We start from the raw sequence: 113,979 nt of genomic DNA, 5'->3' as shown, positions 1-113,979 counted from the left end.
AATTATGGTGATGATTGCTTTATGCTAATCTAAAGTATATAAAATATATAGTAACAGGGGTTATTTTTAGTGACCTTACCCTTTCTGTGGCTTTAAGGTTGTGCCTTCTGGGTGTTATCATTGGCTTTAACAAAAAACTAAGTTAAATTAACTAACAAAGTTGTACCTCATTGGATTGATGATGGTGACAAATTCTATACAAACAATTTTGATGCTCTAATTCTATACCCCACTTAAAGAATATGATTATTTCATTGCAATAATTGAGGATATTTAGCACCACTCCTATCTTCAATTTCATTCATATAACCTATTCCCTAATCAAATAGTACAAATCAGACTATTATTATATACCATAACATAATCATAGTATTGTTCGGATTAGACGGCTAGTCGAACCTTTTATATTAACTTAATTGGGTAGTGAAATCAAACCCATAACTCATAATTAATCTCGTACAAATTCAAACATTCGACATATTCCCCTAACCAATTTAAGCTCGATTACCTAAATTAATCATGTAGTTACTACATTTGGAGCACTAATTAACAACTTTAATCATTAATTAGATACAACCCCCAACAACAACAATAGAGTGACTAAGATTTGGGGAGGGGCTCCCCTCTTAAGAATGACCTAAACAGTTGAAATGCTGCCCGTGGTTTGAAAAGTGGCACTTCATGACCTGCCCCTCTAACCGTTGCAAATGTTAGCCCCTTGTACACCTCTGTCCATCCACCAACCTTCATTTCAACACCAAAAATTTCATCTTAAATAATACTAATTTGTTACTTACAAAAAACAAGTTCAAAAATCATACAAAACACACCTGTTTCTTGATGTACCAAGGATACCAAGGCGTCTTTGTCTCCAACTTCAGCTGCGCCAAGGAAAACCTAGTCGCGGTCACAGGCACAACCGAATCTATATCGCCACTGTCATATTTAATATAAATAGATTAGTAAAGAAAAAAGTTTGAATTGAAAAAGATAGATTAATTTTACAAACCTGAAAACCCAAATCCTCAAACCGGCAGCTATCAATTCCCTGTATATTGGAAGAACAGAGACATCTGTATCGTTCCAATTTCGATTCAAAGTATCGCTGAATTTTGTTTGTAATACATAGAATGAAAAAGTTAATTAGAAAAATAACAAATTGACCAAAATGACATCTGAATTCTGAACATATTAAAAAAAAGTAACAGATAGGTAAAGATGAAAATGGATTGATTATGATTTTATGACCACCTGCAAGCAGTCCATTTATAATGGATTCCAGTGACGTTAGCATGAAGAGCCTTCTGAACATCAGGCCTGTTATAGTAAACCTCTGCATAATTCTCCGTACATGGATCGTACCCTGATAACCATCTTGATTTCTGATCATCAATTATAAAAACCCAAATCAATACAAAACTAAATCAACATGTTTGCTAATTAGAAATCGATGAACATTCATTACCGACAGGGGACGACGGTGAGGCAGACTTGCGGTCTGGCCGGTGAAGGCTCGACGTTGGTCGTCGGATTTGTTACAAGGAACTGCATAGATATTGTACTGATCTATGTTTCCGAATTCTTTATCCATTGCGTAAGAGTAAAACGATTCACATTCACTGGATTCCTTCTGTTGCAATAGCTTGAAATCACAAGTGTTGATCAGTTTATGATACGTTTTGTCAGAGATCATGGCGTGGCTCCACCAATACGTCACCGTTCCAAGGTTATCGTAATAGTTATCCGTTACAGCATTCCCCACCTGCCATAATTTTCAAATTTTTATCCCATTTATTACAATATCAAATCATAATCATCTATATATTACCATGAACCCTTTAAGTCTGATTCGGAAACGATTAGTTTTATCATTATTATAATCCATGATTTGTTTAGCAAGTTGAGGAACATAATGGCCAGCATAACTCTCTCCCGTTAAATACACGTCTCTGTTCTTGTAACGCGGGAATCTTTCCATCCACCTCCTGAGGAATATCAGCGAGTCCATTGCTGCATGCATCAAACAACAAATCAATTATCAATTTTTAAACATAATCATTCTTCTAATAGGTTTGTACCAGTTCTGCGATCTCCGGTGTTGTAGAGATCGGAGGAGCGGTTGGTATAGGAGAAGCCAACTCCGGCGGGTGTTTCCAAGAAGAGCAAATTGGCCAAACGATTCCATGAAAACTTGTTTAGGTATAAACCAGTGGCCTTATTGTTAATTCTGAAAGGACCTATTTCTTCTGATGCACCGTACGCTATTGAAGAGCAACCTGGACCTGTTTATGAAAATAATTACTGTTCATAAAATTAATAGCTGTTTGAAGTTGCTTTCAAGCATTCAATTTTGTATTTTATTTTTCTTCTGATTAGTCCATCCATGCATGCAATATTAATGTAGAGAGAGAAATGGGCCTGAAAACACATGATGAACAGTGGTCGCCATAAATGATCTATTTCATATAACCAGCTGGATAGTATTTATTTATGAATAAATATGAATAGAAATGGAAGTGAAGCGTGCAAACTGCAAACCGCAAACTAGCTAATTGATAGATTTGGACCAAACATGAAACATGACATTAATATGGTTTAAATAAAAGTCTAACCTCCGTTTAACCAGACAACCAAGGGTTTGGAGAAAGGGTCTTCAGTGGCTTCAGTAAGCCAGTAAAACAGTGCCTTTCTGTTTTCTTTGACGGTTACGTAGCCGGAAAACTGGTGGAAATGGACGGGGGGCTGGCCGGGGAGGGAGGAGATTCTGTCTGCTTCTTCTTCAAGGGTTGACGGCGGCGTGTCTGCGTGAAGAAGGAGAAGGGAAGAGAAGAGAATGGAGATGGTGAAGAAGATGATGGTGTGTATTGTTGGAAGTTCCATTGATGCTAATTAATGGAATTCAGAGGAGGTGGTTTGAAGACTGTGCTTGCTATTCATGTCGAATAAATAGACCTGAATAAGAAGAGAGAGAGAGAGAAAGAGTCATAACTTTCAAAATTTACGTTACTCTTCAAAAAGACAATGGAAGTGGGCCCACAGTTGGCTGGGCCAGGGAAATCCCGGTCACGCGTTATACAAGACAAGCTTAAGATTTTTTTATTTTTTTTATTTTCTTCTTTAAACCCACAATCTTAAGGCATGTTATTATATTTTATGATATTGTATTATATAATAAATTTAATTATAATTATAATTATAAATAATAATAATAATAAAGTCTAGTCAGTTAAATACTACAGTATTATGTTCAAATCTTGAGTAAATAAGTTTCACATTTATTATGTAACTTATTTAATTTCACTTCTTTGAGGGGTTATTGGAGTTTTTTTTGTGGAGTATTACTATAATTGATTGGGTGAGTTCATATCTTTATTTGAATAAACAATTTAATTGATTGTTAAATTGAGTCAATTAATATGATAAACTTATATACATATTAAATAAGTTATCATTTTAATTATTTTCTTGTTGAATATCCCATTGAAGATAAATCGTCAAACCTCGTCTGATACATATCATTCATAATATATTGTTACGACGATTTCTTAGATTCGTTTCAAAAAGGCAGTAAAGTCGATTGGGGTATTAATCGTTCTTATTAAGAACTTATAAGTTCGATAAACTATTGGACAACATAATTCTATTCTATTGATTTTTTCTTCATTTTTTTGCTTAAATTATTATTATTTTTTTTTAATATACATTAACCATTAAAAAATAAATAAAATTTATATGATTGGAAATTGTATAACTATACAGTAAAATGAAACTACAATTTTTTTAATAAGATATTTTAATTAAAATAAACAATTTAATTGATAAAGATAAGTTCAAAATGTATATTTGAGATTAAACCAAAAAAAAGGCCAAAGATATCCCCCGTCCTTTTCTAGGTGAACTCCAGCTAACACACATTTAGAAAGAAGAAAAAAAACGTGGCAACAAATAAATAAAAAAAATCTAGATAATGCTGAAAGCATGAAACTATATATAGAATCCGGCCCTTCAAAAAAATAATTGGAAAAAATAAAAACCTTCAAATATGAACTAATTTTTTATTAGATTTGATTAAATATAATTGTTAAAGAGATATAAAGGCTAGTTCGATACGGAAGATTGAAGAATAGTCACGAGCCATATATTTTGTTTTTTTAGCATCCCATTGTCTAATTAACTTAAGTTTCACGCAGCTAGTAAATCCATGTGCAACATGTAAATGAGAACGAAATTAAGATTTAGAATATACACGGACTAAAAATTCTTCACAAAATTTATCCAGACTATAATTATAATAATATTTAGTAAGTAAGCAAACAAATTCTACTTAGTTCACTTGAAATTATATATAACATTTTGGGTCACTCACGCTAAAACTCTCATTGATTATATATGAATTTAAATAATTATATATTTTTATGATAATGATTGAACCAAACTTATTTGAGATAGATTCAGATAACCTAAACCCTACCAGACCCGACACAAATCATGTACGGGTCAATGATTTAAAAACTTACCATCCAAAGATATATATGAACCTCCCATATATCCCATTGATGTTTTCCCCCAATTTTTAAAGGTTATAATTAAAAAGTTTTTTTATTAGGCACCTTAAGTTAAGGCTTGTTTGATTGTTTGTTGTGATTGGCCTTATATACAAGCATGGTTGTGTTTATTCAATAGTTCAACTTTGAACAAAAAAAAAAAGATTCTTAAGAGTACGAAGAACACGTTTATAAATTTGCAAGGAGGTCCAGATTGAGGATTCACACGTAAATGTTTGAAAGGACTATCAAACCGTGATTTTTTTCAAATTTTAATTTGTATAGTTGAATTTGAAAAGTCTGTTATCTGTTATCGGACGTCGACATAACCTTTAGAGAACCGTTTATATATAAAGCCTTTATTGATACTAATAATTGTTACAACTCTCTAATGTATACTATTTTAAGATTTGGATCCACAAATCTGACATGTTTGAAACGTTATGTAAAAACACAAAAAGAATAACATAAGAAGACACATATTTATAGTGGTTCACTCAAATGAGTTATGTTTATTTCAGCCACCACAAAACTTTACTATGAAGAAAAAAGAGAAATACATAATTTTTTGACTTCATACTTTATCTCTGTAATTCTGTTTACATAATGTAAACTTTTAATAATAACATATTTATAAGGTAAATATTTAGATAATAAAACTTAAATAACTCTGAATCAGGCAAAAAAAAAAAAACTCAATAAACTCTAATTAACTATTATAGAGTTTAATATAAATTTAGGTTCCACAACTTACCCTTATTTTAAAAATAAGAGTAACGACATTCTCAAGAATGGTAACTAACTTATAGAGTTTATACTGAAATTCATCTGTAACACGGTAATCTCCACTTTCAGTAAAGCATCAATGTTATTATCTCTTAATTCTTATTGGCTCCGATTGTACTCAGTTTATTTTGAATCACTAGGTAAGTTGATATATGTACTCATTTTATTTTGAATCAATATATATATATATATTATATTTTTGTTAATAATCTATATATATATATAATGATGCTTAATTTTTAAAGTGTCCGGATTGTCGGGTCGAGAGTTATAGTTAATTTAGATATATGTGAGAGTAAATGGATACTTGGGTCGGATTGTGGGTTGACCCGTCCATAAACTTAAAACGGTTAAAAATAAAATTAAAAATGCTATAGGTATGGTTCGAACTTGCAACCCAACAAAACAAGTACAACATTTTAACCAACTAGATTAATAACACTTTATATTTTAAATTCAATCCAAAATTTGATAAAGGCGTGACATTTTAACAATATAAGTTCAACTTTTTAACTAACTAATCTATATATATATAATGATACTTAATTTTTAAAGTGTCCGGATTGCCGGGTCGAAAGATGTGGTTAATTTAGATATATGTGAGAGTAAATGGATACTTGGGTCGGATTGTGGGTTGACCCGCCCATAAAATTTTACCGTAATAATTTTTTCACGGTTTTTTATATTATTACTCGTGCAAATGCACGGGATACATGCTAGTTATTAATAGTTTGTATTAAAAAATGAAATATAGAAGTAAAGAGATATATGTTTAAATGTTTTTGATGTTAAAAGGAAAAAATGTTTAAATTTATATTTTATTATTATAATAATTAAATAAAATTATATAAATAAGAAAAGAAAAAATAATTAAAAAAATGGAAGGAGAAAGAGTAAATAAAAATATTATAATAAATAATGTGAATGAAAAAATATTAGGATTATAACTTATTGGTTAAAATTATTGTAACATATTATTAGGTAAATTGTTAATTTATAATCTAAATAAAGTTGGGTTGAAACAAAATTTTGTGAAAGCACTTAAAACTTATCTAATTAAATGAGAGACAAATCAAATAACCTATATTTAATTGATTCGATCCCAAATAATAATGAAAACAATTAAAGGTAGCTGAATAATCAATCCCCTCCACAAAGGAAATAACTAATGATATGGATACTAAACATATTTATAATGAAAAAGACATTTAAATTGTTCTTAAGCTTGCATTTAGAAATAATAAATAAAACAAAAAAAAATATCCATTTCATTAGTCTGAAAATTACAGTTATAAAAAGAAAATTATTGAAAAAAGATATATAGTTACATAATTAGATATTTTAATTGATAATAAATGATTTTATAATTGAGGAAGACAGTAGTGATTGTTCATTGAATGATACTTTATATGAAAATAAACGAGGATAAAGAAACTATCATCTAATTCACATTTATTAACATGCGTGTTTTCAAGTAGATCTAATAATTAATATTTGAGAAAAATGAATTAGGAAGACCGACAAAGTTAGGAATAATGATGACAAAAAATCCCTATTTTGTTGGCATGCACAAATAGCACAATACATCCTTTGAAGATTTTAATAAATTATTAGCAATATTAGTCAATAAGTTATTTGTCCTACTAACAAATTAATACCACCGATCAAATCAATCATTCCATTACCTAATTAGTTAATGAGTTTATGAAATTAATTCATGCATGTAATCATGAAGTTTAGTTAGAGGGTAAGTGGGTAAGTTTAGTTAATTGTTGAAAAGTTTAGATTAATACGGTTAATATGTCAGGGTTAATATGTCAGGTCTACATATTTAAGTTATCATTCAAATTATTTTTTGATTGACTGTCTGGTTGGATATAAAACTTTCATAATCCTCTAATTCGTATCATTCATAATACTATTATTATCATTTCTGATATTCGTTCAAGAAAATCAATAGAGTCTATCGAGTTAATCGTTCTTCTCGAGAATTTACGAGTTTAATGACTTTCTAGGTATTGTTTTTTATTTTTTTAATTTTTTATTTTCATATAATATTTTGTTTTTGTGTTTAAACGATTTTTTACCTTCAAATATACCTCGATATTTAAAAAAAAGGTACAGTACCTAAGTTTACCCTTCTTAGATTTTGGGATGCCCGTCTCGAAGAAAATGATTAATATATAATTATCTTATCACTAAGTTTAATCGATTCGTACAATAATAATAATTTTTTTTAATAATTTTAAAAATCAAAAAATTAACACTAAGCTTTAGAGCTAAAAATGTGGGTTTTTTTATGTTAAAACTTCTAATAAGTTGCTCTACGGAGGGTGCCTAGCACTAGATTGACCCAAGGCTGACCCGGTTAGTTGTATGATATAATCAATACTTGAATGGATACATATTATTCCTTAATTTTTTTTAATATATATATATATATAATTAATTATTTATTTAATTATTATAAAAGTTTTTACTTTTATTCTCTCATTTTATTCAAAATTTTATTATTATTTTTTTTAATTCATTATATTTTTTTTAACTCACTGAATCGTCCATGTTTATACAAGTTTGATGTTATTTAATTGAAGTAGTGACATTCAAATTAATTTTTAATGTTTCTAATTTATTCATATAATCTTTATATATAGAGAGAGTTTATATGTTTGTTCTCTTTGTCTAACTCAATCAAAACCCACTTATAATGTGTTTGTAAATTTTTACTTAAATTTTAAAAACCATGCAATTTTAACCTAACATACACATATTTGTATTTCATATTTCATATTTATAGACTAATTGAATTTTCAAATATTTTTTTTACAAAAGAAAAACAGCCTGCATGATTGATTGCATTTATTATATAGTGATGTGAGGTAATTAAAGTACAAAAAAAAAAGTACAAGTTACATTACAACCTGCCTATATAGCTAACCAAACCTTTTTTCATGTCATCTCACCACTACAATAGGGTTTGTTTGACCTCAAGGATGATTTTACTTTTACCTATTTACAGTAAATAATTTAAGCTTTAATTGTTATATAATTAAAGTGCTAGCTTGGAAAAATATATGATTGTCACGTGCAACCATGCACTTACCTTTTGTACATTTTTAAAAGAGATTGTGAGATTAACTTATAAATCTAGCATTTTAAAGTACATTAATAACTTGTAATTTTAATTAAAGAGATGGTGAAATGATAATACTATATTTCAATGACTTATATTATGATTAATAGATAAATGTTGAAAATTTGAGAGAGGGAGAGAGAATCGAATCGAATCAAATGAAATCCAATTTGATCCCAAGTCCCAACCCCACCACCGGATCAGGAAGTATATATAATTTGTGTATCTTTGTGGTTTTATTTCATTCTAGTCAACAAAAGATTAATGCGGCGCCGTTTAGCTTAGAGTTCAAGTTTAATTTATTATATATATAATAACTAATTCCCGGCGGTTCATTTCGTCTTGATCGATGAAGTAATAAATTAAATCTAGTCCTAAAATTCATGGATTTCTGATCGATCGGGTCAACCAACCTTATCACCTTTATTAATAATTTGTTATTTGATGAACCCTTTTTTTCTGTTTTTTAAATATCTAGTTTAAGTAATTCTAGGGAATATGGAACGGAGTTCCATTTACCATCCTCAAGGGACCTCCACCAGTTATACCAGGATGTTCAGTTCGATTTTAGGAACGTAGGATCCATAATTTCTGATCAATACAATTCGAACCGAACACGAAAAATCAGGTTATCACCATGTATTTTTTAGTTTGGGTCAAAATTTTGTCAACTCATTAATTTTATTAATAAACATGTCAAAATTGGGTAACCCTATCGCACGACTAACTCATTTATAATTTATTTTTTTTAGGATTTTATGTTCGACAATTTTCAACTCATTCACTATATTTTTTTTAAATTTATGTAGGGGGATTTGTTATTTAGTTTCATAGTTTTTTTATTGATATAATTTTAATCTAAAATAGGCCTACGTGATATAATTAAATCGGGCTAGGTTCGAGTTTAGTCTAGTTAATCAGGTCGGGTCGAGTTCAGGTCAATTACAAATAAATAGGACTGGTTCAGGTGATATTCATATTAGTATCGCCAACCCGCTAACATGTCAACCTAAACTCGACTTGAATTATCACCATTACCGTTAAGCATGGTTTATAATATACTATCTAAAATAAATTATACATGATAAAATTATATTTTTATATAATACATTAAAAATTCATATTATTATAAAAATATATATTTAAATTTTTTTATAAAAATATATTAATAATATTATATATTAAATTATGTTTATTAATATTTATGGCGGAGTAAGGATGAAATCGAGGCGGGATCTGATTCTGGACATAAATACCATTTTCAATCAAACCATAAAAAAATTGGCCCATCGGACAATGTAATTGAAAATTACATGACGAATTATAATTACATCTTTATTTATTTATATTTTTAAATAACGAAACATATCATTAACAATCTTTTAGTGACTAGTTACAAAATGTAAAAAAAAAAAACTTATTTTGCAACAATTAATTTTTTTCATTGAGCAAATTCAGTTATTTTGTATTATGAAACATTTTATAACAAATCTACATAGAATAAGGAAATAATCAAAAACAAGTCCAAATTCAATAGCATTTTGTATTATGAAACATTTTATAACCAATCCTAAGTAGAATAAGGAAATAAACAAAAACAAGTCCAAATTCAATAGCTAACTTACACCAAAACTTAATGTAAGTGCTCAAGTACTTTTGCAATTTGTCAAAAAAAATTACAAAGAAATTTCTATTAATCAAATATTATTTTATAATTCCATTGTTATTTTAACAAATAATAATCTATGCTACTAAATACTAATACTATTTGATTGTTGTATCTCTAAATGCTCTTCTTGTATAAAAGTTAAGGGAGCAAAATCCAAATAACCTCTTAATGCTTTATTATATAGGCTTTCATTTAAGAATCCAACAAGTAAAGTTGGGCCTTTGGTGGGCTGACTTAAAAGTTAAGGGGCTCAAATTACAATATTATTATTTATTTTTATCAAATTTAAAAATGTTTGATGTTTTTGGTAAAAAATGATTTTTTTGTTGTTTTTTATGGTGTGCATATAATTATATATAATTATTTTCATGATTAGCGAGAGAGGCTCTCCGCCCCTCTTCTCTAAAAAAAAAATCCAATCTTTCTCTAGTGCATTTTCATTTGATTGAATGTACGTAGAATTTAACTACAGATTCAAGCATTCAATTGATTTGAGGGAATGGGTTTTTGTTTGTTGGATTGATTCATCAGGTACAATCGATCGATAGTTTGATTTCAAATCCCCTGTTTTTAATTTTTGCATAATTTTGAATTCTTGTTCAAATAGGATTGGAATTATGGCTTGTGTTCTTCCATATTGAAACATCGAAATCAATATACAAGTAATGGAGCCTGAACCTGTATCGAAAACTAGTATTGAACCACCACCATCGCCGCCGCCGCAGCCACCAACACCACCATCGCCGCCCCCGCAGCCACCACCACCCAGTTTGTCGACACAATCGGAGGCCGCGGCAAAGGCTCCGGTTAGCGAAGGCCGCCGAAATTTGTCATTTTCGTGGTCATCCACATCTTCGACCACTTCATCTTTTAATTCATTGGTAGACTCTTTTAAAAAGGAGGACATCAATATTCATGATGAACCCCAACCCCAACAACAACAACAACAACCACAACCCACGACGCCGCGGAAACTGTCGTTGGGTGGTGCGTCGTCGTCGTCATCATTGTCGGGTCGTTTTGGTATCTACGATCCTAATAGAATCCCATCCGCAATCTTTGCTAAACCTAGCAATCAAGCGGATTGGAGCGTTGCATCGAACGAATCTTTGTTTAGCATAGCGGGAAATAACAGTTTTTCACTGGGGGATTTCACGTTGCCTAATTATGAACCAATCAATAACAATCCTCAGGCAGCGACGGCGCCGGAGGCGGCGCCTGAAACCATGGAGAGTAATAACCCGTTTGGTCTACCCGTTACAGCCGAAGAAGAATTTGAAGTGGAAGAATTCGGAAGAAAAAGCTCTTCCATTTGGGAGGATTTCCATGAAATTAATGTACCCCCACCCTCACCACCACTACCAGCAGCAATAACTCAACCGCCGGAGATTATGATGACGGAAAAGGAGGAAACTCCGCCCCCCACCGTCGTCCCTGATAGAATTCTGTTTCCAGAGAGTTGTTCCAATAACTCCCATCACCAACAGAGTTATTCTGTCGGATCTTCTCGTATGTCTCAAGAAAGCGGCAATAGTTGCAATTCCTTTGCCTTTCCATTGTAAGTGGTCATTTAATCGCAACGATAAAAGCATAACATTTGTGTACATGTATTGATTATCGAATAAATGATGTTTGTATTCTTCTATTTCAGGTTGACGAGTGAAGGTTCAACAAACGATCATTTATCACAACCTCCCCCTGTAAGCATGGGAACCGAGAACGAGAGGTTGCCCCCGCCGCAGCCTTCACCCAAGCGGGAAAGCGTTGAAAATGCAAATTCGGGACCACAAACCACCACGAAATGGGATAGCAATGAAGATCTGTCGCAGCCGGAGAAAAATTCTTCATGGTTTTCGTATTTTTGTTGTTGCTCAATGAACTGTGATTGTTGTGGTCGGGCCAATTGTTTGTCCAAAGGACACAACCACAACCACACAAACGATAATCTAGATACGTAGAAAACATTTGTATTTTTAGTGTCGTGGTTCGAATTGGGGTAAAATGTTGTATATAAGGAAACTAGTTAGTTTATTGCGCCAAAATACAAGTATAATCAAATTTCATTTGAGATGCATTTATTGTTTTCATAACCAAACTAGGTTTTGAGACATCAAAATTAATGACGCATATCTAATAAGAATGAAAATTAAATGAAGACTTAACTCGGGGAATTAGTTGCTCGTCAAATCTAATATGGATAACGATGTAATATTAATTAAACATTAATGGTAGAATACGACAAATGTTGATCAAATAAGGAACATATATCGCGTTTAGGACAAATCTATTCAATGCCCATAAGATTACACATTCTTATTTATATGAAGATGAAGAAATTAGTGTATTTAGGATGACATGAAATTGAGTGATTTTTTTTTTGATTTTTTTTTTAAGATATTCGACCCGTAAACCGAAGTCAAATGGGGGCCCGAAAGAACATTGACGGGCTGATGCATTCATTGACCGGCAATGGTCCCCACAGCACACCACACATTCACGTCCAGCGGGCCCCGGTTAATAAGCCTTGTAGATTCAATAGCCTTCTTAGCTGTAAGAGGGACAATTCGACAAAACAAGGCTTGAGAAAAAAGAAAAAAAAAAAAAAAAAAAAAGGAAAAAGAAATAAGAACTAGAACGCGTTTTCTCCAAGGAGCCACTGTTGAATCCTCTCATCTCTCATTGCTCTTTACTTTCTCTCACAAAAATGACTTCATCCCTGCGTTAGGGTTAGGGTTTCATGAACAAAAACCCATCCTTTTTGCCTACCATCTTTTCAAAGACAGACAGGCTTCAAGGGCGGCCTTTTCTCCTGCAAGTTCGTGGATTGATTGTGGGTTTCATTCACTGATGGCTCCAAGTTGTTCGCTATCTTCTTCCTTCGGATGCTTCCGTTTCGGGATAACCTGGAAGCTGGCTTCGATTCTTTTGTGGGTCTTCACTTTATCTTCAGTCGGCGTGGTTTTCGGGTCCGATTTGGACAGATCAGCTCTTTTGAAGTTCAAGATGTCAGTTTCCGACCCTTATGGAGTTTTGTCTAGTTGGGATTCGGGTAGTTCGAGTCACTGTTCGTGGGCTGGAGTTCTCTGCGACCCGAATTCTCGTGTTTTGGCCCTTAACATCAGTGGAGGAGGTACGCCAGGTTCTTTATCGTGTGCTAAATTTACTCAATTTCCTTTGTATAGGCTTGGTATTAAGAGAGATTGCTTTGAGAGTAATGCAAAACTAGGAGGTTCAATCTCATCTGAAATTTCGAAGCTTTCGGAGCTTAGAATTTTGTCACTTCCTTTCAACGATATAAGGGGTGAAATCCCATCTGAGATATGGGAGATGGAGAAATTGGAAGTTCTTGATATGGAAGGGAATGAGATTTCTGGGTCTTTACCTTCCCATTTTGGTGGTTTGAGGAGCTTGAGAGTTCTAAATTTAGGTTTCAATCGCATAATGGGGGAGATATCAGGCTCACTGGCTGCCCTATCGGGTCTGCAAGTCTTGAATTTGGCTGGGAACAAGGTAAATGGGACTATCCCTGGATTTATTGGGGGATATACCCGCTTGAAAGGGCTTCACTTATCGTTCAACAGACTTACCGGCCCTATTCCTAAGGAGATTGGCAAAAACTGCGTAAAACTTGAGAATCTAGATCTTTCGGGGAATTTCTTGGGGAGTCAGATTCCTTCTAGTTTGGGTAATTGTATCCATTTACGCTCGCTCCTCCTGTATTCCAATATGTTGCAGGGTAGTATTCCAGTTGAGCTTGGTCGATTGCGTAAGCTACAAGTTCTTGATCTCTCGAGGAACACCTTAAGCAGTTCAATACCATCCGAGCTAGGGAAGTGCTCTGAATTATCAGTCCTTGTTCTAACCAACCAGTTTGATCCTCTTCCAAATGCTGCTGATTCCGAAGGCAATTCATTGAAGATTGAGGAACTCAATTACTATGAAGGAACACTCCCCTCGGAACTTGTTTCTCTTCCGAAGCTGAAGATACTTTGGTTGCCAAGGGCGACTTTGTCAGGAAGACTACCCGTCAAATGGAGCTCTTGTGCAAGTTTGGAAATTGTAAACTTGGGTCAGAATTTCTTTAAAGGAGACTTTCCTTCTGGCCTTACCCAATGCTCTAAGCTTTCTTTTCTTGATTTGAGCTCGAATTATCTGACCGGACAGCTTCTTGATAAGCTTCCAGTTCCTTGCATGACTCTCTTCAACGTAAGCAGGAATCTTCTTTCAGGTTCCATTCCAAGGTTTAGTTATTCTGCCGGCTGTCCTTCTGTTGTTGCTGATACTCGTGATTTGTCGTTTCCATATGCATCGTATCTGATTCAAGCGACTCTAGGTGACAATAATGGCGGTAAATCGGTTGTAGTGCATAATTTGGGGAGTAATAACTTCACAGGAAGCTTCCAGTCCTTACCTATTGCGCCTGAAAGAATGACGAAGCAAACTGTTTATGCTTTTCTCGCATATGGAAATAAGCTGACTGGACCGTTCCCAGGTCCGTTGTTTGAGAACTGCAACGGTTTGAAAGCCCTGTTTGTTAACGTCAGTAATAACAGCATCACGGGTCGAATCCCTGAAATCGTTGAAGGAGAGTGTTCGTCGCTTAAGCTTATGGATGTTTCCTTGAATCAACTTACAGGGGAAATCCCTCTTAGTTTGGTGAATTTGGTCTCACTTGTTGCTGTCAATCTCAGTTCGAATTTCATTCAAGGTGAGATTCCAAGTAACATTGGGCAGTTAAAGGCTCTCGAGATTCTTTCTTTATCTGGTAATAATCTCACCGGGTCCATACCCGCCACTTTGGGTCAGTTGTATTCTTTAGAAATTCTCGACCTTTCTTCAAACTCGCTGTCGGGTAATATTCCTGAAGATCTTTCGAATCTGTCGAACCTGACTGCTCTTCTGCTCAACGACAATAAACTTTCTGGGCAAATTCCTTCAGGGTTGGCAAATGTAACCGGTCTCGAGAAATTCAACGCCTCCTTCAACAATCTTTCTGGACCGTTGCCTTGGAACGATAACACTATGAAATGCAATAGTCTCCTCGGAAATCCTAACCTAGGATCTTGTAAGGTTTTCTCTTTAGCTGTTCCGTCAGCAGATTCCCAAGGAATGAATGGAGATTTGCAAGGTGATACTTCTCCGCCTATAAGCCCTAGCCCGAAGGCCGGAAATAGTAATAGTGGTTTCAATTCTATTGAAATCGCATCCATTAGTTCGGCGGCTGCAATCGTATCTGTTCTCATCGCTCTAATCATTCTCTTCATATACACCAGAAAGTGGAATGCTGGGTCCAGAATCGGCGGGTCTAGCCGAAAAGAAGTAACTATCTTCACCGATATCGGGGTCCCGCTGACTTTCGAGGACGTTGTGCGCGCAACCGGTAGTTTCAACACCAGCAACTGCATTGGCAGTGGAGGTTTCGGAGCGACTTATAAAGCCGAGATTTCTCCAGGGCAATTAGTGGCCATAAAGCGGCTAGCAGTAGGACGTTTCCAAGGCGTTCAGCAGTTCGACGCTGAAATCAAAACCCTAGGGAGGCTTCGTCATGTAAATCTGGTGACCCTGATAGGCTACCACGCCAGTGAAGCCGAAATGTTCCTCATATATAACTATCTCCCTGGTGGGAACTTGGAGAAGTTCATCCAGGAAAGGCACACGAGGACAGTCGACTGGAGGGTTCTCCACAAGATTGCCTTGGACATATCTCGAGCCCTTGCCTACCTTCACGACCAGTGTGTTCCGCGTGTCCTTCATCGTGATGTCAAACCTAGTAATATCCTGTTGGACGATGATTACAACGCTTATCTGTCTGATTTCGGTTTGGCTAGGCTGTTGGGCACATCAGAAACTCATGCCACCACCGGTGTTGCTGGGACTTTTGGTTACGTAGCTCCTGAATACGCGATGACTTGTAGGGTTTCCGACAAGGCTGACGTGTACAGTTACGGGGTTGTCCTTCTGGAGCTGCTGTCGGATAAGAAAGCGCTCGATCCTTCCTTCTCCACTTATGGAAACGGCTTCAACATAGTTGCATGGGCGTGCATGTTACTTCGTCAGGGACGTGCCAAGGAGTTTTATACTATGGGGCTGTGGGAGTGCGGACCCCATGACGATTTAGTGGAGGTGCTGCATTTGGCTGTGGTGTGTACGGTTGAGTCGCTGTCGACGAGGCCAACGATGAAGCAAGTGGTTAGAAGACTAAAGCAACTTCAGCCCCCTTCCTGTTGAGAAGAAGAACAAGGGTGATTAGTGTTTTTACCGTTGCTAGACAGTTTTAAATTGCAAGTTACTTTTGCATGTTCATGATTGGATGAGGGAGTAGTACTTTTTTTAATTTTTTTTTCCTATTATAGAACTATCCATCCTTTTGTTTTGGTTTTAGACTTTTTAGTAGTAAATTATGATGGATAGTAATTAATTGCTGCTAATTACTGTAAATTTATCATATAGATTTGCTACCCCATTTTCCTATGCTTTGATTAGTCTTTCTTTTGGTCGGTTTTTTTTTATCTCCCTAGCTGTTCTTGGTTAGACATAGGAAAACCTTTGATTGAGAGCTCACTCTTTTATAGTACAGAGGAAGAAGATGATGATTGATGAGGATGATTGGATCAACCTGCAACTCTCTACAGATTCAATTCTTGATTTTTTCTAGCTAGTTTTTTTAGGTTTATTTCTAATGAAAATGATCAATCTTGGCCAATGTAGAACAATAATAGACATTCAAAAACAATAAATTTTAAGCATAGATAATAGTTTAGTTCCAAATGATTAAAGAAGAAGAAAATGGAAAGAAGTCATCATCAACAACATTGTATCTTTAGAAGCTTTCTTCAATCTCTCTTCAAACAAGGGGAGAAGGGCTAACTAGGATGTGCTTGAGAGGGTGAGATACATCGCCGCCGCCGGCGTGCTTGACGAACTCCGCCGGAGATAGGAAGGAACCATGACAAACACAGACAATTTTTGCTTCCTCCCCTTTACTATATCTATAAAGAAATCCTCCAATTTTCCTCCCATCTGTTCCTTCACCAGTTGTGGATACATAAGGCATGTCCAGTAGCGCCTTCTTCAACATTTCTTTAGCTTCACTGCTTCCCTCTCTCAATCCACCTCCATTTTTATCCTCCTCCTCCTTCTTCACTTGCCCAAATTCTTCAACTTTCCTCTTTGCTACTGTTTGATACAACAATTCAATGCAAATTATAAAGTGGAGTTGAAAAACAAATGGGTTAAAGTTGTTAAGTAAGCTTATTACTTACCTCGAGGAGGAAGAGGAAGACATTCAGATTCGGATATTCCAGAAGATCCACTTCCCTGAGATCCAATTGACCCTTGTCGGAAAAGAGGCGCCTTTTCTCCTTTCATTACAGAACTTGATTTGGGTAATCCAAATGGAAGAGAAAACTCACCATACCCATTAACAGCTACACCTCCTTCCAGATCTCTACCACTCTTTGGATTCTTCAGCTTCTCCAATCTTTTCCTCTTCGCTTCAAGCCGTCTCAACGATTGAAGCTCCTTCCTTTTCCTCCATTCTTCAGATTCAATCGGAAGTGAACAAGTCCTCGACAGCGGCGCGTGAACTGCAGGAGTCAACGATTTCACGGCGAAGCTTTTGTTAGTCTCCTCTGTCGTCGTCGTCGTCGTCATGATTTCCGGTATTGAAGATGAACGAGAAAGCTTATTCACTCTCTTTGGGTCAAATCCAAATTGACCGTTGAGTGAAAGACTCAGACTTAGCTCGATATCATCATCTCCTTCTTCTTCTTCGTTCAATTTCAAGACTGAACTTTTCCTTGACATGAATGCAGGTAACAGATCTATAGAAAATTCATTTACTTGAACAGAGTTCTCGTTCTTCAAAATTATACCCTCCTTCATTTTAGATATCCCGTACAAATTGATGAATTCAAATATAGCTAAGAAAGAATTTCCCGGAGAATTGTCGGGAAAATTAAAGATTCTATTTGAAGAAAAACAAGAACATAAACAACAGATTTCAAAGATTAAAAGAGACCCAAAACTCAAAACTCACTGAAATTTAAACGGTTGGATTCCGGCCGGCAGAAAATTTTCCGGGAAAATATCACAAGAAACGCCATGAGAGGGAGAGTGGGGAAGAAGAAATGGCAGAAGGAGAGAGAAAGAAAGAGAGGGTTCAAAGGGATATTATTAATTACTTTTCTACATGAGAAGCAAAATTCATTTTCTTTGTATCCCTTTCATAAATTTATTTATTTTTAACTATAAACAAACAATGACTTAAGAACACGTGATATTAATTTTCATAAATTATAAATCTTATTTGGTACAAAATATTTTAATTAATTGCTTGTAATTAATTACACGCATTTTATAATTCTAAGTTTGATTTTTTACCAATTATAAAAATTTATATAATTATTGATAGTCAAAATTTCTATAGTTGATTTAGTGAATAGTGACGGTGCTTGATTCTTATTATTGCCAATAATAATATAATTTGTAGCTTTAATTATTTCAATTTATTCCTAAAATGCTTAAATAATAATATCAATTTCCATATACTTAATGGCTAAAACTTATTATTATATGTGTAGATCTTATTTTTATTTATTTATGTTAGTCTATTATATTGTATTGATAATGTAATATATATATTGGCTTTAGATAAGCTTGAAGGGTTATTAAAACAATAAAAGATTGTCTAATATTGAGAGTGGGTCCTAAGTCTTTAGCTCTGTTTTTTTTTCTTTAATTTGTAAAAAATATGTGATTTTTTTTCTCAATTAAAAAAAAAAAAGTTTAAGTTTTTATTGTGTTGTTTTTATCCAAGGTAATTAGTACTATATTTAATAGGAGTTATAACGGAATAAAACCATTACGAATTTAGAAAATGTATAAAAAAATTATCTATTTTGTACATATCTTATTCAAAATATGGAGAAATAATAAGTGAATATTTTTATGAATAAATAATTATTGAAAGTTCAAATCTTCATTCAAATGACTTTGATTTTTCTTTCTAAAATTATATTAAAAAAATTGATTATGATAATATAATTAAATTTTAGAGCCTATGTAATAATTAGTGACACGTGGTACGTAATAATAAATTGTGCAAGTTGGTTGTAATACGAAATTAACAAGCGTGTCTCCGTCCTCGTCAAAAGATGTGATTTGATTGGTTGGCTTAGAGACACGTGTTTCATAGAAAGAGTACGATTCAGACACGTGTAATTCAGATCTCGGCCTCGTTAAGCCGCAACGTCTCTTCCATTCTTTTTTCTCTCTCTACAATAAATTGATAGCTGTCTTCCATGTTTGGTTCTGTTATCTGGAACGTAGGGCCCTTCGAACGATCGACACGTGGCCGACAACCTCAATTTTCGAGCCAAACTTTCAACTCGCTTTCGTACATTGACACGTATCACCCTTGGTTTTTTTGTAATTATTTGGTAAAAAAACCTCTCTCACGCGCCCTTATATTATATTGCGTGCCGGCCTTAGGTATTACAAGATATATTATTTTTTCATTTATAAATTTTAAATAAACAAATTAAATTAAATTAAAATCTGAAATAACCCATATAACAAAAACAAGATATTTGTAAGATGTTTAATTTAGTTATTTAGTCTTACCAAAGCAATTCGATTCATTTTTTAAGAAAAATTTGGCAGATGATGATGCAAGTTTGAGATTGACTAGGGAATTAAGTTAAAGTAATCAAATGCCTTTTAAATTTTTAAGGTTCCAACTTTGAATTTGGTATAGTCCTTTCAAAATACATGTACATCATATCTAGGGCTAGTTTGATATTTAATTATTTTTTTTTGACTTTTTTGAATTTTATCTCAAAACTCAACAATTCTTTCATCCATAATTTTAGTTATTTAATCACTCTTTTATATATTTAAATATCAAAATTACTCATATTAATTTTAAAAATATAGATAATATTTTGGTAATTTAAACCAACAAATTAGTTTTTTTTAAATATTTATTAAATAAGATTTTTTAGAAAAAAATCATAAGAAAAAAACAAAAATAAGTTTAATCAAACGAGCACTAATATATAAGAATAATGAATCTGAAGTATTTTTTATTTTATTTTATCACATTCGTTATCCCAATTAAATTTAATGAGTTCTAAAAAAACTTGTAGTTAAAGTTGTTGTTAAGGGCTTTTGATGCCCATCATTTTTTTTAAATTAATTATATTAGTACATGTGTTTGATTAAATAAAATAAGTATATGACAAGTTGGCAATATGTATTTTTTTAATATATTCCACTTAGGGCGGGTTAGGATTGATATTTTTTAAATAACTTTAATTATTTAAAATTAATAATTAATAATCATTTTAAAAAGAGTCATTAACTAGGGTCACCAACTTTATTTTTCATTTTTTTTCTTACATCGGGGAGGTTTTCTTAATAATTTTTTTTAATTAAATAAAACTAATAATTTAAAATATATTCTAACTATAAAATGAATTATGTGATAGAATAAGAAATGAAGTAAAATGTTATTTATTATATTATGTTATTTAAATAACCTAATTCATTAACTTTTTGTTAGGTGGGTTATTTTGATTTTTTATATTAAAACACTATAATTATAACCATTAAATCTTAATTTTCTTATTTTTTAAAAATAATTTATATAAATTAAATTTGATAATAATGGAAAATATATATATTTATATATATAGAGGAAGAAATGATTAGGTGAGGGAATTTGGTGAGGGAATGACTTGTCATAATTTTATTCGCTGAAAAAATTAAATATTTCAACGAAGGTGATGCCAAGTCATTCTCTCACCAAATTCCCTCACCAAATTCCCTCTCTCTATCATTCCTCAAATATATAATAGAAAAATAATATAATAATAAAAATTAAAATTAATATATTTTTTTTTCAAATAAATTATCGAGTTAGTAGGTATTCGAGAAAAACGATTAACCCTCCGACCATTTATATCAGTTTCTTAAAATCGAAACACATAAAATATCATAATATTAATATTATTAAATATACGAATTCAGCTATTACGATTATTAAATGTTCGACGATTTCTCTTAAACCAGATAATATAGCTTAAAATAATTTGGATGATAATTCACATATGCAGATCTACCATGCAATATGCATTCAAACTTCTCATCAATTATTTAAGGAATCGGACATCACCTAATAAACCCTACATACACCACAAAAATACTTGAAATACTATCCCCATCGTCAATACAAAAATAAGTCGATTCAAACTTCTAGTGATACATACAATAACGACTTATCATAATAAAACATTTTTTCATTCACATATTATTCGTAATTTTTTTACCATGAATAACATTTAATCCAAAAAAAACAAAATCTTAAATGAAATATTTCACACTCAAAATTTAAATCACTCATTTTATTAACTAAAATATTAAAATACTTATATTTTATTTTTATTAAATTTAAAATTTAAATAAAAAATTATTTTAATTACTGGTTTTTTATCAAACCATATTTTTTAAAACCAAACTAAAAAAAACTCAATTAATGAAAATCAAACAATCTCTTAAACTATTTTCATTTTCAAGTAATAAAAATCTTATCCAAATAAATAAATAAATTTGATAAAATAAAATAAAATAAAAATGTAGACCTTTCATGACAATGAATGGAGGTCCCACTCAGCAAGTTGCATGTTAATTGCCTATAACACACACACTCTCCAATTTGGGAGTATCTATATAACACTAATAAAAGATAAGATTATTTAGATTACTTTTCACCTTATAAAGTTCAAATTAGTGACAAATAAATATAGCCCAACAAAAAAACATCATTATCAAAAGTTGACCATTATATATGTTAATTAAGACCCGTTTGTTATTTGGATTGTACTTACATATTAATAGTTAATTAATCATACTCAATTGAGTAAAAATATAACAAAATTTCCTTAATATCCATGTTTGAATGAAAAGAAATCATAAATAAAGAATATGATTAGTTTAGTATTGGTAGATAAATTGAATGTGAAACAAACGGATCTTTAAGGATGAAGAATGGTGTTATGAAGGGAATCTCCTAAACAATTACGCAAAATCGGAAATGAGATCAGAAGTGGGACCCAATTGGATCAACTTGCTCTTTTTTCTTTTCAAGACAGTGACATGTCATCTGGTACGTTCCACGTGTTGAGCAGTGGTTTAACAGTACACGTGTCAGGATGATCAAAGAGTAAAGCTAACGCCAACTTGGTCAAGCTACGTGTCTCATTTCTAGTGGCACATATTTTTTTTTTAATATGAAGTAAATTTAGGCTTTATTATGAATAAATAGTAAATAAACATTCAAACCCTTCAAATTATTAATATATATGTATATATGATTTATTTTTTAATTAATATGCTTTCTTGTAAAATCATTTTTTTTTGGTTAATTGAGTTATAATAAAGAAAAACAAATTAATTTTATAATGATAAAAAGAAAATAATAGTTTAAAAAGTGTATTCCAAGATTGACCAAGGGTGTGTGTATAGATATATACCCACGTTATGCGACCATATTGTGCATAATACTTTCTTAATTTATTATCAAATAATACAGGCGTTATGGATAAATTATAATAATATATTGAAGATTAATATTATTTTAATATATAAAAACCAGATATAAAGACATAAAGCAAATGTGATTATTGAATTAGATTTAAAATATTATATATGATTTATATTAACCAATACAATATTTTTATTTATTTAAATTTCCAATTTATACTTGAAGTCTTAAAAGGTGAAAAAAATAAATATAGTTGAAGAATATGTTGATAATATAATAAAATAATAAAGTTAAAAAAAATTTGTTAAATTTTTGTTGGTAAAAAATACGTTACATACGTAATATTTCACGTATCAAAGTACTATTGCAATTTATCGTGAATTGTTTCAAACCCCTTCATTTTTTTTAAACCGCTCAAAGGTGAGTCTATGTTATTGTATGAGTTGTGAAATTAATATAAAACAAAATGTAATGTTAGCTTAATTAGCAACATGTGGGTTTCTGATATTTGGGCTACTTAAATCATTTTTTAAGGAGAGGATTATATTATAATTTAAGAAATAAAGAAAACTGCCCGGATCGATTTTATAAGGACTCATGCATCCAAGGCCTCGTTTGATCTTTGGGTTATCAGGATATTGTCTGGGTTTTTTCTAAAAAACCCATGTTTGATTAGATTAGGTAAAAATCTAGGTTTTTAAATTTTGTTCCTATTTTACCCTCCATCTCTCCCCTCTCACACCTCCTCTCTCCCTCTCGCACACCTCCTCTCCCTTTATATATATATATATATATATATATATATATTTTATGATTAATAATATTTTTTAAATGAAATAATTTAATTTATATTAAAAAAAATTTTAAAATATAAATAAATATTAAAAAATTATAAATATATTAATATTAACTTTTATTAATATATAAATAAAAATTTAAATAAATATTAATTTTATAAATAACTACTATTATAATTTAAATATTACATCAAACAAATAATATAGTATATTATAATCTTATTTATATTATGTATTTATTTTTATTTAATATAACTAATATAAAAATTTTACATGAAATTAATGTTATAAGATAATTATTAAAATTCAAACAAATTTATTAGAATATTTATTTAGAATAATAGTTTAAAGTTAGTTTATATTAAAAAAAAAAAATTTATTTAGAAAAATTTAATTTAAATGAAATATATTTATAATTCATTAATATTTTTATTTAAATATATTTCACTTTATTTTCTAATATAATTATTTATTTAAACTATTTAAAATTTAAATGGTATTTTAGATAATATAGTAGGTTATAATTTTATTTATATTTAATATAATTTTTTTAAATAAAATAATTTATTAATTTAATTTATATGTAAATAAATTTTATAATGTAATAAAATAATATAAGATATATATATATATTATTTTTTATTAATATAAAATAAAATATTTAAGTAAGGGTAATTTGGGTATTTTAATTAATAAAATGATTGATTTGATTTATGATGGGATTGTTGGGTTTTGGTCCAAAAACCCAAAGATCAAACGAGGCCCAAGAAAACAATAATTTTTTTAATTTTACTCAATACTTTTATCTCAATGATACAAAACAAGTAAATATGTAGATAGTTAAAGACTTAAAATATTCTAAGTAAAATTAATGTAGACTAATAAACTATGGGTCGATCTTAAAACAATAATATTCATAATTTTGGGTGGATTATGATTTATGAATGATGATTAAATTTTTAGCTAGCTTAGTTTATATAACCTATCATGCATGGTTGACATTAACTCCATTAAATAATTTTTACTATCCTCTACACATTTTTGTTGCCTTTTTAGGTAACGAATTTTTATGAGACTCATATCATACCAGATAAACATATAATATTAAAATTTTTAATAACAATTTATTTACAAATTTAACTTTGATCATGCTCTACAAAATAAACATGAATGAAAAAAAAAAATTGGTAGTATTTTAAACATAGTCTAGACAAATATATGTCCAATGAAAAGAATAAAAAAACAATATTTTTTTTAATAATTTATAAATAAAATTGTGATAAAATAGTAATTTTAAAAAGTAGTATTATTTTATTTTTTTCCTTATTGTTTTTATTTATTTATCGTCATGTTGTTTAAGTTTTTTTTAATGTTAAATAAATTTTTAATCCAATTAAGAGATTACACATTATTTCTTAGATTTTTTTTTTTTGTTAATATTTGATTGTTCCTATCATTTCTCTTATTTATTTGTCAAAATTTTGAATTATTTAATTCGTTTTTATATTTTTAATAAATGTTGTGAACTTAGGAGATCTTTTGATGTTAGTTTCCTTTACTGAAATTCACTAATCATATGTTTTTAATTATTTATTTATTAAATTTATTGGACAAAATATATTTGTTTTATTTATAAAAAATTTAAATAAATATAAAAATACAATATAGTAATTCATCTAATTAAAATTAAAATAATTTAATTTTTTTAGATAATTAATTTTCCAAAAAATCCAATAAAAATCCTAATCAAACAAATTCCATTACACTATCTTGCTATAGTGTTTTTTATTCTTTTCATTAAGGTCATGTTAAATGGATATTATTTTGGTAAAAATTTAATGAGTGTTGATATATAATAATAAAATAATTTTTTTTAAAAGAATTTTTTTTAATATTTTAATTTAAATAAATAATTTGATAATATTTAATTAGGTTAAATTATTCGAATATTTAAATAACTCCAAACCTACCGGCCTAGCCCAAAGGTGAAATCCATTCAAGGACGATCCACAACAAGTGTTGTCAAGCCCAAGAGGCTAAGGCATGATTGATTGGATATCTTTGTAAATACTAAACTTTATTTTGTTGAACAGTCTGTGTTCTTCTAATTAAATATTATTGTTTTATTATGTGTAAGTTATATATTTTTTTTTCTAGCAAACTCCCTATCTTAACTTAAAAATGTATTTTTTTTTTAGAATTAAATTTAAAATGTTTTTTTAATTCTATAAAAAATATTTTTATCATTTAAATTATATCAGTAAATTAAGACATTTCATTTTTATTTTTTCTGAAGTTCAAAAAATTGAAAATTGTTATAGATCATTAAGCCATGCTAGCCTAATCTAAAAGTAGGAAAAAAAAAAAAAACGGATAGATATATTTGGTTTGAGCTCGTTACACGACAAATTTTACTTTTTTTGGTTAAATTGATTGAGTAAATTTACGGGTTATGCGTTTAAATCCGAGAGAATTAATCGCACCTCAAAAAAGTAACAACCGAATCTTAATTTTGTCAATAGTAACAAAAATTGAATAAATATCATATGAGTTGCTAGTATATCATAGTTTTGATTGATAGAAACCAAATTATAAAATTATTGGTATATATAGTAATCTGCAATGTTCTTATACATGAGTTAGGCCCTTAAAATATATATAAATAAACTATTGTGAAATGTTCTTGAGTAATTTGCAGTAGTGCTTGTTATCCCTACTACCTTGAACAACTTCAGTGATTAGGTCTTTAAAGATGAGACGTTCAATATCCAAAGCTAATGCAGGCAATTCTGATCTGTAATCAATCCAGTTTCCTGACTTATGCATCATCTCCTCATTCAACATGCTTATCAAATAATCCTCCTTCTCTTCATCGTCTTCATCTTGTAAGTTGCAATCTGCCTTACCCAGAAGAAGATCCACTTCAGAACACAATTCTTTCACAAGCTTTTTTTGTCCCAGTTTCTCTACACTTATGCATGACCTGTAAAACCCCGAGTCGTTTATCTTCTGCACAAGGATCTCATTGACAACATCGAATATCAGCTTTCTATGAATCTTGTCAGCAATGTTTGATTCATCAATACTCCCTTTGGTTTGTTCAAGCACAAGAAACAGGCTTGGGTTTAGCAATGGTGGTTTAAGCTGTATCAGGGTTGAGCTGTATGCACTTAGATCTTTGAAGAGTAGACCAGATGCTAAAATTATCTGGGTTATGTAACTGTGATCTGGGTTTTGGTCTTCGGAGTTATGTGGACTATATGATGCCTCATCGGTTTCTTCGTTTGTGGAGTTGAGTTCTTTTAGCTTGAGAACCAACTGGTTGATACTTTCTAGTTTTTCTTGATTGAACATGGGTTGGGCATCAGTATCTGTGTTGTTGAGCAAATGATCTAACTCTACTGTCGTGCTCCATTCAGTCTCTTCAGAATTCTGAGTTTCATCATCTGAATTGGGGCAAAAGAAAACCATAAATTTCTGTTTTGTTTGGGGGTTTCAGAATTAGCGAAAGGAACACATACCTGTAAAAGCATTTGATATCTTCCTCACAGGAGAGGGCGAACCTTCTCTGTAGAATGTAGCATCAAGAACTGAGATAGGACTTGGTTGTTCTATAGTGCTTCTGAATTCTCCTGTTGCTGCATCTTTTCTCAACTTCTCTGGTATATCCTGAAAAGAACAAAAATCATATATTTATGAAGATGGAAATTGGAGAAAACTACTCTAGGAAAGTAAAGTAAAACCAACCATGTTTACCTGCGGGTATAGGCAATTGATCTCCTCCGAGTGCCCGGTGCTTTGAACTTCTGAATCAATGCTATCTGATTGCACAGAGGCTGTATCGCCTTGTTGAGTTGTTTTTGTTGCACCCTTTTTGTCACATTTCTTGGGGATAGAAGATTTCAACTTGATTTTTCTACCTGGAGAGGAACTCTGGTCATTTGGCTGATTGTTATGATGTTTCTTCTGCTGCAACAATCTTGGGCTTACAGGGAGTGGTTGAGGAGGTAGTTTCAAAGAATGCATTGCTTTGGTTTTTGTCTTATTTCCATTTTGATGGGATTGTTGTTGTCTAAGATGATTTTCTCTAGGACCCTGAATTTTGTCAACTGAAATATTACTACTCTTTCTACTCCTTACACCAGCAGCAGCATCACTGTTCTTAAGCTTGTTAATTGGCATTGCAGCAGAGGAAGCTGAAGTTCTTCTCTCAGAAAATTTGGCTGATTTCATAATCACAATTGATGATGATGATGATCCATTCCGTTTCGAAGTTGGAGATGCTGGGTATGAATTGTGCTCTGATCTGCTGTTTTGATCTGGGTTGCCATAATTTGTACAATCTTTTATGTTTTGATGCTCCAAATTTGCAGCTTTATCTTCGTTTTTGACTTCTAATCGCTCCCTGGTCTTCTCCATTGCTTCAAGAATCTGCTTAAGAGCTCTTAGATCCTTCCCAGAACTTTTGAACTCGAGGTCAGTCAACCGCTTCTCAATTTCTCCATAAATTGAAGTAGGCGAGGCTGGTTTTCGTAGAGCTGGTTCTCTTGAGGTCAAATGAGGCGACAATGCAGGCAGAGAAGTACTTGCTGGTATGGATTCTTGGTTGTATTTGCTTCTCAATAACCTGGGTGTCGTGTCAAGATTCTCATCTTGCCTGTAGCAGTTGATATCTGAAGAAACTGAATCTGGAAGTCCTTCCAAACCCATAAGTTTCGCTACAACGCTAGAGGATCGACGATGAATACCTTCATTTTGAACATGTTTCGTTGATTGTCTACTATCTAACGACAGTCGAGGTAGCTCTTTGAGTTTCATGGTGGATGTCCATGAATCCCTTGATTCCCTTCCGTCGTAGGAAAAGCGAGGAGCATATTTGGACCGCAATGTCGTCTCTGTTTCGTTCTGTCTATAGGGTAATGGTGGTCTTGGCGAATCAACATACTTTATGGTATGATTTGCGCCTCTGGTTGTCTTGACAGACAATCCTGAAACCGTCTCTTTGTAGATTGAATCCTTGACCACATCTCGTAAGTCAACCGTTTTGTTGTTATCCATTGAAGAGAAGGTAGATGAGCTAAGGGAAGAAGAAAAAGAAGTTCTGGGTGATTCATTTGAGGTTGTTCTTCGATGATTCCTCTGTTTCGCCAACTCTTCTTTATCATCATCTCCCTGAAATGTTTTTCAATTAGATTAGAAATGGGTCTCCAAACCAAACTAGATGAGAATCATGAGATCGATTGATTGATTGATTGATTGATCTTACCTTGCATTGAGTGTGAGGTGTGGGCGGTGGTAACCTTCTGTGGCTGGTGCTACGCCGTGTCCGGGCAGTGAATGAGTTGTGGCGGTCGAAGAGGTGAAAGATGCCATTCATACAGCCAATCTGTCTTTGTAATTCTCGGTTGTCGAGTTTTGCAGAAGACATGTTGTGTAGATTATGATCTGGAGCGAGGCGTTTGGATATCTTCTTGATGGGTTGTCCTTATTAGCTCAAATGGGTAGGTTTATAAAGCTTTATAAAGCTTTAATGGTGAAAGGGGGGGAGGGAAGGGAGCAATAGTGATTTCCGTAAGAGGAGTGAAAACAAAGCAGCAGTTTTCTTTTTTGGGTTGTTTTGTAACTGAAGAAAGGAACTAGTTTATATTATGTTTGGTGGTAGTCAGCTGATGAAGGAAGAAACTTTGCAGACTATACAAGTAGTAGTATTTGAAGTGAAACCCTGTTTCTTCTTGGGTGGTGGATGAGAAGGAGGAGGGTAATTATTAATGTACTAATCAACCAGAAATAAAGAAATACAGAAAGTAAGTAAGAAGTGTGAATGTGTGTGGGGTCATCATACACTTTTTTTATTTTTTTTAAGTTCTATGTCTTCTTCATCTTCTTCCAGTTGTCGTCCTTTGAACATTACAATGTGGGTGGGTCGAGTTTGTCTACATGGACATGTGGAAATGTCAGATGGTGGGAAAAATTGGGAGCCAACCAACCATTTTCTTCTCTTGCCAAACTTTTTTAAATTTTTTCAATGAGAAGGTTATTTGTTTTCATGATTAGGGTATGTCAAAGGCTCAAATTATTGACCTAACCTATTTGGATAGCTCAATGTTAGGTATTGGGTGCCTAAGAGAGTATAAATTACTGTTCGATTTCTATTTGAAATGTCTCACGAGCAGATAGGATCCTCTGTTCTTGTTTGCTTCATATTTTCTTTTACAGGAGAGGGTAAAACAGTCATTTTTTTTAGAACAGATGAAATGAAATTAGAGAATAATTTGAGTTTATTGTATTAATTTTTTTAGGGTTTGAGTTCACGTAGTACTAACTTATATTCGTTTTTTATTATGAATTATTGGAATATTTGAGTTATGAGTTTTGAATAGGATAAAACTTTAAATTCAACATCTAAATTATGTAATTTAAGTAGTATTTGTCCAATCCTTTCTTTCTATGACATGACATCAATTGAACAAATATATATCCATACACATTTATTTATTAAATTTAATTTTTTGATTGTCATGGTACCTACTAACAATAAAAGATGGAGATGACCCAGGCATATATTTGAAGTTTATCCAATTAATTGTTGTAAAATATGCACCCAAAAAAACATTGCATTAAGTGTAGGACCTATTAGTTTTTTGGTCTTGGCATGGAAGAATGAATATGATTCATTCAATCAACTCTGGAATACAGCTAATGTTACCGCTTGACAATTTGGCATGGGATCCATGTTTCAACAACTTAAAATCCTATTTATTATTTCAAACTTACTACTACTTACCATATTGAATAGAAACATTAATTTTATTTGCAGCAAAACAATCTTACAATTCTCGTTTCTCAAATCTTATATATCGACAGCCATATACTATGGGAATGCATATATGTTTCTCGATTTGTCGAAACTTCTTCTGCCCATGCCTATGAAATTGTAATTTGTTTGTTAGTATACATTAAGATAAAGGTTAAAATTAGGAGAATAATTGATTATAAAAGAAGTTGATCATATATTCACTTTAATTAATTTGAATGCATGCATGAATTAGGTAGACTTTGATGCATGCAGGAAAGGTAATTAAATGAAATAAATTTAATTTTGTTGTGTAGTTACAAATATGGTGATGGTTACGTTAATTTGTCTGAACATGGAGTGGTACTAATTCTATTACAGTTCATAAGTAATTAAGAATGCAAGTGGGACCTATGATCAATTAATTGGATTATTGCTGCTCAATCACAGCTGTTTTATTGTTTTTTTCTGCTGATTTTTTTCTTGTAATTAGAACTCAATTACAGCTATTTAGCTAGCAAATTTCCTAAAAATCATGTCTATTATAAATTAATATGTGTATACTTTATTATTATTATTCAATAACTTTCTGATTGTAGATGGATCTCATGTAGTAATGTCTTGATCATCACTAGGTCTTGTTGTGTAATGTCTTGATCATTAGGTCTCATTCCTTTTTTCTATCATCAATTAATTAATACACTACTGTCAATTTTGCATTTTGTCCATATAAATTTTTTGGTATAATTTACTACCCATATTTTCATAAATATATATTTTTTAATTCAATTTTTGTCTTAAGAATAAACAATTTCATGTTTGTCTTACAAAAAAAAATAATAAACTTGTAGACATTCTTTTATATACAAATGTATGATGAACTCATTAAGTAGTGATAAAAGTTTAAAGAATTCAAATATTACGTGTTCAATTCTCATTTAAAATATTTTAAATGAAAATGAAAGTCATGGTTGTAAGAACTTTAATTCAAAATAAAAATAAAAAATAAAAATTCATAAAAAAAATACTTACCACATATTATAATACTTTTTATTATTCTCTCATAATATAATAATGAATAAGTTTCACTAACATTTTAAAGTGGAAGGAACAATGGTGATAGTTGGATAATGAATCATAATAATTTTCTATATTCAAACAAAATAAATAATAATCAATGAATTGCTTAAATTTAAATGAGTTTTAATTTTTAAATTAAAGTCTTAAATTCGATTTCAATAAAAACGCTTTAATTAAAGAAGGTAATGAAGACACAGATTAAATTAAAATCAGACAAAAAGAAATTAATAATAGTAATAAATAGATAAAAAAAAAATGATTCAATTCTCGTTGAAATGCATTAATTGAACTAGAGTATTACATTTCTAAATTAAAATAAAAAATAAGAATGAAAAAGCTTACTCAGATTTAAAAAATATCATTTCACTTTATTTTTCTTCTATCATATCATTCAATTTTTTAATCAAAATATTTCATATTTTAAATTATTATTTACATTTTACCAAAAATATTCTACACCACCTTAAAATTACCACAAATAATTATTTATCACCCTAAATATTATTTTTTAAATAATTCAGATTATTAAAATAACCCTTGAACTAAGAAGGCTTAAATTGATAGATGATATTATTATTATTTGTTAATAATATATAGATGTGTTTATCATGCATCAATAAAATAAAAACAAATAATAATAAAAAGCTACTTGAAGTTCAAGTGAATTAATTTGCAAAAAAATATCTTAGTTCCGCATTGATTAGACATTGAGATTATCTTAAAAAATGATTAAATGAGATCTAATAAGTCCATATATATATATATATAACCGTCAAGATTGACTCTAAAGAAAAAATGTTTTTTAATTTTTTTATTATTTCAAAATTATATTATTAAATAAGTTGATACCAAAATTCATAGTTATAATTACAACTATGATTTTTCATTCATGATTTTTTTTTTCTCTCTTGATCAATCAAATAATGGATTATTCTGATAATGAGTTACTTATCTTATTTATTTGTTTTTTTTACTCTACTAATGTTAATTTTTTTTACAAAACAATAGATGACCTACTATATTATTCGCAATAAACTATAATGTGAAGTGTCTTATTTGATTTTTACTTAAAAAAAACTCTCAAATACTCAATTAAATTGTAAAGAAAACCTCTACTAGTTACAAGACTTACAAATTTAATTAGAACATTTTGAATTTACTCAAGGACACCTAAGGAGATATAGGGTGCTCAATTGAATCTAATTAATATATACATGAGACAAATGTTTGAGATTTATATGTTGAGAAATAATGAAAACTATAACTAAAATCACCACAATCCTTCATCGATCACTCCAAGTCTTCAATTATATTTCAATTATAAATTATTTTTATTATTATATTGTGAAGAACCATGTGATGCATGAATTATGTGACACTGGTGAAGAAAATGTGGATGTTCACTTATTTCTTAATGAATACAATGTAAGTTGACTTGACTGAATCATACAATTGACTTTGGAAATATTTAAACATAAAATTAATAAATTGAACTACCACTCTTTATTGACCATAATTTTATTCATTAGTTTAATTAACATATTTTAAAATTAAAATATCCGTAATGAGAATCAAATTAAATAAATATCACTTTAACTTCTAGTATAATTCCCACATTCCTGTTTAATTTCATAGATTATTTTGTGTTTTTATACAAATTCAAATTCTTATATATTTAAATGATAAACTATTAATTGAATAAAATTTCTTTGTTTTATTGTCATATTATTTCAAATAATAATTATAAGATGATATGATATAATCAAAAGTACATATAGTACTAATTAGTTTCATTGATATTACAAAGTTATTTTCTAACCCTTAATATTAATTAAACTAGCATTTAGCCCGTACATTTGCACAAGTAATAATATAAAAATCGTGAAAAAAATATTACGGATAACATTTTTTATTTTTAACCGTTTTAAGTTTATGGGTGGGTCAACCCACAATCCGACCCAAGTATCCATTTACTCAACATCATTGTATATTAGTTAGTTAAAAAGTTGAACTTATATATTAATATTAAAACGTCCCGCGTTTATCAAATTTCGTGTTGAATTTAAAATATAAAATCTTTGTAGCCTAGTTGGTTAAAGAGTTGTACTTGTTTTTGTTAGGTTGCAAGTTCGAAACATACCTCTAACATTTTTAATTATATTTTTAACCGTTTTAAATTTAAAAACGGGTCAACCCACAATTCGATCCAAGTATCTAAATTAACCACAACTCTCGACTCGGCAATTCGGACACTTTAAAAATTAAGCATCATTATATATATATATATAGATTATAGGAAAATAAAATGTTAAGAAAGTAATTTGATAATTTATAGTCATTGTATTAAGAAAGATATGAGACTATTTAAAAACATGTGATTGGTTTTTATTTGGTAAACAAACAGGAATAGCTTGGGTCTCGTTTGTGGAAGTGATTTTTAGGATTTTGTCTGGGTTTTATCCAAAAAATTCTTGTTTGATAAAAAGTATGAAAAAACTGATTTTTAAAATTTAAAAACTAATTTGCTCTTTGACTTTAGAAGATATGGACCATATGGTATATGTGAGAGAATGATGGTTTAGAAAGAGAAGATAAAATTAGAGGATAGTTTTGATAAATGATAAAATTATTTGATTTGGTGGTTGATAAGATATTTGAGTTTTGGGATAAAAACTGGGTTTTATCCCAAAAACCCCTTCATCAAACTAGGCCTTGGTTGCTTTTTAAATATGAGAAACTAACCTAATTAACTATTGTCAACAAAAATTAGAATAAAAAACTTGATAGTGTGAATTAAGGCCTTCGTTTGATGAAAGGGTATTTGGGATAAAACTCAGTTTTTATCTCAAAACCCAAAAATCTTATCAACCATCAAATCAAATAATTTTATTATTTAAATACATAAACTACCCTCTAATTTTATCTTCTCTCTTTAAACCATCATTTTCTCACATACACCATATCTTCTAAAGTCAAAGGGCAAATTAATCTTTAAATTTTAAAAACCAGTTTTTTTCTACTTTTTATCAAACAAGGGTTTTTTTTGGATAAAACCGAGACAAAATTAAAAAAACCACATCCTCAAATAAGGCCTAAGTCTTGAATTATTAATTAAATTTAAATGTTATTTATAAATAATTAATATATTGGTTTTTCTCTTAATGCTGGTTATAAGTAGATAGAAATTATTTTTATTATTAATTTTAAATATAATTTATTTTGATGTCATAATTAAAATAATCATGATAAAGTTGCATGTGGATGTCACTTTAAGAAAGAGAAGTGTGATGGTGATAGTGAGAGAATAGATGATCACGTGGATAAAGTAAACAACTCACATGAGGGTGGGGACCACCTTTCCTACCTCACATCAATTCATTCAATTCTCTGCATCACAATTACTATATTTTTTTATTTTATTTTTTATATTTTAAAATGGTCAATTTTTATAATATATATTTTTAAATGTTTGTATATTAAAATTGTATAAATCTTTTAATCATACAAGCTAAATCAAATTGTATTATTTGAAGTTCAAATTTTCAGATCGTTTAACTTCAAACTTTGAATTGTAACATAAAAAATTCAATTATTAAAAATTTAGTTATTTAAATTTTGTTCATACGTATGTTTTTTTACTATAACATTATATTGTCATTATTTTAATTATTTTTTTACATTTGTAAAATCAAAATAACAATGATCTGTTTTTTTATTATTGATATGTTACACAATTTTTAAAACATTCAAACCGTATTAGATAGGTTTGGATGTACAGTTCTTAAAAAAACTACTCAATTTAAAAATAAATACATTTAAATTAGTAAATCGTATACAAAGTTATGTCATTAGAATTATTTTAAAATATATATATATTCAAAAAATTTCAAATCATTTATTATATTACACATTTTTTTAATCACTCAAACAAACCTCGACAAATAAAAATACGTAAATATCGAAAACAATTCTCATTGTTAAAAAATACATCTTTAAATATCATTTTATTTAAAAACATGATAAATTAATTAGAAAAACAAAATCATACTTTAAAATAAGATGACAGTAAGATACTTACGTTTACCCTTATAATTATAAGAAAAGATATGACAAAATTGAATGTTTGATAAAATTCGAGTTTCAAATAATAATTAGCCTTATATATATTATTATAATCTATTTTTTTCTAATAAATTATAATATAAATATGCTTAAGAGAAAATTATATGGTTTGACAAATATTTCCCATTTTATGTTTATCATTTTTTTTAACTACTACTTATTTATTTTAATCAATATTTAATAGATAGAGGCACTAGTATAACATTTTAGTATATTTTTAATTAAATTCAAAGTTGAGATAATTTATTTAATTTATATTACTTAATAGTCAAAATGTCTTGTTGATTGAATTTTTATAATAAATGAGGTTTAAATATATTATTAAAAATTATATTAATGTATATATTGACAGGTGTTATTTTTTATTTAATTCAATATATACCAATAACTAAGAGTTTTTTTTTTTAAAACATTAGAAGAAAAAAAGATTCTCATCCTTTCTCATCAAACTACATCCACCAATCAACAAAATATCAATAATCCAACAAACAAACTTTTTCAAAATAATTTGGAATTTCTTTTGTCAACAATAATTCGAAAACTCAAATTAATCATTGAACCTCTTAAATGACACACAAATATTCCAATAATCTGATTTTTCTTTCTGGAAAAGGAATAAAATGGTATCTATTTGGGTGATTTAATTTAAATAATAAATTATCATTAGTATTTTTAAAGTAAAGAAAAAACTAACGTAGTAATATTTTGATATTTAATAAAAAAATAATCTAATGTAAAATAAAAAAAACACTTAAAACAATACAAGATTCTTAATTGGAGTCAAATTTATTCTTAAACCTTATTCATATCTTCAAAGTATTGTATAATTCCATATATCTTAGTTACAACAACACTTACTTTTGTCCGGCTTACAAGAAATGAAACGTCGGGTTTACTTTAGAGGAATAAGCAATAGGAACTACCTTTTTAAATTTATGTATAAAATTTAGGAGTAACATTTACTAAGTTTTTACGAATATTTTTTAAAAGGGTAATGAGATTACCGACCGAGTTGTCGTTTTTGCGAATATTTTGCGAGTTTGTCAATTGATTCAGAAATTTATATAATGTGAAATGACGTGAATAACCTGAAACTTATCTACAATCGATCTCCAGTCATTTATTGACACATGATGTCATTTCTCTTCTTCACTGATTTCCACGCCCATCAAATCACCATGTGCAATGTCTTCTTAGGCCTGGTTTAAACTTATCTTTTATAAATTATCATCATGAGTAGAAAATAATGGACTTTAATAAAATTTTCATATCAAATCAATCTATATTTCCTTATTCCACAATGAATTAAATCCATCTTCTATTCATATTTCATACAATTCATAACTTCTACAAGTTATAATACAAAATTACAACCAATAAATCTAACATAAAACAACCATTTTTTTTTGGAATTTAAGAACTAACACAATCCTAAAGTCATAGCTCTCAAATTCAATTTAAGATGTTTCAAAATTGAACTAATGCCCAATGGCCCTCAACCACCTTGAACTTCAATCTTTGCGGGAGATATGAGTCTACAAAAATTGTTTTATCCCTAAAAAACCAGTTAAGATCTCAATCCCCAGTCTGTGATACACCTATTTTTGAAGTAAATCCAACCACTATACCTCGGCAATGTCTGCAATCGCCTTGAACCAAACCAAAAACCGAAGACAATTATCTCGGCCGCCTTGTCAAAATCTTATAACATCGGCTTTCATATATCCAACCCAACAATAAGTTTTCGCCATTTGTTGGTGGCATTCAAGAAAAAATTGATCACCAAGAACCAAAATTGATAGATTGAAGTGAAATATGACCAAAGTAAAGATCTTTCAAGTGTTTCCTACACAGCCCAAATTTTCTTTTATTTAAGCTTGGATGAATACAGCTCGAAAAACCAGTCTTCCAACCCGGAAACTTCTGCCTCTCCATCACATGCAGTAAGTAAACGCTCGGTGCTGCTTCCGAGCATCCAAACACGAAGCAGTTGCATGGCCTCGTCGGATTAACCATTCTCGCCAATGATAACAAACACAACCCGCTATTTGATAACCCATACATTAACTCCTCGTTATTCTCCTCTCCTATATCGTTTTCCATCTCTTCTTCCGACAAAGGAATTCTACTCAATTCCGAATCAAAAAGTTTCTCTATTTCATGTTCATCGATCCTATGCTTAGCCGCCAGTGTTCTAATGCAAGATTTCCTAACCTGATCACAAATAATAACCTTTACATCGTTGAAATTACTGCAGTCCCTATACCACCTTAGCCACCTGATAATTACTCCTGAAAACCAGTCAATTATTTGAGTATTATCTTGTAATATAAGGAATCTGGATGCACATGGGAATCCTTTTGCGTTTATCAAACCATACCGTTGAAGACGTTTTCTTATAACATTAACAGGAGCAACCGCCTCTGTCTTCGAGCTGACGGCTTCGCATGAATTTGGCAATAGAGAAGCAGTCGAAGCTGTTTCGGATGAAAAATACTCGTCAACGCGATTCTGAAATTCATGAAAGGAATCTCGTAATTCTTTAGGAAGTGACGGTTCTACGACGAACTTAGACAGGACGAATTCTTCATTCGAAGCCAATCTAACATTGACCAACTCTTTCATCATCCATGTCTTCACCAAGGCTTTATACCAATGATCAGTTTCCATCCCGGTTTTCCGATAACTACATGAGATCCGACTCAAAACCGAATCTCTATCTTCCAAATGCTTGATCTCCGATTCTTTAACCTTCTTTAGCCCGTGAGCCAGCCATTTCTTCCCGATCCTAGCGGTCCCCACTTCCCAATACTCCTGTTTCTGCTCGGCGAACAACTTAACCTTTTCTTTCAACTTGTGAACAGCCCTCACAGCAGCTGTTTCCTTCACTCTCCTTTCGATTAGGATTCCTAGAAAACGAAGGCTCTCCTTATTGCAAGTCGATATCTCGTTCTGATCCACATCCAGAAACAGAACACTCTGCAAGTAGTTTTGTACTTCGGATTTGAAAGCAAGAGCAACATGTCTCGGCCCAGAAGCAGCAAAGAATATTTCGTCCATGAAACGACAACAATGTACTCTTACTCTTACTCTTACGCCACAAGTTTCATTTAAGACACTCTTTTCTTTAATCTGTCCTCGGAACCAACTCCTTAGCTTGGAGTGATAGCTCTCTGATTCGATATTCTCGTCAAGAGCTTCGTATTTCATTGACAACTTGTAGAATTCCTTGTCGAACATATCGAGGTATATGTTCATCAAGATTGGGGATAAGATTCCCTCTTGAGGAAGACCGTGTCCTTTTGGATAAGAACCGAACTCGAGATTCAGCACTTGGGCATCAAACATGTCCCGTAGAAGAGAATATAATTTGGGATCTTCTATCTTATCTTCCATGGAAGAAATGAGCTTAGAAAGGATAGAAGCATCAAGTTTTTTGTTGACAAGCAATGTAAACCACCAGTCTGGACTAGAAATTTCTTTGCTGCAGATGTATTTTATAGCATTGGAATGCCCTCTTCCACTTCTGCATCCATACGAGATCTTGGAGAAATGGGGCTTGTAAACTGTTTCCAAGGCTATGCGAATGGCTTCTTTCACAACTTTAAGTTTGAGATTAGGGAGGACAAGCAGTTCTTTATCTTTTTTATTACCCCTTGATGAAATTGAGTAAACGTTAGCCTTGACATCAAACGTACCTGAAAAGAGCTCATTTGCAAGGGAATCATAAGGCATTTTATCTCCCTCCGGTGATGATTCAACGTTTCCATTCGTTTTGATGCAGTTATAAGCATCTTCGAGAGTTTTTGGATTGGCGATCACTCTTTGCAAGAGATTTTGAAACTTCCCGTTTTGATATTGCTCTTTCACCTTCTTCTTTACACTGAGTTCAAGAAATTTCTTGTGCTCCAATCGGGTTGTTGCTCTTGGTCTTTTTTGTTTCGAGTTGGAAGATGATTCGTCAACTACACACGCTAACTCCGATGCTAAATCTATTCCCCCGGAATAAAAAGATACACCAACCTTCCTGTAGACAGCTCTGTTACAAAGAATGATGTTAAACTAGGTTTCTTTTTTTCCTTGGCACAACATCACACGGTTGTGACCCTCACTTCAATCAAGGTGCTAAAGTGAGAATCGAACCTGAGACCTCAGACTAATTGTTCACTTGAACTACCTTGACTGGGTTGAGAGCCTTGCATTAACATACTCTTTCAGTAAATTAAGAAGTTTGTTTACCTGTTCCAGTATTCAATGAGGTATTGATTGCCACCCCTAGAAAACTTTGCAAGCATCATTTTCCCAGAAAACCAAATTGTATTTCATTCCAATTACTCACATATCTGAAGAATAAAACCAAAGAAACCACAGTCTATCTTATGTCAATCATAGGAAAACATTTGATTTTATTAATAAGGATTTAGAATATCATAGAATCAAGGAACTAAAGCTAGGAATATGTTCAGTAGGACTCGAATTTGAGACCTTAACCTAAGTTCAAAAGGATTTACAATTTGAAATGCAAATCAAGGCACAAACTACTTTCTAAGAATCTTGATGACGCAGTTTCTGAACTAACATAACAAAACATTCATTAGAATCTCAGATTCCAGTTCTCGTTCATTAGAAAGTTCTTCTCAAGTGGACCAATTATAAAATTCCAGATTTAGAAGAATCTGTAACACATTGTATTTACTAAAAATTGAGCCTTCATCTAGATAATGCGATCAACTTCACACACTCCTAGAATCATGATTTATAATAAAATCCCCAATTCATTTTTTTTTTCAGCTTTCAAATCTCAAACAAGACACCTTCAACTATTTCAACTCTAAATGCATCTATATCATCAAGTCTCTTCAAAGCCACTCAAATACATCAGTCCTAAGTGGTGTAAAAACATATTTAAACCAAATCCCAAGTCATTTGTTCATCAAAAACAGAAACTGGTTTATATCCTAAGTTCAAATCATTTGATTCCATCTAGTTTTAACTCAAACAAATCGGTAGAACTTAGCATCATACAATCATCATTGTATATATAAAAACTTCATCATATTGCATTGAACCCTATTACAATCTAAACAAAAAGTATAGAACTTTGAACAAACTAAGCCTTACATCTTTTAAGCTCGTCCTATTCTAGCCATAAATAAGAAAATAGACCTTGGATTGTTGTATTAGAATACGATGGAGAAGAATCAAACCGAAGTTGAAGGTCGAAAGCAGACTGGAAGGATTCAATTTTCAGACCCACGCTCAATCTTTGTAGTCCGGATTTGAAGAAGCACTCAGCAAATGCGGCACTCCCCCCCTTCGCACGAACAGGCCGCGGCCAAACCCCTGTTCTCTCTGTTCTCCTTTCTTTCTCATCCACTTTTTTCCTTCAGCTTTCCTACTTTTCAAATAAACCCCCCAAGCTTGGTTTGATTAAGGTGTCAAAATCATGAGTCAACTCGTGAACTCGTTTATCAGTCAACTCGTGAACTCGTTTGAGAGTCAACTCAACAGATCAAGTCGCACGCTAATAAAACTCGGATAAGATTAAATCATTATAAAATCGTTAGTTACGAGTTAACTCGGCGTTCTTTTATCTTATTCATGGTTACATCTTCTTCTCCATCTTTCAGTCTATCAGTGGTAAAAAATTAACTGTAACCTATTCCATTCAATTAAAATTTAAAATATATATTTTTTTTATTAAATAAGACTTAAAATATATATATATATATATATATATATATATATATATTTATTGTGACCAGTTTAGTGAAGAAAACCCTTTAGGTATACAAAATAAAAAAAAAGGTTAAAATTTTATTTTATGTATATATATATACACGATATATTATTAATATTATAATTTAAAATTTATTTATTCTAACACAAAAAAGATTTCTTATAATCAATAAAATAATATTTAAGTTGAATGTTATTAAGATAATTTTGATATATAATAAAGATATTGACTTATTAATTTTTTTTTGCATTGAACAACTATTTTTATTTGATTTTATACAAATTAATTTTATTTTATTTAAAAAATGTTTTACTATCTATTTAATAACAATTTATATAAATAAAATATACTATTTTAAATAAATAATGTTTGGGTACTTTTTAAATAAATTCGAGGTCTGTTTAGTTACTGGGTTATTAGTCCGAATAGGGGTTCGTTTGGATATGGCAACTGCAAAATAAGAATTGAACAAATCATTGTTTGAAAATATGGTTTTATTTTATAAATTAGTACTCTCCTTTTTTGTTCAAAATAAAAATAGTACCTTAAAATTTATATTATTAATAAGCAATCCAATATTTGATTATAGGGCAAAACTTGTACACTTTTTGTTTAATACTAGTATTTTCATTGGTCTACTACTACTTTTGTATTTACTAAAATTTTTATAAAATTTTGATGAACACCCTCAAACTTTGAGTGTCAGAATGGGAATTACTATATTTTTTCACTAATAGATTTTTTTAATCAAACTATAGTGAACATAAATGTTAGATTTATAATCAAAAAGTGCAAACAAACCTAAGAAAAAATGAACAATCCCCCATAGGAGGGGAATCCAAATATTTTAATGGGCTCAAGTCACAATCTTCCTATTCTCTATAACCTAAGTTGGGTCGAATTCGAAATTTTCAAATAACAATTATTTTAAAAATAATAATTTGTGATGATTTTAAGTGCTTCCCAAGAGAATAAATGTAATAGGTTCGATTAACCCATATAAAATATCTTAAGTTGAAGTGATAGTAATGGCCGTAGAAACATACAAACTTCCAATATATATGACAGATTAATTAACAAACTAAACAAACTACCAACAATCTTCTTTAAGATAATAATCTGAAATCAAACTTACCCTAGATTATGGTCAATTACCAAAAATTAAGAGTGATTGCGACACTGACCCAAGGGGACCCAAGCCACAGTTGAACCAAGCACGCCATTAATAGATTGTCATGGACCCCCCATCAGGCGGCATGACTTGTATACAGTAGCAAACAAAGTTATATTCAGCTACCACCACACATATTTTAGGCTACTTAACTAGCTAAATATCTTTTTGCTTAATCATTATCAATATTCAAAGTCTACTCATCTAATCAAACTATTTCTTTTAGGTGTAGTACACCTCATAATATCCTACAGATATAGTCAATAAATAACTAAGGAAACAGGGAAATGACAACATCCTCAAGCATTTAAGTCTAGAATACCTTCAGTTGTGTTCAAAGGCATGCAAGAAGATTCACTTTCATTTTTTGTGGATGCTGCTACACTTGAGACAACCTTACTATAGAAGGACCAATTACAGTCTGTCTCCTCAATTGCCTTTTGCCCCATTGGTTGCTGTTCAATGTACTTCTGAATATCATCCGCTGCTGCTAGGTTTTCCAAATAAACTCGAAGATCACCTTCAGGACCTACATTATTCAAACAGCAACAGCAATGAAAACTATTGGCAATACCCATGGTAATAATCTCTTCCAATTTCAATAATATCTGGCAATCCCCAAAATGCTAAAGAGTCCTCTATGTAAATGAAATGTGTCTCACCTAATGAATTATCATCAATATCCTTGAAACTGTAAGATTTGGGGAAGATTGCAGAATGCATCTATACATAGTACACAGTACACACCCAAAAAAAATATTAGAGACATGAAATCATCAAAAACATAAAAAAAAAAGGTTTGATGGATGCTTACTGGATTAAGCAAAGCCTTGTAAGGAGAATCATCAAGCAATAAAGTGTTTGATGCATTGTACTCGCCTTCCTTCCAGGGTAGACTAGGGTCATCATATTCCCATATTTTCTTCAGTTCCTTAAAAACCACGCACTTATGCCTGTTTTCAAGTGTCCTGAATTTTGTTGAGGTGCAATGGGAAAGATCCTGAAAAGTCCATATACAACATGGTTGCTCAATGAAATTTAAACAATAATTAATATGCCTACGATACCTAACTAGTAAGTAATGAATGAACCCTACTTGGTCATTGCACTGACATTTGGAAATAAACTTCTTGAGCATGCTAAAGGGCGATACTTTAAATTCATATTGCATATTACAGATTGCGGAAAAAACAAGTCATTCAGATTGCTTACCCAACAAAGTACCAGTTTACTTTTCAGACTGCCCAATAAATAGTCAACCACTCTATCTATGATTTTCCTGGTCAATGTGTCAATTGTACATTTAGTAACTGCTAAAGAACATACCAAGCTATGGCAATGCCGGAAACGAAGCATAAGTAAAACATTGCATCTCCAAAAGATATTTAAAAATAAATAAGAGTTATTTAGCACAGAAAGAGCGTACTTAGCTCTTGAAGACCAAATGCCCACGTGAAATCTCTCAAAGCAGAACTTCAGAAAATCATAGCAGAATGGTCTCTTGAAAACTGGAAAAAGTAAAGAAAAAGAAGCAATAAGTGTACAAATTCAATAGTTCATAAAGCAATAAGTGTCTGGCTAAGATGAAATAAATAATCCAAGTAAAACCTCACTTGCCCTTCTTAATATGCAAGTATCTGGTTTACACTCCTTGGGCGGAGGAGAAATTATGTCAGCCAGAAGACCATTTATGTCTAGGATCAACAGTTTTCTCCTTGAATTAATGGCTAGTGGTCTTTCTGGAAAAGGATGCAAAACATCCAAGGGTTTATCAGCCATGCAAGAATATGTATCTGCCTCTAAGGTTGCACAAGGATTTTCTTTGCTCAAGATTCCAAGTAATGACAAATTATTATCTTCCACACTTTGGGAGACACGCTTCTCCAGTGCCTGCCCTTGCTCATTTTCAAACCTTTCACCCATAACAGACATCTCCTCCTTCAAGAAACTAGAGATTGTCTTACAATCACTGTTTCCCAGTTCAGAAGACCTTTCAGTCTCTAGTTCACTTTTACCGTCAATGTTACAACTACCACTACCAATCTTCTTGCTGAAAGTGTCATCATTTGTTGTCAAATCAGAATGAACACTTCCATTGGAAATGGGCTTTACGATATGCATACCCTCGGCGGCTGCTTCTCCAGAAACAGGCTGTCTAGAAGAAAACTGAGATTTGCTAGCAGGTAACAAGACAATATTTCTGTACTCATGCAAATTAACTGCTAAGTTTGATGTTTCAGCCAAAGGCAATAAAACTGAAAATTTGACATTTTCTCTATCTTTCAATAAGAGCATTGCAATAAATCTTTCAATATAACTACTGGCTCTTCTTCTAGTAGAATATGGGCGGTTCCAATGTCTGCCCACTCTGTAAGATTCCATACACAAGCTCATATTTTCACCTCTATCACTAAAAGTTTTTCCTTGTCTGTAATGTGCATTGGCCCAACCCGGCCTGTGAACTCTAAGGCTGCCATATCTTCCCTGCCTATTTCTTTCATTATGCCAGCTCATATCTTCAACTCTATGGTTTCCATAACTTTCATGCCAGGTTGGATCTTCAGTTTTATGACTTCCGTATATTTGATGTCTATGCCAACCATTTGACCAAGTAGCATTACTCCAATATCTTCCATTTCTATAGCCTTCATTTGACCAAGATGTATTTTCTACTCTATACTGTCTGTCATACTCATATCTATCTGTCGGTTTGGAATCAAAAGCCCTATCACTCATGTATGTTCCACGTCTGGAGTTTTGACTTAACCAGTCTGTATTTGGCACATAACCATCTCTATATCTTGACGGCCAATTAGAACTCCCCCACCTGTTGTTTCCTCGTGACCACCTTTCATTCGACACATCACTATGGTTGGACATCATTAGCCACCCACTATACCGCCCCTCACTATGGAATTGACTAAACAATCTAGTATATGATCTTGTCTCTCTGAAACAAGTTCTTGACTGATTTTCATTGTAATCAGATATCCTATTTTCCAATTTTCTAAATCTCTCTTCTCGTTCATCAATATCCTGGACCAAATTCGATATTGAATCCATTTCATTTATTCCGAGTTCAGAGATGGTTGAACCTGCTTGGAGAAGAGTTTCCTGATCATTAGTATCCATCCTAAGAGTTTCACTTCATTAGAGTCCGAAAATTTACTGAGGTTTTTCTTAGCTACTTTTGTCTTTCTTTTATCTGAAAAAGAAATTGATTGTTCTAGTAAGCTATTTACATCACCATAAATTTGCTGATATAATTAATGCACATACGTTTCAAGAGATATGATGCCAAAGGAAAGAATATAACTTTAGTAGAAAGCAAGCAGTTTTTGAAGCTCCATATCCACACCACACAAGAGAGTAAGAACAGATTCATAGACATATAAACTGAGATAATACGAAATGTTAGACATAAGGGCATTGTCAAGGATGACTCATGGGTTTATCAGGATGGAGCTAATTCGCCCTTTCACATTGAGTGCTCAAGGAAACAGATATTATTGAAGTCCTTTTTACCATGGTTGTCGTGTTCTAGCTATGTCATCTACAATATAAGAGAGCTTAATAAATGAATCAGGCAAATGCTAATGCATCTAATGCTAGGTAAATCCGGCAAACCCAAAACAAGTAAAAAACAATCTGATTTGAAAATGCATCTAATTTAATAATAGACAACACATTTTCAAAAGCAATTGGAGATAGATAAATCTCATCCGCATCAGAATCGGAGTAAATATGGAAGAAAATGGAGATGGGTAGCAGTGATATGCAATGAAGGTCAGTTACTCAGACAGAAGGCACAAAACTACAGAAAGAGAAGTCAGACCCATAACTTGTAATCAAACAAAACAGTCTAATCCGCACATAAAACGAAGATAGATAAATCAAATGAAATGAATGAACGAAAATCAAGCATAAACAGAGGAAGTATTGGGAATTACAAGAACAATGAATTCCTTAGAGAACAACGGAGGCAGAGCTACGGCCGCCATATCAACAACCCCTTCCGACCGAGAACAAATATAGATAAAATAAAATAAAATAAAATAAAATAAAAAGGATAAAATACCAGATTTGCCCTAATAAAAACTTCTTTAAAATTAAATGTCTGTGGATTATTTAAAATTAATAATTATCGTCATTTTCAATCTCATAATTCAAATAATTAATTAAAAAATTTGATTTTTCAAATAAAGTAAGAATTTATCTAAATAGTCTAGATCAAACAAGGCCCAATATATTTGACCAATTCTTTCGTTGACCGACCATTTTCTCCATTGACCAAGTCAGCGGCAATTAATTAAAAAAAAATGTTTAATGGTCAATTATATTTTAAGGCAAATGGTAATATAATAATTTTTAATAATTTAGTCCTAACTCGATTTCATACATGTAATTATAAAGGGTGACGTTCGTATAACCATTGTCAAACATTTTTCACCAAATATAAATATATATATATAATTAATTTTAAAAAGTTGGCATAATTCTATTTAATATGAGTTGTCATGGCAAAATGAACAGAAGGTTTGGGTATTCGAAGGAACCGTACCGAACCGAATAGTTCGGGTAATTTATTTGATTTTTGGTTTCGGGATTCTTAATGATAATCTAATCATTTTGATTCTTTTCGACATTTAAATTAGTAATCCAAAAATTTTCATATTATTTTTTCAACTAAAGATTTTCTTATTTCTTTGTAGAGTGTTTTCATATAATTTAATTGAAACAACCATCTTTGCCTATTGAATTTATTTTTTCATTTTTATTTTATAAACTAGATTATCCCATTTTAACTTAAAAGTATTATAGTTTAGAATTAATGGATGATATATCCACATCAAAGACAATTAATATTATTGTCATCATAGTATAATCCAAACTCAGATTAGCCTCAATGGGGTTTAACTAAATCACACATATATATATATAATTGTTATAACTTATAAGCGTGGGGACTCTTCAACCATATATTTTGATTAGTGGGTCAAATATTCAAACATTTTATTAACCCAGATTATTTTTATTTATTTTTAAATTATAGTCATCAAGTAAGAAATAGTATCTAGCAAAAGAAAATAATAGTAGTTTGGAGGTCATTTTCTAACAAATAATAATAATAATTAATAAATAAATAAAACATAGGACAAAGAGAAATGGACAAATTATTGTCTTTTAAAATATCTCTCCAAGTAAAATTCAACATTTTTGAGCAGCCTACCACCATCGTCCATTACTCCTTTCAATATATAATAATGTCCCTATTTCTTTTTGTTATTACCATAAAATCCATCTTCCCCACCATGTGTCTAATTGCCTACATGCTGTCTCAAATTGTTTTTATTATTTTTAGAAAATAAGACAAGTGGGTTTTTATTAAAGTGTAACCACCTCTCTACATAGATCATTTAATTGTAACATTATATAGAGCACATTTTATTAATATCCCACAATATTCTATAAGACTCTCATGAGGCAATACAATATGAAAATAGCATATTCGTGCTCTAAACTTTATCATAAATAATATTGAAGAAGTGAGGTCTCTAACTAATTTTAATTTCCAGCTTCCCATAAACTTTGAGGTTCTCCATGTTCTTATAAAAAACAATTAGGCATTATTTTGTTTAATATAGTTTTGTTGGCATCATCTTAAAATGAATAAAACTTAATATGTCTTTTGTTCATCAAAGAAGACCAAGACTAAATGAAATGACATAAGAATTGACTTATTAAATGGTTATATAAATAAAATGTTGCATACGCTAATGGTCTAAACAAATACTATATTCACAACTAACCAACTGCCTTGTTTTTTTTATAACTTTGATTTTTTTTTTTCTGATCAAATTACAATATAAAACTCTACCTTCTAGTTTATTCTATTATTGGAGAGTCATAGTGACAAAACATTAAAATTTTTATTTAGATAAAATTATTTTCATTTAAAGTTTAGAATCACTTATAGTAATAAAACAGAACGAGGGTTTCATTTTGATGGTATTTAAAAGTTGAAGCCTCATTTAAAAATTTATGATAAAGTAAATGGGCCGCAGAAGACTTCCAAGTCAACCAGTGTCCATAATTATGAGCTACTTTTCTTCTCTCTCTCTGTATTTTCTTTTGTGTAGTTTGAGCAATTCATCCATCTCCATGGATATGCTTTAGCTTGAAGAAGACTTTCTTCCACATCTCCCCCCAACTCCAACTGAGAAATCATTTAAACAAATAGGATGGGTTTCCTTTCGTTATGCTACTCCTTCCTCCTCCTCCTCGGCCTCCTCACGGCCGCAACCGCAGCCTACAACGCCACCGATATTATCAGGCTTGACTGCGGCGCAACAACTATCACCAACTCCCCCGATCAAAGGACCTGGAATCCCGACTCCGGATCCAAATTCATGCCAGCATCCAACGATTTGTCGACTATTTCCACAGCCGACCAACAACCTTCCTCCGTCCAACAAATCCCTTATTTATCCGCACGCATATTCCCATCCCAGTTTACCTACTCTATCCCTCTCTCGTCCGGCCCCAAGTTCCTCCGCCTCTATTTCTACTCCGCCACCTATTCCGGCCGCGATATCACCAAATCATTCTTCAACGTCTCCGCCGCCGGTCATACCCTTCTGGCTAATTTCAGCGTTTACCTTTCCTCCCCTGAAAATTCTCCTTCTTTCGTTAAAGAATTCGTGGTCCACGTCGGAAATACTCAAAACCTTCAGCTCACTTTCACTCCCACCTCCTCCGTCGATTCCTACGCCTTCATCAACGGTATAGAAATTGTTTCCATGCCGGACAATCTCTATCTAACCGGCCTCAACTCTCCTAGCACGACGCTCGTCGGGAAGAATTCGAGTTTTATCGTCGATACCGGCATGGCACTCGAGACACTTTACCGCCTAAACGTCGGTGGACAATCAATCAACGTCCAGGACGACACCGGAATGTTCCGGAAGTGGGATAACGATAACGGATTTCTTAAGCATAACAGTATCGTCGGAAAAGAAACTAACGTGGATTTCACTGTCCTGTACAACAACAGAACGCCGGCGTACACAGCACCAGATGCAGTTTACACATCCCAGCGTGCAATGGGTCCTGACCAGAATAACTTGATCGTCAACATGTCGTGGATCTTCAGCGTCGATTCGGGATTTAGTTATCTCCTGAGACTCCATTTTTGCGAATTTGTAATCGATATAGATGGAAACAATCAACGGGTTTTCACTGTATTTCTGGGCGATCAGATTGCGGATAAAAGTGTGGACGTGTTCAGAAGAGCCGGCGGCAAGGAAATCCCTATATTTAGCGACTATGTAGTATCGCTACCTGTGGGGAACGATGGCATACCTTCAAAACAGGATCTATCACTTTCTCTCCACCCAAACATAGATTCGAGACCAAGTTCCGTCGACGCTCTACTTAGCGGTCTAGAAATCATGAAATTGAATAAATCGGACGGCAGTCTCGCCGGTCCAAATCCGCTTATAGCTCTCAATCCAATAGTTCCAGGGTCCAATCCGCAGTCCCCTGAAAATCGGAATAGAAAGGGTTCATCATCCTCAGTAGGAGCCATTGTCGGAGGTGTGTTGGGCGGAATTGCTGTAATCGCAATCTTGGCCTTCTTGATTTTGAAGCGCAGGAGAAAAGTGACTGATTCAACTTCAAACTTGGATAAATCATCGTGGATTAACTTCACGACCGACACTTCAAAATCCTCAAAGACAACAGTATCTATCCTTCCCTCCGACCTCTGCCGTCACTTCTCTCTAGAAGAGATGAAATTAGCCACTCGCAATTTCGACAAAGATCTGGTAATCGGTTCAGGAGGATTCGGCAACGTCTACAAGGGTTACGTAGATAACGGCTCGGTGGCAGTGGCAATCAAGAGACTAAACCCAGAATCCAAACAGGGCGCCCGAGAATTCCAAACGGAGATCGAGATGCTGTCAAGGCTCCGACACCTCCACCTCGTCTCTCTAATCGGATACTGCAACTACGGCGGGGAGATGCTCCTCGTTTACGAATACATGTCTCACGGTACACTTCGTGATCATCTTTACAAGACCAAAAACACGCCGCTCTCGTGGAAGCAACGCCTCCAGATTTGCATCGGGTCTGCCCGAGGTCTTCACTACCTTCACACCGGGGCGAAACAGGGCATTATTCATCGAGATGTCAAATCAACTAACATCCTTCTCGACGAGAAATGGGTAGCTAAAGTTTCCGATTTTGGACTTTCTAAACTAGGACCAACCGATTTATCCCAAACCCACGTCACCACCGCCGTGAAAGGAAGCGTAGGATATCTTGATCCAGAGTATTACCGGCGACAACTGTTGACGGAGAAATCTGACGTGTACTCATTCGGGGTAGTTCTATTGGAAGTGATGTGCGGTCGGGCTGCAATAATAGCAGGTTTACCGAAAGAACAGGTGAGTTTAGCCGAGTGGGCTCGGCAATGTAACAAGAAGGGAACCGTGGATATGATGGTGGATCCACTTTTGGACGGTCAGATAGCGCCGGAATGCGTGAAGAAATTCTTCGAGGTGGCACTGAATTGCGTTCGTGACAATGGGACTGAGCGGCCAACAATGGGTGATGTTGTATGGAGCTTGGAATTTGCAATGCAACTTCAAGAAGCGGCAGAGAAGGACATAAACGAGGAAGATGAAGAAATGGGGTTCGGTCATGGTAAGGTCAGGCCATTGGGTGAACCAACGACGTCCGATGACAGTGAGGGCATGTTCTCGGTGTCGAGGAGCATGGGGGCATCGACGGTGGAGATCAGTGGACGGGGAACTGATTCTACAACGACCGATCAATATTTCAAATCGGAAAATGTGTTCACGGAAATCATGGACCCACAGGGACGCTGATCAGGTCAGGTCAGGTTTGGAAATTTTTATCCTACATTTTGTTTTTCTTGTTAATATAATTAGATTCTATGTTATAAACTTGGTCTATATTTACATGATGTGTGTGCATTGTAACAAAATGTTTAATCATCCATTTTCCAATATCAATACTTTATAAAAAGTATTTTGTGAGATTTAAATTATTATATTATTTAAGTGTGAGACATGGATGGTTGATTGTAGGTGTAAGGGTGTAAACGAGTTCGTATTAGTCCTAGTTTGAGTTCGACTCGATTCGTTTTTTATTGGTTCGGTTCGAGCTCGATCGAGTTTTCAATATTAAGCTTGAACTCAACTCGATCATATAATCATAAGTTCGAGTTCGGATCGAAAGCCTCAAATTTAAATATATTTATATATTAATTTATTATATTAAAAAAACATAATAGAAGTCGAGAGTCCATTCATCGGACTATACAACTCTCCGCTTATTTTTTTTTGTTTTACGCCCTTAATTCTTTCTAGCCAGGACTTGGGACTTGGGTTCGCGTAAGAATGAACGACATCTCGACTGATTTTCAATTTATTGACGATCTTCTCAACTGTATAATTGGTGTTTATTGATTTTTCTGTTCGGGTCACGATTTCATCTTCAACAACACATTGGTTTTTAATAAGTTTAATACGTGTTATTTATAATTATTAAAATTAACCATAATTTTAAATAAATACTTTTAAATAATAATTTTATTTTATATTTTTTAATAATATTACAAATTTTAATTAATTAAATAACTATTCATAATTTAGAATTAATTAATTTGAAACAATCATTTTATTTTAAAGTTTTTTAATAAGATTAATGACTTTAATATATATTCAAAACAATTTTTTTTTTATATAAATTAAAATTTGTAATCTTATTAAAAAAATATAAAATAAAATTATTATTTAAAAATATTTGATTTAAAATTATCTGTTAATTTTAATAATTATAAATAAATTATATATATACTAAAATTATTTTAAAAAAATGAAAATATTTTATTACTTTTTTATTTATAATAAAATAATTAAGTTAAATTAGAATATATATATATTAAAAACAAGAATTGTAGTTGAAACGGAACATCACTCTTACAAACAGTGTCAATTTCCACCTCATTTAACTGTGATTAAAAAGTACAATTGTAGTAATAACCAAAACTCCCACAATTCAATTTGAAAGTGAAGTATCTGATTCATTAAAACCCAAAACTAAATATTATTTAAGGTAATCAATTGGCTTTAAGTGTCCCTAAATATCAGTAGCTAGCTCACATTATTGAATTGTGAGACGTAGGACATACTATGTAATAAGTGAGACAATTGCTTTATACCCAAATATATTTTGGGCACTAAAATCTTAAAAAAAAATAAAAAATTATAATGATATGTTCATGAACTTATTTTTAAAAAGCTCATAAATAATAATTGATAACCTATCAATGATAAGCCCTAACTTAATTTGTATCCAAAAAAATAAAAATAAAAAACACTATCTTACTTGGAGAAAAAAATCGCACGATTCCCATTTATCAACAAAATCAAGGAAAAAAAATAAGAACAAGCATTCTGGAAAAAGAAAAGGAAACACTTCCCAAACCCCAAGCCCGTCGTCGATCCTCCAGCTTGCCGGAATCGGAGCAGAAAACTCGGTCGTCTCCTTCCCCGAGCTCTTGGGCTTTTTTCGCTCGTTTCAGCCTTGTTTCTCGGCACTGCATCACTGCCCACTAGAGTTCTTCCTCCGATTTCAGTGAGATTTTGGTTCGATTTACTTGATTATTTTTGGTTGTTGAGAACTTGTTTGGTGGAATGATGGATTCACAATATATATCTTGCATTATTGCATAGAAGAAGTGCAAACATTGTGGTTAATCATAAATTCATAGAATACTGGTTAATTTATAAATTTTTAATACAGATTAACATTTAGAGTTTTATCAAACATGCCTCATATAAGAAAACAATTTGATGATATCAACAGTGAAGATATAACTCAATCTCCTAAAGAATCTTTTCGAGTTAATTACCTCTTATTTATAATTGATCAAGCTATTTTTTCACTTCAAACTAGGTTTGAGCAATTTCAAAAGTACGAAGAAACCTTTGGGTTTTTATTTAGTTTGGAGAAGTTGAAGTCTATTGATGATGATGGTCTCTTGAGCTCATGTGTCAATCTTCAAAATTCTTTAACACATGATGAGCACTCCGATGTTGATGGATCAAATTTATTTCTAGAATTAAAATTGTTAAGACATTCATTACCCGGAGAAACAAAAAAAGCGATTGATATGCTGAATTATTTGAAAAAATGGATGATTGTTATCTAAATTCTTATATCGTATATCGAGTTTTGCTGACTATACCAGTTACTATTGCATCTGCGGAAATAAGTTTTTCCAAATTGAAGTTGATTAAAACTTATCTTCGATCAACTATGTCGCAAGAAAGACTAAATGAGTTAGCTATGTTATCTATCGAGAAAAAAATTATTGAGAAAGTTGATTATGCAAACTTGATCAATACTTTCGCTTCAAAAAATGCGAGACGAGTAATATTCAAGTGACTATGTACTAGTTCGGAACATTAATTTTATATTTTGTTTGGATATTCTTTGTTTTTTTAGTATTTACTTATGACATATTGTTTTGATGATATTTTATTTCTAGAATTCATGTTACAAATACTATTATATTTAAATCGATAAAAAATATATGTATAAATATTAAGTTTTGAGGACACCAAGTTTTGTGCTCGTCTTAGGCCTCAAAATCTCAAATCCGACATGACTATTCCCAATTTAAAATCTAAAATCGAATTATTGCAACCAAGTCAGATAAGATCTATTAAAGGAAATGATGCCCCCACTAATATGGTTTGGACTCAAACTAATTAAACTTGAGAATAACTCTCATGAATGCTTTAATTTAAAAAAAAAACAATTATTTTTATAATTAATTTTAAAAGCAAAATGAAGTTATTAATATTTTTTTAATAATATTTTATTTTTAAACCATTTTTTACACGCAAATCAATGTTTGAAATTATCAAATTTCAAATCACTGAAACATACACAAGTAAGGTTTCTCATAAATTTACCATATGTTCTTTTTGTGTTTTTTAACCAACTCAACACAAATCAATTTTCCAATCAATCACTTCTCAAAAATTACATTACTCAATTCATTAATCAAAATATTAAAATACCCTTTATTTTAAATTATTATTATTTATTTTATTTATATATACCAATACATTTTATATTTTTTTTACCAAAAATAATCATTACTACCTCAAAATCATCATCAATTATTATTATTTTTTTCTCTAAATTTTTAAAAAAATCTCAATCATATAAACCAGGCCTAAGTTTAGAAATCTTATCTATATCTCTCACCATCCACATAAAGAAGACTAAAACATCAAGTCAATTGTATAATTACATATTATTTAAACTATATATTTAAATTCAATTTAAAATTTTAATTTAAAATAATAAATAATAAAATATTTTGAAATTATAATTTAATTTTAATTTTAAAAAGATTAATAATTTTAATATATATATAATATTTATAATTAGTAAAATAAATAATAATGAAAAAATATTATTAATTATATTTAAAAAATTCAAACTATTATTAAAATATATTTTATTATTATGATATTATTCTACTAAATAAAAATAAAATTTATATATTTTAAATAATAATAAATTATAAATAGATATATAAAAAATAAAAGTATTAATCTTATTAAAAATATTTTATTCTAAAAATATCATTACTTAAAGGTTTTTTATTTTATTTTATTTATTTTAAATAAAATGTATTATATATTATTTAAAAAAATATTGTTTACAAATATCTTTTAAATTATTATTGATTTTACAAATTATAAGTATATATATATATATATATATATATTAAAATTATGTCAAAATATTTAATTATTTATCAAAAGTTTAAGTTAAAAATTTGACTATATAATTTAAACAAATATATTTTAACAGTATAAATATAATATATGGTGTAGCAGTTTTTAAGTTTTTGCAAAAACACACATTTAAGAAGTTAACTCTATTAATTTTTTTTTTCTTGTTACAGACAAATTTGATATTATTCGTAATTAAATTCGAAAGTAAACCATCTGATTAATTAAAACCCCAAAATTAATTAAAATACCAAAAGTAAATATTATCAAGGTATTCAATTGGCTTTTAAGTCTTCCTAAACATCAACATCAGCTCACATTATTGACGAATTGAATTATGCAGGATCCAATCTATTGGTGTGGACTCAAACTAAACTTCAGAAGATAAATAACTAAATCTCTTAATTATTGATTGAAGGCAAACTTTAACTTAATTAAAAACTTGACTTAACAGAACTAGTCAACTACCAAGTAAACCAGTTCAAAATTATAGCTAGCTACTTGTTCACTTTCACTAATGCTGCTGCTGTAGCTTAACAAAAGCAATGGGTTTAATTTCATCCCTCTACTTTCTTTATCTCTGCTCCTTCCTCACGGCCGCAACCATAGCCTATGACGCCACCGATATTATCAGGCTGGACTGCGGCCAAACTATCAGCACCAACTCCAACGATCGTAGGGCCTGGGATGCCGACAAAGGATCCAACCTCAACGACTTTATAAGCTCCACAGCCGACCGACTAGATTCCTCGGTCGAACAAGTCCCCTATTTGACTGCCAGAATATTCAAATCCCAGTTTACCTACAATTTCACACTCTCATCCGGCGGCCCCAAGTTCCTCCGCCTCTACTTCTACTCAGCCAACTATTCCGGCCGCGATATCACCAAATCATTCTTCAACGTCTCCTCCGCCGGTCACACCCTCCTAGCTAATTTCAGCGTTTTCCTTTCCGCCCCGGCAAATTCTCCCTCCTTTAAAGAATTCATGGTCCACGTCGGGAATAATAGTCAAACCCTCAATCTCACTTTCACCCCCACCTCCTCCTCCGTCGATTCCTTCGCCTTCATCAACGGTATAGAAATTGTTTCCATGCCGGATAACCTGTATTTCAACTCTCCTAACACCACGCTCGTCGGGGGACAGAATTCCAGGTTTATCGTCGATACCGGCATGGCACTCGAGACTCTTTACCGCCTAAACGTTGGTGGACAGTCAATCAACGTCCAGAACGACACCGGAATGTTCCGGAAGTGGGATAACGATAACCAATATCTTAAGCCTAACGGTATCGTCGGAAAAGAGCCTCACGTGGATTTCACTGTCCTGTACAACAACAGAACGCCGGCGTACACAGCACCAGATGCAGTCTACACATCCCAGCGATCCATGGGTCCCAACCAGAATAACTTGATGGTCAACATGTCGTGGATCTTCAGCGTCGATTCGGGTTTTAGTTATCTCCTGAGACTACATTTTTGCGAATTTATAATCGATATAGATGGAAACAATCAACGGGTTTTCACTGTATTTCTGGGCGATCAGATTGCGGATAAAAGTGTGGACGTGTTCAGAAGTACCGGCGGCAGGGAAATCCCTATATTTAGCGACTATGTAGTATCGCTACCCGTGGGGAACGATGGCATACCTTCAAAACAGGATCTGTATCTTTCTCTCTTCCCAAACATAGATTCGAGACCCAGTTACGTTGACGCTCTACTTAGCGGCATAGAAATCATGAAATTGAATAAATCAGACGGCAGTCTCGCCGGTCCAAATCCTACAGTTCCAGGCTCCCCTGTAAATCAGAATAGAAAGGGTTCATCATCATCCTCAGTAGGAGCCATTGTCGGAGGTGTGGTGGGCGGAATTGCTGTTATCGCAATACTGGCATTCTTGATTTTGAAGGAGAAGATGAATCCTGGTTTGATGGCTTCGGTTTCAACGGCCATGTTTGGGCGGAAAGCAATACCGACGGGGAAGTTGAATCAAAATCTCGGGCTTACTTTGTCTTTGAAAGATATAAAATCTGCCACTAGTAACTTCAACGACGAATTGTTAATCGGAAAGGGAGGTTTCGGAAAAGTGTATAAAGGAACGCTTAAGAACGGTACTATGGTGGCTGTTAAAAGAAGTAGCGATGAACACGGGCAAGGGATTTCTGAATTTCGAATGGAGATCCTCGTCTTGTCCAAGATTCGTCATCGGAATCTTGTTTCGTTGATAGGGTATTGTGAAGAAGGATCGGAGATGATACTTGTGTACGAATTCGTGGAGAAGGGAACTCTTCGAGAGCATTTGTATGTTTCGGACAAAAGGTCAAAAACCTCATCGCCTAAGTCCGAGTTGTCTTGGATTCAAAGGCTAAACATCTGTATTGGTGCGGCCAAGGGTCTTCATTATCTTCACACGGGGTTGGGGACTGGAATTATTCATAGGGATATAAAGTCGACCAACATCTTGCTCGACGATACGTTCAATGCTAAAGTTGCGGATTTCGGTTTGGCGAGACATGGCGATGATCCGGATGAGACTCATGTCACGACGGCTGTGAAAGGCAGCTTCGGGTACATGGATCCCGAATACTATAGATGTCTTCGGTTGACGCGTAAATCCGATGTTTATTCTTTTGGGGTGCTTCTTTTAGAAGTGCTTTGTTCGCGAGCTGCGATTGATAACTCGCTTCCTTATGAGGAAATCAGCTTGGCGACGTGGGGTTCGAGTTTGATCAAGGAAGGGCGCATAGAAGAGATTGTGGATAGTTCAATTGCGGGTGAGATAAAACAAGTTTCGTTAAGGATGTTTGGTGAGACGGTTGAGAAGTGTTTGAGAAATTGTGGCGTAGATAGACCTAGTATGGGCGATGTCTTGTGGGAGTTAGAGTATGCTCTTCAGCTTCAACAAATGGAGAAGCCAAGAGAGCCGACGCATGAGGACAGCGCCATAGATGTGTCTTGGGAAACCGTGTTTCCCGACGTATATAGCTCTTTGTCAATGACTAGCTCTTTGTCAATGACAAATTCATGAAGTTGTAAAAAGAGGTTAGTTCAATACATTCTGTATAAGTGCAAAGAGAAAAAAAAACTGCACAAACAAAAAGTGTTGTTTTACTTTTATGTATACGTAGTTAACGTGTAAAGCTGTTCATATTTATCAAAATCGAGAAATTGTTAAACTGTTGTAAATTTGTAAAGTCTAGAGTTAGTAAATCGTAAAAATTTAATTTAAAAAAACAATAGTTATATATTATTATTATTTATATATATAATTAAGCAATTTTAAAATTGTATTCTTTTAAATATAAAATTAATTAAAAAATAATATTATAAAAATATTATACTTACCAAATTAATTATATTAATTAGTTTATATAAATAAATAATAACTTATAATTTTTAATTTTTAAATATAAATATGTTTTTCGTATAAAATTGTAAAATCGAAATTATTTATAAATCCAAAAAATCGTAAAATTATCGTAAATTTAGAATCGTAAGAGTTTACTTATTTAAAATTACTTAAAATCAGACTTGTTAATTTTATAAAAAATCGTAAAATTTTAATAATAAATCGAGATTATAAAAATATTGAAATCATGAAATTGAAATATTTGCTGTTACAGGTAAAACTGATTGAATCATGCATTTTTTTTACATCCAAATTCAATTACAATTATTTAAAAAGATGGATCGAAAGTGATGATAGTATCACATGGGAAAGAAAAAATCATACATCAATTGAGGGTTGATCCAGAACCTCTCCTACAGTTAATTGAGACGGCAAACCACTAATACCTTAATTTATATAGAATTATTTTTTTCATATATATTTAATATTTAACTTAATGATTTTATTTTAAAGCATTAAGTAATAAAATATTATACAATAAATATTTTGAGATATTAGAAATCTTATAATAAAATTATTCATTTTTATTTTTATAGATGGAATCGAATATTTTTTTAAATAATAAGATTATATATAAATATATAAATATTTATTCTAAATTAAACATATTATAAACAAAATTATATTTACATGAAATTTTAATTATATTACAAATTTAAAATAAAATTATTATAATTTAAATTTATTATTGAATTTAAGAATAAATAGATTATATATATTAAAATTTGTAATCTTATTAAAAATTAAATTATGATTTAATTTATTTTTATTATTTTAAAATTAAATCATTAAGCTAAATTATTAAATATATAATATAGTAATACCACGCCAAAGATGACCAATTTTATAAGTTAATAGACATCAATATATTTAACATATTAGGCCCATAGCGACGGAAGAAGCGTCACTAATAGATGTAACACCGTCGCTAATAAATATCAGTTCCTAATAATTTTTAGCGTCGACGAATATTGGTCACTAATGACGATAATAGGGTATTCTACCATTTTGATTTGAATCAAAATGGTTGCATATATATAAAACACTTTAGAGTAAGTAATATAACTAAGCTTACCATTAAATTTAGGTTCATACAAGGGCGACTCTATTTATCCGAGTAGATTTTAAAAAAAAAAATTAGCACGTACTCCTTAATTAGGATCATAGACAATCAAAGTAAGCAATGAAGAGAGTTACATGCTGGATTCGATAATTAGACTCCGGTTTTCAATTTAATATTCATCCAATTTTATTAGAATCGGTTCTAGCTTTTAAGATTGGTAAAGGGCGAATCAACCACTTTTCTCCTGCGCTTCAAAATCAAGAAGGCCAATATTGCGATTACAGCAATTCCGCCCACCACACCTCCGACAATGGCTCCTAAGGATGATGATGAACCCTTTCTATTCTGATTTACAGGGGACCCTGGAACTGTAGGATTTGGACCGGCGAGACTTCCGTCCGATTTGTTCAATTTCATGATTTCTAGGCCGCTAAGTAGAGCGTCAACGTAACTGGGTATCGAATCTATGTTTGGGAAGAGAGAAAGATACAGATCCTGTTTTGAAGGTATGCCATCATCGTTCCCCACGGGTACCGATACTACATAGTCGCTAAATATAGGGATTTCCCTGCCGCCGGCTCTTCTGAACACGTCCACACTTTTATCGGCAATCTGATCCCCCAGAAATACAGTGAAAACCCGTTGATTGTTTCTATCTATATCGATTATAAATTCGCAAAAATGGAGTCTCACGAGATAACTAAAACCCGAATCGACGCTGAAGATCCACGACATGTTGAACTGCAAGTTATTCTGGTCGGGACCCATGGATCGCTGGGTTGTGTAGACATACTCTGGTGCAGTGTAAGCCGGAGTTCGGTTGTTGTACAGGACAGTGAAATTCAAGTAAGGTTCTTTACCCATCAAATTGCCCTTAAGATATTGGATATCGTTATCCCACTTCCGGAACATTCCGGTGTCGTTCTGGACGTCGATTGATGAGCCACCCACGTTTAGTCGGTAAAGAGTCTCGAGTGCCATGTCGGTATCGATGATAAACCTGGAATTCTGCCCGACAAGGGTGGTGTTAGAAGAGTTGAGGCCGGTTAGATAGAGATTGTCCGGCATGGAAACAATTTCTACACCGTTGATGAAGGCGTAGGAATCCACGGAGGATGTGGGAGTGAAAGTGAGCTGGAGGGTTTGACTATTCTCGACGTGGACCACGAATTCTTTAACGAAGGAAGCAGAATTAGCAGGGGAGGAAAGGAAAACGCTGAAATTAGCCAGAAGAGTATGACCGGCGGCGGAGACGGTGAAGAATGATTTGGTGATATCGCGGCCGGAATAGTTGGCTGAGTAGAAGTAGAGGCGGAGGAACTTGGGGCCGGACGAGATAGGGAAAGTGTAGGTAAACTGGGATGGGAATATGCGGGCGGATAAATAGGGAATCTGTTCGACGGAGGAAGGTTGTTGGTCGGCTGTGGAAATAGTCGACAAATCGTTGGAGGCTGGAGGCATGAATTTGGATCCGGAGTCGAGATTCCAGGGCCTGTCGTCGGAGGAGTTGGTGTTGGTTGTTGCGCCGCAGTCAAGCCTAATGATGTCGGTGGGGTTGTAGGCCGTGATGAGGTGGAGGAAGGAGCAGAGATAAAGAAAGGAGTGACTTAACGAAAGGAAACCCATCCTGTTGTTTAATGGATTTCCCAGGCGCGAAGAAAGGAGTGACTTTACGAACGAAATACACAGAGAAAGAGAAACAAGTAACTAACTAATAATTGAGAAATAATATGTGTATTGGATAGAAAATCTATAAAATATCTCTAATAAACATACATTATTAGTATTATACTCATGGACACTTGTTGGTTGACTTGGTAGTCTTCTGCGGCCATACATACATACACTCTTCTAACATAAGTTTTAAAATGAGACTTCAACTTGTACATACCATCAAAATGAAACCCTCGCTCTAGTTTTTATCTAAAATAACCATTTACTATTATACTCTCTTTATTATATAAAGAATAAATTATACTTTAAGAAAATAAAAACATTTTTGCTGCTTCTACTAATCTCGCAAGAACAAGAGTAGGTCTTTATTTTGAATTTTAAGATATATTGAAAACAGGATAACTCAGCTCCTCTTGGTTGTATATCCAAATTCAAGAATGAGTTAGGCTGGTTTTAATGATATTTTTTGAATTTAAGTTATTTCAATAACTTCACACAAACCAAACCAAAAACACCTAAATTAATTGGTGGCAAGCAATCATTATTTTTTTTTTTCATTCTTAGAGCCCGTATGATTTTGAGTTTATTTCAATGTGTTATTGTTTTTGTTTTATTGGTTGGATAACTTATTTGAAAATTGTTATAATTTATTAAGTTTTAATTGTCAATTTTTTTATATTATTTTTTCATTCTTTTATGACCTTGATTTTTTAGTTGATAGTCTTTTTTTTTTTTTCATTTAATATACTCAATTTCAATTTGTATTTTATTATTAAATATTTTTTAAATTAATTTATTTATAAATGTTTAATCAAAATTATATATTTATATCATATTTTTTTAATCATTTATTTATTTTAAATATCTTAAATCATGTTTTTTCAAGTCAAACTATGATGTTATCTAGGGTGGTAAATGAGCTGAGTCTCAAATCAGTTTTAATTGGAGTTCAGACTCGATTAAGTATTTATTAGTTTGACTCGAACGAGTTTATAAATTTGAGTTCGAGCTTAACTCGACTATTTGCCTACAAGCTAACTCGCTTCGAAAAACTTGAACTAAAATTAAATTTTCATAACTCGAGTTCGAACTCAAACAAAAATTTATTTTCAAAACGAAAATATCAAACACATATACCTATTCAAGGAAAGAAATGGTTGAATAATTTGAGTTTACTAATTCTCGAATGAAATAATATGAATAAATGAAGTGACGGAAGAGGGAAGAGTGTTTGTGAATAAGTGAGAAAAATTGTAAAGAGGGAAAAGTGCTTCTGAATAAGTGAAAAAATTATAAAAATAAAAGAATGCTTATAAATAAGTGAGATAAATTTTAAAAAAAATACGAATAAAAATATATGATAGATTGATTAAAATATATTATTATAATATAATATAATATATTATATTATGTCCATACATTTATGGAATATATCTACCGAATATATTTTAACGATGACAGATTAGAGAATTAGAGTTTATAATTTTGAATTTGTGGGGTAATATAATATAATAATGTGGGTCTGACAAATAAACTTTGAAGTTTGAATAAAGGGAGAGTGAGATTTTAGGGTTTATTATTAAAATAAATAAAATATATACTATTTAATATTAGACTCGAAAAAGCTCGACAAACTATCTAGCAAATATTATATGAGCTCGACTCGAATATTAAATGAGTCGGCTCGAGCTCAACTCAAACTTGGTCAAAGTCAAGTTCAAGTCGAGTTTTGACCGAACGACTGACGAGCAACTCACAAGTACCTTGACTCATTTGCAGCCCTAACGTTAACTAAGTCAGGCCCGACCTGCCCTGGGTAGGGAAATTTGATCAAATGACCCTCAAAAGAGGGTCATTCCCAAAACTAACCTTACTAATTTCAGTTTTTATTTTTAACCCTTTTTTAAAAATTTGGACACTTTAACCCTTACTAACATTTTCCCCCCTTTTTTTCCCTCCCATTTCTTTTCCATTTCCCCATTTTTACTTTTGTCTTCGTCCTCTCTCCGGGCCCCCGATCCCCAACCACCAACCACCAACCGGTCCCCCACCAACCAACCCTCGCTCCCCAAGCAACAACCTGCAACGGTCCTCCCATTTCTCCGACCCCCCAAGAAACCACCTGCAACGGTCCCTGCGACGCCGAAGGACGACGAGACCCAGCAGCATCTGACCGACCCAACATCTTCTTCAAAATGGGTATGTTTCTCATTTCTTTCATTCCCATTTAGCTAAACACTAAATATGTTTAGTACGTTTGAAATGCTGTCAAAATTGGTATGTTTACTAAACGACCCACGACCCATGCATCAGGACCCACGCACAATGACCACGCACCACGCACCATTCCACGCCCCACGCACCACCCCCACGCCCCACACCCATGCCCCACGCTCAACCTCCACGCCCCACGCACAAGACCACGCCCTACGTACCACCCCACGCCCCACGCACAAGACCACGCCCCCACACCCTACGCATGCCCCCACGCCCTACGCACCACCCCACGCCCCACGCACAACCCCCATGCCCACGCCATTTCAATTTTTTTTTACTACACTAATATGGTTTTGTTTACTACACTAACATTTCAATTTGTATCAATTACAGATCCCACTTTATTTGTTAACTGTTTTGTCCTATATGATAGAGAGTGGAGGAAAGATGATGATGTTGTTAGTTTTTTTTACTCAAGTTCATTAGTAGGTGTGCCCATATCTCTAAATACTACATATGACGAATTAACTAACATTGTCTATGATGCTATTGGTGTGGACAAATTGAGATATGATTTAATGTTCAAAGTCAAGTATACTTTGGTTTTGAAAACTGCTCCTCTTGCTGATATCCGATATGATAGAGATGTGATGTTCTATGTAAAAGAAATTTCGACTTCACCACACGAGCTTTGCACTCCTCTGTGTGTCTATTTAGTAGAGAAGTCACTACCTTCACGTCCAACTAATGAAATCCAAAGAGAGGAGGTTCCTGAATTCCCTATATTTGAGCATGATGTCTTACATAGTCAAAATGACATACACCATGCAAAAGATGAAGAACAACAAGTCCCATGTTTACATCCGAGTGAATTGGTTGCTAGTACCCCTCCTTTTGCACCCCGACCAGCCATCATCACTTCCCCTATGAGGAAAACATCCAACCATATTGAGTTGCTTAATTCATTTGAATCAATCCAGGTTGAAATACATGCTCAATTAACCCTTGAAAACGGATTGGAAGTAGGTACATTTTTTGAGAACAAAAAAGAACTTCAATTGAGGGTGCATAGATATGCGATGACTAATCATTTTGAATTCAAAGTCGAAAAGTCAACAAAAGATCTTTGGTTTGTGAAATGTGTGAATGAGGACTACAAGTGGAGATTACGTGCTGTGAAAGGAACATTCCAGCAGATGTTTGAGATTCGAAAATTAGTAAATGAACACGCATGCTCAATTTTGACAAGGCAAGAGAATGTGAGGCAAGCACCATCATGAGTAATTGCGGAGTGCATTAAACGTAAGTATATGGACCATCACCATGACCACATGCCTAAGAAAATAATGGAAGACATGTAGACAAATTTGAGCTTATTTTTCTGATAAGCATCTGATGGAGTATGGTTCCTAAAAAATATAATATCGGGGCTTTGAATAGATACTGGAATTGGGCCTACAAAGCCCTATCCAAAAGATCATGGTGAGTAAACCTCTCCTTTATCTTTGCCAAGCTAGGGCCGTTAGATTTCCATGAAACACGACCATTAAAATCATTAATAATGGTTTCGTTTGGTGCCATCTGCAAAAACAGTCAATAAAATCATATACACAATGTTTGGTGGATTAAAAACAGTAAAATCATATTAATTATTGAAGCCACACACCACCCCCACGCCCCAAGCCCAAGCCCGCGCTCCACGCACTACCCCACGCCCCCGCCCATGCCCAAGCCCACGCTCCACGCATTACCCCACGCCCCACGCACTACCCCACGCCCCACGCACAACCCCACGCTCAACCCCCACGCCCCACCCCACAATCCACGCCAACCTTACCCCCCGCTCTACGCACTACCCCACGCCCCACGCACAACCCCACCCCACGATCCACGCCCCACCCCACGATCCACGCCAACTTTACGCCCCATCCACGCCCAAGCCCACGCTCCACGCACTACCCCACGCCCCACGCACAACCCCCACCCCCACGCCCAAGCCCACGCTCCACGCACTACCCCACGCCCCAACCCACGATCCACGCACTCACCCCACCCCCACGCACAACTCCCACGCCAATCCCACGCACAACCCCACGCTCAACCCCCACGCCCCACCCCACGATCCACGCACTACCCCACGCCCCAGGCACAACCCCCACGCCCCACCCCCACGATCCACGCCAACCCCACGCCCCATTTAGATTAAACTACATTTCTCGGATAAAAGCATTTGAAAGGGCCAAAACAATAGAACTAACTAAGCATTTCAAGCCTAAACCCTAACTAAAGCCTAAATCCTAAACTAAAACCCTAAAACCATAAAACTTAATACTCAACATGCAAAAAATGGAAAAATCATCGGGGAGTAGAACTAACTAAGCATTACTAACCTCAGTAATGCTGGGCGAACGTCGGGCTCAGCATCTCCGGGGCTTAGCGATCGTCGGGAGTCGGCCTGGCCTGGAAGCGTTTGGCGATCAACGGCTAGGCGGGCTCGCGGTATGCGTCTGGCGATCGTGGGGTATGTTGGGTGATCGTCGGATGGGGCTGGAACCTTCGTGGGTGGGGGTGTGGGAGTCGGAGGGGGAGAGCAACCGACGGGGAGGTGGGATAGCAAGCGACCGCGAAGGGGAAGGGAAGAGGGGGAAACGGGAAGAAAGGGAAATAGGGGAAAAGGAAGAGAAAGAAAAAAAAAAGAATAAAAAAAGTTATTAAGGATAAAAGTGTCCAAATTTTTAAAAAAATGTTAAAAATAAAAACTAAAATATTTGAGGTTAGTTTTGGAATGACCCTCTTTTGAGGGTCATTTGATCAAATTTCCCCACTGGGTAAGCCCAACAAGTTTTCCGCATAAGGCAACCAATTTACTTAATAAAATTTATTGTGAATATAAAATATTGTAAAATCATGATAAAAATTGAAATTTTTTATTTTGTTATAAGTTCAAATCTAAAGAAAAAACAATTTTTTTTATTAATTTTTTAAATTAGACTTGAGTCAATCTATAAAAAAAAAAAAAAAAAAAAAGTCCACATTTTTTTCTGCATAAAGTTGAGATAATCCAAAACTTGGAGACTCTAAACTAAGTAGACGTGTGGTATAAGAGTTTGCTCATATTTCCAAAACTCTGTCATTGAGTTAGCATAATCTATTTAATGTTCAAAAGTGTTTTCCCTCAAGATTCAAATCCGTCTAACTAATTAGGGTTAAAGTGCAGAAGAATGAACGTGTTCCACTATACCCTAAACTAAACAAATTACCTCCTCAAATAACATTTCAATATATACATCATCCCAAATATATTTTATATAATTTAAAAAAATAATTCTTATTAAATTTAGAGAGTTACATATAATAAATTAATAATTAATTAATAACTTTAAATTCACAACAAAAAAGTTATATATATAACTATTAGGTATCTAAGTGAATGAGTCCATTCTTACACTTAATATATAGTTTGTCATATAAATTGGTTATGATATTGGATACTCAGTTGAATAATGAAGAAAAATAGGCATATAAGTGGGCCATTTGATGGCTTGAGTTTGCCACTTTGGATCTTAGCACCCAAAAAAAAAAGTTTTTTATCAACGATGACGACTTGCATTCGGAGTTTTCCTGGGATGGTAATGATGGCGTTTTATTTCCCAACCGGCATACCTTCTACCTCCACACGGTGAAATTAATTAATAAAGTTTGGATTTTAAATATTTTAAATATTTTAAATTAGGTTTGCAAATATAAATAAAATCATGGAGAGGAAAAAATATCCAATCAATTCATATTTTAGATAGAGATGAGTGATAAGAGAGGGAGGGAAAGACTTCACTTAATATTCAATTGACTTAAAAAAAAAGAAAAAATGTGAAGGGAGATATTATTATTTTTATTTTTTTTAGACTAATAAGATTTTTCAGCCTCTCCCTATCATATATCTAATATTGTCATGTGATTGAATAAACATCCTTTGTCATTAACCACCACTCATACTGTTCAAAACTAATACTTTTGTGCTTTTTAAAATTAAAATTATTATGTTTATATGTCTTTTTTTATTAGCTAGTTCAATTTAAAATGTTATTAATTAAATTTAATGTTTTTATTTTGTTAGACAAGACTTGGACAATTTAGCTAGTTGACAAATTAACCAAATATAATAAATACTATGAAAAGTAAATGGTCCCAAACTATTCTAGTACTGTTATAAATTCTTTTCTATACATTAGAATATTATTCACTTTACACACATTTTCTTCTTTCTTATTCACTAGATTTTTAATATATCATTCTATTATCGTTGTCAAGATTATTATACATTTAATATGATATTTTTAACAATAATTAAATTGAAAAGTCTACAATAATAAACCTATTAATCTAAATATATTATGTATTTCAAATAATGTATACCATATACAAATTATCAACCATTCATAATTACTTATTAAATGTGAGTAGATATGCTGTCTCACAAACAATACCTTATATATGTATTACACTTTAAAACTTAGTTTATTTTATTATTAATGTAAGTCTCATATCCACATAAAATGTGTAATTTTTTCTAGTTTTAAATTTACATGATTTATTTGGAAAAAAGGGAACATATAATTGTGTTTATAGAATTGTGAATCAATCTAAGACCTTAACTCAGGGTTATAATTAGATTTATTAAGGTTATTAAAAAAGAAATTCAATACTATTTGAGAAAATTTGTTTCAAGACTTCTCAAAATTAATAATTTTGTGGCATCCGAACAAACAAACGGACAAACTACACCAATATTATTTGTTAGTAAGAATATGATCATCGTAAACCACTGTTTTATAAATAAAAGTACATTGGAAAATGAGAACTAGAATTACTTGTTGAGATTAAATGGTATATATATTAAAAGAGATGATAAACATAATTGAGATTATGAAAATTAATTGGGAAGACCTTTCAGAATAACAATATCACCCATTCTTATTATACATTGAGATAAGATGTAAACTTCAATATCGTCAGCTAATAAATTGGATGAACTTATTCAAAGGATATAGATAATTACAAATCCAATCCAAATTGTTTATAATGGAAAATAGGTAAAACATGATTACAGATTGACTAGATCAGAGAACCGTAAAGCTTGAAACCAGGGATTAGCTCTTACATGTTCCGTTTGACAATGGCCACGGAAAGACTGGAGTGTGACCAAATCAATTGGTCCATCAAATTGTCTTAAGTCTAACATTACACCTTCATGGTTCGAATGTTACTCCATATACCTTAACTTCATCACTACTTAATTCATCAACAAAGATACATCTTGGTTCCTCCATTTGTTGAAGTTGAAGAGCATATTCTAACTCCCACAAGACATCGCCCATATTAGGCCTATCTACGCCACAAATCTCTCAAACACTTCTCAACCGTCTTGCCAAACTTTCTCAACGAAACCGATTTGACCTCACCCGCAATTGAACTATCCACAACCTCTTCTCTGCGTTCTTCTTCGATCAAACTCAAACCCCACATCGCCAATTGGCTTCCTCCGAAGGAAGTCGCGCACAAGGCCTTTCCAGAAGAAGGCTAATTCGATATATTTCTCTTATGAAGTGATACATATACACATAAATGAAGCATCATTCCACTCAATTGTTAACTTCTTTCTCTTTGTACGTACGTGTGCGCTGCCTTTAATAGATACAAGCAATGTCTGCAGGGGTAGAATCGAACTAACCCCAGAAGAACAACCCCGAAAAAGAAAACATCGAATTTACAAGTCAGCTGATGACATCTATTATAGTATTCGGGATCCATGTACCCGAAGATGCCTTTCACAACCGTCGTGACATGAGTCTCATCAGGATCATCGCCATGTCTCGCGAAACCGAAATGCGCAACTTTAGCATTGTACGAATCATTATAGCAAGATGTTGGTCGACTTTATATCCTTTTTTTTTTTTTTTAATTTGTTAACCTAACTTTCTAATTTATGGATGAGGTTTCAGTAATTAGCGAAGAACATTCGAAATTCCGAAATCCTTTGTATTCGTATGTGAAGATTAATACCCGAAAGGAAATTTCAAAGATCGAAATAGAAAGGGGTTGCCAATTGATTAGACACGTTATGATATGGGAAAATGAACATGCTATAGTTTCCATTGACATCAAAACTGAGTTTGGAAGCTGACATGCCGGCCAGTGATATCGCAGAAATGGGCGTCGGACGAAGTTCCGAACGCTCTGGCCGACGCTGAAATGCCAAGTTATGTTGAAGAAATTCGTTTGTGAATCATCAACAGGGATAATAATTAAATTCATCTCTTTGCCTGTCTTATAAACGAAATCTGGAGCGCTAATAATCTCGCTGCTAGTGTTGCTGCCCGTATAGTAGTTATTGCTATCCAAATCATTACTTTTTTTTTTCCCATAATTGAGTGTGATTTTTTTATTCTATAATTTTATATCAAATTCCAATAATTCTTTAATCCATAATTTCAATCATATAATCACTCATTTTATATATTTAAATATTAAAATGATTATTTATTAACTCAAAAAAAAGAAAAAATAGAAGATATTTTGATAATTTAACCTAAAAAAACTAATTTTTTAAAAAATTTTATGAAGAAGTTTTTTTATGGAAAAAACTCTAAAAATAAACAATTTCCGCAAATAAGCCCCAAATCAATTTTCAGATGTTGAATACGTTTAATTAATTGACTAGAGTTCAATTCTCATTTAAAACATTTTAAATTGAATTAAAAATTATGACGGGATTTATACTCCATATGATGCGAGCCAAATCATATTAAACAAAATAATGCATAATTGTTTTTTATAAGAACCTATGGAGAACCTCAAAGTTTATGGGAAACTGAAAAAATTAATTAGAGACTTCACATCTTCAATATTATTTATGATAAAGTTTAGAGCATGCAGTAATATGCTATTTTCATATTATATTGCCTCATGAGAGTTTAGAATAGTGTGAGATGTTAATAAAATGTGCTCTATATAATGTTACATTTAAATTATATATTGTAAAGAGGTGGTTACACTTTAATAAAAATCCACTTGTCTTATGTTCTTATAAGAATAAAAATAATTTGAGACAGCATGTAGGCAATTGCACACATGGTGGGGAAGATGGATTTTATGGTAATAACAAACTGAAATAGGGATATTATTATATATTGAAAGGAGAAATGAATGATGGGTGGTAGGCTAAGAGACAATTTGTCCATTTTTCTTTGTCATGTGCTTTAATTTCGAAGAAGGTAAGCTATGGCCATTATCTTTTATTTATTATTATTATTTGTTTGAAAATGACCTCCAATGTCCCAACTACTATTATTTTCTTTTCTTTTGCTAGGAAACTATTACTATTTCTTACTTGATTACTATAATTTAAAAATAAATAATAAATAATCTTGATTAATAATTTTTTTGAATGTTTGACTCACTAATCAAAATATATTGTTAAATAGTCCCATGCTTATAAGTTATAACAATACATATATATAATTTAGTTAAATATATTAATTGTATTTTAAGCGGATTAACTAATATGGTAGGACAACTAGCATATTCCTTTCCATTACAAAGATTAATTTATTTTATAATTTAAAAAGATATATTTTCAATTTAAAATTAATTATCATAAAAATTGACATTTAATAAATATTCAATTAAATTAATAAATATTATATGATAAAATAAATTGATAAAATGAATATAAAATTTAACTATATAAACAATAGATATGTAAAAAACATATAAAATTATATTAATTTTATTAAATACATTATAAATTTTATTATTTGTATTTTATATATTTAAATTATTATTTTTATATAATAATATATTAAATATTATCATCAGTTAATATTTTTACAAATATTATTTAATTTAAATTATTTGAAGAATCTATATATGATAATGTTTAATTTGAATTTGTCGGGTCGAGAGAGTTGTGGTTAATTTAAATATATATGTGAGAGTAAATAAATATTTGGGTCGAATCGTGAATTGACCTACCCCATAAACGGTTAAAAATAAAATTATAAATGCTATAGGTTTGTTTCGAACTTACAAAATAACAAAAACAAGTACAGCCCTTTATCAACTAAGTTAATAAAAATTTATATTTTAAATTCTACACAAAATTTTGATGAACGTATGACATTCATAACAATAATATATATATATATATATATATAATAATGCTTAATTTGAATTTATCGGGTAGAGAGCTATGGTTAATTTGGATATATATGTGAGAGTAAATGAATACTTGGGTCGGATCGTGAGTTGACCCGCCCATAAACTTAAAACGGTTAAAATTAAAAATGCTATTTGTATCTAATGTTGTGATGCACATGGAAACATAAAAACAAAATAAATTCAAAAACAAAAAATTACAATAATTTTAAAATATATACTTAACGTGTCTTATACTTAATAAATAAAATTAGGTTAAGAAATTAATTTAATTAGATATAATGTTATATATATATATATATCTTTATTAAAAAAAACATTTTTATTTAATATTATGATAAGAGATATAATTATCTTTATTATATTTTTTGTAGGAGTGAAAAAATTATATAATATATATCGTTATTCAAAATGTAACTTAATATATATATATAAACAAAATTATAAAATTATTTTAACAATCATAAGTGATCTAGCGGTTAAAATGTTAAAGTGTTAACATTTTATACTTAAAGACCATGGTTCAAATCCCTCTAAAAGTAATTATTATATGTGGGAGTGCGAACATTGGTAGATAAAACGGAGCCGAGAATGTCGGCTTGAGTAACGCAAATATTGGTGAGAAAACCTAAGGGTTCGTCTACAGAGGGTTGAGTAAAGTAAACATTTGTGAGAAAATCTAAAAGTTCGTCCATGGAGCTAGGGTGAGGTGGTTCATGGCTAAGATCATGCTGAAAGGTATAATCGAATGTTTAAGAATACATCATTGATGACCGCAAAAATCTTCCATAGAGGGTGAACAAAAGTCAAAAGACATATATAGTCGAATGCTTATGTATTGCGGGAATTGAGAATGGTTAGAGTTAATAATACATCATTAAAAAATAATTTAGATAATATATATATAATGGGTGCAAGATATTTTAATATTATATTTGTTTTTTCATTTTAGTATTAAAGTTATTAATTATATATATATATATATATATAATATATTATATATAAATCTATAAAATATAATAAATATATTTTTATTTTAATTTATAATATTCCTATATATATATTTTAAAAATATATAAATTTAAAAATATATTTAACAAAATATGTTAAGTTTTTAAAATGATTGATTTTTTATTTTTATAAAGAAATAAAAATAAGACATTATATTTGAAATAATATTTAGAATTGACGATTTTTTTTTTTTGAAAAAAAGTATCCAAATATATATATATATATATATATTTAATATATTTAATATATTTAATATATTATTAATTAAAAAGACTGAAATAAAAAAATAAAATCTGTAAAATAAATTAATAAAATAATTTAAATAAAAAAATTAAAAATATATTTAATTAAATATGTTAAGTTTTAAATTTATTGAGAAATTAAATTGAGATTTATTTATTATTATAAAAAAACAAATTAAGATATTTGAAAAAATATTTTTTTTATTATCATATATATTTTTTTTATTTATATTCATATATATATATATATATATTAAATTTAAATAGTTTTTAATAATTTATTATTATAAAACACAAATTAGGACATATTATATGAACACTTTTTTTATTAACCCATATTTTTTAATATTTGTTCAATTATCTATTATAATAAAAAATTATTATAAAAACAAATTAAAACATTATATGCAATAATTTTATTACCACATATTTTTTTAATTATTTATATATGTATATATTTTAATTTTAAATATTAGTATATTTGTCCAATTTTTTATTATATTAATTTATTTATTTTAAAAAAATTTATTATATTCAATTTTTTTTTTGATAAATGTTATTTCTTACTCAATTTGGTTATTAAATAAAAAAAATTATTATAAATATAAAAATATTAAAAACTTAAATAAATTAGTTAGTTAATTTTTTAATATTTTTATTTTTCAAATAAGTATATAATAATAAAGAATATTATACTCGAGTAAATCTTTAATTTGATTGGTAATTTAATCTAAAATGAAATGTTGAGAATTCTTTTCTAAACTATTTTTATTTAATCTAAAATGAAATGTTGAGAATTCTTTTCTAAACTATTTTTCTTTTCACAGTGGATGTTGTCAATTTATATGATTGGTGATCCGCATGCATTATATATATTTTTTTAAGATGTTTTTCAAACTTTATATACTCTATGAATTTAAAAGTATAAATAAATATTAAATTTGGATTTAATTTAATTTTACAAAATAAAACTAATTCAAATATTTGAATAATATTATTTTTATTTAAAATATTTATATATAAATAATATTTTGTTTATATTTTTAGCAGTACAAAAGTACATGATCTTGTACCTGATCAATGCTAGTTATAATACACTAACTTAACAAAATAATATTCCAATTATCTTATTTTAAAATTCATTGATATCTTAATGAATATATAATTGATAATATCTCTTATTACTTTTTTTTTTTCTATTTTTAAGTTATGTTTCTTAGCAACTTGACATTTCCGGCATATCCTAAAAGAGAATTATGTCTAACCGACTTGACATTATTGACCATCACCTACTATTACTTTGAACATTAAGTACAACCTACAAGTCATATCAATCATCTCATATCTTCACTTTGAATATTTTGCTCCATTCGCGACTTGTCATATTATCGACCACATTATACCCTCACATTGTGCATTTTGCTCCATCTAACTGTCATTATCGATCAACACATATCCTTAATTTGAACATTATGTACTAACTCATCATTATCTATCACATTACTCCCTTATTTTTGACAATTTTATCCAATTTGAACCATCATTCACATTTAAAATATGACAATTCCCTTAATCCATCATTGATCTACATATAAAATCACACCTTCTCTAAAATTTGATCACTTGGGACTCGAAATCTGGTCTTAATTTGTAATTTGAATACTTTAACCACTGCATTACTTGTGATTATTGAATTTAATTTATAATTCTCTATATGTATATATATTTTGTGTATAAACTCATAAAAGGAGACAAATAATCAAACAAATTCATCTGCAACTCGTCGTCGTATTATCGATCACCTTCTACCCACACATTGAGCAACCTTCTACCCTCACATTGATCATTTTGCTTCATCTGATTCATCATTGTCAATCACACTACACCCTCACTTTGAGCATTTTACCAATTCAAATTATCATTATCATTTTAATATATTTAATACCCTTCTAAAGACCTACCATTTTCTTAATCTATTCATCACACCCACATATACATTTTAATTTATATAATATTCCTCTAAAATCCGACAATTCCTTTAATCCATCTTAGCATCCACTTATACCATCATCATTTTAATATTTATAATACACCTTCTAAAATCCGTACTAGCCAAGACTAAAATATTTGTTTCAAGTTTGAAATGTGAATACTTTAACCACTGCAGCACTTGTGAATTGTGATTGTTGAATTTAATTTATAGTTTTATATATGCATATATATTTTGTATATAAAATCACAAAAGAGAGAAAAATAATAAAAAAATTTATTTATTTTTATTTAAATATATCACAAATTAATAAATAGGTCTTACAAAATTTATAAGAAATTAATAAAATTTTAAAATTATATAAACACAATGACGTCTATTTATCAAATTTTAAATTGAATTTAAATATAAATCATTGTTAGCTTAATTAGTTCAGTTTATCAAACTTTATATGAAATTTAAATATAAATAATTATTAGCTTAGTTAGTTAAAATATAAACTTATATTTTTATTAATGTAATACGTTCATCAAATTTTGTGTCAAATTTAAAATATAAAGTCTTATTAGCTTAATTGGTTAAAAAGTTAGTTATACTTGTTTTGTTATGTTATAAGTTTAAAACTTATATATACCATATATAATTTAACTTTTTTTAATTTAATCGTTTCAAATTTATAGGTAGGTCAACTCACAACTCAAACCAAGTATCCATTTACCTTCACATATATATTTAAATTAACCACAGCTCTTGACCTAGTAATCTAGATACTTTGAAATTAAGCATTATTATGTATATAGATTAGTTAAAAAGTTAAACTTATATTGTTAGGAATATCACACGTTTACCAAATTTTGTATTAAATTTAAAATATAAAGTCTTATTATTCTAGTTAGTTAAATTGTTACACTAGTTTTATTATATTGCAAATTCGAAACATACATATAATATTTTAAATTATTATTTTTTGGGGAAACATACATATAGCATTTTGTTCGACGAATTGTTTGAGGGATGTTTTGGACTGCACGTAGTCATCAAAGAAGGCGTTCATACTTTCACTCCGTTGAGATGTTGACATGCCGGCCCAAAATTGTCCTTTGACATAAACAGGTATCCATTTAGATCTTTCCAAATACAAAGATTTCAACCAAACATTATCTTCCAACTGATAATCTTCAATTAGTCTATTCTAATCCTCTTCACATTGTTGAATATTTATGGAATTGTATACTATGTTTTTCAGCCTCTTCTTTATTAGATGGTATTCAGTATGGCTTCCAAGTTTTATAGGAAGTTTCTTCATTATATGCCACAAACAAAATCGATGATGAGTTTTAGGAAATACCTTCTCAATTGTAATCGCCATGGATCGACATTGGTCTGTGATTATAGCATTTGGAGATCTATCATGCATACATTCCAACCAAGTTCTAAACAACCAAGTGAAAGAATTTGAATCCTCACTTGACAATAATCCACATCCAAGCAAAATGGATTGACCATGATGATTAACACCAACAAACGGAGCGAAAGGCATGTCATAGCGATTTGTCAAATAGGTTGTATCGAAAGAGATAACATCATGAAAATCTTCAAAGGCAGCCCAGCACCTACCATCTGCCCAAAACACGTTTTTAATTCGGGATTCCTCGTCCAAATCAATAAGGTAGAAGAAGTTTGAGTTCCTGGTTTGCATTTTTAAGAAATAATTAGTGAGTGCTTCAGCATCCCCACTCCCTAACTTCAACCGTCGTGCTTCTGTAACGTAATTTCTACATGTCCTCTCATCGAAAGACATGTTTTCATACCCTCCAGCTTCAACTACAAGTGATTGAAATGTTTTGACCATAGTTATTCCAGCTTCATCGTTTGTATCCAATCTTCTTTTTATATTTCCGTCAATCACTTTGTAGGATCTAACATGACGTATTCTCTTAGGGCTTAATGTATGGTTGTGCTCAAGAGAAATACTTGTTATCACATATTCCCCTTCATTTCGAACAACAATATTAATCTTTGCTTTACAATCTGTATTCGTTATTGGTCTAGGCTGATAAAACTTATTTTTTGCCTTCAATTCTTTCATAAAACTCTTGGCACAACCAACGCTGAAGTATTTCCTCTTACCACCTACATTTTTGCTCCCTAATTTGGTAATGCCGAATCCCGTTAAGTGGGCATATGATGTGTAGAATTCAAGAAGTTGTTCTTCGGAGGAAAATGTCATTCCAACACTAGGAATGTGACTGCAAAAATTAAGTGAAACCGTAAGAAAAAAGTCCATAAACCACTCATTTCGGGTCCCGAAACACATAATTTTTTGACCCGAAACACAACATTTTTTTACAAGATACCACACATTTCGGGACAAGGAAGGACCCTTTCTTGTCCAGAAACCAACCATTTCGGGACAAGGTGGGTCATTTCTTGTCCCAAAACAAACCATTTCGGGACAAGGAAGGACCCTTTCTTGTCTTGAAACCAACCATTTCAGGACAAGGAAGGACCATTTCTTGTCCCGAAACCACTAGATCTGTTCAAGGTACCTTTCGGGTTCAACCGGGGTGGATCTGTTCAGGTTAAGTTCTTCATCTACTGGGTTGTTCAAGTTCGGTGCTTCGGTTTCCTGAAAATTCAAACAGTTTAAATCCATAAATACATCTGTAAAATGTAAACCCTAGATCTGTAAAATCTAAATCCTAGATCTATAAAATCTAAACCCTAGATCTATTAAAAAAATAATAAAGATCCTTAAAAAGATACCATGGAGAAGTAAATGCTGCCGGAGAAAAGAAATAAATGCAGCCGGAGAAGAGAAATAAATGCAGCCGGAGAAAAAAAATAAATGATGCGTTTCAGAGAGAGAAAGAAATGCAGAAATATGTAACTCTATTGGGTGAAAGAGGATATGCAAAAATGTAGAAATAATTTTTTCTTTTTTCTCTCTCCTAGCTGGCAAGGCCACGTAGGATTCGTGGCCTTGCTTTCGCTAACCCTTTGTTGGGTTTATCATACCTCAACATTAAATTATGAATTATTTTTATTTATATATAAAATTAAGAAAAAAAAAATTAGTCATAGTATTCACACTATACAATCCAGTCAATATTTAAATACTTAACAATTTTAACAAAAAGATGAACAATCCGGATTCATAACCATTTAAATCTTTATGAACTTTAGTTTGAAATATATATATAAATATATATATATATATATATATATATATATATATATATATATATATATATATATATAATCTCATTATTATAGTTTTACTGATTCCTCATAATTTTCTACAAATAAGACAACAAATCAATTTAAGTCACATTGATTATAGGGGAAGCGATTGTGAGTTAGGCGGTTAAAATCTCGAGTTAATTCTTAAAATCTTACGATTTTACGATTTCATATCAGGTTAACGAGTCTGATTTGAAGTAACTCTTATGATTTTGAATTTACAATAATAAGATTTTACGATTTTACGAGTTTATAAATAATTTTGATTTTACGATTTTATGTTTTAAAAAATAAATTTATATTTAAAAATTAAAAATAAAGTTATTATTTATTCAAATAAATTAATTAATATAATTAATTTTTTTTTATAGTGTTTTATTTATTATTATTTTTTTAATTAATTGTATATTTAAATATATAAATTTTTAAAATTGTCTAAGTATATAAAATATTTAATTATATATACAAATAATAATAATATATAACTATTATTTTTTCAAATTAAACTCTTACGATTTCAGATAAACTCTAGATTTTATGAGTTTACAACTAGTCAACGATTTTACGTAAACTCTCAATTTTGACAGCCTTGATTGTGAGGGCATCAACTTCCTCACCTGTCAACCTTACCAAAATTCTGTCGCTAGATCCTGGGCGCTTCATTTAAGCAGTCGCCCAAACAACCTACAGTTGCGTGGATAAAAAATAAGACAAGGTGATAAAAAGGAAATATAAATATAAATAAAAGAAAGTTAGTGCACACGTTTTTCTTCAATTTTGATCAAATCATAATCAGATTATAATCAAATCATAAACTTCTCCTATCGAAAGAGTTCAAAAGTTCAAGCTTTAGATTTCTCTCTCAATGAGAAACCCAAATCGAAACAGACGACAACCTAGAAGACAACTATTGCAAGAAGACAAACGCGAAGAAGGCCACCGATAATAAGACCACTGTGAAGATCACTGTGAAGAAGAAGACTACCGCGAACAAGATGACCGTGAAGAAGACGACCACCGCAAAGAAGACGTTAACATGTATTATTTTTAAATAAACTGTAATGTATGAACTGTAATGTTATTTTTAAACTAAATTGTAATGTATAAAGTGTAATGTTCTTTATAAAGTGAACTGTAATGTCTAAATTTTAATGTTATTTTTAAAATGGAAGTGTAATGTTTGATAAACTAAACTGTAATCTATTAACTGTAATGTTCTTTTTAAATTAATTGTAATGTCTAAATTATAATGTTATTTTTAAAACTGAAGTGAATGTCATTTAAAATATATTGCAATGTCATTTAAAAACAGAACTGTAATGTGTTTTAAAAATGAAATGTAAATTCTTATAAATTGAAGTTAATGTTTGATATACTGAAGTGTAATGTTTGATACACTGAAGTGTAACGTAATATATAATGAAATATAATTTCTTTTAAAACTCAACATTAGCGTATTGTGTTTTAAACTGAAATTTAAATTCTAATATACTGAAATGTAATTTATTATATACTGTAATGTCTGATGAACTCAAGTATAATGTCTGATGAACTGAAATGTAATGTATGATACACTGAAGTGTAACATCATTTAAATTCAAATGTAATGTCTTATAAACTCAACTAAATTGTAATTTTTTTAAAACTCAACATTAACGTTTTTTAATACTCAATTAAATTATGTTTTAAACTGAAATTTAAATTCTTATATACTTAAATGTAATGTTATTTCTTAAACACTGAAATTTAAATTCTTATATACTGAAGTGTAATGTCTAATACACTGAAATTTAACGTCTGATACACTGAAGTGTAACGTCAATTAAACTCGAGTGTAATGATGTAACGTGGCTATGTTTAGGACAAAAAAGGGACCAAAAACTCCTGAATATGGTCATTTGGGGAAAAAGACACCCGAACATTGCCATTTTGGGACTAAAAACTCAAAAGCATGGCAATGTTTGGGACCAAAAACTTCCGAACATGATGAACTCAAGTGTAATGTCTTATACACTAAAGTGTAACGTCTGATACACTGATACACTGAAGTGTAATGTCATATATCATGAAATATAGTTTCTGTTAGATAAATTTGTTAGATAAATTTGACCGGTCAATAAGAACTTAACAAAACAAACTTATTGTGCAGGAACGGTCAAAAACTCTAACCGGTCAAGAAATTAAGCCGGTTAGAAGAAGCAAACGACATATCTAAAACCTGAAGCTATCCGGTTGAACTGAATAACCGGTAAACATAATCAGTTGAAGTGAAGCATACAATCCAAATCCAACGAGAAGACTATTTAGAGAAAGAAGTCAAGGATATCAAATTAAGAACAGTTTACAAACTGGTGCAAACAAATACTTTGAGTATATGCAGAAGATTACATCAAAGGATCAGACTGTGACATTGTCATATTCATACAAGTCTGATGATACGCTGCAGGCTGCAGAAGATTGCATGAAGAAAAGTTACCACTTTGGTATAAGTCAAAAGAGCAACTTCTCAGGTGCAGACAACTGTTCAACCGACAGTTGCTATAATCAAGCAAAGACAAATGAAGTCGGTCTGATTCATGTCTTGGAAACCAAAACCGCATTTAATGTTATGCTGATCCTATGCTCAACCAATCAGGTTCAAGGATTGCCCTGAAGGTATCTGTTGAAGAAATGTGACCGTTGACACATTTCACCTATAAAAGGAGAAGCTGAAGAACGAAAAGAAAAAGGGTTGTGAGCGAACAAGTTACGAAATTACAAAGTGATCAAAAGCTCTTATCTCTCTAAAAGATTCAAAGCTTAAGTGTGCATTTGTAAAGTGTATTTCTGTGAGAGTTGTAAAAGTGATTATCGAGCAGTAAATAAGACTCGATTGTGTATGAGTATTCCTTAGTGAATATCATTCTCGTTGTTTGAGAAGAAGGGGTGACGTAGGAATTTTATCTCCGAACATCCATAAAAACATGTGTCATGTGTTCTATTTCCCGTCGGCTCAATATCTGAACCGACTCATATCATTCTAACCGCTTCACTAACCTTCAAACCGATATTCTCCAAATCTCATCTCTATTCATCCTGTGGGTGTGTTGCTTCAATCTGAAACAAACCACTTCCGCACTTGAACTCGGTTCAAGGGTTTGTGACAGCTTGTGTAGTATTGAAACTGGTGTTAATTCTTAACTGGATTAGCGCCAACCGTTGAGTGTTGTTAGATATTATTCTTTAGCCGGACCCCGGTCCACTATCGTCGATCTAGATCCTAACAGTTTCTTTTAAGCTGAAATTTAAATTCAATATAAATTGAAATATTATATCTTATAAACTGAATTGTAATGTCTTATATAAATTGAACTGAAATGTTATATAAACTAAATTGTAACGTTTTTTAAAACTGAACTATAATTTTATTAACTGAAATGTAGTATTTATAACACTTTACAAATATCCAAATATATCACAACATAAACATTTTCATATAACTACTATCTTTGTTGAATGTCGTTGTTTTGTTATTCCCAAACCTGAAAGATACTTGGCCTCTGTCGTTTCACTTACAAGATTTTTTTTTTTATTTTGCTTTCTCATCGGCAGCAACACCAGTTGATTGGTTACGTGTTTGGTTGGATGCAAGCAATCGGTTAATTTTTTCCTTAAAAACAAAACAAAAGATTGAAGAATCATTTTACAATTCCATTTATATCACAATATTCTTTCAAATCTGAAGTGATGTACTCTCATCCGTTGTCGGATCTCAAGCATTTAACCTTCTGATTTGTTTCATTTTCAACCAAAGTCTTCCACTTCTTAAAAATAACAAATACTTCATATTTATGCTTCATAAAGTAACTCATACTTTTCTTGTTGAATCATCTATAAAAGTCACATAGTAGTATGATCCATCAATAGAAGAAACAGTGCAGGTCCCCACACATTAGTGTATACCAACTCTAGCCTTTCTTTCTTGAGCTCCTTCCCAATCTTTAAGAAACACACCCGTTTCTGTTTTCCAAGAATGCAGTTTTTACATAACTGATGTTCAACAGACTTCGGTTCTAAAATCTGTCAATTCTTCAAAAGAATTTTCATCCCTTTTTCGCTCATATGGCCCAACCTGCAATGCCATAGCTCATTGTTCTTCGAGTCATCAACTACATCAACAACTGTTTCTCTATAAGCTGAAGTCATGTATAATGTTCCTGTTTTGTGAACTCGAGCAACAACTATTGATCCTTTAGTCACCTTCCACACACCATTTCCACAATTGAAATTGTGACCTTCTTCATCAAGTTGTGTAACATAAATCAGATTGCGCATTAAATTTGGAATGTGTCTCACCTTATTAATCTTCCAAACATAACCATTTTCCATCTTCAATTTGATATCCCCCATACCAACAATATCCAGTGGCTCACCATCTACGAGATAAACTTTCCCACAGTTTCCAGTCACATAATTCTTCATTAATTCTTTGTGGGCAGTGGTGTGGAAAGACGCTCTCGAGTCCAAAACTCATGAATCTATCGGGCTATCAACAGACAAAAGTAACATATTAGTGACAGTTTATGTAACAACGTTAGTTGTATCATTTTTATCATCACCATTTCTCTTTGGTTCTTTGCAGTTCCTCTTCAAATGACCATGTTTACCATAAATCTGCTCATCCTGCTTCTCGACATAGATCTGCTCTTACCTCAGTTGAAATTTCTATCATTACCTTTGCCCCTGTTTTCCACATTCAGAGCAGAAATTTTGAATGTTTCACCAGAATCAATTTTACGAACCTTTTCAGCAAGAATACGATCTCTAGCTTCAACAAATTTAAGTTTAGCATTTCCGACTGAATTACTAATTGTTGCCCTCATAGGTTCCCAGCCATTTAGTAGAGATGCTAACAAAATCAGGGCATTAACTTTATCCCAAAAATCAATCTCAATAGATAGCAATTGATTCACAATTGTATTGAATTCATTCAAATAAGTAGTGACAGAAGTATCATCAACCATTCTTAAGTAAAAGAGTATTTTCATTTAAGTGTACCTTGTTGTTAGTAGATGGTTTCTCATACATAACAGAAATAACTTTCATCGGACCCATGGTGGTTTTCTCCTTTGTTACATTGTGAGCAACCATTTTGGCTAGCGTCAATCGGACAACTCCTAAAACCTGTCTATCAAGGAGTTTCCATTTAGCTTCATCCATCTTCTCTAGTTTATTACACAAAGGAACATGAAGCTTCTTTCCATAGAGGTAATCTTTGATCTGCATTCTCTAGAAGGCATAATCTTTGTCGTGTTCTATATCGTTGTCGTTTGCTATCGTTTCCCATTCTTGGATCTAGCCTAGCTGCTCTGATGCCAGTTGTTAGGATTTGTATCTATCAAATCCAATCTGCTTGAAATAATCTGTAAAAACACAAGAAAGAAGAACACAAGAAGACACAGATTTATAGTGGTTCACTCAAATTGAGCTACGTCCATTTCAGCCGCCACCAGATTTCACTATGAAAAAAAAGAAGGAATACAGAGTTTTTGTCTCACACTTTATCTCTCTATAATTTTGTCTCTTTTTTTGTAAACCTTTAATAATCACATATTTATAGGGTAAACATTCAAGTAATAAACCTAAATAACTCTTGGTCAGACCCAAGCCCAAAATCAAATACAAACTCAATAAACTCTAATTAACAATGTAGGGTTTATTACTTCATAACTCAACAGGGCATGCGTCTAGATTGTCATCATGGTACGAGCAAATAAATAGGTAAAATCGAGATGAATACTTGTAGATGAAGGCGTGATCTCAATAGTACCTAAAAAGAATGAGATAGGTCAAAGTTATAAAAATAAATATATTTCAAACAAGGCCTTAGACCATTATTCTTTTATATTATTGTTAGAAAATATTTATTTAGCTATTTTATTTATATATTTTGGATTTTTAAATTTTATTAAATGGTCTCGAAAATCCAAGTAATTTAAAAATACAAAATAAACCAACCACCAAACCCAACTAGATATATTCTCGTACACGATCAGATTGAAGAATGAGTTGCTTTGGTAAGATGGTTTAAAGGCATAGCTGAGAAAAAGAAGGTAGTGAGTTTGAGTCCTGGCAGCCAACAACCAATACGAAAACCAGAATATACAAGACAAATTGAAGATCTTCTCTTGATGACGAGGTTCTTACGATTAGATTCTCTCTCACTTTCTGATTAAATGGCACAAAACCGTTTTGAAAATGTTGGTTCGTGGAGGTTTTGTGAATTTTCTGTAAAACTCAATTTATTTTATTTTTTTATGGAGAAAGATGATGCTGGAAATAATTATTCAAAATTTATGTTTTATTTTATACTACCTTCACAAAATGTGTGGGTTTTTTCTTCTCTCTTTCTTACTTTTGACTTATTTTTTAAAATAATTAACTTTTTATGAATGTGGTATATAATCCGGGACGAATCTAGTCTAGGACTGAGGTGGGCTTAAGTCCAACCCTGAAAAACAAAATCCTCTTAATCTTTAATTTATTTAAATTAAAAAATATATATAATATATATTATAAAATAAAATAAAAAAATATAACATTTCCATGTATATTAACAATATACCTTAATCTTTTCATATATCCTAAATCTTTCTAGTTTATTATATTTTAAATTTTTATTTTACTAATTTTCTATTCTCTAATTATTTTATCAAAATTCTCATATTTATTTTTCTAATTTCAGAATAGGTAAAATATCTTTCTCTTTAATTGTATTATTTTAATTCTCTTCATAATTTTCATGTTCTTAATTGGTATAATCGTTAATTTAATTATGTATATGATATTTATAAGTGATTTTATGTATGATTGATAACGTAGAATTATGAAAATTATCAGATTAGAATTACTTAGTTTTTTCTTCTACTTATTATTTTTTATGTATTTTAACCTTATATTCAATTGTTCGATAAAATACTCAATCTTGAAAATTATGTATATAAAAAAATAGAATATTAATATGTTCTGAAAAAAAAAATATTGATATCTTCATTCTTTAAGAATATAGATTGTCAAATTAGTAACGACTCTCCACATATACCTATGGTCTCTACAATTCAAAATTCATCTCTTAGTAAATCTTTAAAGCAAAAAAAAATCATCGACTCATTAAATAGTTATGATATTTACAAACTTGCAACGAAATTTTACCTTATAGATTTTAAGATCAACACATTATTAACTTTGAAATATGAATTGGTACATTATAAACTTGATGATGCTGAATTTAAAGGTTTCTACACTTGTTGAGTCGTATCAACAATTGACCGAGAGTGGGTGATCAAAAATTTATGTTATGTTAACTAAATTGATATCACTACTATTGAGCGAGCATTTTTAACAATGTAAGAGATGAAGACGAAACATCACAATAAAATATATAATATATATAATTTATTACATTAAGTTTTAGCCTACCCTAACTTTAATTCTTGGTTGTCCATTATATAATTTGTATATAATGGAACATATCATTTGGAATATCAGTTTGAACCCGCTCTATTGACCTATTTGAATTCTCTTTTGAGTTTTGTAGTTGATTATAGCTCAGCTCGTATAGAAATTTTGAAAATAAGCTCAGAATTATTATAATTATAAATGGAGGATAAAAATAAGTGTAAAATAAATCTATCGATCTTGTGTAGTAACAATTGATGCTGTTGATCATTCCTCTTCTCTATTATTGTCCGCATACCAACAAAAAATCAAAATAATTTACAAACTCTTTTTCGTGTCCCCCCCCCCCCCCCCCGCCTGAATCGGCTCCCCCTATCCTTCCTTATACTTAAGTCAGTCATAAGTCACATAGACGCTCTAACTAACATGGATTTGATCGTGATTACTCTTCTTCTTCTTCAGCTCTGTTCCATCCTCACCGCGGCCATAGCCTACAAACCCACCGAAGTTATCAGGCTTGACTGTGGCGCAATTGCTGACTCCATCTCCCCTGACAAGCGGCCATGGATTCCCGACTCCGGATCCAAATTCATGCCTCCTCCATTAACCTCCTCCTCTGTTTCCAAAGCCGACCAACAATCTTCCTCAGTCGAACAAATCCCCTATTTATCCGCCCGCATATTCCCATCCCAGTTTACCTACACTTTCCCTCTCTCCTCCGGCCCCAAGTTCCTCCGCCTCTACTTCTACTCAGCCAACTATTCCGGCCGCGATATCACCAAATCATTCTTCACCGTCTCCGCCGCCGGTCATACCCTTCTGGCTAATTTCAGCGTTTTCCTTTCCTCCCCAGCAAATTCTCCTTCCTTCGTTAAAGAATTCGTGGTCCACGTCGAGAATAGTCAAACCCTCCAGCTCACTTTCACTCCCACATCCTCCGTCGATTCCTACGCCTTCATCAACGGTATAGAAATTGTTTCCATGCCGGATAACCTGTATTTCAACTCTCCTAACACCACCCTTGTCGGGGGGCAGAACACGACTACTTTTATCGTCGATACCAGCACGGCACTCGAGACTCTTTACCGGATAAACGTCGGTGGACAATCAATCGACGTCCAGAACGACACCGGAATGTTCCGGAAGTGGGATAACGATATCCAATATCAGGGAAATTTGATGGGTAAAGAACCTTACTTGAATTTCACTGTCTTGTACAACAACCGAACTCCGGCTTACACTGCACCAGGGTATGTCTACACAACCCAGCTATCCATGGGGCCCAGCCAGAATAACTTGCAGTTCAACATCTCGTGGATCTTCAGCGTCGATTCGGGTTTTAGTTATCTCCTGAGACTCCATTTTTGCGAAATTATAATCCAAATAGATGGAAACAATCAACGGGTTTTCACTGTATTTCTTGGCGATCAGATTGCGGATAAAAGTGTGGACGTGTTCAGAAGAGCCGGCGGCAGGGATATCCCTATATTTAGCGACTATGTAGTATCGGTACCCGTGGGGAACGATGGCATACCAACAAAACATTATCTTTCTCTTTCTCTCTGCCCAAACATAGATTCGAGACCCAGATACATCGATACTCTACTTAGCGGCGTAGAAATCTTGAAATTGAATAAATCGGACGGCAGTCTCGCCGGTCCAAATCCGGCTGAAGCACTCTCTCCTACAGTTTCAGGATCCAATCCACAGGTCCTTGGAAATCAGAAAAGAAAGGGTCCATCATCCTCATTATTAGGAGCCATTGTCGGAGGTGTGGTGGGAGGAATTGCTGTAATCGCAATAATGGCATTCTTGATTTTGAAGAAGAGGATGAAGACTGGGGAGAAGAAGATGAATCCTGGTTTGATTATGTTTGGCCGGAAAACAATACCGACGGTGAAGTTGAATCTAAATCTCGGGCTTAGATTGTCTTTGGAAGATATAAAGTCGGCCACCAATAACTTCAACGAGGAACTGTTAATCGGAAAGGGAGGTTTCGGAAAAGTGTATAAAGGAATGCTTAAGAACGGTACTATGGTGGCTGTTAAAAGAAGTAGCGATGAACACGGGCAAGGGATTTCGGAATTTCAAATTGAGATCCTCATCTTGTCCAAGATTCGTCATCGGAATCTTGTTTCATTGATAGGGTATTGTGAAGAAGGATCGGAGATGATACTTGTTTACGAATTCGTAGAGAATGGAACTCTTAGAGAGCATCTGTATGTTTCTGACAAAATGTCAAAGACTTCATCGCCTAAGTCCGAGTTATCTTGGATTCAAAGGCTAAACATCTGCATTGGCGCGGCCAAGGGTCTTCATTATCTTCACACGGAGTTAGGGGCTGGAATTATTCATAGGGATATAAAGTCGACCAACATCTTGCTCGATGATTCGTTCAATGCTAAAGTTGCGGATTTTGGTTTGGCTAGACAAGGCCTTGATCCTGATCAGATTCATGTCACGACGGTTGTGAAAGGTAGCTTCGGGTACATGGATCCCGAATACTATAGATGTCATCATCTGACGCGTAAATCCGATGTTTACTCTTTCGGGGTGGTTCTTTTAGAAGTGCTTTGTGCGCGAGCAGCTGTTGATAACTCGGTTCCTTTTGAAGAAATCAGCCTGGTGACGTGGGGTTTGAGTATGATTGAGCAAGGACGCATAGACGAGATTGTGGATAGTTCAATTGTGGGTGAGGTCAAACCGGTTTCGTTGAGTAAGTTTGTTGAGACTATTGAGAAGTGTTTGAGAAAGTGTGGCCTAGATAGGCCTAATATGAGGGATGTCTTGAGGGAGTTAGAATATGCTCTTCAACTTCAACAAATGGAGAAGCCAATAGATCCGATGCATGAGAACAGCGCATTAGATATATCTTTGGTCGATGAATTAAGTGATGAAGTTAAGGTATATGGAGTAACATTGGAAACATGAAATTGTAATGTTAGAGAAGACAATTGTATCTATCCAATGTTTTTTTTAAATGTGCATATTCCAATCTTAATAATAATTATAAAATTTTATAAAACAACATACATGTCACAAACAAAATGTACCAAGTAATTTAATTGAATTAAGAGTGGCTAGAAAAAGAAGTATCAATATAAATTGTCCATTTTATTATCTGTATATTAAATAATAATAACAAATAATTGCTTTAAAAAATAATACTTTTATTCCACAAAGAAGACAAGATCATGCAGTTCGCACTTTCATTTCCTTACCATATAATTGTAATTTTTCTATGGACATAAGTCTTGGTAAAAAAGACACAAATAATTCATGTGTCCCTATCCTTTGATGTTACAATTGATTGACATTTTTTTAATTTTAAAAAATATATATTTAAATTAATATATTAAGATAATTTAAATAACAAAAGATAACTATTTTAAAAATTCATTTTTAGTTTCATCTTCTTAAATCATGATTAAATAAACACGATTGTCATGTCACTATTCATACTATTCAAAGTAATACTTTATTTATTTTTAAAATTGTAATTATTATGTTTATATGATTTTTTTATCAGCCAGTTCAATTTTAAATGTTTTTAATTAAATTCTGATATTTTTATTTTGTAAGACAAGACTTAGACAATTTAGCTACTTGACAAATTAACCATATTAATAAAAACTATGAAAAGTAGCTATGACTTATAAACTCTTTTCTATACATTGAAATAGTATTCACTTTATATAGGGGTGGAGTCACGCATGGCTTAGTATTCACTTTATATAGGAGTGGAGTCACGCATGGGCTAAGATGGGCTACAGCCTCACCTAAATTAAAATGTTAAAATAAATTTTTTTTATATATGTATTTAACATGTGACTCTCAGCCCATTTAACTATTTAACCAAACTGTGAAATGAGGTCAGGTGATCAAACATTGGCTTCATCATTAATTTATCTATAAACTAATTTATTTTAATTTTAAATATAATTTTATTAAAATAATAATTATTAATATTTTATTTTATACTAACAATATTTATAATAATACATAAATTTTAATTAATATATAAATAAGATTTATTTATATAAATAAAGTATAAAATTTATATATAAAATAATCTAAATCATATAATAATGTTATTTATTTTAAAATTATATTTATATAATAATTATATATTATTTTTATTTATTTTAATATAATTAATTATACAAATTATTTATAAGGGTAAAATATAAAAATTAAAATAATAATAGTGTTTTATATTTCTTAATTTTAAACTATTTCAAAATTTTATAAGAAAATATAAATTAATATTAATAAACAAGTTAAAATAATTACATTGGTTTGATTTGGTATTTAAATAAAAAAAATTGATATCCCTGCTCAAAAATCTAACAAATCTCCTAGATTTGATGTTGATGTAAGTTCTCTTAAACTTGATCCAGCATTACGTATTCCGATATGGAAATATTCTTTTAATCAAATGGATGAAATTAGACGAGCTTATATCAAGATGGGTCATATCAACCTATTAAGGATGAGTACCCGCCGACCAAATTTGGAAATCAAAATCGACGGTTCCAAAGTCATTGGTTTAAGAAATTTACTTGGTTAGAATACTTTCCTTTGAAAGATGCTGCTTTTTGTTTCCCATATTTCTTGTTTGAACATAATCAACCCCAAAAACCTACATTTACAATAGATGGATTCAAATATTGAAAGCGAGTTAATGATGGGGATAAATGCTCTTTTGTTATGCATATATGATGTAATATTTCACCACATAATAGGGCAGTTGAATATTTTGATAATCTAATAAATATCTTTGTCATATTGACAAAGTACTGAATGCACAGTCTTCAGATGAAAAACAAAATAGCAGATTACGGCTTACAACAACTATTGAAAGCACTTGGTGACTCACTTTGCAAGAGTGTGCATTGAGAGGGCATGACGAGTCTATACACACATATTCTTTGTTCTTATTCACTAGATTTTTAATATACTCAATCAATATATGGTCGTTATCGAGATTATTATACATTTTAATATGATATTTTGATCAAGAATTGAATTTAAATGTCTATATATGATGATAAACCTATTAATCAAAATATATTATGTACTTCAATAAATAAAATAATGTATACACATACACAAATTATGTACTTAATTTAATGATATTTATACACATCCAAGTTAACAACTCATAATTAAGTATTAAATTGTTGATTTATTTGGAAGAAAGGGAACTTTCTTAATGGATGTTTCATAACATACAGTTGTGCTTTTAGAATTGTGAATCAAAGTAAGACCTTAACTCTCATGGTTTGTAATTAGATTTATTAAGGTCACATTAAGAAATAAATTAAATACTTATGAGAAATTTTGTTTCAAGACTTCTCAAAATTAATATTTATTTGTCATCGGGTAATAAAAACAAGCAAACAAACTACAACAATATTTGTTAGTTAGAATATGATCATACGTACGTAAACTTTTTTTATAAATAGAAGTACGTTGAAAAATGAGAACTAGAACTACTTGTGATTAAATGGTATATATAATTAAATATGAGAAACATAATTGAGATTAAGACCTTTCAGAACAACTATGTCACCCAATACAATATATGTTTTCAAAAAGAACCATTTTAGATCCTTTATTATACATTCAGACAAGATGTAAACTTCAATATAGATACAATTTATTAGGGTTGAATGAACTTATACAGATGATATATACCCTAGATAACTGCACAAAAATTCAATCGAATTGTTTATAATGAAAAATATATAGGTAAAACCTGATTACATATGAACGAGAGAACCAGAAAGCTTGAAATCGGGGATTAGCTCTTCCATGTTTCGTTTTGACGACAGCCACGGTAAGACTGGAGAGGCAATTCAGCTGACTATTAGGTTGCCCTTGTTATAAGTTTTTTTTTTTTTTTTTAATTTAACAAATATTCTATACTAATAAGTTATTTTCACTTAGTAGATATAAATTACATTTTTATTTGTAAATGATTGAAATATAACAAAAATTAGAAGTAAAAAATTTGCCATGGGCGTATTGATTGGCTTAGTTACCTTAGGATTTGTGTAGTCCATGTACTTATTGGGCCTGTCAATAATTAATGCGTGAAAAGATAAACCCATCTGAAAACACAAATCTATATATATAATGATACTTAATTTTTAAATTGTCCGGATTATCGGATCGAGAGTTGTGGTTAATTTGGATATATATGTGAGAGTAAAGGAATATTTGAATCGGATTGTGAGTTGATCCGCCCATAAACTTAAAACGGTTAAAAATAAAATTAAAAATGTTACATGTATGTTTTGAACTTGCAAACTAACAAAAAATAAGTACAACTCTTTAACCAACTAGGCTAATAAGACTATATTTTAAATTCAACACCAAATTTGATGAACGCGGGACGCTTTAACAATATAAGTTTAACTTTTTAACTAACTAATCTATATATATATAATGGTACTTAATTTTCAAAGTGTCCGGATTGTCGGATCGAGAGCTATGGTTAATTTGGATATATATATACATGAGAGTAAATTAAAAATATTATCACATTTTAACCGTAATTCTTTTTTCTCGGTTTTATATCTTTACTCGTGCAAATGCACGGGCTACATGCTAGTAGACATAATATTCTCTTTTCTAACCTAGCGAAAACCGAATGTAAATATCTTCGGTCTCCAAGAGTTCTTGAATTCAAACACATAAGGGGACAAGTTTCGCTCACCTTATTAATTAAGTCTGTTTGTGGGGTATACACTACACACCATTCTAAAAAAAATCCAAAATGTTGTAGATCTTAAAATTAAACATTATTATTATATATATTTTAATAATTCTTTATTTAAACACAAAATTAGAAATAAACAATAAAAAACTTAATTAAAGTATTCAAAATATAAAATAACAATCAACATTTAAATACTTAACAAAAGATGAACAAATCCGTATTCATAAGAATTTGAATCTTTATAAGTTGGTTAACTAATTAATTGGTTCAACCTCGATTTTTTATTTATTTTACGAACTCGTTAACTGGCCGATAACGATTTTATCGGTTCTGTTTCTATCGATTTCGGTCGGTTATCCGAATTTAACAACGACTGATAATTCAACTTTTAAAATTAAATATTAAATTTATTAAATGAATTTTATTAATTGATCAAGTAAGATATTTATGATTACTGTTTTTTTATTAAACAAATAGACAATTTACAAATTACAACTTTCAACTTTGATTTTAGATGTATTTTGCATACATATTTTTAAGGAATTTTATCATAATTATAAATTATAATTCCAAGTTATTATAACATTACAAAAAATAATTTTACATATTTCAATAAAATTATTTCAATTATTATTTAATTTGTTTTTTTTATAATTTTATATAAATTATAATTTAAAAATAACTAATATAAATTATAAAATGTAAATAGAAAAATAGGTTAACACATTCAATTGAATGTTCAAATTATGTGCAAGGATTATCTTTAGAGCATTGAATTACAAATTATGGGCACAACAAATGAGGCAGAATGTTAACCCTAAATCAGTGTTTTTGCTGATCCTCTTCAACCTTCCTATATCCATATTCTCGTACAAAAAATCTTCCTATTGCTCTTCCATTCCCCAAATCAGAATCAGAGCCCATAAGAATGATCCTTAAACCTCTCAAAATTCAATTGCACATGTCTCAACTCAACATTTAGCCGATTCCTAGACACGCTCGTAATTGCAATACATTATATTGGAAAATCGTAATTAGCACGTTTTTTACTGAGATCGCTTAAGCTCTACACCTAAACCTTCCCTAGGCTCGTATGAACTAGAACCCTACAACTAAACCGATTTTAAAACAATTAATATTAATATTTGATCAAATTCTAATTGATCCCTCATTTTAAGAAAATTTCGCAAACATTGATTAATCATCAAAATAATTATCTAAAATCATTCATATCATCATTCCAAATGTTTTTGGATTGTTGTTATCGAGCTCTAGAACAACAATTCGTTTTTCAAATTCTAAACTCAAAATGAATATTTTAACAATTCATTTTTAGTTTCATCTTCTTTTAAGTCTTGAATAAACATGTTTGTCATTGGTCATTATATATTCATATTATTCAAAAGTAATATTTTTTGTTTTTAAAAATTGTAATTATTATGTTTATATATATGATTTTTTATTAGTTAGTTCATTTAAAATATTTTTAATTAAATTCTAATATTTTTATTTGTTTAGACAAGACTTACATAATTTAGCTACCTGACAAATTAACCATAATAAAAACTATGAAAAGTAAATGGTCCCAAACTATTCTAGTACTGTTATAAACTCTTTTGTATACATTAGAATATTATTCACTTTACACACATTTTCTTCTTTCTTATTCATTAGATTTTTAATATACTCAATTCAAGATTATTGTACATTTTCATATAATATTTTGAACAAGAATTGAATTGAAATGCCTATGATGATCAATCTATTATGTATTTCAATAAATGATGTATACTATGTACTTAATGTAATTATATTTAGTCTATAGTTATACACATCCAAGTCAACCAACTCATAATAAAGTGTTAAATTTACCTGATTTATTGAGAATGAAGGATACTTCCTTAATGGATGTTTCATAACATCCAGCTGTGTTTTTAGAATTGTGAATCAAAGTAAGACCTTTAACTCATGGTTGTAATTACTAATTAGATTTATTAAGGTCATTAAGAAATAAATTCAATACTATTGTGAGAAATTTTGTTTAATGAAAGGCTTCTCATAATTATATAAAAATTAATATTTATTTAGCATTTGATAAAAACAATCATACAATTGATAACAACATTTAAAATAAAATAATTAACAAAAAGATGAACAAATCCGCGTTATTATCATTTAAATCTTGATGAGTTTATATATTGATATATAAATATTAGAATATCTCAATTAACAGAGCCGGCACTTAACAAGCCCTCGGGTTAGGATAGTTCAGTCTCCAGGACAGCCCTTTTTTTAAACATATCAAAATATTTAGTTATATTTATTATAAAATGTGGTTCAAAATATGCATTTAAAATCTCGTTGTATTTAGTTATATTTATTATAAAATGTGGTTCAAAATATACATTTAAAATTTCAACGAGTTATAGATTCAAATCTCACACAAAAACGAGATTTACATTCAATTTGATTACGGGAGCTTTTTCTATCGAGGTTAGGGCAGGTCAAACCTCAGCCGGCGGCTGTACATTTAATACAATTATTATAAAGTTTTACAAATTCCTCTTAATTTTTCTACAAATAAGACAACAAATCATTTTAAGTCACATAGACGCTTTCGATCCTCTAACATGGGTTTGATCGTAATTACTCTTCTTCTTCAGCTCTGTTCCATCCTCACCGCGGCCATAGCCTACAAACCCGCCGATGTTATCAGGCTTGACTGTGGTGCAATTGATAACTCCATCTCCCCGGACAAACGACCATGGATTCCCGACACCGGTTCCAAATTCATGCCTCCATTAACCTCCAATAACTCCTCCTCTGTTTCCAAAGCCGACCAACAAAATCCCTCCGTCGATCAAATACCTTATTTGACCGCCCGTATATTCCCATCCCAGTTTACCTACACTTTCCCGATCTCATCCGGCCCCAAGTTCCTCCGCCTCTACTTCTACTCAGCCAACTATTCCGGCCGCGATATCACCAAATCATTCTTCAACGTCTCCGCCGCCGGCCACACCCTTCTGGGTAATTTCAGCGTTTTCCTTTCCGCCCCTGCAAATTCTCCTTCCTTCGTTAAGGAATTCGTGGTCCACGTCGGGAATAGTCAAACCCTCGATCTCACTTTCACCCCCACCACCTCCTCCGTGGACTCCTACGCCTTCATCAACGGTATAGAAATAGTTTCCATGCCGGATAATCTCTATCTAACCGGAGTCAACTCTCCTAACACGACCCTCGTCGGGAAAAAATCGAGTTTTATCGTCGATACCAGCATGGCACTCGAGACTCTTTACCGGCTAAACGTCGGTGGACAATCAATCGACGTCCAGAACGACACCGGAATGTTTCGGAGGTGGGAAAACGATAACCGATATCTTAAGGGAAATTTGCTAGGTAAAGAACCTTTCTTGGATTTCAAAGTTCTATACAACAATAAAACACCGGCATACACGGCCCCAGAGTATGTCTACAGAACGCAACGTGTCATGGGTCCCGACCAGAATAACTTGCAGTTCAACATGTCGTGGATCTTCAGCGTGGACTCGGGTTTTAATTATCTCGTGAGACTCCATTTCTGCGAATTTATAATCGATATAGAAGGAAACAATCAACGGGTTTTCACTGTATATATCGGGGATGAGATTGCTGATAAACCGGTAGATGTGTTTAAAAGAGCCGGTGGCAAGTTCATCCCCGTGTACAACGACTACGTGGTGGCGGTTGACGGCGCCATAGGAAGGAAACGAGATATGGTTATTTCTCTGTTTCCTTACATATATTCACGTCCCCTTTTCGTAGACGCGTTACTGAACGGTGTAGAGATCTTCAGATTGAATGCTTCAGACGGCAGTCTCACTGTACCAAATTATTAACCCGTGAATAAGTTCAATTGAATTGGCCCTTACAGCCTTTAAATGTAATAATAATAATAATAATGATACATTTAAAAAAGTAATAATAAGATTCGATGATTGGAATATGCAGAGCTTTTATTTGAAATTCCATGGAGAAAAAGAAAAGAAAGTGGGTTTTATCCCAGGCCTTGCATATAATTGTACTACTGATGTGTTCTGGTAAGGCCACAGTAAAAAGCTCGAATATCTGTTTCTCTTCTTTTATGATATTTCTCTGTCAACTCTGTCTCTGTATACGACTGTGGTGGAATATTATCTTTGGTTCTCTCTTTCTCTCTTCTTTCTTTACACTTTTATAAGCAAGGCACGAGTATGCAATGTTAGATAGAAAGAAAGAGAGAAGCCAAAGCAGAAGCAGAAGAAAGCAGCCATTTTTATGAGGTCTAATTAGTCACAACCAAGTCAATTATTCTCACATTCACTGTTTCTTCCTGACACCCAATGGATTATGATGATCTTTATCTCGGAAGAACAACAAGAAGAAGAAGAAGCCATGTTCCTGCATTTGGTGGATGGGAGGAGTACTGTAATGACGGCGGCATGGTGGTGGTGGAGGATCTTCCTTTTACTCAGTGTTTCGAGTCGGCCACGGCAACAAGGCTGCATACGGGAGGTTTTTACCCTCTTTACTCAAATAATGATGAGGATCTCTACGATCTCTACCAAAACGATGTTGTTACGCCTGCCATGATTGTCGTCTCATGCCCCCGGACTAGGGTAATAATTTCAAGAAATGTGATGATAGATCAAGTCTATGAAAAACATCAATTAAATGACATATATATGTTTCAGAAACAGGGGAAAGTACAAGTACAAGAAAAAGATGAGAAGAAGGAGGTGGAGGTAGACGTGAAAGTAGTAGAGAGGCTAAAACAGAGGAAAATGGACGGCGAGGATCTCTACAAAATCTCACCGGAGCTCATCCACACCAAACGTAAAAGGGTCAGTCTATCTAGTATAACTGTCTGTATATTAGATTAGAATACATTAATAGTTGGATTAGTAATAAAGTAGATAAATAAGAATTTGGGTAATTTTTTTATTTGCAGAAATGGAAAACGGCAAGATTGTTCTCATGTTTCCTGGTGCCCACTTGGTCATGAAGAACAGATTTTGAGTTGTCATAATTTCATAGTATGTATATTTATTGCTATGTTTGATTGTTTGTTTGTTTGTGGACCGGTGATGACTTTGAATAGGGTAATGAAGAGACATGGTGTTAATGCTACTCTTAATGGATGAGGCTTGACTTATTGTTTGTTATGTTTATTTCTTTAGTTTTGGAAAAAAATAATTTAAATAATTAGTTACAAAAATAATTTTAAAAAGAAAGGAATTTATTAGATCATGGGTGTATACAAAAAGTTCAATCAAAACTAATTAGTTACAATTTTAATTGTATGTAAGTGATGGCACAGAGTTCTGGGCTGTCCACTCCAGCCTAGAAAAATGTGATTTTCTTTTGACTGCTATAGTTGTAATTAAAATTGTAAATAAAAAAATTTAATTTTAACTATTTTCAAAGACATGTAAATTTAATAAAATAATATTGATATCCTATATGAGAGTTAGAACCAACAAAGTATAGATACATTCATGGGTTATTTCATGGGTTATAGTAGGTTATTCTTATGGTGTAAAAGTATCCGAGTTTAAAGCTCAAATGGTATAGAGTCAACTCAATAGGAGCAAAGTTTTACTAAGAGAGTCGTCAACTGAATTTTGCGAAAACAATGTGTCATGTGAATTATTTATAGAGTCATAACTAATACACTTAAACTATGAACGAGAACACAATCTTTTACCACGAGATTGAATGGAAACACGGCGTTCTAGTCGAGGGGTGATCGAGAATATGAACGAGAACGTGAGGAGGATGTTGAATAACTAAGTATAAGAAATTTTGATGTCATGGGAAAATCACATCAAATATAAAAAAAAAAATTATGAAAGTGAAATTAATATATTATAGATAAGTTGATTAATATTTTTTAATAATATTTTTTATAATATTAATTCATTTAAAAAAGACAATAATTTCATAAATTCATATGTACACACAAAAAAAAATTTATTTATGATGAAAAAGGCCAAATAAACAGATCAATGCATGCTATCATGATTTGCAAACAAGTTATATCAAGAGAAAATATAAATATATTATATATATATATATATTAATTTAGAAAGTTATAAGAAGGAAAAAATGTAAATTTGGAAATTAACTTCATTAAAATTAATATAAACAAAATGACCCACTTGGTGGAGGATAATTGTTAATAGTTAATACCACTACTGATTTTGTAACCTCATTGGGAACATTATTATTATTAACCTCCTTGCATCATTTAAAGCTAATTTTACTTTTGGTAAAAAAAAATACAGCTTATAAACTTTTAAGTGGGCCAAATGTAAGGTTTTTGGGCTTTTCTATAATAAATAAAAGAAACCACATGTTTTGTGTCTCTGTCTGCAAATTCCAGTACGTAGTGGGCTCTGTTACAATCTATAAAAAGAATAAAATCTATTATCCTCATTGGCCCACGGAGAACATATCTTATTATAAGTCATAATAGAATCTGCTTAATATCTCACTGATAATCATATAATTGACAGATAATTATTCTTTCAGGCAGTGTAGTACTACCTCGGTGTAGGAATGTATGTTACAAATAATATTTGTAAAAATTTCATATTTAAATTCGCAATTGGGTCATAAAAAATATATGTATTGTCCGTACCGGTCAATTTAATTTAATATCAATAAAATATGATTTTGTTTGGAAGAAAATGTAAAAAAAAAAAGTTTAGATTGTAGACTAGAGACAATGGAGGATTTTTCTGATTTCTTGTCTAGCTCTTTATCAATAATTATCTATTTATTTTATTTATTTGTGTTGTTTGTCACGGTTATTATTGCAATTAAAATAGAAAAAATGTGTTATGGTCTACGCATTAAGGCTCGGTCCTATAATATTTTCGGCACCCTTTTCTCGGTCCTATGGTGTACATGGGCCAGTTTATGTTTTTTGTTTCCATTCTCTTATATTTCTCTCAAATCGAGTTCTGTTATTTTGAAAATTGTTGTAACAAGTTGTAACCGAATACTCTTGGGTAATTCAGCCGCTTTAAATGCTGATGCCCACCCCACTTTTTGGGCTATGAATTGAAGCTTGTGAAAATTGTTGTTCTAAGTTATTCTCTCGGCCTTGAACCTCTTTCTTGGACTACTAGATGTATTCTAGTAGTATTCTCTTCTCACCCGGTTTCTTCTCTCTTTAACCTCGAATTCTCTTATCACATAATATTCGTTGCGCTTGATTAAAGAATTCTATATTTGGCCCCATCAATCAAGAACACATTTCTTGAATAAGAACTCGGAAAGTTAAATTATAGTTTCAAACTTAACAGAATGTCATTAACGATGAATGCATAGTTACTAGATAGTTTGTTTATATGTCGCAATCCTATAATAAAATAGGAAGATAAACCCATATTTGGGTTCGGTCACATATGTGTTTGTATAGTTTAAAAAATATATATTTGACTAAGAAGTTGCTTGCCACTTATCTTAGGCATATTTTTTAAATGTTTTTATTTTTCTTTTCTTTTTTTTGGACTGATTTTATGAGTTATTTAAATATTTGTATTTTTTAATTTTGAAATTTCAGTGCAAGTCTTTATTGAACCCACCTCAATTTAAGGTGTAAATAATTTATTTATATATTTTTAAATTATATTTTAATTAAATATAAATACTTTTAAGTATAATTGTATCAAATAAATTAATTAAACAAGTATTAGCCCGCAAACACACTTAATCATTTAATCAGACACAGAATTTACTGTATGACAGACTCGAATTTAGAAACTTAGGGTTAATATCCACTTCTTATTGTCGTTAGACTAGAAGATATGATAAAAATGAGACAACGGATTAAACATGTAGCCCGTAAACACACTTAACCATTTAACTATACGTAGAACTTACCGTCAAACGAACTCGATCTCAGTACTTTAGAGTAAGAATATTCACATTTTGTCGCTAAAATATGATATAAATTTAATAACTAAAATACTTAATTGAAATATGAAAAGTTGATAGGACGTTCTGACTATAAAAATAAATTTGTTTTATATAAAAATATAATTACAGTAATTAAAATTAATATATACAGAAAAAACATTTACAAAGTTCACATTGTGAGTAAAGTAGTGGAGAATAGCTTAGCCAAATAGTTTGTCACAAGTCATTATGTAGTTATCTAAACATACATGCTGTTATACTAGTAAAACACCAACGAATCATATGGCTTGAAGTTTGCCGACAATATAGATCTTTTAGTCAAGATCAGCGGTCCAGATTTAGTGTCATGGATCAGCTTTTAAGTGCCCAAATACTAGCTGTCCTTTAATGGAATATGACAAAAGACAGTCTGTCACATGGAACGAAAAACACTGAATTCTTAGAAGAATTTTATTTATATATTTTAGTTGAAAAAGACCAAATTAAATAGATGATATATATTCATTGAATATACAAGTTGATAATTATTAAAAAATTAATACAAGACTATTTCAGTATTTTATATAAGCGTTTGGTTGATTGCTTATGTAATTTAACTAAGATATACTAACTAACTAACAAATTATATCTTTTAGTCACAATAGATTAATTACAAGTTAATGTCGTAAATATTGTTAAAACAAATTATCTTCTAACAAATAAAGATATAGTTAATACAACGAGGGTTTAGGGTTAGGTGCTTAAACTCATCCGAGAATATTTCTTTTATTTAAATAAAAACAAAATTCACGTTTATCATCCTTTTCATTCATAATTTTCTTCAAACTTATCATAATTTTGTTTAAGTTGGCCAACTTTATTTATCGTGAAACATTATAATATTTTCATTAAGATGAAATTAAGGAGAAGTGAACAGAAAGAAAGATACAAAATACAATATTGTAAGATTAATGTCCAAATTATTGAATAATTAAGGCAACCATTTTTCCTTTTAAAAGGAAATAGGTTAAACCCGACTTGCCATTTCTTCTTCTCTGGCTAAAGCTTGCTTTAAACATTAACACGGTTTAGCAAAAGTCCACTTAGTTCCTCTCTCAGTAAGAGCCAGTCATCTATCTCTCCCTCTTCTCTTCATCTATATCTATTTCTGCTGTAGATCCACTAGTCCACAGAATTAAAACACCAATCGAGAGATCTCTGGAAAAGAAAAATGGGTTCTTGGCTTAGATCACCCATCAAATTGATCGCATACCCTGCAGTGTTAGTAGTGTTGTTGCTTGCTTCATTCAGCTTTACTTCTACAGGTTTGTTCATTTCTATTTCCATCATTATTTTGAACTGTTTTTACTTTGCTTGTTCAATGCGTCTTCCTATTAGCAATAAATGCTTCCCCTTTCGCGATTAATGGGTTTAGGTCACTGATCTCAATTTAGAAATATGGGTTCAATCAATTCCGTTTCGATTGTTTCTTATTGTGGGTGATGTAAATGTTGAAATGAAATTGAATCTGGGTTTGACTTTTTTCCAATTTTGTTAATGTTGTGTTTGTTGATCAATCTCAGAAGCCTTTGATCCTCTGGACCCAAATGGAAATATCACAATTAAGTGGGATGTCATAAGTTGGGCGCCTGATGGTTATGTTGTAAGTATAATTGTTAACTTGATTATGGTTTGGTTTGGTTTGGTTTGTTGGGTGAGTTGTATTGTAACAGTTAAGTTTGTCAATTGCAGGCGATTGTGACAATGTATAATTTCCAACAATATCGTCACATTCAAGCTCCTGGATGGTCCCTTGGTTGGACATGGGCGAAGAAGGAAGTGATATGGAGCATGGTGGGTAGCCAAGCAACAGATCAAGGAGATTGTTCGAAATTCAAGGGTAATATTCCACATTGCTGCAGGAAAGATCCAACAATCGTAGACTTACTACCCGGAACTCCTTATAACCAACAAATTGCAAACTGTTGTAAGGGAGGAGTCATAAACTCGTGGATGCAGGACCCTGGAAACGCTGCAAGTTCCTTTCAGATTAGCGTTGGAAATGCTGGTACCACCAATAAGACAGTTAGGGTTCCTAAGAACTTTACGTTAAAAGCTCCAGGTCCAGGTTATACTTGTGGTCCTGCTAAGGTTGGAAAACCTACTAAATTCTATTCTCCAGATGCTGGAAGGAGAGTCACTCAAGCTATGAGTAATAACCTGATTTTTCTTATTACTGTTATAATCGGTTTCAATGATGATTATTTATATATTGTCTTCTTTACTGGCAGTGACTTGGAACGTTACTTGCACGTATTCGCAATTTCTGGCACAAAAAACTCCAACTTGTTGCGTTTCACTTTCGTCATTCTACAATGATACAATTGTTCCTTGCCAAACTTGCACCTGTGGCTGCCAGAACAACAATACACAACCGGGGAGCTGCGTAAAGTAAGTTGATTTTTTGTTTCTTGTTAAATTTTAACACGAACTTACGAATCATTGTACCTTGCAGTCCAGACTCGCCTTATTTAGCGTCGGTTGTGAATGGTCCTGGAAAGAATAGCCTTACGCCTCTTGTTCAATGTACAAGCCACATGTGTCCAATTCGTGTTCATTGGCACGTGAAGCTCAACTACAAGGAGTACTGGCGAGTGAAGGTTACGATAACAAACTTCAATTACAGGATGAATTACACGCAATGGAACTTAGTAGCCCAACATCCCAATTTTGATAATTTGACTCAGATTTTCAGCTTCAACTATAAACCATTGAGTCCATACGGCGCTATAAGTCAGTATCGACGATTAACCTTTTTATATTTGTTGTTTTTTATCATTCCAAAATCTGTCAAACTCATATTTTTCTTGGACAGATGATACTGGAATGATGTGGGGAGTCAAATTCTACAACGATTTTCTATCACAAGCGGGTCCTTTTGGTAATGTGCAATCAGAGCTACTCTTCCGTAAGGATCCTTCGACATTTACATTTGACAAAGGATGGGCTTTCCCGAGAAGAATCTACTTCAATGGAGATAATTGTGTCATGCCCCCTCCAGAGGCTTACCCATATTCGCCAAACAGCACTTCCAGGTCACAATTCTCGGTGTTTAACATATTGATGGCTCTGTTATTGTCTTTAGCTTTCTCCTCTTTTACAAGCGTCTGAATGAAGTAACGAGAGTAGAACATGTTTTTGTTGTTGTTGGAGAAGAAAGCGAAAATAAATACACGACCATTAACTTATACACTCAGACAGCAGATTAGATCTTTAGATGATTGAAGGTGTTTCTGTGTTTGGTTGGTTGAGGATCCATGTCTCTCTCTATATATTTGTTATTGAATCATTTGTGAACTTTGACAAAAAAACATAGACTATTTGTGTAATTAAATCTATATATTATGATCATGATTGGATATTCTTATATTTGTTTTTAACAAATGTTTGTTTTACAAACAGTTATAATAAGCTGTTCTTGTTTGATTTTTTTTTTCTAGTTGTATTATATAATTTGGAAAACATAACTTTGTTATGTTTATTTATCAAATGATCTAAATAATAATATGGCCAAAATAATTCATAAAAAATCGTCATGCCTTCTAGGCGTTTTCCTTAAGGCTGTCTTTTGTAATCATTAATGTGATTATAATTCTCAAAATTTCTTTTTTATCTCCAAATTGTAATTTTAATATTAATTTTTTTTTATATTTTTTCAAATTTCAAACGTATATGTATTTATGAAATTAACAAAATATATTTTAATAATATAGATTTAAATTATTTTTAAAACATAAAAAATAGAATTGATTATAATTATATTCTATACTTTTTCAAACAAAATTAAATTATAATTTAATGTCAATGTTAATTTCAATTTCAATTTTTTCAATCATCTACACTTACCGATCAATTAGAAAAATTATGTTCAAATGATAATATGAGAAATAAAGTTGTGATAATTGATTGCATTTGCATAACTTACAAAATGTAACAATTATTGTAATTGATTGTCTTAGACAAGTATCAATATTTCAAGTCCCACATTAAAGGAACACTAGCTAGAAAAACTTGGTGTTGAAGAAGATAGTAAGATAGTAGTCATCTCATTTATCAAAATTGAGAAAGACTATTATTAGATGCCAATGATAGTTACATTTATTCTTTCTTTTACTTCATTATTGTGAATATCACTAAATGGATGCCCAAATCCCAATCTTTTATTGGTTTAATAAATTGACCCACCAAAAATCAATGTAGATAGACTTTTTTTTTTTTTTGAAATGTTAAAATTTAAATTAATTAAAAGGTTGTAAATGTCACTTCTAAATTCTAATCATAGTACCTATTTAACAAATGTTTGTTTATTGAGCTTGTTTGATGTAGTTTTTTTTTTGAAAAAATGTTTGATATGGGATTATTAGAGTAAAACTAGATTATTTGAAATTATCAAATGGTTCAAGCAAGCTAGGTCCATATAGAGGAGGAATGATTATATGTGATTGAAAGTTGAAACTAATATTTTGATATAATTATTATCACAATCATATAATATGTGATTGAAATCAATACAAAATTTAAATGAAAAGTAAATCAAAATTAATAATTTTTTAAATCAAAGTTACAAATTTCTTTTATCAATTTTTCTAACAAACATAATTAATTTATTTTTTACAAATATAAAAAATAAACTAGTCTTAGCATATTGGTATTGTTTCAAAGAGAGAAGAAAAGCTTATAGTCCTTGTTTGATGAAAGATCCAAATAATTTAATTCACATTTTAAATCACTTTCATCAATTCAAATAACAAATTTGTTTTTTTTTTTTAACTATAACCAAACATCATTCATTATTTCTCTCCTTACTCATATTACATGTTAAAATCATAATCATTCAACATTTTATAAATAAATTAAACTTATTTCAATAAATCCAAACCTAATAAACTCTCAATTATTTCTCTTTTTCAGAACAAAACAAAGGACCAATGAATTGTGGGTAATTCGTAATATTAACCCTAATCAAACTTGTCATTAACGTTGGAATTAACTTGTAAATCTCTCTTTCTCATCATTCATGCCTCTTTCATCATCATTTGCGTTTACCGTACTTGTTTCCTCCAACCCAAACTATAAAACAAAGTTAAAAATCAAACCCATTTCAAGACTCTTTCTTTTCTTTCTGCCCAAGTTCAACTTCTACACATTTTGGGCGTCAATGAAGTACTTCTTGTTCTTGGCCATGATTTCACTAATATTGGTTGCCGCCGCCGCCCGCGGTGAATGTCAGGTGGGTATACCGTATATTCCTCTGTTTTGTTTTTGTTTTGTTTATTGTTGAATGATTTGTGGTATGAATGAACAGAAAGAAATGAAAATGGAAATGGAGGATGTGGGTCAATGCAATTTGGAAGAAAACTCATGTGTAGCAGGAACATACTGCTTTTCTTGTTTCGATGGATTCGTTGTCGATCGTTGCGTCCGGTCCAACATTACCGACCAATTCAAGCTCCTCGTACGTATACTCTCTCCTCCTCTGTTACTGTTTGAATTTGAAAGAAAGCAAAATCAAGCAGTTTCCTTTATTTGTTTCCTTGCAATAATTAATGGTGGGTAATTAAATAAAGAACAGAACAACTCTCTTCCATTCAACAAATACGCATTCTTGACTACCCACAATGCATACGCCATCGACGGAGAACCATTCCACACCGGCGTCCCTCGTCTCACTTTCACCAATCAAGAAGACACAGTCACCCAACAGCTCACTGTAAGATTTACCCATTTCAAATAATCCCTTTTTCAATTCTCAATTTCAACTAATTTTCCAGAATGGAGTCCGCGCATTGATGCTTGACACCTATGATTTCCAACGAGACATATGGCTATGTCATTCCTTCGGTAGAAGATGCTACGAATTCACCGCATTCGTAAGTTCAATTCAATTTTAATGTTACAACTAATTAAATTCAATTGTTTGAACTTTAATAGTTTCCCAACTAAAAACAGAGACCGGCGATTGACACATTGAATGAGATCGCAGCGTTCATGGAATCAAATCCGTCGGAGATCATAACGTTAATCTTGGAAGATTACGTGAAGTCCCCCAAAGGGTTAACAAGAGTGTTTAAGAAAGCTGGTTTGATGAAGTATTGGTTCCCGGTTTCACGAATGCCTAAAAATGGAGAGGACTGGCCTCTTGTTAGTGATATGGTGGCTAAGAACCAGAGACTGTTAGTTTTTACTTCAATGAAAACTAAAGAAGAAACGGAAGGCATTGCTTATCAATGGAACTACATGGTTGAAAATCAATGTAAGTAAGAAATTAAGACATCCAAAAACTCTTGATTGTTTATAAGAAGAGAAAAGATTGTATCTTTCAGATGGAGATGGAGGAATGAGAGGAGGAATGTGTCCGAATAGGGCAGAGTCATCTGCTATGAACGATACATCAAAATCGCTGGTTCTTGTGAACTTCTTTAAGACAATCCCAGATAAGATGTTTGCTTGTGTTCAGAATTCACAGAACCTAGTCAACATGCTTCAAACCTGCCATGGAGCATCCGCTAATCGATGGGCTAACTTTATGGCGGTTGATTATTATAAGGTACCCATAATACATAACCTAGATCATTTTCAAAAGAGTAATAGCGAGAATTATGTGTCATTACAAGAATGATATGCAACACGTGATTGGACTTAAATATAATAATGAATGATATGCAACACGTGATTGGACTTAAATATAAGAAGAGAACATTTTTCTAGTCGATAACGTTTTGCACATCATCCTCGACATCAATTTTTTACATCAAATTGCCGTTTTTTATCACTACTCTTTTTAAAAAGAAAGAAAAAACTTGATATTTTTGGTAAATTGAACTTATGGTGGTGTTCTAGAGAAGTGAAGGAGGAGGGACATTTCAAGCTCTAGATAATCTCAACGGACACCTTCTTTGTGGCTCTCCTGATCTCCATTATTGTGTTGTAAGTCTTTTTTTTCATAGCTATTATTATCATTATTATTATAGGGCAATGTTTTCTCTGAAAAATAGAAGAAAAAAAATGGTGGTAATGATGGATAAACTCATTGGTATTATTAATCTTTGAGTTTGATAACCTAGATTCTTAAAAATATTTTCTAAATAATTATCTATAACATGGATGTAACATGTGTTTGGTGCCACTTTTAGGTCACTTTTTTTTATTTAAACATAACAAAGCTAGTGGTTAGAAAATGAACTATTAAAATATTATAACAAAATTTGAAATCTTGACTAACTCTTAAAATATTAAGATTTATAAAAGAAAATTATGAATTTAATTTAGATAAACTTTTAAACTAGTCAAACTCTCACCATTTTAGATTTATTATAGTAAACTTTATGAATATATAAATAATTTTAATTATACAATTTTTTTGCATATTAAAAACATATTTATATGTAATTAGTTTTATAAATATAACTTTTTTATAAGGTAATTAATTATATTTTTTTTTTTGAAAATAGTCTATATAATCACTCAATTTTGAATGCCTTACCTCAAGGCCAATGTATTGGGCTAGAGAAAAAAAATGATTTATTAATGGTGGGCCTAGTGAAGCTTATGATCAAAGTTAAGCCCAATTAGATTTGACAGAAATTAAATATGATGATTGCTTGCTGGTTGGCTGTGTTGTGCAGACCGGATCTGGTGGAAGAGGGTGCACGATAAAGAGATGATGATGATTGATAAAAAAACATAAGACATATAGTGACGTTAGAGATGGGAATTGATTTATAAATGAAACCAAACACGGTGTAAAGTGTACGTAGACAAATTAAATAGCAGCAGCGACAGACATCCCACTTTCTAAATTAAACAATATCTTTTCTTTATTGATACCATGTTGTTAATTAATCATATTAATATTTGTTCACTACATTAATTAATTAATGGAAACATTCTATAATGGGGGCGTGTTTCCAGGTTTTCAGCTATTAATATTATCCCCATTTACAACATATATATTATTAATTAATTATTGATCTCGATCCTCCCATGTGTTTTTGTGGGAAATTTTGTATACAAATTGTAATCAGATGCTTCCAACCAGTACTTAGTACAACTAAAGGACATTTTATTTACAACTTTAATTATATATGTAATCGAAATTCAATATTCTTCATGTAGTGTAACACCATGAACTAAGATCAAATTAGTGGCACAAACAATATAACACATTATTACACTTATTTATAATTTAATAACAAGTTGTATATCCACTTGACTGTGTCATGCTTATCCTTGGAGGGAAGAGATCTTATACTCATACAAGAAGACTCTCACTTACACTAGTTGGTTCATAAACCCTAATTTATGTGATCAGTCGATTAGTTTCTTTTCCAAAAATACTACTCGGGAAGATTAGTGAAAGGGGTCGGTGAACTTTTTAAAAAAAAAATTAGAATTTTTGAGCTCGTAATGTTATATTTGTTTTGTTAGTGAATATATTATGTTTATATTTTTTATTGTTGTTTATAATTTATTTGTTATGTTTTGATGTGACTTGAAAATTATTGTGTTTTATAATTTATATCATATTAGATTGACTTTTTAAAATATATATAATTTATTTGAATCAATTTCCGACATCTTAATTGCACATTTTTTTATTGGAAGATTTAATTTTCAATTTATATATAGTTATCTTTGGTACATTATGCTGGGCATGGGCTGGGCCCTGATATGTGGGGAGAGCCGTCTGGGCTTTGTCCTGATCAATAATTGAGATCACTTATATCATTATCCAAATCTGGATAAGTTGTATCATTTTTTTATTAAATTCATACATGCACATTTTATTCACTTGAAGAATTTGTATTATTATTATTATTATTATAATCCAGAAAATATTATTGAGAAAATAGAATTGTTTGGACTTGAAAGAATTTTTAAAAATAAAAATAAAATTATGAATAAAATAAGTGTATGAACGTAATTTTTTTTTTTTTTTACAATTATATAAGTAAATAGTGAATTAAATTGAAAATATATAAAATTATAGAGTAATTCCACATTTTTATCTTAACTTTTTTTTTGTGTTAAATTGAGATAAAGTTCACATCATGTAGATTCGCCCTAATTATTATTATTATTAACTAGTTTAATTAAAAGAGAAAGTTGTCTCATAGATAAATGTTGACTCATGTTCTGAAAGAAAAAAAAAAGTGAACATCTTATTAACTGATTTCAATTCAAATATTCATACAAAAAAAATCAATGAATCAAAGAAAAAAAATTATTTACATTATTAATTTTGATGATTTTTCAAATAAAATGAGGTAATGATAAAATGAAAAAAAATAGTGAGATAATATAATACAAAATAGGGTAATTGGGTTATGTATATTTTCATCTAATCATCTCATTTATTTGTTGATATAAATCAATCAAAGTTGCATCATATATATATATATATATCACTCTATTCAAAGTCACGCACAAATTCGGTTCTTGAGCCACTCCACTCTCAAGATTTTATAATTCTTTAAATCTTTCTCTTTCTCTCTCTGTCCTTTTATAAAATTAAGGTTAATAAGTGTGTTGGAGAGGAATAGGATAATAGTTAATTGAGTGAAACATGATTAAGGATGGATTAGTCAAATAATGAGATCTTGAATTCCTAAAGTAAAAGGGAAAGGACTATTAGCTAGATTTAGTACATTAGTCAAAGTTAGTAAGTAGTAGGAATTTAAGAACTCGAGAATAAAGTTTTTAAATTAAATGAATCATGAGATTAATTAAGATCGATCCCTAACATTAAGGTAATTAATTAATTAGTGGTTAATGAGTGTGGCTGCCCAATTACTGTCTCTGAAACTGCATGTGATTGAGCAGAAGTAGGTAATTAGGAGAGGTATCTAACACATGCTAGCTACCAATAATATTGTTTGAGATTAATTAATTTTTTTTTTTATTTGATGGGATATATATATATATATATATATGCTTGGTAATTAATTTAAGATAAAGGAATTAGATTTAATGTAAGAGATTATTATTAATGTAATTAATTAAACCGATCTATGTAAGTGGTAACATGCTTCGATGTCATTGTGCCAGAATATATTATAATGGGTTTCATGTTATTGGCCCACACACTAATATTCAATCAAATAAAATGTGAGAGATTTGGGGGCCGCCCGGTTTAGGGACCATAATATATGAGAAGTGGGAGGAGGAGGGATATATATAATTAAAAATTCTAATTTTTAATTTATAATATACTATATTATAATTTCTTTGAAAATATATAATAGCTATTCATCAGATCCATCTACATATATATGTTTGCTTAAGAATATATATATAAATGAGGTTGCATATTTTCTTTATTATCTGTTTCCAAATAAAGTTAAGGATTTTTCTTGTTTATATTATACAATCTTATTTAATATTTGATTAAATATTTACTTAATTGTTTTTCTAAGTCGTCCATAAATTTTTGTAAACTCACTCTAACTCTACTCCTCGGTCGTTTCTTAGTAAATGGTCACCCCATATATTTATTTTTCAATATTTTATCCTTTAATCTATACCACTTAAATTAAGTTAGTTTTGATAATGTTAACAATGAAATATATATATCTGTATTACTTTAAAAAAGTGTAAAATAAAATTTAAAAAATAAAAGATGCATAGGTCTCCGACTTCATACCCGTGACTTAATTTGAGAAGCTGAGTTGTTACGTTCTACCATTAATCTATGAGTTTTGAGGTGTATATATATATATATATATGATATTAAAAGATAAAATCGTATCAACCCTGTATTCTATTTCAAATTCCAATATTGATGATTGATTGGAAATTAAAGGATTGAGTGTTATAGCTTTTGAGCAACACATGAGTGATATTGATTGAAGAGCAACAAAAGAAGGAATAGAGAGAATTGTTAATGGCATGTGAGTTGTAAACATGAGTTGGGGGCGGGTTTAAAGTCAAGATCTACATGACCCACAAATTTTATGAACCCAATGAGCCTACTCACTCTCTTAAACGTTTTTTTTTTACAACCTCAAAGTCTTTCAAATTTAATCTTTCTTTGAATTTTTGTACGCATGTCTGTCATTTCTTTATCCAACTTAATTAGTACATCCACTACTATTGACTTCATGGACCAATAATATTATAATACTCATCATCATCGTCGTCCAGCCTACATATATATTAATATATATATATATATACCTTAAAAGTCTTAAAACCCTAATCCAACATCAATGGAGAAATCCAACTAGTCATGCATTAATAATAGTACTAGAGTTAGAGTACTTAAATCCTTATTAATTTAGGTAATATATTTTAATTAATATGTGACTAGTACAAGCTAATGAGGATATCATCCAAAACACCATATCAAATCAAAGTAATGGCCCATAGTTGGTCAAATCGATAATAAAATTGATTATAGTAGAAGAAAAAGAAATCCTCCAAAAGAAAATGTCCCTCCCTACAAGTGTTGGAAAATAGTTGTATCATCCATTATTCCATTGGGTTTCAAAAGAAGGCATGATTAACTAAGGGAAAGTTGCCCATTTACTTATTTATTGAATTAATATTATATATATATATATATATATAGTATATAGATATATATTAGAATGTTTATTGATATGTTTATAGTTTTTCTTTAAAAGAATGATCATTATAAAGATAAGTCTGTGATGCATGCCAAATTGTAATGGGCAATAGCTCATTAGTTAGAAATAATATATAAATACTAAATGTAGAGAAAGTAGAAGAATAATTAGGAGTCCACATGAGGAAAAAGAAAGAAATGGCAAAATGGAAGGAAAAGGAAATGAGAGATTTATTTTGCATGTCTTGTCAATTGTGCATGCAAATAATATTTTTTTTTTAAAAAATTAAAATATATTGAATTTGAAAGGGGGTGGGTGGGTTAAGGGTATAGTTGCAATCAGTCAGTTGGGTAAGAGTCAAATTGTCAATTATCGTACCCAAAGGACACAACTAATAAGGATTCCCCCACGAGGGAGTAACATGTAGTTTGGGGGCACTTGTCTTTTTTTTCTTTTTCTTTTTCTTTTTTAAAAAAACATATTGGGTTTGAGGCTTAATACCAAACCCTAAATGCCCCCACCTCTCTTGTTAAGTTGCCATCTCCATTTCATTTCACATGTTCTCTGCACCCCTTCTTGACATCTGGAGAGAAAGAGAAGTATTACAAACTAGCTAGCTAGGGTTCTTCGTGAGTTTGATTCATTTGACAATTATATATATCATGACTTGTTCTTGTTTTTGAATTGTAATTTCCAGCTTGAATATCTCTCAATTACATTGAAATTTAAGAGGAGGAGGAGAAGAAGCTAAGAGAAGGTGAGAAAATCCCAAAGCAAGAAAACAAGTTGCAAATGGGGACCTTTCAACACATGGGGAGAGATAGATGGATGTCTTGCCCATTTTTATGTGGAGCCAACATAGCCCTAAAGATTCTTTTTGTTTTTCTTTTTTATATATATATTATTTCTTATGTGTGTTCCAATATAGATAAATTATAAATTTTATTTGTACATGTCTATCTGAAATCTTTCTTTTTTGTGGAACAATAACCAAATAAAATATTTATTATGTCCATAGTTCTTATTTATCTATAAAAATTCAATACGTAATTTCACTTTGTCATTTAGTCGATGATATATCTTCAACTCTTTACGTCCTTTATTATTTATGGTGTGGCCCTAGGATGTGGATTCGTGGTTTCTTCAAATTTGTATTGAATACATGCATGATTTGATTGAGAAGGGAGAGTAATTATAAAAGTGTGGGATTTCATAAAATCAGTATATTTTAAAGGATTATTAGCAGGACACTACCCCAAAGTTAATAATGAAGATGACTGCCATGTTAGCAAATCCTAAACAGACTTAGCATGCTCCTATTGTGAAGGCACCTCCCTCATTCTCGGGACAGCATGCAACAACAAATTTAATAGAGGAGAATATATTATATTATAATTAATTTATAAATTAATACAATTAGTGTTTACTTATATATCCTTGTGAATTCGTCTATAATATCAATCTTTGCAACCCCATGTGGATCAAATAATTAATCTTCAATCAACCAAATTCTCGATCCAAACCCCTGTTTTATCATAGGAAATCCAAGTCGTGCTTTTTAAATTACTACATTAATGATACGACCAATGACCTATAAGAGCCAGGCCAAGACATCCAATTTTAGAATTATCCATTTAATTAATAATAATAGATCATACAACAAAACGAAGAGATCTAATATTCTAGGCGATGGGAATTCATGTTTCTGTCTAATTTCAACTATCCATTGTGTAAATAGTACTTACTACAATTTTAAACAAACTGGACTTATTTTTTCTTATAGCAGCTATATATATTGAAGGTATCTCTCTAATTCAGAGCATTAAATATTAATGCCTCTCAACCAGCCTCAATCAAAAGTTTAGAATAAATTTCCATTTTGCTAAGAAAAGGTTTGCTTCAACTAGATTTGCCTCATATATTACAAGTTGAAGTGTTCAACTCACTTTATTCCAAATGAATAAAATTTATTAATCT

General features: G+C 31.4%; 15 protein-coding genes and 1 pseudogene across 18 annotated transcripts; 10 read left to right on the top strand and 6 right to left on the bottom strand.

Annotated features, from left to right (window-relative positions):
• Positions 1-389: 389 nt before the first annotated feature.
• LOC124914347 (serine carboxypeptidase-like 25) lies at positions 390-2,920 on the bottom strand. Its single transcript, XM_047454873.1, has 8 exons — positions 2,613-2,920; positions 2,079-2,282; positions 1,829-2,010; positions 1,466-1,762; positions 1,252-1,382; positions 1,010-1,105; positions 831-936; positions 390-744 (listed from the first exon to the last, which is right to left on the bottom strand). Exons 1-8 carry the CDS (start codon positions 2,878-2,880, stop codon positions 601-603), a joined length of 1,428 nt encoding a protein of 475 aa, XP_047310829.1. The 5' UTR covers positions 2,881-2,920; the 3' UTR covers positions 390-600.
• A 7,616-nt stretch (positions 2,921-10,536) lies between these two features.
• LOC124916794 (flocculation protein FLO11-like) lies at positions 10,537-12,143 on the top strand. Its single transcript, XM_047457556.1, has 3 exons — positions 10,537-10,663; positions 10,740-11,690; positions 11,784-12,143. The coding sequence occupies exons 2-3, from the start codon at positions 10,798-10,800 to the stop codon at positions 12,088-12,090; spliced, it is 1,200 nt and encodes a 399-aa protein (XP_047313512.1). The 5' UTR covers positions 10,537-10,663; positions 10,740-10,797; the 3' UTR covers positions 12,091-12,143.
• A 603-nt stretch (positions 12,144-12,746) lies between these two features.
• LOC124916579 (LRR receptor-like serine/threonine-protein kinase RPK2) lies at positions 12,747-16,472 on the top strand. Its single transcript, XM_047457308.1, has one exon. The coding sequence runs from the start codon at positions 12,980-12,982 to the stop codon at positions 16,358-16,360; it is 3,381 nt and encodes a 1,126-aa protein (XP_047313264.1). The 5' UTR covers positions 12,747-12,979; the 3' UTR covers positions 16,361-16,472.
• A 378-nt stretch (positions 16,473-16,850) lies between these two features.
• LOC124914961 (ninja-family protein AFP3-like) lies at positions 16,851-18,301 on the bottom strand. 2 transcript variants are annotated; one of them, XM_047455597.1, is made up of 2 exons: positions 17,395-18,301; positions 16,851-17,305 (listed from the first exon to the last, which is right to left on the bottom strand). In XM_047455597.1, exons 1-2 carry the CDS (start codon positions 18,014-18,016, stop codon positions 16,977-16,979), a joined length of 951 nt encoding a protein of 316 aa, XP_047311553.1. In that variant the 5' UTR covers positions 18,017-18,301; the 3' UTR covers positions 16,851-16,976. The 2 variants fall into 2 exon arrangements, with proteins under 2 accessions (XP_047311553.1, XP_047311552.1); XM_047455596.1 differs by having other exon boundaries at positions 16,851-17,308; positions 17,395-18,300.
• Positions 18,302-26,046: 7,745 nt separating this feature from the next.
• On the bottom strand, positions 26,047-29,215 carry LOC124915645 (protein LONGIFOLIA 1-like). Its single transcript, XM_047456401.1, has 4 exons — positions 28,740-29,215; positions 27,230-28,645; positions 26,995-27,142; positions 26,047-26,919 (listed from the first exon to the last, which is right to left on the bottom strand). Exons 1-4 carry the CDS (start codon positions 28,899-28,901, stop codon positions 26,141-26,143), a joined length of 2,505 nt encoding a protein of 834 aa, XP_047312357.1. The 5' UTR covers positions 28,902-29,215; the 3' UTR covers positions 26,047-26,140.
• Positions 29,216-36,818: 7,603 nt separating this feature from the next.
• LOC124914917 (nuclear intron maturase 4, mitochondrial) lies at positions 36,819-40,848 on the bottom strand. Of its 3 annotated transcripts, none has more exons than XM_047455548.1 (3): positions 40,635-40,848; positions 39,708-39,811; positions 36,819-39,507 (listed from the first exon to the last, which is right to left on the bottom strand). In XM_047455548.1, the coding sequence occupies exons 2-3, from the start codon at positions 39,764-39,766 to the stop codon at positions 37,248-37,250; spliced, it is 2,319 nt and encodes a 772-aa protein (XP_047311504.1). In that variant the 5' UTR covers positions 39,767-39,811; positions 40,635-40,848; the 3' UTR covers positions 36,819-37,247. The 3 variants fall into 3 exon arrangements, with proteins under 3 accessions (XP_047311504.1, XP_047311503.1, XP_047311505.1); XM_047455547.1 differs by having other exon boundaries at positions 40,676-40,848; XM_047455549.1 differs by lacking the exon at positions 40,635-40,848 and having other exon boundaries at positions 39,708-40,266.
• Positions 40,849-42,226: 1,378 nt separating this feature from the next.
• LOC124914416 lies at positions 42,227-46,401 on the bottom strand. Its single transcript, XM_047454957.1, has 8 exons — positions 46,330-46,401; positions 43,993-45,584; positions 43,806-43,887; positions 43,592-43,658; positions 43,194-43,379; positions 43,042-43,102; positions 42,702-42,908; positions 42,227-42,468 (listed from the first exon to the last, which is right to left on the bottom strand). Exons 2-8 carry the CDS (start codon positions 45,509-45,511, stop codon positions 42,431-42,433), a joined length of 2,160 nt encoding a protein of 719 aa, XP_047310913.1. The 5' UTR covers positions 45,512-45,584; positions 46,330-46,401; the 3' UTR covers positions 42,227-42,430.
• Positions 46,402-48,468: 2,067 nt separating this feature from the next.
• LOC124914414 (receptor-like protein kinase FERONIA) lies at positions 48,469-51,415 on the top strand. The gene has a single exon (XM_047454956.1). The coding sequence runs from the start codon at positions 48,622-48,624 to the stop codon at positions 51,268-51,270; it is 2,649 nt and encodes an 882-aa protein (XP_047310912.1). The 5' UTR covers positions 48,469-48,621; the 3' UTR covers positions 51,271-51,415.
• Positions 51,416-53,237: 1,822 nt separating this feature from the next.
• LOC124916149 lies at positions 53,238-53,834 on the top strand (annotated as a pseudogene).
• Positions 53,835-55,758: 1,924 nt separating this feature from the next.
• Positions 55,759-58,265, top strand: LOC124915576 (receptor-like protein kinase FERONIA). Its single transcript, XM_047456327.1, has one exon. The coding sequence runs from the start codon at positions 55,770-55,772 to the stop codon at positions 58,248-58,250; it is 2,481 nt and encodes an 826-aa protein (XP_047312283.1). The 5' UTR covers positions 55,759-55,769; the 3' UTR covers positions 58,251-58,265.
• Positions 58,266-59,844: 1,579 nt separating this feature from the next.
• Positions 59,845-61,347, bottom strand: LOC124914742 (receptor-like protein kinase FERONIA). Its single transcript, XM_047455344.1, has one exon. It carries the CDS (start codon positions 61,318-61,320, stop codon positions 59,896-59,898), a length of 1,425 nt encoding a protein of 474 aa, XP_047311300.1. The 5' UTR covers positions 61,321-61,347; the 3' UTR covers positions 59,845-59,895.
• Positions 61,348-86,115: 24,768 nt separating this feature from the next.
• On the top strand, positions 86,116-88,705 carry LOC124916464 (receptor-like protein kinase FERONIA). Its single transcript, XM_047457177.1, has one exon. It carries the CDS (start codon positions 86,149-86,151, stop codon positions 88,651-88,653), a length of 2,505 nt encoding a protein of 834 aa, XP_047313133.1. The 5' UTR covers positions 86,116-86,148; the 3' UTR covers positions 88,654-88,705.
• Positions 88,706-95,079: 6,374 nt separating this feature from the next.
• On the top strand, positions 95,080-96,327 carry LOC124916147 (putative receptor-like protein kinase At5g39000). Its single transcript, XM_047456881.1, has one exon. The coding sequence runs from the start codon at positions 95,080-95,082 to the stop codon at positions 96,325-96,327; it is 1,248 nt and encodes a 415-aa protein (XP_047312837.1).
• Positions 96,328-96,699: 372 nt separating this feature from the next.
• On the top strand, positions 96,700-97,638 carry LOC124916466. Its single transcript, XM_047457179.1, has 2 exons — positions 96,700-97,311; positions 97,419-97,638. The coding sequence occupies exons 1-2, from the start codon at positions 96,811-96,813 to the stop codon at positions 97,470-97,472; spliced, it is 555 nt and encodes a 184-aa protein (XP_047313135.1). The 5' UTR covers positions 96,700-96,810; the 3' UTR covers positions 97,473-97,638.
• Positions 97,639-101,462: 3,824 nt separating this feature from the next.
• On the top strand, positions 101,463-103,840 carry LOC124916465 (protein COBRA-like). Its single transcript, XM_047457178.1, has 6 exons — positions 101,463-101,700; positions 101,959-102,038; positions 102,128-102,587; positions 102,667-102,826; positions 102,891-103,168; positions 103,251-103,840. The coding sequence occupies exons 1-6, from the start codon at positions 101,607-101,609 to the stop codon at positions 103,544-103,546; spliced, it is 1,368 nt and encodes a 455-aa protein (XP_047313134.1). The 5' UTR covers positions 101,463-101,606; the 3' UTR covers positions 103,547-103,840.
• A 1,702-nt stretch (positions 103,841-105,542) lies between these two features.
• On the top strand, positions 105,543-108,440 carry LOC124915194 (PI-PLC X domain-containing protein At5g67130-like). The gene is made up of 8 exons (XM_047455867.1): positions 105,543-105,665; positions 105,741-105,890; positions 106,008-106,145; positions 106,207-106,305; positions 106,385-106,688; positions 106,759-106,982; positions 107,276-107,362; positions 108,061-108,440. The coding sequence occupies exons 1-8, from the start codon at positions 105,594-105,596 to the stop codon at positions 108,097-108,099; spliced, it is 1,113 nt and encodes a 370-aa protein (XP_047311823.1). The 5' UTR covers positions 105,543-105,593; the 3' UTR covers positions 108,100-108,440.
• Positions 108,441-113,979: the final 5,539 nt, after the last annotated feature.

This window comes from Impatiens glandulifera, chromosome 9, assembly GCF_907164915.1.
Source record: "Impatiens glandulifera chromosome 9, dImpGla2.1, whole genome shotgun sequence".
NCBI classification, from domain to species: Eukaryota; Viridiplantae; Streptophyta; class Magnoliopsida; order Ericales; family Balsaminaceae; genus Impatiens; species Impatiens glandulifera.
This window is presented reverse-complemented; position numbering and strand designations above follow the sequence as displayed.

Coding starts and splice junctions, on each gene's coding strand:
- LOC124916465 (XM_047457178.1), top strand. CDS start 101,607: ATGGGTTCTTGGCTTAGATCACCCATCAAATTGATCGCATACCCTGCA. Junction 102,039..102,127: donor GGGCGCCTGATGGTTATGTT/GTAAGTATAATT, acceptor TGTCAATTGCAG/GCGATTGTGACAATGTATAA. Junction 103,169..103,250: donor GAGTCCATACGGCGCTATAA/GTCAGTATCGAC, acceptor TTTCTTGGACAG/ATGATACTGGAATGATGTGG.
- LOC124914961 (XM_047455596.1), bottom strand. CDS start 18,016: ATGAAGGAGGGTATAATTTTGAAGAACGAGAACTCTGTTCAAGTAAAT. Junction 17,309..17,394: donor TCTTCCTCTTCCTCCTCGAG/GTAAGTAATAAG, acceptor TGTATCAAACAG/TAGCAAAGAGGAAAGTTGAA.
- LOC124914414 (XM_047454956.1), top strand. CDS start 48,622: ATGGGTTTCCTTTCGTTATGCTACTCCTTCCTCCTCCTCCTCGGCCTC.
- LOC124914742 (XM_047455344.1), bottom strand. CDS start 61,320: ATGGGTTTCCTTTCGTTAAGTCACTCCTTTCTTTATCTCTGCTCCTTC.
- LOC124915576 (XM_047456327.1), top strand. CDS start 55,770: ATGGGTTTAATTTCATCCCTCTACTTTCTTTATCTCTGCTCCTTCCTC.
- LOC124916794 (XM_047457556.1), top strand. CDS start 10,798: ATGGAGCCTGAACCTGTATCGAAAACTAGTATTGAACCACCACCATCG. Junction 11,691..11,783: donor AATTCCTTTGCCTTTCCATT/GTAAGTGGTCAT, acceptor CTTCTATTTCAG/GTTGACGAGTGAAGGTTCAA.
- LOC124914917 (XM_047455548.1), bottom strand. CDS start 39,766: ATGATGCTTGCAAAGTTTTCTAGGGGTGGCAATCAATACCTCATTGAA. Junction 39,508..39,707: donor CTCATTGAATACTGGAACAG/GTAAACAAACTT, acceptor TCTTTGTAACAG/AGCTGTCTACAGGAAGGTTG.
- LOC124914416 (XM_047454957.1), bottom strand. CDS start 45,511: ATGGATACTAATGATCAGGAAACTCTTCTCCAAGCAGGTTCAACCATC. Junction 43,888..43,992: donor TTGCATATTAAGAAGGGCAA/GTGAGGTTTTAC, acceptor TACTTTTTCCAG/TTTTCAAGAGACCATTCTGC. Junction 42,909..43,041: donor TATTGATGATAATTCATTAG/GTGAGACACATT, acceptor TGAATAATGTAG/GTCCTGAAGGTGATCTTCGA.
- LOC124916147 (XM_047456881.1), top strand. CDS start 95,080: ATGGGTTTGATCGTAATTACTCTTCTTCTTCAGCTCTGTTCCATCCTC.
- LOC124916466 (XM_047457179.1), top strand. CDS start 96,811: ATGGATTATGATGATCTTTATCTCGGAAGAACAACAAGAAGAAGAAGA. Junction 97,312..97,418: donor TCCACACCAAACGTAAAAGG/GTCAGTCTATCT, acceptor TTTTATTTGCAG/AAATGGAAAACGGCAAGATT.
- LOC124916464 (XM_047457177.1), top strand. CDS start 86,149: ATGGATTTGATCGTGATTACTCTTCTTCTTCTTCAGCTCTGTTCCATC.
- LOC124916579 (XM_047457308.1), top strand. CDS start 12,980: ATGGCTCCAAGTTGTTCGCTATCTTCTTCCTTCGGATGCTTCCGTTTC.
- LOC124915194 (XM_047455867.1), top strand. CDS start 105,594: ATGAAGTACTTCTTGTTCTTGGCCATGATTTCACTAATATTGGTTGCC. Junction 106,146..106,206: donor CAGTCACCCAACAGCTCACT/GTAAGATTTACC, acceptor CTAATTTTCCAG/AATGGAGTCCGCGCATTGAT. Junction 106,689..106,758: donor CTACATGGTTGAAAATCAAT/GTAAGTAAGAAA, acceptor TGTATCTTTCAG/ATGGAGATGGAGGAATGAGA.
- LOC124914347 (XM_047454873.1), bottom strand. CDS start 2,880: ATGGAACTTCCAACAATACACACCATCATCTTCTTCACCATCTCCATT. Junction 2,283..2,612: donor GGTTGTCTGGTTAAACGGAG/GTTAGACTTTTA, acceptor TTTCATAAACAG/GTCCAGGTTGCTCTTCAATA. Junction 1,763..1,828: donor TCAGACTTAAAGGGTTCATG/GTAATATATAGA, acceptor AAATTATGGCAG/GTGGGGAATGCTGTAACGGA.
- LOC124915645 (XM_047456401.1), bottom strand. CDS start 28,901: ATGTCTTCTGCAAAACTCGACAACCGAGAATTACAAAGACAGATTGGC. Junction 28,646..28,739: donor CACCTCACACTCAATGCAAG/GTAAGATCAATC, acceptor AAAACATTTCAG/GGAGATGATGATAAAGAAGA. Junction 26,920..26,994: donor GATATCAAATGCTTTTACAG/GTATGTGTTCCT, acceptor GCCCCAATTCAG/ATGATGAAACTCAGAATTCT.